At 31.4% G+C, this 109462-nt stretch overlaps 12 protein-coding genes and 1 non-coding gene across 23 annotated transcripts; 4 read left to right on the top strand and 9 right to left on the bottom strand.

Annotated features, from left to right (window-relative positions):
* Positions 1–17972: 17972 nt before the first annotated feature.
* On the bottom strand, positions 17973–19633 carry LOC110618878 (F-box protein CPR1). Its single transcript, XM_021762152.2, has one exon. It carries the CDS (start codon positions 19435–19437, stop codon positions 18148–18150), a length of 1290 nt encoding a protein of 429 aa, XP_021617844.1. The 5' UTR covers positions 19438–19633; the 3' UTR covers positions 17973–18147.
* Positions 19634–26545: 6912 nt separating this feature from the next.
* On the bottom strand, positions 26546–32199 carry LOC110619261 (peptidyl-prolyl cis-trans isomerase FKBP42). 7 transcript variants are annotated; one of them, XM_021762576.2, is made up of 8 exons: positions 32046–32199; positions 31582–31644; positions 30596–30778; positions 28875–28964; positions 28222–28406; positions 27974–28096; positions 27715–27867; positions 26546–27144 (listed from the first exon to the last, which is right to left on the bottom strand). In XM_021762576.2, the coding sequence occupies exons 2-8, from the start codon at positions 31616–31618 to the stop codon at positions 26797–26799; spliced, it is 1119 nt and encodes a 372-aa protein (XP_021618268.1). In that variant the 5' UTR covers positions 31619–31644; positions 32046–32199; the 3' UTR covers positions 26546–26796. The 7 variants fall into 7 exon arrangements, with proteins under 7 accessions (XP_021618268.1, XP_043814490.1, XP_021618267.1 ...); XM_043958555.1 differs by having other exon boundaries at positions 28875–29007; positions 32046–32144; XM_021762575.2 differs by having other exon boundaries at positions 31937–32091.
* A 2038-nt stretch (positions 32200–34237) lies between these two features.
* LOC110619262 (DNA-directed RNA polymerases II, IV and V subunit 11) lies at positions 34238–37208 on the bottom strand. Its single transcript, XM_021762577.2, has 5 exons — positions 37001–37208; positions 36793–36882; positions 36617–36695; positions 35856–35951; positions 34238–34488 (listed from the first exon to the last, which is right to left on the bottom strand). Exons 1-5 carry the CDS (start codon positions 37051–37053, stop codon positions 34456–34458), a joined length of 351 nt encoding a protein of 116 aa, XP_021618269.1. The 5' UTR covers positions 37054–37208; the 3' UTR covers positions 34238–34455.
* Positions 37209–38098: 890 nt separating this feature from the next.
* LOC110619241 lies at positions 38099–47342 on the bottom strand. The gene is made up of 13 exons (XM_021762541.2): positions 47103–47342; positions 46616–46988; positions 45462–45639; positions 45336–45385; positions 44930–45022; positions 44764–44852; positions 44182–44260; positions 43122–43204; positions 41991–42069; positions 41145–41868; positions 40191–40250; positions 39405–40038; positions 38099–38782 (listed from the first exon to the last, which is right to left on the bottom strand). Exons 1-13 carry the CDS (start codon positions 47132–47134, stop codon positions 38641–38643), a joined length of 2616 nt encoding a protein of 871 aa, XP_021618233.1. The 5' UTR covers positions 47135–47342; the 3' UTR covers positions 38099–38640.
* Positions 47343–51313: 3971 nt separating this feature from the next.
* Positions 51314–52865, bottom strand: LOC110619170 (cytokinin riboside 5'-monophosphate phosphoribohydrolase LOG1). Of its 2 annotated transcripts, XM_021762441.2 has the most exons (7): positions 52595–52865; positions 52419–52516; positions 52304–52334; positions 52128–52227; positions 51969–52039; positions 51719–51862; positions 51314–51428 (listed from the first exon to the last, which is right to left on the bottom strand). In XM_021762441.2, exons 1-7 carry the CDS (start codon positions 52727–52729, stop codon positions 51330–51332), a joined length of 678 nt encoding a protein of 225 aa, XP_021618133.1. In that variant the 5' UTR covers positions 52730–52865; the 3' UTR covers positions 51314–51329. The 2 variants fall into 2 exon arrangements, with proteins under 2 accessions (XP_021618133.1, XP_043814172.1); XM_043958237.1 differs by having other exon boundaries at positions 52304–52516.
* A 3635-nt stretch (positions 52866–56500) lies between these two features.
* On the bottom strand, positions 56501–59563 carry LOC110619169 (polygalacturonase QRT2). Its single transcript, XM_021762440.2, has 9 exons — positions 59137–59563; positions 58875–59006; positions 58619–58786; positions 58485–58505; positions 58192–58399; positions 57988–58069; positions 57750–57858; positions 56955–57071; positions 56501–56842 (listed from the first exon to the last, which is right to left on the bottom strand). Exons 1-9 carry the CDS (start codon positions 59392–59394, stop codon positions 56624–56626), a joined length of 1314 nt encoding a protein of 437 aa, XP_021618132.1. The 5' UTR covers positions 59395–59563; the 3' UTR covers positions 56501–56623.
* A 5210-nt stretch (positions 59564–64773) lies between these two features.
* Positions 64774–70256, bottom strand: LOC110618637 (nuclear transcription factor Y subunit A-1). 4 transcript variants are annotated; one of them, XM_021761812.2, is made up of 7 exons: positions 70123–70256; positions 69000–69325; positions 67762–67871; positions 67447–67515; positions 66893–67051; positions 65209–65676; positions 64774–65117 (listed from the first exon to the last, which is right to left on the bottom strand). In XM_021761812.2, exons 2-6 carry the CDS (start codon positions 69265–69267, stop codon positions 65254–65256), a joined length of 1029 nt encoding a protein of 342 aa, XP_021617504.1. In that variant the 5' UTR covers positions 69268–69325; positions 70123–70256; the 3' UTR covers positions 64774–65117; positions 65209–65253. The 4 variants fall into 4 exon arrangements, with proteins under 4 accessions (XP_021617504.1, XP_021617505.1, XP_043813910.1 ...); XM_021761813.2 differs by having other exon boundaries at positions 69000–69322; positions 70123–70232; XM_043957975.1 differs by lacking the exon at positions 70123–70256 and adding an exon at positions 69751–70088.
* A 2575-nt stretch (positions 70257–72831) lies between these two features.
* Positions 72832–77716, bottom strand: LOC110619823 (protein FRA10AC1). The gene is made up of 11 exons (XM_021763385.2): positions 77427–77716; positions 77245–77312; positions 76781–76862; positions 76401–76484; positions 76232–76271; positions 75341–75386; positions 74841–74899; positions 74503–74570; positions 73663–73746; positions 73503–73567; positions 72832–73192 (listed from the first exon to the last, which is right to left on the bottom strand). Exons 1-11 carry the CDS (start codon positions 77480–77482, stop codon positions 73107–73109), a joined length of 738 nt encoding a protein of 245 aa, XP_021619077.1. The 5' UTR covers positions 77483–77716; the 3' UTR covers positions 72832–73106.
* A 2577-nt stretch (positions 77717–80293) lies between these two features.
* On the top strand, positions 80294–83376 carry LOC110618838 (cation/H(+) antiporter 2). The gene is made up of 4 exons (XM_021762100.1): positions 80294–80461; positions 80565–81551; positions 81646–82568; positions 83085–83376. Exons 1-4 carry the CDS (start codon positions 80294–80296, stop codon positions 83374–83376), a joined length of 2370 nt encoding a protein of 789 aa, XP_021617792.1.
* A 1896-nt stretch (positions 83377–85272) lies between these two features.
* LOC110618493 lies at positions 85273–86156 on the top strand. The gene is made up of 3 exons (XM_021761631.2): positions 85273–85393; positions 85467–85703; positions 85779–86156. The coding sequence occupies exons 1-3, from the start codon at positions 85340–85342 to the stop codon at positions 85920–85922; spliced, it is 435 nt and encodes a 144-aa protein (XP_021617323.1). The 5' UTR covers positions 85273–85339; the 3' UTR covers positions 85923–86156.
* Positions 86157–88805: 2649 nt separating this feature from the next.
* TRNAI-AAU lies at positions 88806–88879 on the top strand. Its single transcript has one exon. It is a non-coding gene; the product is annotated as a tRNA-Ile (tRNA).
* A 3685-nt stretch (positions 88880–92564) lies between these two features.
* Positions 92565–96973, top strand: LOC110618840 (zinc finger CCCH domain-containing protein 30). Its single transcript, XM_021762101.2, has 2 exons — positions 92565–92879; positions 94148–96973. Exon 2 carries the CDS (start codon positions 94159–94161, stop codon positions 96400–96402), a length of 2244 nt encoding a protein of 747 aa, XP_021617793.1. The 5' UTR covers positions 92565–92879; positions 94148–94158; the 3' UTR covers positions 96403–96973.
* Positions 96974–98346: 1373 nt separating this feature from the next.
* Positions 98347–103140, bottom strand: LOC110618841 (protein DETOXIFICATION 43). Its single transcript, XM_021762102.2, has 14 exons — positions 102720–103140; positions 102515–102645; positions 102298–102419; positions 101912–102193; positions 101605–101807; positions 101317–101452; positions 101129–101225; positions 100894–100994; positions 100583–100746; positions 100396–100467; positions 99949–100065; positions 99755–99850; positions 99514–99635; positions 98347–98677 (listed from the first exon to the last, which is right to left on the bottom strand). The coding sequence occupies exons 2-14, from the start codon at positions 102589–102591 to the stop codon at positions 98623–98625; spliced, it is 1644 nt and encodes a 547-aa protein (XP_021617794.1). The 5' UTR covers positions 102592–102645; positions 102720–103140; the 3' UTR covers positions 98347–98622.
* Positions 103141–109462: the final 6322 nt, after the last annotated feature.

Here is a 109462-nt window from a genome sequence, read left to right as displayed (position 1 = left end):
GACTTTCGGCGGCCGAACCTGGGTTTTCCTCCAAAGACTTTTCATGCAAAAACTCATTTAATTTTCATACTTAAAACCATGAAATACCTTAAAACATTTTATGAAAACATGTTTCTACCCTACTAGAGGCTTCCGACATCCGAGATTCTACCGGACGGTAGGAATTCCGATACCGGAGTCTAGCCGGGTATTATAGTATGCCTTATGTCCTGTGGCAAACTCCAGAAAAATGCATTTTGTTGCTCTGGGTTCGAACTTGGTTTTGGAGGTCTTACATTAGTTATACAACACAGACACCCAAAAGATCGCAGTATACTATAATCTGGTACTCTATTGTTGAGAAGTCCATAAAGAGTCTTCCATTTAATGATAGAACTTGGGGTTCTATTTATCAGATAAGTGGCAAGTAAGACTGCCTCTCCCTAGAAATTCTTTAGCAAGCCAGAATGGAACATCAAAGCTCTGGCTATTTGAAGAAGGGTTTAATACTTTGTTTCTACAACTTCATTTTGTTGGGGGTGTATAGGCTGTCGTTTTTTGATGGATAATGCCATATTGTTGAAATAATTTCGTTGTCTCAGTGTTCAAGAATTATGTCCCATTGTCTGTCCTTATGTGTTTCACAATGACTTGGTATTGTGTTTGAATCATTGTGAGAAAGGTGAAGAGGATTGAATGGACTTGAAACTTGTTTTGCATGAGGTAGGTCCTTGCCGATCTGCTATAGTCATCCACTATGGTTAAGAAGTATGAGGCACTTATAAAAGCAAGTCAGTGATCATCCCCAGATGTCTATATATAATAGGTGAAAAATAGTGGGGCTAGAGTTTGAGCTTTTTTGGAAATGGCAATCTTGACTGTTTGGCAAGAGGACACATGTGACATGGTGACATTGATACATTACAGTTAAAGTCTTGTATATGAGCAAGCTTTGATATGAAAGCATGGCCAAATCTGTTGTGCCATAGAGAAGTATCATTTTTATTCATTTTGAAATCAATTACATTATCACAGGCATTAGCCCTTTCTGATACATATTTTATTATAGAGAATGAACTGTTATTGATCTTGTATAATCTTTCATGGATGTGTCCCACAGCAACCAACTTTTCAGTCCAAAGGTCCTGTAACTCAAAGTGATTCGAATAAAAAAATCATAGAAACATTAGAATTTTTTAGAAGTTGTTGAACATATAAGACTTTGTATTTGCAACCTGGTATATGAAGTACATTATGCAATATCAAGTTAGTTTTAAGTCTGACATCGCCAATTCTTCTAACCTCTTTAGTCGATACATTAGATAGTGACACAATTATGGATTTAGTTACAGGCTTGGTGTTTTGTAAAAGTGTAAGGAAGAACATGTTTGAGATATATGATGAGTTGCAAAACTCATAATTTTTTTTCCTCATTTAATTCCTTGATTTTACTATAATTTTGATATAAATATTTAATTTTAATTTGAATTTAATTTTGGATAGGGTTGTGAGCAGAAGTTAAGAAAATGAAAGAAAAGAAGGCTGAATTAAAGGATTTTTTATACTGGGAGGCTATAATCTTGACCAAACCTGTAGTCCAAGGCGATGGAGAGATAAGATAGATTTTGTCACCTAAGCAAGAATAAGATCAGCTTCAAATGGGGTCAAGTTGAATTAAATTCAATCAGATTATGATAGAGATAAGATAGAAGTAGTATATTTTGTTTTAAACTATTAAGTTTTATCCTTTGTGTCTATTAAAGACTCGTAGCATTAAACCTAGAGAACATCATATTCTACCTCTCTATCTCATTTCCTCTCTTGTTGCCCCCATTGTTGTAATTGTTATAATTTTATTATGGCTATGAGAGGCTAAACAATTATTTTCAGTTGAAAGTTAAATTAAATTGAGATTTGTTCAAGTTGTGAAGTTATGCACTTCAATTCTTTTCATCTTATTTCTATTTTTTATCAATTTTTTATTTCAAGGAACATCACCTCCATTGTTGTTTTCTTAAGAATTCAAGAGGCCTATTGAATCTCTTAGAAAAATAATCTATAGCTAATTAATCTAATTAAATTTGTAATTATTTAATCTGGTTAATAACAAGTAGCAATTAATATATTAGTTTATGTTAAGAAATTGGCAGATTTAATTTAAATAAATCACGTATTTTTATTGATCAAGTTTGAGTTCTTCTCTCTTAATGCAATTGATTAACTAAATCTACACGCGTGTTGGAGTTGTTAGTTGACTAGGAATTAATTTAAGTGCGAAGCGGATTAATTTATTCATAAGGAAGAATTAATGGAATTCGCGTGTTTGACCACTATAACCAAACAATAGATAATAACATGAATTATTTCTCTAACCAATGATCATCTACAAAATACCTCAATTTGATTACTTTCAGCTAAAAGTTTTAACTATTTATTTGTTGCTCAAGTTTCAATTGCATTGTTTATTATTATTATTTTCTTTTAAGTTTATTTTTATTGGTGTGCCCAAGGCACAACCTAAAAAATTCTCTTTTTCTCACTTTTCGTATCAAACTAGTTTTTCAATTAGTCATTTAAATTAAACAGAATTAAGGTCTTTGTGGCATCGATACTCAAACACTCTATCTATAAATTTTTACCAATTAAGAAAAAGGAAGTAAATTTTAAATTTATAGATTCGACACTCGTCAATATAGCACTATTATCTATGATCCATTTACCAGTCTTAATGGAACAAAGAAAAGTAGAAGAATTTTGAGTGCATTCACCTGCAAATTCAGTAAATTCAGCATAGTTGGCCTCGTGGAGCCCTTTGCCTTTTATCATCCTGCTCAGTTCTTACTGAATTGTGCTGGTGATTGTGGCAATTAGTTCTTCTTTACGGGCTTTATCTGGCTCAACCTCAAGTGTGGTATTGCAAGTATCTTCTACAACATTTGCAAATTGCTTCGTCTTCTTTTATTTAAACCATTCAAGATATCCGATTAGCTTGAAATAAGAGTCCTTGGTGTGCCCTGTGTTTTTGCAGTGGTCGTAAAACCTTTCATCTTCCTTTCCTGTTTCTCTTCTCTTGAATGATGTTTTATAGCCTATGTTCTCCCTATTATTACCCTGTGTCTTGGCCATCATGACTATGGAACCATCTGTCAAGTTTGGTGTGAAGGTGTTAACCTCTCTTTATTTTTCAACCATCAATACCATGGCATATGCAACAATTCACCGGGGAAAATGGATCCATGAGGAAGATCTAGTTTCTAACGTGATCATATGATGAATTTAGTCCCATGAGGAACTGGGTCAATATGTCGCTTTCACAAATTTCACTCATCTCCTTTGTAGCACCACAAGTACATAAAGGAAATAGTATGAAACAAGATAATTCATCCCAGACTTTCTTGAGTTTAGTAAAGTAAACCATTATATTCATGTTACCTTGTGGGAACGAGCTGATCTCTCTCAAGATATGGTAGATCTGAGGTCCACTGCTGCCCCCAAAGCGTTGAGCCAACTCTTCCCATAGTTCATGAGAAGTTGTAGTATACAAAAATGCCTCTACGATTTCTTTGGAAATAGAGTTAAGAATCCAAGAAATCACCATGATGTCGACTTTCTACCATTGCTCAAAATCCTGAGAGTCTTCCTTAGGTTTTTTGTATTTTCCTGTGACGAAGCCAACCTTATCCTTGGCTTACAGTCGATCAGCCTTGACCTGCTCCAGGTCAGGTAGTTCTCTCCAGTGAATGGTACGCTCGCCAACACTGCTCCTGGAGAATCAGAATTATACAGAGTGAGGTGGCCCTTCTGGTTCACAATAGGGATCACGTCGCTGGTACTAGCCATTGCTGCTACAAAAGCTTGATTGTTAAGCTTTGATACCATGTACAAAAAGTAACAATACTAATAGAAAATAGAAGAGAGAAAAAACTCGTGTATATTGTTTACTCTATGTTAACTTATATATACAAGAGCGAAAACTACTAGAATGATCTAGAGGTTCTTCTCAACATAATGCTAACTACTTTTATAACTAACTATGCATTTTCCCGCTTAAATTTTCTGCATGTGGAAGACGTGACTTTTCAGGTCGGCATCAGTTTGGTGTTTTTTAGTTTGGCATCAATTTGACGCTTTTCAATTTGTTTCCATTCAGTATTAGCTTGGTGTTTTTCAGTTTGGCATAGTCTCAAGGAAGTCATCTGTGTGCACTTCCTCGCACACACTATTTTATTAATCTCATACTTGTGCGTTGCGTTTTGTTTACTTGTTGTTACTCTTTCAGTTACTGAATGATATATACAGTCCCGGACAGGAACAACAATAGTTATAATCTGACCAAAGAACAACAAGTTGATCATCAAACGAAAATTAAAGAACAATAACATATACATGGACCTGACTCTTCCATATAAGACTTAACTTTCAAAAGTTTGGCTTGATTATCTAAAATAATTAAAAAGCCATAAACAAATGAAACAACTCCATAATTTTCTAAATGAGTCAAATTTAAATATGTTAATATTCAAAATAAGCAAAGTGTGAGTGCGTTAATATTTGGTTTGAGTTCAGATAGACTAAGTTCGAGTTCAACTAATCAGATTAAAATGCTTCAAAATTTGGTTCATGCATGCAAAGCGAAGATGAAGAGTGCGACATTACCTTTGTTTTTGGGAATAGCCATTCGTAAGTAATCTTATATCTCTCAAGGCTAAACACAAAGCAATATATGAAAGCTTTGCTTGAGGAATGTCTACAAGGACGACAACAAAGGGAATTCTCCGATTGAGTTTGGTCGCCTTTTAGATCATCCAGACGAAGGAAAAGCCGTTGAGATTGCTTGGAATTTTCAGCATGACCGTTTCCTTCTTCTGGCTGTCTCGTGCATCTTAACTCGTCATTCACTTTCTGGCACCGAAGATTCATCGACTTGTTCTGGGATTCTGGCGATTTCATCCAATCAACCAGCCATTGGATGTTGTCTCCTTCCCCACCCACTAGGTGTCGCTCTATTCTTATTGTTGTCCCAAGAAAGAAAGCTAAGGTGACAATGGCTATGGCGATCACACGTACTTTTGTCTCCTTCTGCTCCTTATTTTCTGTAGACATTTTGGAGTTAGGAACTAATAAAGCTTTTTTTTTTCCTTGAGGACTCTCACTTGGGATGGAAAGTGGAGAACAGTTGATTCCTTATATAGACAGAACTAAAAGAGCCTCCATGAACATGACCCATAATTAATTATTGCTTTTAAGTAGACAAGACTTCATAAGTTCATATATTTTAATCAAACAGTCAAACTTTTACATAAAATTGAGGATTTACTATCTTAAGTTGGATCTAGAGTTCTTATCAAGTATTGTTAATTAATTAGATAGACTCTTTGATAGCATAAAAATAATTTTATTTTTTTATTATTTTGAATTTATAAGTATGGATAATATTTTTTTTCATTCATGAAGTTTGGTAGAGCTAACCCATTTTTCCATTTATATCTAATAATGTAAATTCTTCTGTGATTCACAGAGTTAGAAAATTTATAAAAGAATAATATTGCAAAGGTTTATTTAATAGTTCAAAGTAATAAAAAATAAAAAAAAAGACAACTATTGCTATAAAAATTAATTTTCCTTCACTCAAATAAGCTCTAAATAAAAGGCTTAATTTTTTACCCTTGTACCATTTCTTTATAAGAAAAAATGTGTTGTACTTATTTTTCCTCACTTATACATTAACTATTAAATATAAGCTTTTCGTTTCTATGTAGAAAATAATTTATATTTAAAAATTAAAATAATTTTTTATTATTTAATTTAAAATTTTAAATATATTAATAAATTTATACATAAAGGATTTAATAAAATTATAAAGTGACTTAAAATTAAGTTAAAAGAATTGCAAATCTCTAGTTACATGGTGTTTCTCTTAATTTATAAATTAATAATAAACATACTCATAGGCTATTTAATTTTTTACTAAAAATATTAATTGATTATCAGCTACTTATAATTATTTTAACTAAACACATAATTATTTAAAATTTTAAGGCCTATCGAATATAAAAAAAACTAAATTTTTATAAATTTTCATGATAATAGTATTTTTTTAATTTTGGATGACAAAAACCTATTCTTTTAATTTTCTCCTAATTATAAATAATCTCTAAAATTAATTTGACTAAAGTCACATGTCATATCATTTTTTTATAATTTTTATTAAAGTTTAGTTCCACATCATCAAAAAAGTCAAATCTTTATGCATTTCTATAATTATAACCTCATTTTTAACTTGTAGATGATAAAGTTCATTTCTTTCATTTTTTTTCTTTTTCGTATTTGCTTATTAAATTTGACGTGAGAGGTATAGTGTGTTTCAAATGTTTTGGGCTTACTGATGTATATTTACCTCCAAGGACAACCTGGTAAATGTGCACAAGTACAATATGCAATATTTGGCTTATTTTTATTGTGAACATTGCACTTTGAATATTATCATCTTGGATATTACCTGTTTGAGCCTTGCCATCTTGAGCATATCCTCCTTGTGCATTGCCACCTTGAGCATATCCACCATGAGCATTTCCTCCTTGAATATTACTATATGGCCCATAAAACCCTTGGGCATTACCACCTTGAGCATTGCCAGCTTGAGCAATTCCAAGATAAGCATTCCCACCTTGTGCATTCCCACCTTGAGCATTTCCCCCTCGAGCATTACCACCTTGAGCATTTCCTCCTTGTGCATTACCACCTTGAACATTTTCTCCTTGTGCATTACTATATGGCCCATAAAACCCTTGGGCATTACCACCTTGAGCAATTCCACCATAAGCATTTCCCCCTTGAGCATTTCCTCCTTGTGCATTCCCACCTTGAGCATTTCCCCCTCGAGCATTACCACCTTGAGCATTTCCTCCTTGTGCATTACCACCTTGAACATTTCCTCCTTGAATATTACTATATGGCCCATAAAACCCTTGGGCATTACCACCTTGAGCAATTCCACCATAAGCATTTCCCTCTTGAGCATTACCACCTTGAGCATTTCCTCCTTGAGCATTTCCTCCTCGTGCATTTCCACCTTGAGCATTTCCCCCTCGAGCATTACCACCTTGAGCATTTCCTCCTCGTGCATTACCACCTTGAACATTTCCTCCTTTTGCATTACTATATGGCCCATAAAACCCTTGGGCATTACCACCTTGAGCAATTCCACCATAAGCATTACCACCTTGAGCATTTCCTCCTTGAGCATTTCCTCCTCGTGCATTCCCACCTTGAGCATTTCCCCCTCGAGCATTACCACCTTGAGCATTTCCTCCTCGTGCATTACCACCTTGAACATTTCCTCCTTGAATATTACTATATGGCCCATAAAACCCTTGGGCATTACCACCTTGAGCATTGCCAGCTTGAGCAATTCCACCATAAGCATTTCCCCCTTGAACATTTCCACCTTGAGCCTTTCCCCTTTGAGCATTTCCTCCTTGTGCATTACCATCTTGAACATTTCCTCCTTGTATATTACTATATGGCCCATAAAACCCTTGGCAATTGCCACCTTGAACATTTCCTCCTTGTGCATTTCTTCCTAGAAGGTTTCCACCTTGAATGTAGCCTCCTTGTGTGTTGATGCCTTGGGTATTTCCTCCTTGAGTACTGGCTCCTTGAACATTTCCACCTTGATTATTAATTGCATGATAACATGGAAATTGTACTACACATTCCATGTATGGATTCCCAGGCTGGGGAAACTCTATAGATGGCATGCATGGTTGTATTTGGCAGTTCCCAGATTGTGTATTTCCCCCTTGAATGTTTGGTATACATCCCCCAGATAAACTTACATTTTGAAAGTTGACCGGAAAGGAGTTTCCATTTTGAAGATTTATAGACTGTGGTATTTGGATATTACCACCTTGTTGATTTCCGAATTGTGTACTCGTTGATTTGAGTCCCCGATCATAGCTCCCTTGCTGGTTCCCTGCTTGAAAATTCCCAAAGACTGGCGCTTGAAGGTTTCCTCCTTGTTGATTTTCCAACTGTGGAGGCTGAGCATTTTCCACTTTGGCCATTGTTTCACTCAAAAGACTTAAAACTATTGGAAGGTTTTTGTATACTTAATGCTAATCAAGGAGTGCTGTAAAGCCTTATATAGAAAGTGAAGTATGCATTGCTTTGATGTAGAGAATTGTTATTTTACTCAAGTGGTTCGATTACAGATCTGAAGTCTCATTATTTTAAGCAGACCGAGACTTCACAAGTATGAATATCATTTAAAAACAAAAATCATTAATAAAAAACACAATAAGAGTAGACTGACTTTTGGAAAGTAATGACATTTGACGTATTTATGTAATAATTCCACAGCAACTTTTGTGGATCTATTTATGTTTTTTATGTTTCATTATTAATTTTTTTAATAATAACTTAAATAGAATATTCGACATTTTTTTCCCACTCCTTCATAATCTACAAAGTATCCTATTTGAAATTATGGTTTTAATCTCTTTTTTTTAATTTTTTTAATTTCAATATTTATAGGAAATATTTCAAATAATTGGTATTTAATAATTTTTAATATATTAAGTCTCAATCTAAGTCCACGATAACTTTTAGAGGAAAATGGAAAATAAATTTGGAAATAACAACTTAAAGTAAATTGCTCAGCTGTTATATATATATATATATATATATATATATATATATATATATATATATATATATATATTGAAAAGAAAATGAAATTATTGAGACTTAAATTATGTTTATTTTATGCTAATAGTAAATGAGTAAATGGTGTTTTATACTAATTTCATTTGGGATTAAATTAGAGCCTGAAATATTTACAGGAGACTCAATATCAGATGGAGAAACTCTAATATCATATTAAATTTATTTGAATCTTGCCTTTAATTTATTTCATTCATTCTTCGAGTCATATCTTTTGTTTTAAATTAAATTATGGTGTAACATAATAATCGCTCGAAATAAGTCACGAACTGTCACCATAAGACAAGATCACGTGACAAGAGTCTGATAAGCCGATACGCGGTCCCACCTGTGGAAAGGAAGACTCGGATACCATGGTACCCGGTTCTTCATCAAGACTCATACTCTCCTAAACATGTCGAATTTTTATATAAAATTACCGTTAGCAGGTACAATCCAGCAGATCCCTATTACACCTATAACCATGGGATCCTCAATCAATTAGCTTGTGGGATTTTTTACCGATTAGAATTTTCAAGAAATACTATAATTAACTCCATATTTTTACAGTATAAAAATTAATGACCGCAAAAATCAAGATACGCAATTTTTACACAATTACTCTTGAGTTTTAAGCAATTCCTTACATTCGCCCTTATCTTCAGTTTACTGACTTGAGCGTCGGAGTGGTTGCCATATACACCAACCATCTCACGTTCTCTTTGTTGCAAGTTGACCAATTGTGCACAGTTTCATTTTGGCCACATCATTTGGTTCCATTAATGGGATATCCATTGAATTCTCTCTATTCATTTGGATTAAAACTGGTCTCTTATTCACTTTCTCTTAAAAAGAAATCTTTCTTTTCTTCCTTTCTCAAAATGGCTGACAATTCAGGAGCTGTTGCTAAGGCTACTACTAATAAGGGTGTAATCATTTCCTCCACTCCTGGTAGTGGATAAAACACCCAGTCAATGATCAATGAAGCAGATTTCAATAATCTGAATAACGAACAAATGCTCTAATACATTAAAAGGCTGCAGGCCACTTTTGAGCAGAATAAGGCTCGAGAGGGGACTTCATTTACAGCCCCTAGGGTAAGGAGTATGATTCTATTGATACCTCGAGGATTCGGATAGAAGTGATCCAAGCGTAGTCCAAAGGGAAGGCCAAACTGGAGGATGAAGAACTGTCGGATGAGATTCTGAAGAACGTTGACTAGATGATGGTTTGGGTCGTGCAAAGGTACCAGAAGGAGCAAGAGGAGGACTATGGCTTGCATGATGCCTCGCTCTTGTCAGAAGAGATCTTAGTAGAAACTTTTCTAACCAAGTTCAAGCTGCCAAGCTTGAACAAATATGATGGAACAATAGATCTCAAAAGTCACCTGGCAATCTTTAGGATGACCATGCAGCCACAAGGCAGGTCTCTGCCTGGCCTATAATCTAAGTGTTAGTCCCATTACATAAAAAGTTTCTAAGGTATTTTTATGCCCAGACAACAAGGCGAGTATTCGCTAGCCCACATGATCGGGTGTTTTCTCCACTTATAATTTTCTAAGGCATTTCATGCCCAAGCCATAAAACAGGCACCCGCCAGGCCACATGTCTGAGTGTTGTGCCCATTTTTGTAAAATTTTCCAAGTTATTTACTGTACGGCAGTGACCGGGTGTTAGTCTCTTAACAATTTTTTAAAAGAGATTATTTTATTTAATGATGGTTGGATGAGGTTTATGAACGAGTGCAGAGCATATAAATACTTAGTGAAAATAGTGACAAAATATTTGTCATTAAAATCATGGAAGATTACATAGGAGGAGGATCTTCAGGTTCCCCCTCCTGAGTCTTCATTACATTAGAATTTTCTACATTTACCATGTTGTTTGCAGAGACTCGATCGATGGGATTGTCCTCGACTTCTCCCTCCTCCTCTTGCTCGTCCTCATCTCTCTCCTCCTCAAGAAAGATGTCGTCTATCTAGATAAAATCTTCAAAGGGGAACCATTTCACCAGCTCCTTCTTTACGGAGTCTTGGCCCTCAATGAATATCTCTCTTTGTCGGGCCACCGTCTCTTGAAGTTTTGCTTCTAATTTAGTGATCCTGGTAGAGGCGGCTCGGTTCTCCTCAACTTGAGACTGCATCTCCTAGACCTGGCGCTGAAGCATGGCCAATTGATCCTCAGCTACTTTTCCCTGATCCTCAAGGGCTGAGTTTGAAGTATTTTCCTAGTCCAAGTCCGTCTACAGCTTGTCCACCTACTCTAGTGTCTCCTTCATTGTACCCTCTACTTCCTCAACCTGAGCCTTTAGCCTCGAGTATTCTTCTTATAGGAGACCTTTATCTGTCTCTTGGGCCCCAAATTCTCACTTTAGAGTCTTATCATGCTCCTTGGCCATGTATGTGCATAGGGGACTCTTCATCATAGAGTGGATGATGTTGTCATAGAGATCGTTTATCTCGACATCATTTAGGCGATGATGGTCTCTAGGCCATAATGCATTCTTAGCTATCAAGACAGACAACCAGGGCTCCTCGAGAAGAGAGGTGTCCAGGTCAGGGCCAGTGCTAGGAGCTAGATGCCCCAAGGCCATGCGACTTTCGCTTTAGCCTCTCCTTGTGAAGTTTTGGCATGGGCAGTAACAACTTTAGGTTCGCCCCTCGTGGAAGACTCGGGTTGAGTGAGGCCTGGTGCCTCGGTAGCAGGGAGAGGAGGAGGAAGCATGATAATCTCCTCAGTATGATGAGCCCATTTAAGAGGTGGATCAGTCGTTCCAGCAACTGTTTTGCCCTTGTGAGCGGCGTGTGCCACCTTGGGCGAACTTGTTTTATGACTTGGCCATATCTGCATAGAGCAAAAACTGAGTAAGGAAGGCAGTTTGAAATACAAAAGAAGTTGGAAAGAAAAATATCGTGCTCGCTAGCCAGTGAGGTGCTTTTCCTAAGGCTGGAAAGGCTAGGCGGGTGAGGACCTTGAGCCTGGCTCGCCTGGAGATGGCTCTGCTAAGATAAAACGGCGCTCCTCAAAAGGAAGAAGTATTCTTATCCATTGCTATGAGAGAAAAAGCAAATAGGAGTTACCTTTAGTAGGGCAGTCTATAAACAGAAAAGAGGAATGGTCGAGTCTTTTTTAAAGTAAAGATATCAGTCGAGCCTTTTTTAAAGCAAAGATATAAGTTGTGAGCAAAAATGATGTTTGGAGGAGAAGAAGGGCTCTTATATGGCGGCTTCGCCGGTAAGTTTTAAATGTGGTTCGAGAAATAGGGCAGTCATCATTTATGGGCAGGAGGAGGCAAAGTGATGTGAGCAGAGAAAGGTCAATCTAAATTAGCCACATACCCCAGATTGTGAAAACGATTGGCATTTTCGAATCTGAAAAATCGAAGACCAGTGGGGGACCTCTGATGTAACATAACAATCGACCAAAGTAAGTTATAAGCTATCACCATAAGATAGAGTCACGTGACAAGAGTTTGATAAGCCGATACGCGGTTCCACCCATGGAAATGAAGACCCGAACACCGTGGTACCCGATTCTTCATTAAGACTCACCCTCTTCTGAATAAATCGAGTCTTCATATAAAGTTACTGTTTGCAAGTATAATCCAACAATTCCCCATTACGCCTATAATCACGGAATTTCCAATCAATTAATCAGTGAAATCTCCTATCAATTAGTCGGTACCAATTGAATTTCTATGAAATGTTATAATTAACTCTATCAATTAGTCGGTACCAATTGAATTTCTATGAAATACTATAATTAACTTCATCTTTTTACAGTATAAAAACTAATGATCGCAGAGATCAAGATACCCCATTTTTACACAACTACTCTTGAGTTATAAGCAATTCCTTACATTTGCACTTGTCTTTAATTTATTAATTTGAGCATTGAATTTACTGTCATAAGCGCTAACCACCTCATGTTCTTTTTGTTGCAAGTTGACTAATCGCGGCACAACCACATCAAATATATATTTCACAATAATTCAATTCAATTGATTTATTTACTCTTAATTTTTTTAAAATATAAAAAATTTTATTATTTTAATTTAAAATTTTTTATTTAAAAAAAAAATCAAGCGCGATTATGTAAAAATCTATTTAAATTTTTTCTTAAGAAATGAAGCATTTATATTTTTTATATTTAATAGAATTTTAATAGACCCAATAATAATTAGAGAGAAAAAATTCTTTAAAAAATTAAGTTAAACATGTAATTTCAGATTAATTAATTTTTTTTGTAAATTCAGACTAATTAATTGTTTCACTAATTTCAGATTTTATATAAATTGAAATGAATTATGGACTTTTTTCCTGAACCAATTTATGTGCTGTTTTGAATCGAAGGGTTCTGAATGCTATTAAAAATATCAACTTTATATGAGTATACACCTGAATACAAATATGAATTGAGATGATCTTACACCAATAAAGTGTTTTTTTAAAAAAAAAAAAACATAGAAGGAAAAAAATTCAGAAAAAAAAAAAAAAAAAAAAAAAACTCATTGTGCACAACTCTAAACAAAGTCAGCATGCACCTTATAAATATCCGAGAACATGCTTCCTGTTTTTGCTTTCTTTTAGTTTTTTTGAAAAATATATGAAAAAGTAAGGTATGATTTGATTGATTTTTTTATCGAGGGCCTATGAATAATATATCATAATATTATGCATTACATAAATAGTAGTAATTTCTAGATGTCTTTAAATGTTGAAATCATATTAGGAGTTATTATTTTGATAATATATAGAAAATAAATTTATTAAGATTATGACACGTGTATACGGAATTTAGAAAGATCGTATGAATTTTTTCATCTGGTCAGATCGGGATAGAGTATAAAGATCCGACCATCAACACCCCTAATTTTATCAAAGATCGAAACGGATAGACTGGCAACTCCAAGGCATGTACTGCAAATGAAAATCATATATGGAGATCACCGACCTCATTAAAGGTCGAGCACTATCCGACCTCCTACACATTGATCATTTTCCAGGATCATAAATGCGTGTGCGGAACGTACAAACTAGTTGGCATTGTATTTACTGTCATGTTGCCCATCATTAATGTACTGCATTACACACCTGCATAAAAGTATCTCTGCCTCGTCTAATGGGGACACACACCAGAAGCGTCAGAGCAATTAGAGATATATATATATATATCTCACTGAACTAACCAAAAGGATGGACTCTCTCTTTCGCCGACACACGGAGAGAAATCCTAAAATCCATCCTTCCTCTTTAGGGAGCTTTCTCTTCTATTCTCCTCTTTGTTTTATTTCTCTGGACACAATTAAAAGGTTTCCGATCTGACTTGAGCATCAGAAAGTCTATGCGCGACATTTCCGATGGATCTTTAACCGTCTTCTCATATTTTACAGATCTCTTTTCTCAAACATCAAATGTGGAAGGACCTTATAAAATCAATCACAGATCGATGATCAACCCATCAAATTGAGTTTCTATTTAGATATACATATCTAAACACCCTACTGGATCTCACTTCATTATACTTAAACATAAATTGAATTACAAACTTTAAAATAAAAATAAGCGAAATCATATAATATTTTTTTATATTTTTATTATTTTAATTAATAATTATATTTTATTTATCACATTAATATTTTCTTATAGTATTTAAAAAATTTTATTATTTGTTAACAACGCCACGGAATACCACAAAATACGATTTTAACATAATCTAGATTTTACATTCTCAAGTAAAAAAATAAAAATAAAAAGTTGTGTTCAACACAAATTTAAAAAAAAAAAAAGTAGACTACTTTTGAAACCATTCAAATTAAATTAAGCTTTTTTTTTTGTTCGGATAATAATTTTTTTTCAATAAGTTTAAAAATTTTAGTTATTCAATTAATTTAAACTGAAAATATGGAGATTAATATATATCCACAAATAACAACTCCGATAAATAATTTGACCCGCAATCTAATCATGACTCATTGTACATGTGTATTGTGGCTTTTGATGAAATAATAATCATAATAATTTAAATAAAATATATAGAAAAATTATACTTTTAATTCTTGAATTCCGTTATAATTAACGAATTAATTTTTATAATTTTTAAAATTAAACATTTAAATTCCTCTAAAATCCGTTCATTCAAATTAAAGATTTTTCTACTATTTTTTAAGGTTAAAAATTATAAAAATATCTTTATTATTTTTTTTTAAATTTATAATGAGTTCTTGAATTTTAATATAATTAATGGATAAATCTCTAAATTTTTAAAATTATACACTTAAATTCATCTATAATCAGTTTATTCTCCTTTATTATAATCTAAACATTTTGATCGTTCATTTTTTATTTAAAAGAACACTTAAATCTCCATTAACTTATCTATAATATCTTATTTAATTAATTTTTAATATTTTTTATTCTTTAACTTTTATTTATTAAAATATTTCAATACTTCTACCTTCAAAATTTTAAAAAAATATTTATAATTTTAGCTATTTTTAAGTGATATTGAATAACTTTTAAATAAATTTTAAGATTTTATAAAGTGTATTTTAGGAAGAAATTATACTTTCAGAATAAATTTAACTCTCTTCTAATTTTGAATTAATATTATAATAGATTGAATAATTATAATTTTAGACGGATTAAATTTAAAAAAATTTAAAAATTTAATTTTAAAAATATAAATATTAATCTATCAATTATACTAAAATTTAAAAATTAAAGTATAGTTTAAATAATATAAAAATTTCACTTACATTAAAAAGAATTTAAGTGTTTCGAGTATATTTTAAATATTTAAAATATTTATTTTCCTGTTAATTAATTTATTAACGAAATTATAAATAATAACTATATATATATATATTTAAGAATTTAATTTTAAAAATATAAAAATAAATTTATTAATAATGTTAAATTTAAAAATTAAAATATAATTTATCAAAATATAAATGATGTAACTTTTGATTTTAAAAATTTAATTATCCAAATCTCAAGGGAGATTTTACTTTCCATAAAAATTAAAACAAATATGGAAGTAAAAATAAAAACAATGATGGAGGTTTCCAAATTTGGCCCATAGGCAGATCAATTTACAATGACGTGTACACATATAATTGGCAAGTACAGTCTCCACGTTCTGTATTCTTTGAACGATACAGAGAAGTTTCTGGCGAAAAAACAAAAAATATATAAAGAAGTTTCTACTATTGGGCCAGCTCAAGATTGGCATCTGCGTTTGCATTTACTAAATAAGAGCTCAAATCCATCCTCCACTCTGTAACGTACAGAAAGAAAAACCACTCCGAATCTGAGCCGTATCGCATCACAGATAGCCGTTATCGTACATCAATGCACACAAATGGCGCGTACTGATTATTATTCAACTCTGCGCGTATAATAGAGATAAAAAAAAGGGAAAACCGGAAACGGTTCTAGTATTGCAGACTTTTGACGTCATGTAAATACCGGCTTTATGACACGTGTAAGTCATTAGGAGACTGTTTGACGGTTGATGATGTTACGGATGATATGATTATAGCCGTTGGATTGAGATGGGCCCACAATGATGGACGATTTTCAATAGGGAACATTAGGCGGACCTTGTAGAGATGAGATACACAGGATAAGTCAAAGGACATTGGGGATTAGGGCTAATTTATCTATGGAGTCTTCAAAGAATTGGGGCTATTAGGTTAAATGTGATGGTCATTTTAAATTCTTTGATTATTCACTCTTAATTTGAGTCTATTAAGAGAATTATTCCCTATGTATATAGTATATAAATCAATTAAAATTAGAGTGATCAAAATCATTTTTAATAGAATCATATTATAGTCGAGAATACAGTCGAATGAAACAAGTTCTGCGGAGAAGAAAATACACGAATAGTAAACTACTTTTCTCGGAGAAAAAGCAGGCATACGAGTCATGGACAAGCATACGAGTTGTGAACTTCTTTTTTTTAAAGAAGTAATGGTAATATCGCAAAAGAAATGGGTTTGATTTTTTATTTTTTTTAATATAATATAAACATAAAAGTATCTTTTAATAACATTTGAAATATTTCATAGTTATTTTTTTTTTTAAGGATTGTTTGATCGATTTGAGCTTATTGATAAAAAAGATTTGTCTAATTCGCTTTTTTTTTTTCAGGTTAATCATCCGATAACCCTAATTTCAAGTCGTAGATTCGCAATCCTTCAACTTGAATGAAATTGCCGGTAATCTTTATTAAACAACATCGAAAGTCTATAGTGAATATATATTAGAAAAATTATTCTATATTATTAATTATTATATGTATAATGAGTAGATATTTTTCATGATCATGGTGAGATCTACTTTTTATAGTATAATTACAGGTAGTTTACATACCGAAGATAAATTGTCCCCTGCAAGTATTTGCTCTATTCATGATTCATGAGAATCTAACTCTCGACCTGCCAAGAATAGTATCGAATCACTTATTCTAACACTCATTATTAGTTGCTTTCATTTGAGTTAGTATATACCATAATTCATCAAATAAAGTGCAGATATTGAAGAATTGTGAAGAGAGCATAGAACAAACAAAAGGATAAAGGAAAACAGCGTTCATCAGTGGCATGTTCAGATGATAAGGTAAGATGATTCACACAAGCTTTATGCATGGCATCTTAGTAAAGAAGAAGATGATGAAGAACATAAAACACCAATTGCAATTTATTTCCACACACAGAATATGCATCTATCCATCTGTGCATATTAAAGATAATCACTCACCATCACAAGAAACTTAAGAATAAAGCAATTTTGCTCAAACTATACCGGCAAGTCATTGTGCAAGAAAAAAATAATGAAAAAGGTGATGAAAATAACAAGTTTCAGCTGAAATGTTCTTTCACATCCATTTCAGCTGAAATAAGAAGATAGAATGTAAACCAGGAGATAGGTTTGAAATCAACACTTGAACACTGTGTGCTTCTTGATTAGCAAGATTGAAAAACCACATTGCTAAGTACTACTCACCTTAGAGCAGCACAACTCGAAGTTCTCTCACATATAGTCAACTCTCTTTTAGGCATTCGAAAGTTCACAATCACTCTTAAGTTGAAAGATAAACTAATTATTGCCTGAAAAGGATTCTGAAAATCTAAATATTCATTGCACTAATAATAGCTGCAGGATTGTTTTTCGTTCCCATTTTGCATCCATTGCCTACACAAGCCAGTACTTGTCAACTTAATAAAAACTATTATGCACTCAGATACTAGAGATTTTAAGGTTAATGGCATAACAAGACATCAAAGGATGCAATGAAAATAAAATTTTCACTGAAAAGACAAATTAGTTCTACATAGCCAATTGCATTGCTGATAATAGATAGTAACCAGTACACAAACAAGATAATTGAGTTTGGTATTAAAACCAGTTCTCAGACAATGCTCTACTAAAGAAAAGGTGTAAAGACAAAGTACAATATATTAATCCCGCTGGTTGTTGCTATTCTTCCAGATCCGGTTTCTCTTTAGCCTGCTGGGCTTTATAACACTGTAGTTCCCTCTTGCCTTGTCATGAGGAGTTGCCTTCGAAAAAGCTGCTTGCAACAAGATCCTACTGAAGCCTTCTGATAGCACAAGACTCTCCATGTAAGTACCCACAACAAAAGAGAATTGTTCTCCATAAACTTTTAGCTGTCTAATGCTTCTGCTTTCAGGGTCAAATGAAACCAGCCCTCCGTTACTCGTCACAAGCAGAAGCTCTCCATTTGTCCTTATGTTCAATGTCCTTGAGAAACCATTGTATGGAGAAATGGTATACATTTTGGTCCAAGATTCTGCCACGCCATATTCGTGCATCATCCATATGCAACATCGATTAAAGCACGGGTATTCTCCATCTTCATATCGTATCAAAGAAAGAGATTTATGGAGTACCACAAGTGACAGCTGAAACTCATCATCACCACCAGTTTCTAACTCCTTTGGCACTTCTAGGTCTCCAAATACTTCTTTGCCCACATCAAACGTTGCTACAATCAATGTTTTACAAGTAATCTCTTCTTCGTCCTCCTCTATATAACATCCAATCCAATTGATATTTCCATTCACAAAAGCCTGAGGTGATCTCATGTCATAGTAAGAAGGGAAGCCTACTTTTCTTTTACCTCCAAACCTCCTCCAAGAATCCTCACTTAACCTGAAAATATCAATCTCACATACAGCCCCATAACAAAACTCTATTCTCACAACCTTATAATCAAAATTTATGGAATCAAAACCCAACCCAAGAACTACACGATTAAATGCATCACCAATCAAAGGAAGATTCATGGATATTCCAAGTGAAGGGTTCCATAGAAAAATGGGTTTTGGTGTTGGAATTGGGCTTTCTGTGGCATACCAACCCCTATTCATAGGAACATTTCTATCAGTCAAACAAACTAACCCATTACAGCTACCAATTACATCAAGAAGATAACCATAAGTACTCTTGAATGGACAATCAAGTATTTGATAATCACCAAACGACATATCGTCATTATGCATAGTAAACATCTCTTTCCCATAAGTCCTAGAATAGTTCCTGATCATTATCTGAGCAGGCTTGTCCTTGTTGATGGTGGAAGTGAATTGGGTATACATAAAATTGAAATCTGGGCTAAAGATAAGAAAATACCATGATTTTGAAACACAGCTGAATCGAACAAGTGATTTTGCAGGCAGCCTCACCAGAATCTCCAGTAGAACCTCTGTAGGTAAGTAATCCGACATCTTCCTAGAAAGCGAGTTTTGAATTGTGAGAGGGAAAACAAAGAGAAATGCCTTTCTCTTTGATTTCTCTAAGATTTCTGTTTGGTGTAAGAGAATTGAGTAACTTCTCTAAGGAGAAATTCTAGGTTCTTGCTGAGTAGTGTACAAAGATCTCCTCCCTTTTTTTCTATATATAACTGAATTTGTTGAGTCCAAAAGTTAATATTTCAGTTTTTTTATTTTTATAATATAGTGACGCAATGACATATAATAACCTAAAATAATAAAAATAAGAATATTTTCTTTTTTATTTATAGTTTTTGTTCACTTTATTTATTTACACATATTAAAAAATAATATTTTTATTAAATTTTTAATTATATTCATTTTAAAAATATTAAAATTTATTTAATATTAAAAAAAATTAAAAATAAAATAAAATTAAATAGAATTATAATAATTTATTTATATATTATTATAGTGAAAAAATAGATAATAATTTATTTATATATTATCATAATCATCCAATTTGGATATTACATATAATTAATAACAACAGGGAAAGAAGAGAGATTTCCTCTGTTTGGAGCTATAATCCCACACTGTCGCGAAAATAGAACTCCCTGTCTTTATTAATCACATCAACTCTTATATATACAATTCTTAAATCACATGCTTCCATCTCAATGACAGAAACCTTTCATTTCAATATGGCTTGGAAGCTCGCCCTAGCCTCTCCCTCATCATCGCCGTCATTGCTCTATTGTTCTCTTTTACCTTTGCTCTTGTTCATGCTCATACTCCATACGATCCGTAGAAAAATGATGTTACCAATCGTGATGCTAGTTTAGATGGCCAGTCTGATTTTGATCCCAAGGCTACTGCCACTGAGACATTACTGATGCTAGCTGTTAACCAAGCAAGACAGTTTCATGAAGTTAACTCTAAGCTTTCCGGTCAAGTTGGCTCCTCCACCGCAAAGGCGTGGAAGGTACATGGATGAGACCAGACTTTCAGTGCCTCAAGATTAATGTCGATGGTGCCTACGAAATTCCAATGGCGAGAGGCAAGGTGGCTTCGTAGCTTTTGGAAAGCCATCCACTCTTAGTGCTGAGCTGTGTGCTATTTACGTAGGAACAAAGCTGATAGCTCAAAAAGTCAAAAGCCACATGCAATAATAAGGGTAATTTAGACTATTCAATATAGACTAACGGTAAAAAAACTTAAATTTTAACTGGTCCTTTTATATTGACGGAAGTAAAATAAATAGAATTTTTAATGTAATTAAAAAAATATAAAAATATTTTAATTAGTTAAATACAATAATAATTATTTCTATAAAATATATTTTTTTCTTTTTAATTATAGTATGAGTTGAGATTCTATAAATAAAAATGATAATTTTCTACATATATGGAAAGTTGGTTTTTAAGGAAATGCGATATTCCTGCAGCGATTTATCGATAAACAATTATTTTTTATTTTTTACGCTTATTTCATATTTTTTAATGATTATTTTTAGGGACGAAACCTTTATCTGAAGGGATCGTACACACATATAATAAAGCATATAAATATAAAATAAATAAAAATAATATAGAATATCAAACAATAAAATTTATATTAATTAAAAAATTATAATAAAAAATATATAATAATTATAAGTATTAGAATTTTTTTAAAGCAAGTGTTATGAATTTATAATTTTAATAATTATATATTTTATAATATAAATTAATATTAAAATATATTAAATTCAACTTTTCATGCTTTAAATAACGTTAACTATTTAAATATTCTATTACATCGAATATCATTAAAATTCTAACTATAACATAATATTATTTTTATTTGATAAGATTTCATATTTTATTTTATTTAAAATTTTATATTTTATTTTATTTAAAATTTTATATTATTTAAATTCTATTTTACACACTCTATACATTGCTTATGATCTTCGTCTAACAATCAATTTTATAATTTATTTATTAAAGTATTGGATATATTTTAAAAGATATAATGTGAATAATATTATTAATACCGTTAATGAAAAATGATATAAAAATTATATATTTCACACTTTTTTATTATTTAAAAAAAATTATGATCAAATAAAAATTTGAGTGATTAGGAATTTGGAAGGGGATTAGAGATTTTAAGTTTTAGGCAGAAGAGGAAAGACTGAACCGGGGATGGGGAAAGAAAGAGAAGGGCTGAAGGGTCAAAGGGGGAAGGGGCTAGGCTGCGGAGTTGGGTTGAGTAACTTGGGCTAGTATGTAGTGAAAATCAGTTACTTTAATTAGTCAATTATTTAATATGTTTAAATTTAATTAAATTAAAAATTAAAATATTTTAATTAAATTAAATATTTTAAATAATTGAATTACTCAATTAAAATCGATCAATTCGATATTTTAGTTTGAACTAAGAAGTGCTCTCCCTGACTTATATATCCCTCACACTATTTTAGAAATTTAAACTTTTGTGGTGGAAATATTTTTGTCTCTAAAGCAATTTATTCTGTGACAAAATCTGTTAAAATAAAATATATATTTTACTTATATTTTATTAGAAATTTGAGTGTCTGCGACAAAATAATTACCGTCGCTAAAGAATTTTATTCTCATCACAAAAGGCTTACCAGCGTACTCAGCATGGTTGCGATGATCGTAATTCCATGTTTGATACTCGGTTCGTAAAACTTTTTACGACTACATTTGCAGGTTGCTACTGCAGTGACAAATTTTATAACAATATTTTTAAATTTCGTCGCTATATACTTTACATAAATATTTAATTACTTTTAGTTATTATTCAAATAGGGATGTGCAGTTTTTAATTTAAACTAAAAAATTGAATTGATCAATTCAGTTTGATGAGTTAAATTTTCTAAAATAAATTTTCAAAAATTTCAATTAAGCAATCCTATACAATTTTCACATAACCGAAAAAAAATCGAATCAAACCTAGAACTAAACTGCACAGTTTTTTTTCCTAGTATTTGGGTATAAAATCTTAATTCACACACTTTCTTAACCTTCATCGATCTCCCCAGACCCACCTCCCCCCCCCCCCCCCCCCTCACTTTTCTACAAACGATGCTATGATCCTCTCCTTCCTCTACTTCTTCTTCTTCTTCCACAAGCACAGAAATACAAGCACCTTTAATCTTTCTTTGCATCTTCTTCTCCTTTCTCTTCCTCACAAATTTCTTTTTTTGCATCGAGGGTAAGTGAGACCTCCTTCTCCGGTGCATAGATACTCCTTCACTGACCGGTTTTTGCAACTGCCTTCACCTGTGCATGCGATTGCTATATCCGATTGGTGAGCGATTATTGCCTTCTACGATTGTTCGCGTGCCTTACTCTGGTAGTCATCGCACAAGAAGCATCAATATTTTGTTAAATCGCCTACTCTCTTTGATGCAAATATTTGTTGGTTCTATGATTTTAGATATTTGGTTATTTGATTATGAATCTATTGGTCTGTTGAATCACCCACCCACTTTGCATGTTTAATTTCTAGATCTATATTTGTTTTTTTTTTTCAATTTCTGGGTATCAATTTCTAAAATTATTTGTATTTTTGTTGAATCACCTTCTCGCTATTTTGAATTTTGGGTTTGATGAATTAATTTGAGGGTTTTGATGATTTTTATTTTATATTCAAGTATTTGATTAATTTTCTGTATATTTGTTTGATTACCCAAACTGACTGGGTACCCTAGTTTGAAAGAAAACTAATGAGAACAAGAAAAGAAAAGCGCCACTGTTGAATGAAGATTTATTAATGGAATTGGATTTGATTTAATTTTTCTCTCAATTCGGTTCAGTTTCGATTAATATTTTTAATGAATTCAGTTTTTCAATTTTTCAAATTTTCAATTTCAGTTTAAAATCGAATCAATCCATTACACATTCTTACTCTACTTTCTTCATCATCCGCTTCCTTTATTAAATTTATTTTATAAGTTATTTATTAAATTTATTTTATAAGTCCTTTATTAAATTTATTTTATAAAATCTATAGTTTAGAGCTCTTTATTGTATAAAAAAACTATTACAAATTATTTTATGACAATAAAGAAAACTATTACAAATTATTTTGTAAGGTAAAGTTTACACATATTTAATAATAAATGTTAAGTAATAATTTTTTTACTTTTGCATTTATTTTTCGATTTAAACTCCGATTAATTTTAAAATCACATGAAGAAATACTAATTCAAATTTTATGCTTTTATATTTTGTATAAAAATTAATTTTACAGATAAATTTTAACATGTTATGTTATCCACATATTAAAAAACCTTTATCCAAATTCAAGCAACCTATTACTTTCTTAAGTGGTTTAAGAGTGTTATCAGGTTTTTTCAAATTCAAGCAACAAGTGGTTTAAGAGTGTTATCAGGTGTAATGTAAAAGTCGTGTATCAAGTTGATATAAGAGTACTCTTTCGGGTAATCAATTGCTCCACTTAAACGACATAAGAGTGCTCCTAAACGACTTTTAAGCGATGTAAGAGCGCTCTCAGGCGATGTAAAAGTCTCTCTAGGCAACGTAAGAGTGCCTTCAGGCGATGCCCTTTCAGCACTTAGGCGAAGTAAAAGCGTCCTTTCAGGCAATCCATTGTCTACTTAGGTACGCGCCTTTTCAAGCAATCTATTGGTCACATAGGCGATGTAAGAGCGCTCCTAAATGACATAAGAGTGTCCTTTCAAATAACTAATTACCCACTTAGGTGATATAAAAACGTCAATTGCTGGCTTAGACGACGTAAGAGTGTACCTAAATAACATAAAAGTACCTTTTAGACAATCAATTACTTAAGTGATGTAAGAGCATCTCTAAGCGACATAAAAGTGCTCTTTCAGACAACCAATTGCCTACTAGCACCTTTTTAGTAAATTAATTGCCCCTTTAGGCGATTTGTACACCCTCATCAGTATTTGATGTCCATGCAACTTCTCATAATACCAATGTAATATCAAATCTCTAAGTAACATTTATTTAACCATACAAATCCATTTATTGAAATACTTATATTTTAGTTCGTTAAAGGGAATAATACGGTATCGAATCTAAAGATTCGACTACTGTAGAGGACTAATGTAGATTAATATTAAAATATATTAAATCTGAATTTCGATAATCTAAATTATATCAATTATTCAAATATCTTATAATTTCAAATAAGGTGGTAGAATCTAATCACAATAGGATATCATCCATATTAGAATATTATACTTATTTGATAAAATTTCATATTATATGGACTCCGTATTCTATTTTATCTAAGATTTCGTATCATACCAAACTTTATAAGAGCTCACAATCTCTATAATCATCCATAATTAGGTAACTCTCTTCTCTCTAACGGTTAATTTTATAATTTACTTATTATACATATTGACTTAAATAAGTATCGGAGAGGTTATTAAGCCAACTCACCCAGTATTCTCTCTTATTTTATATATTTATATCGACAAAATATGCTGTAAATAATATTAATAAATTTTTATTATTTTATAGATATTATATTTCAACAAAGTAACATAAATTCAAAGATTTGAAAGTTGAGAAAAATATAAATTTAAAATAAATAAATAATTCGGCATAATAGCATAAAAAAAAAGAATCATAAAATTAAATTGACATTATAAATTAAATATTAATAAAACAATAACATAATATATCATATAAAAACTGAATAAATAAATATATTTAAAATAAAGCGAAAATAAAAGTAAAACTTTTAAGTTTGAATTGGATGATAAAAAATTGTTACATTAACTTGTATTTAATTTTAAAACAAAATATCTATCGAATTTCAATTTGTAAATACAAAAATTTTGAACAATTAATTTAGTTAAAAAAAATTTCTATGACAATCAAGTACTTTTATTACTTTAATTTTACTTCTAAATATAAATTACAAACTATTGAATATTAATAAAAGATTTGAACGACTAATTAATGAAATAAAAAATTTACCACTTTTCTGTAAAATTTTTTATTAATATTTATAGAAATTAATAAATTTATAGAGATTAAATAATAAAAATTTTAATTATGTTAACCTATTAAAATATCTTTAACATCTCAAAATCATCTCCTCTCATCTCAAAATCATGAACATAAAGATCTTGTCATCTTGATAGCTAGAGAATTAACAAAAAGTAGGGAAAAAAAAAGGAAAAGAAAAAAAAAAAACACTCCATGTTTCTTGTTTTTCTTTCCCAAATGTCAAAGAAGAGCCTTTCTTTTGTTTTTTTTTTTTTTTCTAATGGGTTTGGGCCTTTGGTTAGACCAAATCCAAAATGACCCGAAATCAAATTGTTCTGATTTTTAGTAATATCTTATCCATTTCCACTGAAAAATCAAAGGTTAACATTTGATTTTCCCAGCAAGATATTTTTCTTGTATTCCACTGACAATAATTGCTTTATCTTCTACAATGGTCAAACATTAAACATCTCCAACATAATTCATCAATTCAAATACTTTTCTTCTCTATTTCACCTTCAACTTTTGTTTAAAAAAAAACCTTTTCTTTCCTTCCATGGCAACTCTCTCATTAGGCCATTCTTATCTCCACAAGAACAAAAGTTCAATTCAAGGACTAAAACCCAGAAACTGCTCAAGTATCCTCGTTGTTATTTCTTGTCAAAGAGGAGAATCGGTAGACATTTCAAGCCCAAAAGAAAAGAAAGAAATGAAGCAAGAAAAGCAACTGATTTTGAGGCAGATCTTTGGCAGTGCAGAGAAATTTGGTGGAAGGTTGAAGGATACCATGAGTCCAAAACAAAAGGGTGACTGGAAAGATGTAGTGTTGATGAGCTTGGCATTTGCTGTTTATGTATATATCTCTCAACAAATTGTCTGTGCGTACTGTGCTTGGACCTCCATGCTTACGCAATCATGGTAGATAGCTGGGACCAGAACAGCTTCTGCGTCTGGGTTGTGGTGTTTAATGAATGGATTTGTCTTCTTTTTTGAATTTTCTTGGACTGAACTTCAGATAGTTCATTTCCAGGAAAGTTCCAACACAATTAGCTTGGGAAAAGCACCTGAAAGAAGCAAGATATCTGTACAATTTGTATCAAAGCAAGTAAATAAGACCCATATGCAAAGAAAAATAAAGAGAGCTCTTTTATGAATTTGATTCACAAACTGATCGGTTTATCTTCAAATCTAATAATAAAGAACCATCTTTTTCACAAACTTGAAAGTTCATACACATCCAGGCACAGAAGTGAATAAATTCAAAGTAGCATGGAAAATAAGTTTATGAACACCTTTGGCATTTAAGAAAATCAATTCCTCTTTAGTACATTTTGCTTCGTTATCATTCTTCTGTCAATTTGAACTCTTTTAACTAGTCAGATTTGTGACTTTCGCGCTTAAATAGGCGGTAGAAGATCGACCGCAGCCATTGCCAAATGACAATCAGACATTGCCAAATGCGTATCACAAAATTCTTTGCCTTAGGTTTTGGCTCTGGTGGTGGTCCGAAAATTCCCTTGTATATCTCCTTTTGTTTTTGATATACAGCCTTCTCATGTTGAGCAATCAAACGCAGCTCTCTTGCAATTGCCTTGTCTTCAGGTGCATATTTACGAGCCTTTAGAAAATCTTCACGGGCGGCATCTGTTTGCCCCAGTTCTGCTCTAGCCTTTCCTCTTCTGAACAATGCTTTGACATTGTTTTCATCCTCTCCTAATACCTGAGAACCCATTAATGGATTAAATATTTAGTTGACAGCTTCAAATCTCTGACTTAACATCAAAGCAGAAAATCACATAAACGATCAGCACAATGAAACCCTGTTTAAATGTTAAATCATTTCATACTTCCAATCTTAAGAAGCAGCAACTGTCTTTGAAGTAGGTCCGAGGTATCATAAGTTGCAAGTTCTGATGAATGATAAATTATTATTTTACATTCTTATTAGTTTTGATACATGTAAGATAACAATAAATTATTTTTAATTAGTTAGTTGACTATATGAAAAAAGTTTGAATATGAAAAGGGAATGAAAACTGACCACAAACACAGCAGGCAGATTGGAAACCGGTTTCAGTTTGAATTTTGGAGTAAGTTAACGGAACCATTCTTACTCCTAATCAAAACGTATCAGAATGACTGGAATTAATGTTGATGGTTTTATTTAATGGAATGATAGTAAGCTTTTGAAGGTATTTCTCTAGCTTATACCGTTATCACAAAGAATTCCAAAATTGGCAAATCCTTTGAATACGTGAACAGAAAAGACAAATTGATTCACTATACTCACAATACTGCATTGCCCAATGGCTTCTTCATAGCGCTTAAGCTTTATCAGACATGCTGCCATGTTAAGGTGGCAAGGGTTCTTGACTGCCAATGCCATGTCTCGAAATTTGCCAAACAGTTGGAACATAAAGTCGTCACCCAAATATGCAACGGCCTAATATGAAGACAACCACTAGAATTTATCAAGAACACTACAGAAATAATAAGATCATAAAAACTACTCCAAAGCAAACTTATTACTCAATGGCATAAGGTTCAACCATTTCATATTGTTGCATGGCTTCCTCAAGTTTTTCCTCTTTAAATAAAGCATTTCCATCCATTTTTCTACGATCTGCTGCTCCAATCCTCTCTTCTACAGTCATGTCACCACGAGTTTTTCCCTTAACAACATCACATCCTTAGATCATTCAATTGGCAAGAACAAAACAAAGCCAATATGATTTGAACTCAAAATACTGAAGATCTAGAACTGTTATCAAAAGGAATCATTTAGGTTGTAACTTACTTCTTTGGTTTCATCAAAACCAATAAGCTCAACTTCATATATTATATCAGCCATGGGTGGAACATTTGGGAAAGAAAAACTTCCTTCTTTCCCATAACCTAATTCCCAGCCGACATGCAGAAGAGCACGTTCACCAGTCTTCATATTGGAAACACCAATAGCTAAACCCATCATTTCTTTCTTCTCTGTCATATTCATAATCCACAAACGTTTAGTTATACACTCAACAGTATAACAGTAGCAACAAACCAATGTGATTATAAACTTAACAAGGATATGAAATATAATATAAATGTATCAATAACAATGTAAAACTATATCACATTCTTCAATTAGATTCCTGTAGGATAATTTACCAGGCATTGTTAAACCCTTCCAAGTTTGAGTCAATTACAAACAATCAAATCCACACAAATATATAAGTGGATGGTCTATTTTGTGAGTTTGGCACCCATTCATCCGCATTGATCACTAAGAATTTAGGTAACAGCTAATTATTTTGATGTTATAGAGTGCAAGAAAATCATGGAAGGTATTACAGCACAAATTTAATGGAAAGAAAAAGAAAATATATCTAAATTTTCCTGCCACCTTTCTGAAGAAAGAAGAAATACAACTATATTGAAAGAAAAAAAAGGATGCAATATGTATACCTTTTCCTATGATCATTTCAACTGGTCGCTGTTCATGCCATGTATCGTCAAACTTGTGCTGGGTGCTTTCAGTCCATGCTCTGTAGTGCACTATTGTGCTCACGCAGTTACAGAGTTTTAGGTTCCAGATACACTGAAGAATCCACATTATTTAAAAATAAAAAAGAAAAAGACCCTTCCAAGAAACAAAATGTGCATGTATGTAGAAGACAAAGAGACATGCATAACAATAGCACATAGGTGGGACGGTCAGTACCCCATAGACAGCATAATGAACTTCACATAAACAAAACGTGCAAGCCTAAGAAAAACAACAGCAAGATTAACATGTTCTGAATTCAATAGATAAGAAAGAGAAGAAGTCAACCACAAAAAGCAGAACGACTAGTTACTCTATTCATATTATCGCCAACTGATTAGAATCACAATGTGACACCATAGACATATACAGAATGCATCTCGTTTTGGCTTATAAGTCAATCGAACCTACTTATAAGAAGAAAATCCGTTATGACTAATGGTAGAGTGGGTAGTGACTAGCGAGTCTATTAGTTAGTTAGCTACATAAAAAGAGATGAGATTGGTGATGTATAAATAGCCCAAGTGGATTGTAATTGACACATCAATTCAGTCAAATACAAATCTTATCTCTTTCTCTCTTTCTCCATCTTTCCCTCTTTTTTTTCTTGATCCCTTCCTCCTAGTTCTTTTCCCTCTATTTCCCTCCCTTCTGTCTATCTTCCTTCTCCTCTCTTTCGCAGATCTGGAGATCACATAACAATATCATAAGTAAAACAGTGTTTGATCTGGCTTACAAGTTACACAAAGTTATTTAAAATAAGCCAGAAGTCATAAGGTATCCTTGCTTTTGATTATCTATTTACTTAAACTACTCTTTGACCAAGTAAAACACTATATTATACTAATAACTTTTAGAAAGACCAATACTACCATTGTTTTTCAAACTTTCAACAGTTAAAAATACTACAAACCCTTTCTGGTTATTTCAACAAAATAAGTTACTTTTAGCACTTATTAACCAAACACTAAACTACTTATTGTTAAATTGGCTTATAAATTAAAAAGTAGATTTTAAGCAGTCAAACCAAATAAACTCATAATTGTTTAAATAACCATGACTCTTCATCTTGTAGTACTAATATCCTATTGTTGACACAAATAAGGGCATGAAAGCAAAACACTCCAAAATATGTGCAAACGTAAGCAAAAAAGGAGCACCCTACATCCAGAAACAACCGATAATGAGAACTTGCATGCCCATCCAACATCATCTTAAAATGAAATGGCTATTTCACTAAAGAATAACCCTCTCAATGGAATGTCTATAAAATTTCCACATTATAAAAGATATCCAATAAGCAATACAAATAGCTTCCTAATACTGCAGGAAATAAGATAGAAATCTTCTGCAAACTGCAAAACCTTAGACAAAGGAAATTTACAAAGGGAACCGGGTTAAAATTCAAAAAAAAAAAAAACAACTTGATAACATGTCTTGAAACCATCATCTATACATGAAAAGACCTACCTTAAAACAGAGTAAAAAACTTTATATATCAAATCTAGCAATATAGTGGATGAACATATGCCTTTACCACCCATGACCTGGGGGTAAAAAATTCCTTGTTTGTCAAGAGTTATATGCACAAGTTGTCAGCAAAAAAGTAAATGGCACTATCTTGATGCTGTCTGGTACTTACAAAAGCATGTTGAATATTTGGATGGCTTCTGACCATGTCCTTCCTTAATGATTTGTTTTGTGACCTTCTCATGTAGGATTTCCACCTCGGTATCAACTTTTGGGGGACCATCACCCACTTGAGGAGGATCAGAATGCACAAAAGCAGCATTTTCAGTAACTATTTCATTTTCATCTTCTTGGCCTGCAAATTACAGGATATGAACAACTAGTGAGTATCACATGATTCAACTAAAGAGGGACAAAAGCAAATGTTGCTTTTACCCTACAATATGATTATTGGGAAACAAAACCAATAGAACAGTTCAAGATTACGTGTCTTATTTCACTTCCATTTAGAGGAAATTATGTCATTCGCCTTACTTTTAAGAAAAATAACAGACTTGAAATTAGCACAAAATTTGTCATCCAATTCAGCTCAAAGAAGAAATGAAAACAATTCAACTCACCAAAGCTATTCTGTACCTTGAATCTTACCAGTGGAGCAACAGCTTAACGTTTGTGCATAAGAATGTAAATTAAGAAAAAAAAAATTATCCAACAATAAATGGACTTGAAATTGATCATAAGGACAGATTTGCGAGAGAATTCAACAAGTCAAATTGAAAGATCTCCAAGGCCCAAGCGCATGTTAAATATATTTCTAAAAGAACAATTAGCATAACCAGGTTTATGAAGTAAATCATCTCTTCTACTACTCAGTTTAGTATGCCTTAAATCATTACCATGAACCGAACTTCCTGCATACGGATAAATTACAGGTGCAGCTCCCAATACATTCCAATTTGTTCCCCAATCAACTTGCTCATCAAATTGAGCTTGCATTTTGCAACAATGTCGCATTAAATATTTAAACGGAATAACAAAATAGCTGAGAATCCTTATTCATACTGGTAACTTATAAAGAACTTCAATTTACTAACTTGCACACATATGCTTTTAGTTGCTTAAGAAGTTAATTAAAAAAAGAAAAACAAAATCAATTACCGATGGGTTCACTTTGCTGCTGTTGTGCAACCTCCATTGCTAAGAAAAGCTTCAATCTCAATTCTACAAAAATATCCAAAAAATGAAACTTCAATTACTACATGAGACAATCAATCGGTACTTAATTACTAAATAAAACTGCATTGCCAGATGTAGAAATGAAGCAACAAGTCAACATCAGAGCACATCCATTAGCATTCCTTCTGTTTGATCTCCGAGAGAAAAAAAAAACAATACCAGTAGGAAGAGACCCAAAAAAAAAAAAATTAAACCACTGGAACTGGAGAGAGAGAGAGAGAGAGACAGAGAGAGAGAGAGAGAGAGAGAACAGTATTTCACCACTCAGAGAGTATACCTCACTACTTCAAAACTCAACCAATCAAAATATGCATTGAAACAGGAAAGAATGAAACTTCGTTCATTAAAAATTTTCTCGGGAGACAATCAGAAAGTGAGTTGCTTACATAGATAGGATCTGGAGATTGGAGAGCTTGAGAGACAAGTGTTGCCAAAGACTTTAGGGAGAGAGTAAAAGGATGCGTTTGTATTGTAATGATCGAAGAAGATTCTAGAGAGAGAATGAGGAGGAAGACGGATTTAATTACTGAAAATTTTGTATTCAAGAAATATTTATTATCAAATATATTTTTCAACAAAAAATTTATTTTTTATTATTTAATTTTAATTTAAAAAATAAAATATATTAATAAATTTATATGTAAACATGTTAATAAAATAACTTTTTTCTTTTAATTGTGAAAGTTATTTCTTTAAAATAACTTAAATTTTTTAATGTTAATAAAATTTAGTGAAAAAATAACTTTTTTCTTTTAATTGTGAAAGTTATTTCTTTAAAATAACTTAAATTTTTTAATTAAAAAATATTTTCCATCAATTACATTTATTCACTTTAAATTTATTCGTAGTTTTAATTATTTAGTTAAAGTTTTAATGTAACAAATTTTTATTAATTTATATTTACATTTATAAAATACACATAATATTTAGGATAAATTATAGTTTAATCTCTCTAGTTTAATGAAATATTTACTTTAATTCCTATATTTTTAAAAATCTACAATTTAATTTTTCACATTTAAAAAAACTGTAAAATAGTTCCTATCGGCAAATTTTCAATTAACCTCCTGTTTATTTTAATGAAAATGACTAAACTACACTTTAAATAAAAAAAATCAAATCAAACATTATTCACTCCATCACACCATCTCCCCTCACCAATCCCGTCCTTCTTCTTCTACTCATCCTTCTCCTTCTTCTTCTCTTCATCATCCTTCTTCTTCTTCTTCTTAGTTGCAGCTGCTCTCCTTCTTCTTCTTCTCCTCATCCCACTACCTCCCCTCCCCAATCCTCTCCTTCTTCTTCTCCTCATTCCAATCCTCACCCTTCCTTAATTGACTACCCTTTAAGTAAAAAAAAACTCAACCAAACACTATTCACTCCATCCCACTACCTCCTCTCCCCAATCCTCTCCTTCTTCTTCTCCTCATCCTTCTCCTTCTTCTTCTCTTCATCCTTCTTCTTCTTCTTAGTTACGGCTGCTCTCATTCTTCTTCTCCTCATCCCACTACCTCCCCTCTCCAATCCTCTCCTTCTTCTTCTCCTCATTCCAATCCTCACCCTTCCTTAATTGCTAATGGGAAATCTTTGATTCACCATTCTCCAATTACATGAAATCAAACACAAATGAAGAAGAAGAAGGATGAGGAGAAAAGGAATAAGAGGATCGAAAAAAGAAGGAGAAGGATGAGAAGAAAAGAAAGAAGAGGATCGATAAGGAGAAGCAGTGAGATGGGCTGATTTGGAAGTGAAAAATAGTGTTTGATTTGATTTTTTTTATTTAAAAAATAGTTTAGTCATTTCCATTAAAATAAACGGGAGGTTAACTGAAAATTTGACGATAAGGACTATTTTACAGTTTTTTTAAATATAAAAGATTAAATTGTAGGTTTTTAAAAATATAAAAACTAAAATAAATATTTCATTAAATTAGAGGGACTAAACTATAATTTACCCTAGTATTTATTAGCATAATATGATAAACCTTCAAAAAAATTAATAATAATAATAATAAGAAACACGTGTATCATGTTGGACTTTTTGTGAATAGATAAAATCAAATTCATTTCTACAAGTTGAAGTAATTCCTATCTTCATAGCGTGCGGGAAAATAAATAAATTCTGCTAGACTTTTCCTTTTATTTTTAATTTAAAAATAATAATTTATACAGCCAACTTCAATTAATTTGAATCAGCACTTGATTAGTATATAACTTATTTATAATAAAACATTATTTTGGTTGAAAAATAATTTTGTTAAGACTAAAATTTAAACCCGAAATTGATAAATTTAAATATATTTCTTTTTAAAAAAAAATTGGTATAACAACCAGCGCTTCATTCTGAGCTCTTAGTTTGTGAAAGCTTGCCATCCTTCGGGAGGCCTGATTCTCCTACAAACCTGGTGAGCAAAACGACAATCTCTTAAAACATAGAGGACGTTTTCCAGACCTTGCATGCAAACAGCTGCACTGAATCTGCATCTTCAAAGAAGAAGATGATTCTGGTGCAAATTTTATATTGCCAAGAGTTGCAGACCATTATTTTCTGCTATGGAGATTGACAAAAGGAAAGGATATCAAAATGAAATTTAAGGTTTGCATAACAATAGAAACAGTGCCATGGAAGACGCCAGGTGCATGCAGACATCAAGGTTCATATCAGGGAAGGATTTAATAAACACTGATTAAGATGATAAACATAGGTGTAATATTAAGCAATCAGCTTGATACAACACAGATCGTTGCTTGATCAACTGAATGTCCTTTCACCCTGGTTCTTTTCTGGCGTCATGTGCTAGTAATCCCGAGAAAATTTTGCCAGCTCAGCCTACAAGCAGAAATTTTGGGAACATCAGAATCAAATTTTATCAGATATTTACACGCTCAACAGCAAAGATGTGAATGATAAAAAGTGCATATTATTTTTAATTCTTCTCATCATGTCTAAAGATTATTCAACCTAAACAACGATATCCTCTAAAGATTTACCAGTTTGTTAATAGTCTAAAACCAGAATATTGAGATCTCTAAGCGTAAGGTAGCCAAAGTAATTGCAAGAATACAGACCAACAAGTAAGAAGGCTTATTTTTCAGAACAGGACCCCCGAAACTAAAATTTTATTTTCCAATATGCCCGTGAGAAGGTCGCATCAGTGTTCATCATGTGAAATGGTGCAAGTCTTAGGACCAAACTATCACACCATACAACTCATTTTTATTAAACTCACAATTGTCGTTAGAAGTTCCATGATGCAACGACTTAATGGGAAATATAACAAGTTCAACAAGAAATTCCATTTCTATAAAGATAAGCTCTACTAATTTCCCAGCCAACTACCCACTAATATTTTGCTGACAAAATTAAGTATAGAAGCATTTTGCAGTTTGCCACATAATCAATCAGTAAAATACTATTTAACTCATCAAGTGGCCAATGGCTACTCGCTACATAACAAAGCAAACACACGGTAAATCTCAGACATAACATCTTAAACATTATACCTATAGGGGCCAATATAAACAGGCGTAGACCCTCTATTGGAACAAACAACTCTGGACAATCTGACAAATCTATAGCATTATTGCATACAGTGCAAAGCCCTATCAGAGCTGAACCATGCCAGAAGATGCATCTAGATGATATATCCATAAATTGAATCTACTCAACACATTAAAGCTGCTTAAAGCAGGTTGCACCCACAGAGTATTTGGAAAAAAAATCCACCACAATTTCTGCTACATTCTTCAGGTAGGCAAACAAGAAAAGAAAGAGGCAAAGGGAGTCTAGGAACTAAGAAAGGCATCAAAATATCTCCCGAGAATAAGGATCTATCTCAAAGAAAAACAAATGAATAAGTTTCAAAACAATTAAGTTTTGTGCAGAACTAGACACCTCAAAAGCTGACATTTTTGTATGTCCGATCTTACCTTGAGACATTCCCCCAGAAAATGAGTCTACATACTGCAACACTACAATTAAGGATCACGTGATGCTCTTCTACTATTTACTCAGATTAATAATCATGCTAAAGGAACACAGAGAAGAACAAATACTAAACAAAATGTTATATAGACTCTGGGATCAACTAAGTTGTAATGTACTTCTTAAAGTAGAATGTCTGGAATACCAAACAAAATGTTACATAACAGGCTATCAATGGAATAATGGCTGGTCAGGAAAAGAAGATGCTTTACCTCAAATGCATTCTTCAAATGGTCAAATTCCTTGTCCAAATCATTGATAGCCTGGTTATATGCCTGCATTGGCGAAGACTGGCTAGTTGTATGGATCTACAAAACCATATCAAATAGGTTAAAGCATGAAACTTCAATACATTTGGCACATTCCTAGTTACCCAAGTTTTAAACTAAAGGATGATAGGATCTGCCCATGCATCATATAAGCTACTCACTTACCTCCATGAAGTTGCAATGTTAAACAATTAGACCTACCCTCTAATGGATGCTCCTTTATATGCCAAATACAAGGGTTTTTTTTTTCTTCAATACACAATAAAAAAAATGAAAAATAAAAAAAGCAATGAAGAGAAGGCACAAGCCGGCCCTTGTGCAAAAGTAGATGCAAAAATAGATGAACAACAAGTTACTAGCTTCTAAACTTAAATTGTTAATTAGCTTAACCAAAAAGATCCCATTTTTACAAATTTGAATATGTTGCAAGGCACATATTCATTTTCTATTAGAATGTGAAGCCATAATCACATCAAAATCCAGTAGCTGTAATGATATAGAGATAAATTGCACACAAATGAGAACCCAATATCACATTGAGCACTTTATACCATTTATAAATTCATTCAAAACACACTCAAAATTCATTTTGATGAAGCTAAACCATAAACCCATTAACCACTCAATTTCCAATAAAACCTAAAAATATCAAACACAAATATATTAATGCATGCAAATATACATTAAAGAGAAAAAATACTAACCCTAACAATGATTTTATACTTGAGAGGGTGAGGGAGCTTGTATCCTGCAAAGAGAACATTTTCGTCTCTGTGCAACTGCCTAATTACACCAAAAATTTGTACAAAAACGGAAAGAAATTAGAGTTCAATTAACTACAATCAACAAAAATTAAGAAACAAAAGGAGCTATTAAGTACATGCGAAGAATGTTGCCGATGGTGTGGTCCTCTCTCTCTACAGTAAACGACGCCGCATTTATGATCTTCGTGTCTCTTTCATACGAAACCCTGTACAAGGAAAAGACACAATGGAGAAAGAGCAAAAGGAAAATGGCGACTTGGTGAGTTATAGAGAAACAGAAGATTTTGGAGAGACATCTGAGAGGGAGAGAGATCGTGAAATTACTTTTTAGTGCCCTCTGGGACGACGAATCGCTCGTAGCGATCGGGAGCATTCATGGCTTTTTCGAACTTTCTCTTTGAAGCTGGGAAAGGGTGCGTTCACAGGGGAGTTTGAACCCGTCGCCGCCTCCGTCCTCGACTGCTAGTGTGTTCAGAAACTCGCGATGCGAATATACGGCGAGGCTGGAAAGTGGGTAGGCACGTGCATTATTCGGTTATAAGCGAATTCGATAATTTTGGGAGAAGTCCGTTCAGTTGGATTACCGAATGATTAATAATATAAAAAAAAATTCAAGTATCAGTTATGGATACAAAATAACTAAACTTGTATTAATTAATATATTTAATTATAATTTTATTAATAAACTATTATTTATAATTTTATTAATAAACTATTATTTATAATTTTATTAATAAACTATTATTTATAATTATTTTTGTAAAATTTACTAATTTTATAATTATTATTTTTCAAAAAAAGTTGCATTTATTATTATTATTATATTTTTTATTTATATAATTAAGTAATTAATACTATAAAATATAATTTTTTTATTTTATTTTAATTAGTTCAGAGTCAATAATTGATTAAATATTTTGATTTTAATTAAATTTAATTTTTTAATTTCAATTCGGTTAGGTTAATATTTTAAGAGTTCATAAAATTGTAGTTAGAATTCTAGTTTGATTCGAATGCACTATGGAATTTGTACCAAAACCACGTGGTATCAATGATAAAATAAACTTTAAAAAAAAAAAAAAAAAAAAAACATGTTTGCAATGTAGGCTTGGATCCGACTGTTTGAATTTAAGGTTTGAAAAAATTAGGATTAAATACCAAGTCTCTTAGTTTTGATCTATAGTTGGCTTAATTTGAGTTTAATCAAAATTAGAAGCTTTGATTTTTTTTTTTTTTTTTAAATAGCTGCAATTAGAATCAGATCATTGAACCATTAGAAAGACCACTAAACTAACGACCACCATATTAATTTGTTAACTATAATTTATCATAATATCTAATTCTGAACCATCCAAGGTTTTTATACGAGGATTAAATAGAAATGAAGAAAGGTTTATTTCCTCCATTTATACGCCGCTAGGATAAACCAAATATGGCAACGATTGATTTTACTTCAAAAAGGATTTGAAGCTTAATGGCAAACACTAGAATGAAGTCTGGTCCATGGAGCCTTACAAATCCTATAAACCAAATGAGCATAACAGAGCCTGACCGTCTGACCTTAATTCCATGTTTCTAGCTACAATTAACAAGGCAAACGCCACTTACTATGCACTGATTACGACGCTAGCGCAATCATGTTTGCCTAGATGCCTACATACAACATCCAAAAGAAAAGGCTACATTTCTAAATCAAATAATCATTCAAATACACGAGGGGAACGAGGAAAGGAAGTAAAAATAGAGCCTCCTTTGAAATAATCCCCGGTTGTCCAGGATTATTTCATGTAACCGAGTGAATTGCCCCATTGACAAAGCTTTGATGAAGAATCAGCAGCCATATGGAAACCAGAAAATGTAACTTGAATCCGTTTGGTCTCAAGGAATGGAGACTGCTGCTTCACCTCTAATATGGAAGAAGTCTCCAAATTCGGTATATGAACAACTGCAAACTAATTCTACATTCATGTTGTTGACCTCTTTTGCTTTTGAGGAACAAATCGAACTGCTTGCTTCCCAAGTTCCAAGCTTTTTACTCTACCGTCATCCAAAGTAACAGACAATGTCGAAGTGCCTTCAATCATGTTGGAGACTGCTCCCTTATGCCTGAATCATGAAGTCATCATCGACAGTCAAAAAGAGAAAAAAAAACCCAAACATCTAAAACAAAAAATCCAAGTATGACATGGAGGGTTATAAACCCATTCTAATCTCAATATAACAGCAAATACATTCTGTCCAAGTAGGAGAAAGGAACATGCTGCACACAAATCAAGGAGATGCAAATAAGTGTGAGAACACTGACCTCTAACACCCCATAGGAGGTTGTTTCTTGCTTTAGAACAGAAATAGATGAGTTATGATTAAAAATATATTAGGGTCGGTGTAACATTGTCGCTTGAGTTGTTGAGTAAAACATTGTTTTAAATTCTTGCTTTGGTTTAAACTTGACAAGTTTTAATACAATAACTTCAAAAGAACAGATAGCTATTTCAAACTTCCTACAGCATTAAATGGGTGCTTGTCTAAAAAGGCAGTTTCAACCTCATTTCTAAACAGGTTCTAATTCTAGGATGTGAGTGAGATGCTCCCTGGTCTACACCTTTGACCTTCCTATGTATAATATCTTTTTCATAACTACAAAAATTCCTAACAATCTAGTTCCTGTGTTCATCCCCATATTTCACAGCACCCTTCCTCAGAGATGGGGCAAAAAGGGAAAACTCACCATGAATTGTCCAACGGTTGATGAACTTCAACTCTCTTTCCAATTGCATCTTTTCCCAACTTTTTTAATATCCAACTAGCTTCCATCATCTCACTGTCTTGATGTGATTGTGTGACATCTTCATATTCATTATACAGTGTTTTTTCCAGCAAGCTTGATGGTCTCTTTCTTTTTGATCTTTGGCCCCTTATGGAACTCTTTTCTTCCTCGGGTGGAGGCTTTCGAGAATATTGGTTTAGAAGATTATGTTTTTTAATCTTTAACTTCAATGAAAATTTGGAATCTTTTGGCAGTGATTGCAAAATAGGTGTATCACCAGAATCATCATTGCTTTCAGTATATGTCTCAGGCTTGATTTCTGGCTGCTTCCCTGAAGAAGTCTTCTCACTTCTTAAAGCAGGGACTTCACCTGCTGGTTCAATTGCAACCCTACTTGAATCAATGCTTCTTTTGCCCGATGAAACACTTGTATGATCTAAAGGAATGGCCTCATCTCCATCAGCACCACTCCCTCTGTCAAATCTGGGATTTAAATTGGAAGTTTCAGATTTCACTTTTCCAAACTTAATAAAATTTCCCTCTCTCCGTGGAAACTTCAAACTTCTTATTTGGCCAGAGTGATCAACTGTATCACCTGCAAATATAAGAATCAATGAAGTTATTATAAATAACCACAATAATATCCTCCATTTATAGATGCCAGCCAATGGCAGCACAAGGAGGACATATTATCTGTGCTGATGAATTGGAAAACAAGTACATTATCATCACCAAATATAGTAGTACCTTCATGCCTATCCCCGACAAGCCTATCACTCATTCCATGTTGGCCTGTATCTTCACTGCCTGCTCCATAAAATAGAATATTAAGCCAAATAGGGAGAGGGATAGAGTTGAAATAAAAATCTAAACCTAAGCAGCATTCAATTAGTAGACCATGACAAAACACAACGTGATTAATTCTTGCTCTTCATTCAGTTTTACATTACTGTCTGCAAAACAGATTTCAAGAGCATAAAAGCTATTATTTGAATAAATGAGATGATAGTTCAACCCAATAGAGATATTTGACATATGCTAAAACAAGATAGCAATAAAACAAAGTCTTTTAGATACATGGAATGTGGACACAAATAAAGCATGGTATTGAACAAATATAATCAAATTGATCGTCGCCTGACCTTTGTATATGTTTCTTTTTTTGGCTTCTTAGCAAGATGATTTTTTAAAACTAAAGCAGAACTACCATAGCAGTAAAGTACTTGTCTAAATCTAAACCAAAAAATTGAGATTAAAATGAACCTATAAAGTTCAACACAGTGGCCATAACATTTATTGCAGCCATGTAAGAGGAAACTCTGTGGATGGATGGCATATTAAATTACTTAAACTCCAATTATCATTTAATTTATTCACTAATTATAACATAAACTCTTCAATCATACCATTAAAACTGTTCAATAAGTGAAAAAGAACTGAAGGAGAAAAAAAAAGACCAAGTACTTGTGCTTACAGGTACACTCATACTCATGGTATAGCATCCTTCAAATTCATAAAACAACTAATATGACAATAAATTATAGCACCCAGAACGAATTAATTATCACAAAGATGATGATTCTAGTAGCAGCAATTACAAATACCAATGTTAAAACTCAGCACATGTAAATATGAAAATTCCATCATAACAACACATATTCTAGTTACCAAAATTTGTCAAATGTTAAATGGAAAACATACCATTGGAAGTTGCCAAATCTTGATCTCTTTGGCAGCTTGAAGCATCAGATCTTGGTGAATTAGTCACATTTATTTTTCGTGCACCAAGATTTATAACCAACTTTTTTGCCTTCACAGCTTTCAACTTGTTAGCCTGGTTTTCAGCATCATCCCCACTATTCAAGTCATGAGACTTGCTACTCTTAATCTTAACAATTCTACATGTCTTCTCTCCATCACTTACCATCACTTCATCTACAAACTTGTGTTTCAAAACTGCTGGCTGATTAACAGAACAAATTCCTTCAGTATGCTCCCTGATTCCTGCCACAGGAGAAGAGCATATGTTTCCTCCCTTTTTATGAGAATCACTGTCATCATCGTTGTTTTCATCCAGAATGTGTCCAAAAGGTTGAAAGTCATGCTGTGGTTCTGACTTACTAAGTAAAGACATATGAGGACCCTTTTTCTTGGCAGTTTTCTTACTTGAAGATTTATTTCCATGTTCCTTGCTCTTTTTGGGTGACTTATCAACTAAGCCTTTGAGAGAGAGCTTTAGAGAACGTCCAAAATCATTCTTCACCATCACCGGACCATTTTCCTCATCATCTGAATACAGTGAAATAGAAAATATATCTTCTTGAGTTGGCAATCCTGCAGCAGCCCTCAAGCTTGCAATTAAACCTTGATCAGCTTTATCACGTCTCCTCCAAAGCTCTTGAACAGCATCTTCATGATCCTTTACCTGGGAATATAAATTATATTTAATTAAGTATAATTTAAAAACACTTCAGAAGATGACTTCCACACGCACCCCAATCATATAACTAACAAGAGACATGATAAAGAAATGCCAATTGTAAGAACCTGGTAGCACTCTCCACGACATGTGGCACATTTATATTGGAGATTTCCATCCACTTGAAATTGTAGATATTTTTCATCGCTGCAAAACATTGCAAGAATGTCATACTTTGGAGGGACAGCTGTATCAGAGTAAATTCTGTCACATTCTAATGTGCAGAGCAACTAGCCCCACAGTTAAGTAAGCACACATGCACACGAGAAAAAGAGAAAGAGGTATTATGCTCAGAAGTCATTCCATGAAGCTACTGAACATAGATACTGCAAAAGCTAGATATCTGTCTAATATCTCCACCCAGTTTCACTCAGTTCATTTTCTTCAAAAAATTGCAAAGTTAAAAAAAATGCTCCATCCATTCCAAGAACACATCACAAATGTGGAATGCATTTCAAATTATAAGCAAACAGTTCCACAATTCCAAGTTTAACCAACATTTGGAGCTTAATTTTATTTTCACATATATAACTTTGTTCTCCACCACTTCGATTAAATTTCCAAAGCAATAAATACATCATTTTTTACCATCTCATTCATAGCTTTCATCCCTCATCAACCACATTAAATAACTTGTTGATAAAGCTCATACCTTTCCTTGCTCTAATAAGTATTCATTCCCAGTCAATTTGAAATGGCCTCCTCACCCTTCAATGAAAATAAATATATGCACAACAGGTTTGAGCTAATTTTGACCTACCAATCTAAGGACAAGAGAAGTGGCAGAAATCATTAGGAAAGTTGATCATTCAATCTATCTTATCTTTTATTCACTTATGTGTTTATGCTGGAACTGTTGTCTTTTTGTTTTTCACGTGCTCCTCCAAATTCTTTTTGTTTCAGAAGTACAAGTAGTCAACAACAGAACTGGACAATTCAGTATCATATTTGTCCATAATCAAACAAGTTTTAACTAGTAAACCTATAACTAAAAATTCGTGCAAACAGTAGACCAATTGCTCAGCCACTTCAGAACAAGCATGACATATAACATGTACAATAATAGGTAACCTGCAGACACAGCACATGGATAAGTTAAAACAAAAAAAAAAAAACCCAAAGACACGTGCATCATCAATCTTCAGAACAATGTCCCAGATGGCTCTATTTATGAAATATAAACAAGGGCAGCAACAGACCTAATACCATCACAACTGCAGTGCACCCACCGCTGGCAAATGTCACAGCAAACCATTGGTGTTGACTCCGAATCTCTATAAACCTGCAAGATTAAACCAATTCCATTGAGGTAGAAAAACATGCATGAATGATAATACAGAGAAGCACATGCTCACACAGAAGTCCATGTCAAACAAATTAACAAGAAAAATGCCCATGTACCACACCAATAACCTGCAGAAAAACTGAGTTTTCCTTTTCCACCTCATGATAGAGCCTTTAACTATTATCATCAGTGTAGCCAGTGTTATCAAAGCGAGAGGCGACACCAAAGCGATAGGAGAGGCGAGAGGCGAGGCAATGCCTTTTTAAAAAAGGCAATAAAGCCAAAATTTTGTTATATATTTTAAATATATATATATATATATATATATATACCCTTCAATGAACACCCATATTTAAAGGAAAAACTACATGTTCAAAAGAAATACATATATTATTTGCAGCAATAGAAGAAGAGAGAATTTTTAAAAAAAAAAAAAAGGAAAAGAATAAGAGGATTTGTTGCTGTGCGAGAAGACGAGAAAGAGAAGGAAAAAAAGGAGAAGACGAGAGAAAAATTAAAAAAAGAAGACATGCTGCTATGCAGGTACAGTAGGGAGAGAAGAGAGGAGAAAGAAGAAGAAGAAGAAGAGAGAAAGAGAGAGAGGAGGAGAGACATATTTGGTTGATGGTATTTGGAGAAAGAAAGAGTAAGAAATTTGCATTTTAGTTGCTGCAGCAGATAAGAAGTGTTATCTGCTGTTTGAAAGAGATGAAGAGAGACTAGAATTTCTCTTTTGTTGTTTAAAAGCATTTTGTTGGAAAAAAAAAAAAGGTTTGCTTCAGTGAGGCATCGCCTCTGGTGCCTCTTGCCTGGCGCCTTTGTGGACTGAGGCATCCCCTTTGTGCAGGCGCCTTTGCCTCAGTCAGGCGACGCGAGGGGATGGCACCTCGCCTCTCGCCTTTAACAACACTGATTGTAGCAGCCTATAAGCACACAATAATCTACACTCAACTTATTTGTTAGGTTCATAATACCTTCAAACAAACAGGGCAGTAATTTCCCTTCACGAACAATCTTCCACAAGCATCGCAGCAAGTATATCCCAGAAACCACCTGAAAGTTTTAGGAGTAAATAATACATCAGCCAAAGATAAAGAAGAGAATAGGCTGCTCAACTATAGGCACAAACATTCAATGTAGCTCATCCCATCAAGCAACTTGTCCTGTAGCCCTACCAGATCGACACGAGATCTAAATGGAAAAAAAAAATAAAAAGAAGTATAAAACTTGGACAAACCAAACAATTCACCCATCATTATCATTACAATAGTGACAGTGAAGATTTCAGAGTCAGAAATTTTAATTCATCCCTTAACAGCAAAATTAAATATGATATTATGGTACTGATATGCTAGCTTACAAAAGCATAATAGGAAATGATCAGGGACAAGGAATTCTCCTTTAATTACACAGATATTTACTATCCAATAATAAAGGTAACATGTGTTATTTCCCATTTGATGGTAGTCAAAAAGCAAGACGACAAAATTCAAATACCAAAATATATAGAACAGGCTAAATTTTATGTGCAAAGGCTATCCATTGGTGATCAATACCTCACACTCAGACCATTTCCTGGAACAGAAGATCCACAACTGTGACACCTTGTGTGTTTAGGGCATAAATATGGTCCAGAACTCACATTCTGCACCATCCATAAATGAATGTTAACAATGCTATTTCATTCTAAATATGAAATAGGAACCTGCAACAAAATCTTACTTTATGTGGAGGATGTTGGCAGTAACAATGGTACGCACCATCACACCTTTTGCAAAACATGAACTTATTTGGATCCCCAGTTCTTCGGCATATCTGACAAAAACAGAACCAATACAAGGTTAAGAGCTCTTCTAATTAGATCTAATATATATACATACATGAACGCTGCTAACTATGTGGGAACATTGCCTAGGCAAATGAATATGACATCTTTTTTGTGAAATCTTAGAGAACACAATAACATAACAAGAAAAATGAAAATGGAGTCAGCAATTACTATGGTTGATGTGTTGCAACATTGCAATAGATATGGTATGCAGAAGGATCAAGAGCCATTTCTCTGACATGTATGACCTCAGTAATATAGTTTTTGCTCAGAACAAACTGAAATCACATGCATAAGTACCTCACAGATTCGGCAAGATGGACAGGTCCATGAACTCCAGTGAAATAAATCTGCAATCATCCACCGCATAAGATACATTTAAAAAATTATTGCAGCTCTGGAAATTTATTAATCCACTAAATTTACCCCTGTGTTGAGCCCATGCTTTCAAACAGCTTCTATGGTACTTTTTGCCACAACTTTTGCAGGAAAGCATCCTCCTTGCCCTCTCACTTCCCTCAGTTTCACCCAAAAAGCACATGCGGCACATTACATTTGAGTTGGACATACCTTGCTCGTCTCCAATAGTATCTTTTGAGGCAACCTGAAAATGAATTTTTAAAATAAAAAATAAAAAATAGAGAAGAGAAGAAGCAACTAAACTTTTCTTTGCCAATAGTAGACCCTATCAACCAATACTCTAAAATAATCTTTCAATTCCAACCTCTGTCACCTAAAATCTCTTGTCATCCCATTACAATCATTTCTATAAAGCAATAGAAAACTTCAAATGCCACCACTCAAATGACCCCTCCCCAACCCCAATAAAATAAAATCAAACGTTTCAACTACATTGTTGAAACTGAATCACTTCTTTTGAATCAAGCTTTGCAGATCTCAACAGCAAATCTTTCTTCTTTGAGCGAAATAGTTAATGATTGTAAAGCTCTTTTGAGCTCTTTTAATTCTATGTTCCTTCGCAAATAAATCAGTGAACCAAGTTGCTCATCTGATGGCTAGAGCAGCTGTTTCTTTGTCTGATGAGATTATCTGGGGTATTTCTCCCCCAGCATTCCTGCTACATTGTTTGCTTTCAGTAATTAAAGCTTCCAAATGCTTTGTTTCCCAAACACATGCACACACACACCAAAAAAAAAAAAAAGCATTATATATCCAAGTAATAAAATTACCTCCCCATCCCAGCATATTAATCAAGCACCGGTATAACTAAACACAAATCAAACATTTCAACAAATAACCTCAATATTTACCTCCAACTCACCAGCAAAAATTTACGCCAACAGTAAATCAAACCTAACAAAATAAGCTAACAATGAACCATTCTAAGCTCAAATGAACGTAATTGTTCAATTAACCATAATTTAGAAAGGTAATCAAACGAAACAACCACCAGATCCTACACATTTAAAGTTAAACTCATAAGACAAGCATTAAGAGACTTAAACACCTACACTCAAATTAAACACAAACTAGCCAATCTCTCAACAGCCAGTAATTAAAATAAAACCACATATACGTTTGTACATGTAAATATAAGACCACTCAAACAACAATCTTACCGCCATATCACCGGCCTCAAACCGGCGAGCATAATCCTCAGCAGCAACCATAGCAGCTGCCGCTTTTTTCTGAAGCGCAACACGCTTATTCTGCGCCGACACCTCTTCTCCCAAATCACTCCCTCCACCTCCACCACCACCTCCTCCTCCTCCATCTCCAGCCGCAGCAACGCCAAACGTCGACGCAGGCGTCGCAGGAACTAGCGCTACCTTAGGAACACGGACCTGAACAGTCAACTCGTTAGAATCCCTAATTCCCAAAGGATCCTTGAGAAACTCCTCGATTCTCGAAACCTGAAGCAGGAAGTCAGCCTTGGATTTCTCGCTGTGGAGATCCCGCGGAAACCCTAACGAGCAGAAGCAAATTCGGCGGCTACAAAAAACCAGAAAATGAGGAAAAAAAATGAGAAAAACAGAAAGAAATAGAGGTTTAGAGAGGAAGAGAAGATAAAAGGGAGGGGTTTAGTGTTAATAGTAAGACACTAACCATGTAATTGGGCAAGCTGCGTGAAAGGCCATAGAGAGGGATTTTGAATTTTTTTGAGTTTTAGAGAGAGGGATTTAGAGATCGCTCCTTAAAAAAAATAATAATAATAATTAAAATTAAACTTGGGGCTTTATTATTATTTTTTTATTTATTGATTGTGAAATAGATTCATATTTTTCGTTTTTTTTCTTAAGGGAAAAATAGAAGGCTATGCCGAATTGCGGATCTATCCTCTGTCAGTGTGAGTGTTCGTTTCGTCTCTGGTTTGCCTTTTAACGTGAAGGTGTGGACTGTGCACGGTCAAGCTCTCTGCAGTGACCAATAGGATTATGGCATGTGGCAATTTTTTTTAAGGTCTGATCTGCTCAAGTTTAACTTCAGAGAGAAATATAAAACGGTAAAATTTTTGAGAAAATTTATGAATTAATCTTTTAATTTTAAAAAATATATTAAAATATTTTTAACATTTCAAAAAATTTATTAATTAATTTTTATTAAATATTTTATTATAAATTTAAAAAATTTATTAATTACTCTTTTAAATTTTTAAAATATTTATTAATTAATTTTTTTCATATAATGAATATTTTAAATATTTTTATAATATTTAATAATTAAAAATTAAAATTACAGAGAATTAATAAATAAATTTTATAAAATATTAAAATATTTTAATATATTTTTTAAAATTATAAATCAACTATTAAATTTTTCTAAATTATAAAAATTAAATCGGTAATCTTTTAATTTTTATTTATTATATTCATCAAAAATTAAATAAGGAGTAATTAAAAAAAATTAAAACTTTATACTCTATTTTCTTTTCTTTGAATTAAAAACAACCGTCATTAAATTAACTATATTCTGTTAATGCCATGAAAATGATCAACTAGCTTTAAACTTAATGAAAGTTAATTACACGGTTAATAATTTGATTCAAAAAAAAATTACACGGTTAATAATAAAATACAATTATTAAAAAATAAAAGTTGATAATGTAATTTAAAAATACAAAATAGAAAATCCAAAATTTGTTAATCATTTGTCTTAAAACTATAAGTTTATTATAATATTTTTACTATTTTTTCAACTATTTAAGAAAAATAATAATATTATTACCATTTTTATATTAATTTTATTACCATATTTTTTTATTTTCTCTCCCTTGAATAAAAAGGGAAATTAATAATAAAAAAATATTATTTTTATTCTTTTTAAATTTTAATTTATATGTTAATTAGATATTTACATTAATAACTTTTTGTTGTTTATATTTTTTTTATTTACAAAATAAGCCAAAAAAAAATGTCTCTCATTTTACAAGCTATTTTTCCCAAAAAAAGTTAATGGACTTTTTTATTTAATTTAACCCTAATTTTAAATTATTATATCATTTATTTTTTAAAATATTTATTATTAATAAAATAATAATATTTTTCAATTTTCAATTTTTTTAAAGAATGAAATCAATAGTATAATGTGAAGCATATTTTTCTTTTATCATACACTCTATTTTTTATGAAAAAATTTAATAATTATAAAATTAATTTAAAATATATGAAATTAAAAAATGAATTTACAATTTTAGAGAAAATAGTAAGAAAATCAGCCCTTCTCTTTTCTTTCTCTTTCAGGATTCTCTCCTAATACAATAATTTAAGGAAGGACAAACTGACTAAAATGGTCCCTAAAGCCCAAAAGATAAAACCAACCCATGAAGCAAAGATCCTAAAAACTCAACCCTACGAAACACCCAAATCCCAACTTGACTACTTACAACCAATAGGGCCTCCCTCCCTTCTCTGGTCTTCATGTCCACTAGTGAGAGCTGCAGCCAAGGCAGAAGAAAAATGTCGCCATCTATAACTACCGTGAGTTGACACAATCAAACTGAAGATCAAGGAGAGGAAGAGTCGAGGAAAGGTTTAACCAATGGCAGCCAATAAAAATGCAAAATCAGAAACTTAAGGAGAGGAGATATGAGGGCAAATCCAGCACATGCAAAACCAAATCGACTGAAAGCAGTGGCCATCAATGCTATCGAGCGATGGAGATATCCTTAGAGTCAATAGACACTACACATGAGTTAGAAGAAGTACTGGTTCGGAAGATCCCTCTCAAACCGTGAGAGAAACATTAAAACAGAAAAACAAATATCGGTAGCTCGAAAGAACATCCCAAAAAGCATTGCTACCAAACAATAAAAAAAAGACTAACTATATACAAACGTCACCTTACAGTGGAAGGCTAAATCCACAGCCGATTGAAAAGGAGATATTCCTCCACCTAGGAGAAACAAAGAGAAACCTCCAAACTGAGGCTATAAACTAGCATACTTAAAAAGGGAGATTAAAAAATTAAAAAAAAAAATGTAAATAAATCAAATTATTTATGAATTATTTGATATTCGATTTAATAAAAACTCGATTTAATTTTTAAAAAAATTAAACTCGAGTTTAATTTTTAGGTTCGTTTATTAAACGAGCTAATTTTGAGTTTCATAATATTTAAATTATTTTTAAATTCATAAATAGACTCATTTATTTCGTGAATCGTTTCGTTAAGTATGCTGAAATTAATTGAGAAATAAACTTAAATATTGAATATATTTTTATATGTGAAATTTAAATCTTTTAAAAATTAATTGAATATAATTTAGTTATATTTATTCGAATCGTTAAAATTTAAAAATTTATTTTTTATAAATTTATAAACTATTTGAAATAAAAATTTGATTTATCTAAAATTATTTATTAAACGAGTTAAATTTAAATTTATTAATATTTAAATTTAAATTTAAAAAAATTAACAAATTAAATTTTAACATATCAAAACTCGAATTTGGTTTAGGCTATTGAAAAAAAACCATCTTTCCAAACGAGAGAGTGAAGATTGCTGACAGCAATGTAGATCATCACATAATAAGAGTGGAAAAGGGCACTTAGACTTAGGGCTGAGCAGAATCCGGTTCAAACCGAAAAAATCGATCGAACCGAACTGATTTAAAATTTTGGTTCGGTTTTTTATACATTTCAGTTCGGTTCGGTTTTAAATTTCAGAAATTCCGGTTATTTCGATTCGGTTCGGTTTTGATCAGAAAAAAACCGAAAAAACCGAACCGAACCGATTAGGGATAATAATATATTTTTTCAATAATATAGAGAAATTAAATTATATTAAAATTAAAATATTTTAATTAAATTTTAAAATACTAAAAATAAAGAGTAAAAAATTAAAAAAATATTAAAAATCGAAACCGATCAAACCGAACCGAACCGAATCAGACCGGTTCGGTTCGATTCGGTTTCTGACCAAAATCGGTTCGGTTCGGTTTTTATAAAAACTAAAATTTCGGTTTTCGGTTTATTCGGTTCGGTTCGGTTTTGAACCGAACCGACCGAATGCTCACCCCTTGAGTTAGACTTGTGATATGGGACCCAATCCAAGGACTAGGTAAATAATCACAGCCAAAATACAGAGGTTATAATCCCGGGTTGGGTCGGGTCCACATATCAGAATATAATAAACAAATTGCTCCCTACACTAGAAACAAAAGCAAGTGGACAAAAGCCTCTTTGCCCCTTCGTCTCTTACCATCCCATTCCCATCCCTCCAATAATAATAATAATATCACAATCATCATTAATAAGTGGGAGAGGTTATTATTATTTCCTATATTTTCATATTATTAACTTTTTTTAAATAAAACATAAATTTTATTAAAATTCAATAATAATAAACTTTAAAATACAATAGAAAAAATAAAAGATTTCAATTAAATTCGAAATACTTTCACTATTTAACTATTAATTTTTTATTTATTAATATAATTATCTCTAATTAAATTTAAAATTTTAAAATATAAATATTCAATTTTATAATCACACCTATTTAATACACGCTACATCAATTGCCCTTAACTTAGGGCTTATTTATTATTTTTTTTGAAATGGACAACCTTATTTATTATTAATGCTCAATCTTTACATAAGTATAAATATTTAACCCTAAGTAAACCCTTGAACTTCTCTTGAATAATTTTTTAATAATTATAGTGCATATAACTCACATTTGTATATAAATATTAAATAATTATATATTTATAAAAATTAAGTGTTAAAAAATAATAACAATAAAAATAGTAAAATTGTAAGCTGAGTTTTTGTATAAAGGTAAGAGTTAAATAATGCATTCAGCTATACATATTTTTATATGGCTTCTCAAGATCTAAGATCCTAGAGGTTCCCCACTTTTGGTAGACTCTAATAACTTGTCCACTTCCCAGCTTTGTCTGGGTGCAACCTTGTCATGGCCTGGTGTATACTCCTGCAACACATGATAATTAAACAAATTTTAATCATTATTATTAGATACGATAATGTATCGAGTGTTTTCGTGTAATCGATTTAATCGATTTGACCGAATCCTAATGATCATGATTCTTTCTATAATTTCTTATGTCATCCCCTTCAATAATTCATCAACTAACACTAATTTATATCTATCTATTATATATAGATAGATTTTCATTTATGTGATTAGTCAATCATGACCATTGAACATAAACAATTTGGATGTTATTCTTAATTGTATGGTATAATTTTTATTTTTTTTACCTCCATCTTCTTGATGAGTTCTGCTGCTGTTTCTGCTATGACCACAATATGCCTTGCATTATCTTCAATGAAACCTTCTTCAACTCCCTTATCAAACAAGGCAAGCAAGCTGTTATAATATCCATCTACATTTAACAATCCCACCTGTTACAGAATTCAAAATCAAGAAAAAAATGGGAACCCATCAAAGATTATGTTCTGAAAAAACTGATAAAGACAAGTAAAAGCTAAAATTTAGGATCTTTCTTACTGGTTTATCATGAATTCCTAGCTGAGACCAGGCAATTATCTCTAACAATTCTTCCAAGGTTCCATAGCCACCTAATAAGAAAATTACACAACTTTGATTCAATATTGTGTTATTTAGTAAGAATTTGTGCACACTTGTTGTTTTTGAATGAATTCAGACCAGGAAGTGCAATGAAAGCATCTGCATGTCTTGCCATTTCTGCTTTTCTCTGGTGCATGTCTGCAACAGTTTTCATTTCTCCTACGGTTTCTCCTGATATCTGGCAAAGGGGTAGTTTTAGTTTTCAATTTTCCATTGTTATGTTCAATAATGTAGAAGCATCTATTGAATAGTACCTCATGAGGCCTCAGAGCTTTGGGCATCACTCTATATAAAGCAATACATGAACACAATGTCAAGTTTTCTAACAGAAACCAAAAGGAAATCAGTGTAAAGGAAATATTTATATACCCAAGAACATGGCAGCCTCCATTAAACACAGTTTGTGAGATCAAACCCATAAGGCCTACACTTCCCCCACCATAGACCAAATCAATCTTTCTTTCAACCTGATAAAATTGAACATGAAAATTTAAAAAAGAGGAAGTAAAGATTATATAAATGATTTGAATATCTATGTTTATTACCAGTTCTTTACCAAGTTGAAGGGCAGCATCACCAAATGAAGATTTGTATCCAGCTCTACTCCCACAGAAGACACATATCTTCTTAAACCTCCTTCTCTCTTCACTTGCTGCAGATTTTCTATTTTCTCCTTCCATTCTTTTGATGGATTCAGAGAGAAAGAGAGAGAGCAGACGAGGGAGAGGGGGGCTAGAAATAGTACAAGTGAGATGGGGAAGCAAGAGACACAATTGGCCTTTGAATCTGCAAAGACTTGCCTTTTTTGGCAGCCTAAGCAAGGAGTTGATGTTATAGAAGAGCCCAACAAATATCCATCTCCATCTGTCCTTTTTTTTATATATATATTATCCCCAATAATTTGAATTTATACCCAATAGATTTTAATAAAATTCACCATGTTAAAAATAAACATACTTCATATTTAATATTTGAACTCGATAATTCTTATTAAAAAAAAAATAGCGTATCATTTCATATCATTGGTATTTCCGCTTACTCTTTTTATAATATATATTATTCGATTAATTCATATCTATACCGAATATATCTATTAAAAAATAGAAGTATATCTTTTTTTAAAATAAAAATAATCTATATTCGATGTTTAAAGTAGAGATCTTAATTCCGTCCATCAATCTTGCACTGTATCTCTTGCAAATCATGTCTGTCTTGCAAATCATGTCTGTCTCTCTCCAATAAGTATATATAAGAAACTTTTTGTTCAATTTTAGAAAATACTTAATGCTTTGCTTTTATCCCTTTGTAGTTTTGTTGTCTTTCTCTTTTTCTCTAAACAATACACATACTCCTTTTTTCTCTCTTTTGGGTAAAATTGGAAAATGAGTAAGAAAGTCCCTAGCTTGCCTTGCAAATTATAGGAAGGAGGCTCAAAGTGACTGGTCTCTTCATTGCCCTTAGTCCAAGCTGACATTGAATAATATGTCTAGTTGTTTGGACAAATCTTTTAGCCCTCACTTCACTTCATAAGATCATAGAAATCTTGCTTTGGATTTCAAATAATATTCATGCATTTCAACAGACCAGACACATCATGGAAAATCATCTAATGCTGCTGGATCAACTCGTGTTTCTCTTTCTTGTTTTTTCTTCTTTATCATAGGTAGACTTTCAAGATAAACCCATAAAGGAAATGATTTTTTTTTTTTTGGTTGAAATTGTGAGATGCATGGACCACTTAGTTAATATGATTTAATCTAAACTATTATGAACAAATTACTGTGGTTAGTGGTAAATTTAGCCCATGTTTGATATTGGATTGGGTAATTACTAATTGGGCCAATCAAGCAATACCATAAATGTGATAAATTTGGCTAGAATTTTGAATAATTCTTATTAGTTAGGCCTTCGGTGAAATTAATTAAATTCATATTTTGTCTTTTAATTTTATAAAAATTAAATTAATTAATTTTTTTAACTTTTATTTTAAACTTTTTTCAGCAAAATTAAATTATGTATACATTGTTATTCTTCACAATAGTACTCCCAGTGCCATTTTCAAATATCCAATAAAAATCTTTTGGATGCCGATAATGCCCATATTTGAAATTTTAATTCCTGTCTAAAAGATCTTCTTTTGATTTTGTCTATGTAGTTAATATTATTTAATTTATTTTAAAAATCATTTCCCACCCACTCTCCTCTACTTCTATATATATTTCCTTAAATCATTCAACTCACTTCGTATCAGCCATCTCAATTGATAAATTAAGCACAAATTAGTTAAAATCGTAATACATATAATACTTCAAAATTTAATTATTAAACGTTTCTGAATAAGTGTTTATAAAAAATTTTCATATATTAACGTATAAAAATTTTATAATAAGTAAATTATATTAATTATACTTTAAAATATGAATTGAGATGCACGAGTTTTTTATTTTTTAATTAGAGATTTTTAAATTTAAAGTACTTTTATTTTATCATTTATCATTTTAATAATTTTATTCGGTGAGAATTTAAATTAGATGGGTAATATATTAAAAAAAATAAATATATGATTTTGTCAAAAGAAACTTTTTTTTCTTCTTCTTTCTAGGCTCTCTATAAATAGGAGACATCAATGTGAATTGTGAATATGCACTGAGTGTAGGGAAAAGGGGAACAATTTGGAAGAGTATCTTTGAAATGGAGTGTGATTCATGTCTCTTTGTTGAAGCATTTGCTAAGATAGTGGTGGATACTTCCTAGATTCTTCTTTTGTCTTTGTCTTTTTTCACTATTTATTTATTTGAGTATGAAATTTTATTAGTGGCACTCAACTTAAAAAAATATATATTGATATTATGAGATAAAAAAAATTAAGTGTAGGCATAAGTTTAGTAAGAGAAATTACGTATTTCTCATTTATTTTCTTTTTTTATCCTCCGATAATATATAATTATCATCTTGTTACGGGTGTCACTTGTTCTTATCATACAAATTCGTATGTATGAACATATTTGTTTGTCCATTCTCATGCAGATAGGGTTATGGCGTAACTGGACTTGTTCTCCTATCTCCCATCATATCACACGAGCGAAATTCTTCTCTGATGGGCTCAAACCCTACTTTGATTATGGATTGAATGACGCGCTGATGGATCGATCTGCTTAATAAATTTTACTGAGTTTTTGACCTATTTTTTTTTAAGGGTTGGACCCAACCCGAATATATATTATAATGAATAAATTAATATAATTTAATGATAATTTTATTTATTTATTGAGTTTTCGTAACATTATAAATAAAATTAAAATAATGATTTATATTTAATATAAATCAATTTTTTTAATAAAAAATTTTAAAAAACTGTAGTGACCATACATTACCCTTTAATCCATTAATAAATTAATGAATGTAAATTATGCATTTCTTTTTTAATGATTTGTAGTTGAAGTATTCAAACTACACACACCTAGGTTTTGCTAGTTCACCTTAAATTAGTTATTTGGTAGTTAGAGTTAGATATTAATTTTAAAATAGTTGATTAGGTTAATAACTTCTAAATTATTAATTAGTCACAAAATTGAAAAGGAACAAATCAGTTAAGCAATCATTATCTTGGATTCCATTAATTAAACAATAGACCATTACATTTTTTTTATATATTTTATTGAATAATTTTTAGATAAATTTGATTTCATATTAAATTATAATTTATGCTGAACTCAAGGGTGAGCAGTATTTGGTTTAAACTTAAAAAATCGATCAAATCAAATTAATTTAAAATTTTAGTTTAATTTTTTATTTATTTCGGTTTGGTTTAATTTTTAATTTTAAAAATTTTGATTATTTTGATTCAGTTCTGTTTTAATAAAAAAAATCAAAAAAATTAAACCGAACCGAACCGATTAGTAATAATAGTATATTATTTTCAATAATATAGAGATATTAGATTATATTAAAGTTAAAATATTTCAATTAAATTTTAAAATATTAAAAATAAATGGTAAAAAATAAAAAATTTATTAAAAATTCAAACCGATGAAACTAAATCGAATGAAATTGAATCAGATCAATTCAGTTTGATTTGATTTCTGATTAAAATTGATTCAGTTTAATTTTCATAAATACTAAAATTTTAATTTTTTAATTATTTAATTTAATTTAATTTTAAATTAAATCGAGACTATTCTTTTGACCAGTATTGATCAGTAACAAATGCGCTTTTTTACTAATATACATTCAAATGGAAAACCTTTTTTTCTTTGTTCTTTTTAATTTAATCTTTGTGAATTGAGTTGGTCATTTACTGCATTTTTTTATATTATAAATTTATTCAATAATTTTATTTTATTAATTAAAATTTTTAATTCCAAATTAGACCAATCATTTTCTTTCTTTATGAAACCCAAATTGGGATAAAAAGAAACCAATAACATAAACATTTAAATTTTATTCGTTATTTTATTATTTACAAATATTTATTCTATGACATTTTTAAAGCATACACAAAGCAATAAAAATAAAGGAAATTAAAATATATAAATAATTTTGGCATCTAAAATCAAATCCCTTCAAGAACTCTTTCAAGAGCACTGAGGGTAAACTTTGCCTCTATGAGCTAAATTAACATTAAGACATGAAGCTTTAGCAGGTTCATCTTCAACATTTCCTAGAATAATATCCTGTAATAAAATTCCTTGGCAAGGGAAACTCTCGCTGCAATCAAATTTCATGGCAACTTCTGAAGCACTTGTTCCTTTTATGCTTCTGTATATCACATTGCTTACTTGAACTGCTGATTTCTGCCATTAATTAGAACAAAAAAGAAAAAGATTAAATTTTTTTATATGGGTATTTTTGCAATTTATTTTTTTTAAATAAAAGGAAAAAAAAAGGAAGTTTTAATTATATTACCTTTTCTGGGCATGGATCATCTTGATCACAATAGTTTTGATCAATAATTATAGGGTTGGAAACATTTTTCATTATAAGATTTTGGAATATTATGTTCTTGGCATATCCAGATCCTCCCTGCAAATCAAGAAGATCAAATATTTTGTTGTTAATTTCTTTAATTTAAACCAATTATCTCAAATTTAAATAGATTTTTTTTCGAAATAAATAAATTTAAGTACATAAGTTTTGATTGAATGGATGTGAAAGATAATATATATTCTCTAAATATATCAAATAATTTTTTTTTTTAGTATTTTTTGCTTATTTTATGAAATAGGTGAGACCCATAATCCATTTTTCTCTTGAATTTACTATGAATCTGAGTCAGGCAAGAAAAGAAAGCCAACTCTACTTGGTCAGAGTTGCTGGCATTGCGGCTCTAATTTAGGGAACATCCACTCTTGGACCTTTTTAAATCAAAAGTTGCATCAATTTTTCCAAAAAAGAACAAATCCTGCCTACCCACAAAGCCATAATTCTTTCCCAATGGCCCAGAAGAAGGTCCAAGAATGATATTTTCCAAAACGTGTCTCCCCTGCCAAATCTTACTAGCATGACAAAGATTTTAAAAAGTTTGTTAATTCAATTTTTTTATTAATTTTAGCAATTTATTATCATAAAAAGTCTAAAATATTTTCAATATAAAAAGATTAATTAATAAATATTAGACGCTTTTGTAAAATTCAAAATCAAAAAATTAAATAATGATTTTATAAGTAACTAGAATTTTCCATTTTCCAAAATGGATCTCACCTGCCAAGTCTTAATTCTGACTCCATTAGTGGTTCCTGAAAATGTTGCTCTATTAACTAACACATTTGAAACTTCAGCTCCTGAATTACCAGCTCCCAAGCTACCAATACTGCAAAACAACATTAAAAAAAAATTGGAGGAAATTTAATTTCAAAGCAGATAGAGAAAATTGAAAATTTCCATCTAACCATGTGCAGAGTAGAAATTAATTAGGTAAAGAGTTGGCTTGCTAATAGACCTTATTCCATGTCCAGGTCCACAGATAATATCTGTGGCTTCAACATTTTTGGACCCACTGACTATTGATATACAATCATCACCTTCAACAAATCAACACAAATTTAAACATATGTTAGATGATTCTTTCTGGGTATTAGTTCGTTAAAATTTTCGATTTCTGGTGAGAAAATTTGAAGAAAATTTGTGGGTTTTAATTATGTACCTGTTCTTATGACAGAGTTTCTTATTCTAATGTTTTGTGTGCCTGTGACATGAATCCCATCAGTGTTTGGACTGTTTCCTGGTGCAGTCACCATGAGATTCAAAGCTCTCACATTGATACAGTTCTGAAATGTGAGATGCATCTGTTGTGCATTTTTGAACCATAGATTTGATACTATTAAATTCTTGCAGTCGATGAAGGTGACAGCCTGCAAAAAAATATATAAGGTTTAAGAAACTCGAAAAGAAAAACATTTCTGAAGAAAAAAATGGAGCAAGATCATGAATTCTTACTGTTGGTGCATGTTTACAGGGCTGGAAAAGAAATGAAAAAGGACAAAAACCCATAATTAGTGGCAATAAATAGATTTTGATCATAATGAAAAGTATAGATTTTGAAGATTAATTTCAATCAAATTAATTATTACCTTGCTTTTATTGATTTTGCAAGAGTTTCGCCACCACATTCTGCCATTTCCATTGATGATTCCACCACCTTTAACTCTGAGATTTTGAACATTATCAAACACAATCCAATGCCTTCTATCATCTTCATAATCCCTCATTTTAAGGGAAGCTTTTATTGTTCCATATATCTGGAATGCCAAGAAAAAATTATATATATAAATTCATAAATATTTAGCATTTTTTTAATATATTTTTGTATATATGAATTAAACTCACCTTGAAACTAAGATCAGAACGGCATGGACCTGAAAATGTGAGAGGCTTAAGATGATAAATCTTGTTCTTAGGGACAATGATAATGGCAGTTTGTTTAGAAGAACAAGCTTTTTCCCATGCTTTCTTGAAAGCCTAACAAAGTCCCAACAGAAATCATCCAATATTACACCAACAAGAAGAGCTAATCATTGTCTAAATTCAATATAATATAGAGAAAAATAATTGGGTTAATCATTAAATGATGATAATATCAAATTCATACCTCACTATCATCTCTTCCATTAGCTTTAGCTCCAAAATCATCCACATTGATCAGTACAATCTTGGATGAACTTGTAGTAGAAGAAGAAGCTCTTGTCTGCTTGGAAAAGCTAGAGAAAGCAGGCTTGGAGATCATTTTATGGACATTTTCATGGAAATTAGCAAATGGGTTTTGTTGGTAAGAGCCAAAACAACAAGTGAAGAATGTTAAGACAATGAAGAGAATGAGCAAATGCTTTGGCGGGTGTTGTGGGATCATTATGTCTTGCTCTATAACTTTAAGAAGAGAAGAAATAAACAAAAGGAAAGATATGGCAAAGTATTTTTGTCATGAGATGAATACAACAGCATGCATATATTTATATATGAGCAAAAGGGTTGCTTTTTTTGAAAGAGAAAGGAGCAATTTGGCTTGAAGAATGTTTTCAATGAGTCATGGAAGTATGGAGTGAGGAGATGTGAGAGATTGAGATGAAAAGATGATTGGGCAGGTAACTGACTTTTGGTTTGGAATTTTTTCTCCATTTTTGAAGAAAATAATGAAATGGAGACTAGGAAAAGAAAGAAAAAATGAAAAATATTAGTTAAGTATCCAATTGTTGCTTGCTTGTTTACCATGTACACGTGCATGTGGTGATATAATACCTTACATGGCAAATCTGACTTCCCTATTTCTCCATAAAGAGCTGACTTTCTATCAACAACTAACTAATATAACTAACCAGACAACTAAAGGGGAGAAAAACTAAATATTTTTAAATTTTTGGGGCATTTTACTTTTATTTTTTAAAATTTTTTGAATGATGATTAGAAATATGATTATTTATTACTTTGTTTACAAATGAGGAGAAGGGGATAGTCAAAAAAAAACTTTATTTACGTTTAAGTCAAATTACTTTTTAATCTAAATATTTAAGTTTTAGATTAATTATTTTAATTTTTAAATTTAAATTATATATCCAAAATTTAAACTCATAATTTCTGATTAAAAGAATGCTTCACATCTCGAGCAAATGGATGATTTGAAAAAAAAAATTGCCACATTCTGTTTTGTACAAAGTTGAATCTGAGTTTTCAAAAACAAGAGAAAAGAGAGTCAAGTTCAACATGATCATCATTTCTTAAATCAGAAAATGTGGTTCCACTATCTGCGCCGCTATTTATTGTAAGAATTTGCTCATACAGGGAAGCAAAATCAACCTAAATTGATAGAATAAGAATTATCCTTTTTTTTTTTTTTTTTTTTGAAATTGGATAATGCACAGCTCTACGTATATCTCAGCTGAAAATGAATGCATTATGAAAAAGACATTAAATGTATTTGGTAGAATAAGTTAGGGGAGTTGGCAAAGTTTTAGGTGAAATAGCCATTAAAAGAGATATAGAAGGTAAGATTATGGTGAGGTAAGATGATGGAGAATAGCGTGAGCTTAGGGTGTGGGAGGTGAAGGAAGAAGAAGAAGAAGAAGTAATAAGAAAGAGTATCACCATTATGATGGGTGCTTGATTGATAGACTTGCCGTGGTGTGTTTGGGAAATAAAAGCAGAGAGGGATGGGAGCTTTGGGGATTTTGGGAAGGGTTTTGTGTATCAGACTTTGGTTTTGTTGCCACCTTAGGCTTCCTTTTGTCTTTGTGACATAACCAAACATCATTTACTTCTACTCTATTGTTTGTACAATTTTTCTAAATATGAAATTTGAAATTTGCAAATTTTTTTTTTAATCTAAATAGCTCTCATTGGATCAATAAATTCATTGATATTGAAATCGTTTTTCAAAATTGAGATTTTTTTTAATTCAAATACTAATTAGTATAAGAAAAATAATTAAAATTTGAACTTAAGATTTTACGAAATGATTTTAATATTAATAAATTTTGATGGATTAATAAATTCATTCAGTTTAATCTGATAATAAATATATTAATTAAATTATAAGATATTTCAAATTTAACATTTTAAATTATTATTTTTTTAAAAGTATTCAAATACATAGGTTTAAATACAAAATTAAATTGAAAATTAAAATATAGCATAATTAAGGATTCACCTCTCTATTTTTAAAATCTAACACTTTTGTCCCTGAAATTTAATTCCGTCAAAATTATAGGTCTCTCCATAAAAACATATGTTAGTGACAGAAAAAATGATCGAATTACCCTTTCTAAAACCCAATACTTTAGTTCTTGAAATTTAATTTTTATAAATTTATAAGTTCTCTCTCAAAGAATTAAAAGAAAAAATATATTTTCGTCCATAAGATATTACATAATTAATAGATTTGTCTATTTATTTTTTGAATTCAATACTTTAGTTCTTAAAGTTTAATTTCGTCAAAATTCAAGAAAGAAAATTTCAAACTCAATCTCCATATATAAATAAAAATTTCAATAAATTTAATATTCAAATTAAAAATCAAAATATATAAAATTTAAATTATTAAAAATAAAAAGTTAAAATTCAATAAAAATTATTTTTGTAATGTCGTTCGCTATCGCTGCTCGCCATTTGAAAAATTTATTAAAACATCTCTGATATTTTAAAAGATTTATTAATAAATTTTTTCATTAATTTTAATCGTTAAATATTATAAAAAAATCTGAAATACCCCTGATATGGAGGGATTAATTAGTAAACTTTTTAATAATTTGAAGAACCTACTAATAATTTTTTCTAAACTATAGGGATTAAATAGTAAAATATTTAGTGATAAAATTAATAGAGAAGCTAATTAGTAAATTTTTTAAAATATCAAAGATATTTTAATATATTTTTTAAAATTGAGAGATTAAATAATAAATTTTTCTATACTATAGGGATTAAATAATAATTTTTCATTTTATTATTGATAAGGATATTTTTAAAATTATATTTATTCTCTTTTCTTTAATCAAGTGTAAATTATTGACTTAACAGAAATTTTTTACGAAGAAATCTTGAATTTTGACGAAATTAAATTTTAAGTACGAAAATATTGAGTTTTAAAAATAGAAAAAAATTTATGCTATATTTTAAAAATTAAAAAGTAATTTCTTTTAAAAAAATTATTTTCTTAAGTACTTAAAGTAGTATTTTCTTAAAAAAAAAATGTTCGTTAGTCTAAATTCTTAGAACAACGGCTCTTCCTTCAAATGACAATGACTACATCTAGTGGGGAAAAAACTAAAGAATGGATTTTTTGAATCTTCTTTTAAGGGAATTCTTATATAGATTTTCTTTTTCAGACTATTATACCCGTATTTAAAAATCAAGAAAATTATAAAAAATTTAACTCTTTTTTTTTTTTAACTAATTTTCATCAAAGAGTTCAAATTTTCAATTAAAGAAATATTTTTATTTAAAAAATAAATTTATATATAATTATGTTAGAATTTATCTAAATACTTTCTTGTAAACGATGTATTCCAAAAAAACCTTTTATAAAACTTGTGTGTTAATGGGTTTTTAAATGTGTATCCATTTCAAGAATGATTCAATAGTGGCTTGGTATGCAGAATTGACTAAGCAAATCTAAAAATATTAGGGTTTAATTAATCTGAAAATTAAGTTAATTAAATAATTCTTTTAATTTGATTAAGGTCAACCCATAATTATTCTATCTACTACAAAACCCAATTTTTGACCAGGCAGCTTTTCTTTTTCACTTAGGCTAAGTTAGCTTTAGAAGCAATTATATTTCTTGAATATGACTTTGAAACTCAAAAAAAAAAAAAAAAAAAAATCTCAGCCCAATTCATAAAATTAGCTCAATTTGCTAGAAGACCAACCCTTGTTCATGTATATTCTATAAAATCCATAGCACTAAGAATTGGAAACCAAGTATAACTATCAAAAAGAGAAAATTATTTTTCCCCCTAAATTCCCACTAAGCTTAAAGGCTTGGTGTGATCTTAGCCTTTTTATTTTTTCTCCCTAATACCATGAGGTTTTGTTTTGGCCCATATTAGCTTAAAGCCAATCCATTTACAAGAAACTCAGTGGGCTCAAGGCTGGAGGCCCAATTATATAGATCAAAAACAAAATGCTAGAAAAAATAGCTAACTTGATTAACACACCCATGAAGTTAAATCAAAGAGAATGCCAACCTTCTCAACGTACCCAAAAGAGTCTAAATCAAGAAAAGTGCCAACCTTGATCAATATATAAAGTCTAAATGAAGGAAAGTGACAAGCCTTGAGATCATTAAAATTGTCCACAAAGTCTAAATAAAGAAAGTAACTAGGATACAATTGTCCCTCAACTTCCATTTTATCATCTAAACTTCTGATGCACTTGATGCCAATTCCTTTGGACCACAAGCTTTAGCCCTTAGGCATGGATTGGAGATGATAAGGTAGTGTTGCTATGTTTTCCACCAAGGATTTCCCACAAGCAATAAATTTGTTATTTACTATAAGATGTGTATATTTTTAAAATTATTAACAACAACTCTAATAGTATTAGAATCATATTAGGACAAATAAATCAAATTGTTGTCAAATAAGGGCTCAAGACTATAGCTCTACAACAGTTGTCCATTTAATGTAAATCCATTAATCTTCTCTTTTCTTCTTCTTTCTTACATCCCGCAATCCATTCAACCCACAAATTCTAAATCTCAAATATCTATTCAACCCAAAAGCGATTGAGGATGAGATGGTCAGGAGAAGAATTAAGCGACGAGCATTGAGGGGCAGCGGTGAGCGACAAGCGTTAGAGGACAATGGCAAGCGGCGAGCATCAAGTATCGAGGTGAGGGAAGGCAGAAACGCTAGACCAGTTGTTGACTACAATGCGATGATGGTGGATGAATGACAATGGAGAATGAATGACATGGAGGGATGAATAAAATCAAATAGACAAACAAGCATTTAGAGGGATATTGTTGAGCAACGATAACATGAGGAGTGTTAATCAAGCAATGCCTTATCTTTATGGGTTGTCTTAGATTGTGATATCATTGTGCAACGATGGCTACTACAAAAAGGTTGATTTTTAAGAGAGGAGCTTCTGAATTTAACGAAATTAAATTTCAAGATCAAAATATCATACTCTAAAAAATATTTTGATTATTTATTTTATCACTAATAATATTTTTTACGGAAAAATTTCTAATATTCACTTGATGAAATTTCAAAAACTAAATCTTAGGTTCTAAAAATAAAACAACAAATTTATCAATTATGCAACAACTCAAAAATGAAGAAGTAATTTTCTTTTTTTTTTATAAGGCAAGAAAGCATGGCGTTGATTGACTCAATAGTTACATAGCTTCAACACAATAGTTCTTTATGATTGGAAGAATTCCCATCATCGAGAATGACCAGCCAATTTCCGTTAAACCGATCACGGTTCAAGTTGAATTAGAAATCAGATCAAAATTGATTTTGTCAAATAACTTTTCAGAGGCAAGGCTCCATCTTCCCTTGTCAACCTTGGAACTGGACTAGATCAAAATTGACGATTTCGCCCACTTTTTGAAAAAATGGGGAGAAAATAATTACAATTGAATTGCATCAGACTTAGGAATCAAAACCTAAATCATATTTAAGCTGGACCAAAATTAAAACCGCAGATTCCTGAGTCTGTAAACAGGATTTGTAAGGTCCGATTTACAGCCTCCCAACCAACTCTGATTTGAAGAGAAGTGAAAACGAAGGAAAAGCCAACACCAACTCTTTAAGATCGTTTAAATGGTAGGTTACATCAGCAGACAGCAGGTAAATTGTTTGTCACAAACAAAAGCAAGTCTTTACACTTGTAGTTACTACATGTTCAACCATTTCCTAATGCATACATACAGAAGTTTTTGCTATTTTTACACAAGTGGTGAGTGGAAGTGAAATGGAATTCCATGGAAGATCCATCATATCTTCCTTACCTCACCTATGAAAATGCTCTGAGTTGCCGAGCATCCAAAGCCAAGAATGAATTGCCGGAGGAAACATCCAATAGAGAGGATGTCAACCCCAAGTCCGGTATGCCGAATGCCTCCATCTTTGCCTAGAGAAAGGGAGCCTTCCATTAGACACAGAAATGGATAGAGCAAATAGAAAGGAACAAATAAGTTTAGCTTTTGAGTCAGGAACCAAACTGGTGCAAACGTGCTGGAGGAGGCACTACAACTTTATGTGGAAACTTAATTAATGCGCAGGGCCGCATTCGTGACCCCATGCCAATTTGTGCTTTTCCTCTGCTGACTCAAGAAGCCTCCAGTCAAGATATCACCTGATGATGGATGATATATTGATGACTGTCCATGGCCATTGCCATTACCATTGGAGGATGTCTGTGCTTGCATGTCCCGAGTCTCCTGACTAGTATATTCTTTTACTTCTTGCAGACCACTGGAGGAATCCAAATCTCTACTATTGTTTTTGGACAACCATTCAGAGCCTGAGAAGGTGGCAGATTGTTGTGAAGGATTAGCACCAGAATTTACATCTTTATCTGCTGTGTGGTCTGTAGAATTATTTTGTGGCTTCTTAGTACTTAGAAAACGGCCTCCACAACCTCTTGCCCTTCTCATAGCATGTTGGTGACGAGACTCATGAAGATATGGCTGTAGCAAATGACGAGATTCAGATCACATGACTAGACACTCTTTTGAATCCAGAGTGCAATAACTCAACCTCAGATTCAACATAGTAAATTACATAAATAGATTCCAGACCACAATAATGCAGCTCAGAATTAGGGTTCATTAACGTCAATAAAAGCTCCGTGCATAAAATAATTCATGAGCATACCAATTTAGCATAACACTCATCTGTAGCTCAAGAAAATTCACTCTATTCACCTGTTATTTGCAGTTCAGTTTATACTCCAAGTCAAAAACATGTTTTAGTTCACCCCTTTAGTTGGTGATCTATTAGAAATTTTCTCCTAGAGCAAACTGGACATGCGTATGTCGGTTCTCTTAACTTCACAACCCCAAGCTTAGTCCAATTTGGTGTAGATGCTAATCATGCAATGCACAATGCAGATTGTACTAATTGGAACTTAGACTTGGATACATACACATAAAACAAGATGCTCTGAATTCCATCAGCACAATATTTCACCAACAAAAGAAACAGCCTGAGAACTACAATTGCTACAAGTGAAGCTTCATAAAGTTTGACCATGTCATTAAGTATTGTCATTTTTGAAACTCTCATCAACATGCAGGCAGTTTATTAAGTAAGGCATAATACGAAAATGTGAATCTTCTCTTCCTGGACTTCTAGTATCTGCCAGCTAGAGATCTAGTTTAATTTTCTACCACCACCTAAAGCTAAGTCAATTCTTCAAAGCACTGATCACAAACAGTTTGATTCATAAAGTTGCAACCACAAAATTTCATATTCCCAAAAGATATTTGAACTTCTCATTTATTGTGTTTGTAACTAGTTAAGCAAATTAAGCAGTTAAGAAGAATTATAAGCAACATAAATGATGAAGTTTAACATCTATTAGTTCCTTCTGAAAAGGAATACATTAAGTCAAGTCATAAAGTTGAGCAACATTGGAACCTAGTATAAGTTAGCTACATATTGCGGCCAGAGCAACTATGATGCCGACTAGCAACTAATATTGGACGAAAATGCATGAATTAACTAATTAATCTATTTTCATATTTGCTTAGAAAGAGAACAAAATGGCTTCAAATTTATAATAAAGGTCAATATCTCTTTGTTCTACAGCAGTAAAGTATAGCCAAAGTATAACCATAGATTAGCCAATAGAAAACACCATCCATTCCAGAGAATCAAAAAGAATATAAACATTGATCCGACCTTTCTGGCTTTTATTGCTTTCTTTTCAAGCTCAGCCTTAGCACGTGCCTGTCTTCGTCTCAAAATACCGTGAAATTGCTTTGCATTTACATAAACAGGTTCTTCTTCCATTTCAAGGGGCAAAGGCATTCTAGCGTGATGCAAGAATCGAGGAGGTACCTAGCATCACATCAGAATTATCAAAACGCACACTTGTCTGACATCAATAATATGCAATAATTCTTTACTTTAAGTGAATGATAGTTATTGAAAAAGCAATGGTTCAACTGTGGGTAGCCTGGCACTTGACCAGTTTGACATACGCCACAGTTTTGATAATTCAGTTCCATTTGTTAAGAACTGAAAAATCCGTGGAATTTCAATAATTGAACAAGACATCAATTCAAAAGAAAAAAAAAGAATCTAGGAGAGAAAATAAAAGGATGTCAATTCATCGAGACAAGGTTGGAAGTTATCTGGGGTTCAAATGTAATGCATCCTCAAGGTTAAGGTGTGGTACAACAGTATTCTGTATTCTCAAAATTACTGTAGAGAGAAGACCATGGATAGCATACCATAGCTTGTGGTGCATAACTTAACGCCCTGCCATGTTGTGGATCCAAATATGGATATGATGCCAAAACCTGAAAAAATATTTAAATTCAGAATAGTGCATTGTTGGAAAAAAATTCAAATCTCGGACAGGTGTCTGACAGTGGCAATTACAATTTTAAGCATGTGACACATGCACATTAGATCTGAAAGCACATATACATTAGGCATCCATGCACATGAGAGAGAGAGAGGGAAGAAGGGAGGGGGAGAGAGAGAGAGAGAGAGAGAGAGAGAGAGAGAGAGAGAGAGGGGGGGGGGGGGGTGAGAGATCTTACAATTGAATGACCAAGAAGTTCCATTTGTGGATTTGGTTCAAGGTGTCCACCCATGGCAACAGGTGCCATCATTGGAACGCATTTGACATGATCTTGTCCATTACTTCCATCTGGTCTAGAAAAGAAACATTTGCTTTAATATCATAATATATGATTCTTTCTGCGGGTAAGCAAAAGCATGATATTTCATTAGAAGAACTCAAGTTACAGGCATTTGACATGATCTTGTCCATTACTTCCATCTGGTCTAGAAAAGAAACATTTGCTTTAATATCATAATATATGATTCTTTCTGCGGGTAAGCAAAAGCATGATATTTCATTAGAAGAACTCAAGTTACAGGTTATTTATCCATGCATATTTATGGCAAGAAATGGAACTCATTCCACTCAAGGTCTGCACAGGCATTCTAAAACAGTTCTCTAACAAAATAACTCCTAACTTAATGCATTTCAGAGATACTATTCTTAGGCAGGTGCCATTGAAAGTTTTCTCGCTTTTCCTTTGTTGTCTGCATCAAATGGGAATTTGATAAATATTCTTTCCTATGATGATGGGAGGGACAAGGGACTCTCGCAGTAATTCTTGAGATCAAAATAAGTGGGGTCATGAAAATCATAAGATGAAAATTAAAGTAACAGTTACTTTTTTTTTCCATTGTTCTTATTTATGGAATCTGTAAAGGAGAAAAAGAACAAAAAAGTTATCTCAGAGATCTATTTCTTGGTAATTCATCTCTTTATAGGAATATATATGTAAGAGAGCCTTCTATATTTTATTCAAGAGTTTATCAATGCATGGTCAAAATAGGAAGTTTGGAGGACATTTATGATACTGAGTGAAACATAAACTGAGAGCATCAACAAAATTCCTCTAACCAACCAAAGAAGGCTACGGTATTTTTTTCTAAATAAACCTCATGACAATTCTAAAAGCTTGAAATTCTGTAGGAAACAATCTCAAACAAAAATAAATTTCGGGAAAGCAGACCAGATGTTGAAAGACTATTGCATGCTCTGATTACAAGAAGTAGGAAGCATGCAAAAAATAATAAAACATTATGTTCAATCTCATAAAGATTTTTAAACTAATTAAAAGCTTAATTCAAACAATTCTTGTAGTAAAATAAAATAGAGCCACTTTGTCTGATGGTTTAAGGTTTTAGAATTTTTAAGCATATACAGAGTGCTTTTTTGTGAAACATTTTCATATTGAACAATAGTTAGAAGGATAACTACCAGATTGTGATGCCATAGCGATATGGGAATCTTTATTGGAGTTTTCTCCACTCTCTAAGTCTAAGCCAGAATTAGCTTGTGACTGGATAGATCCATCAGCAAGGGAACCATTCAGGTGCTCTACTAAGGATGATTTTGATGGGCTTTCCCTAAAGATAGGACCATTTCCGACTCCCTGCCACCAAGGTTGAGAATAGGTGGCCGATTGCAACACACTCTGTGCACTCTGATCTAACCGATGGGCTCCAATGTCAGGTTTTCCCGGCATTATTCACTTCCCCCAAGGAAAAATATCACAGGCAGTTGCCCAGTGCTCAACAAATCTACTGGAATAAAAACAACCAAGATAACAGAAACTGAAATAAATAAACATTACAAGATTTAACATTATATTTAAGTTCTGAGAAGCTGAAGAAAAAAAAGGGGAAAAAGACGAAAAATAAATAAAGTTCCAATCCAAACATGGCTACTGATAGTGAATTTGGGAAGTTTTAGGTGTTTTACCATCACACTTCCAAAACTGCTCTACTTCCTTAAAACAGAAAACGCATATTAAAAGGAATATAAAGAATTCCACACAACAAAGAAACAAAGAGCATAAGCAACAAGTCTCCAATACATTCAAGGTCACAAGCATCATTATCAGTAACCTTCCAAAAGAAAAAACAAATACCCTACTGAAAACTATAGCTTTAGAAGGAGGAAGAAACGAAACAACTTCAATTTTCATATGTAGTGATATCTAACTTACAATTATCACAAAGTTTTTCATAATTACTTTACAAAGCTATGCCCAACGGAACCTGGAGACAAACAATTTATCTCAATTAAGCCCATAAACTGCACTCATTCTGCTATACACTCTATTATCAAAAAGCAAGCTAAACAAAACCAAAACCACAGAGTACAACTCTATCTAACTACCCAGCTTTGAAAACCCAAAACGCAAACTTCCATATTTCCCAGTCTTCCCCTCATAACTTCCACCAAACCAAAACACAAAATCCCCAAGAGAGAGACCCACTATCAACAACACAAAAAATAAAGACCAACAACAAAATTTGGATCAAAACAGAGCATAAGAAAAAAAAAAAAAAAAGAATATACAGATAGAATTGCTTACAGTACAATTGAAACCCTAGAGATCCTGCAGCCTGGAGAATCTATGTGAAAGTCGTCGAATTAAAAAAAAAAAAAAAAAAAAACTCTGCAACCTCAAGAGCGACATCGTGGCAATCTGACGGAGAAAGAGAATAATAATATATAAAATAAGTTATTTATTTATTTATTTATTATTCTTTCTTTATTGCTTACGCAAAGGTTGTTTTCTTTGTCTCTTCTAAGGAAGAAATTGACTGAAATGACAAAAATACCCCTGGTCAATTATACTTATCTTTCCTCCTTTCTTCAACCCTTTTTTTCTGTGGAAAAAAAATTTTTCTTTTTAAATTTTTTTTTATAAAATAAAACATACTAAACAGGGAAATTATATATTTTAAATTTTTTAAAATTTAATATTTTAAATAAAGATTAAATGATTTTATAAAAATTTATTTAAATCTTTTTTTATAGAATAAATCATATCAAATGGAGTGTGAAAGTAAATATTAATTCCATTTTAAAAAAAAAGGAAAAAAAGGTACAAAATAATTGAAGTCCCACCAAGTACATGACCAAAGTGATCAAAAGCAAAAGCTATATAATTGGTAAAAGACAAAGTGAAAGCATTCATCTTTTTTTCCCTTATTTTTTACTCAAGTAAATATAAATAAAGGGGGAAAAGTAATAGAGTTTTGAAGTCAATATTTAAATATATTCAATATTTATATTGCAATTATATTTGAGAAAAATATAAAAATATATTAGAAATTAAACAATATAATTAAATTGTAAAATTTTTTAAAATAATTTTTTAAATTGCAATTATGAAAGTTTAATAGAAATAAATTGAAGATCAGATTGTTCAACAAGTGACGACTGTAACGATCCGGAGATCGAATCGCTACTGGCGTTAGGATTCAGATCAGTTTAAAATCGCCGAGACCCATAGCAAGCTTATTATACATTCTGTAAACCTAGTAAATCTCATACATTATCAACAATTTTCATAAAAAATTTGAAACTTTACATCTACCAAGTTTAACCTGTGCATAAAATCCCATATTAGAACCATTTTTTTACCCTTTTAGGACACTCCGACATTCTTGAATTTCATATTTCAACGAAAATTCCGCCGAAAAGTGAAAATTTTAATGTCGGGATCTAATCGGGTGTTACAACCACATTGTGAGTTTTCATCCAGGAATGGAAAGTTTACTTTAGCTGTTAGAAATGCTTGAGTGCTAACTTCATTTTTTACCTAACTTCGAAAATTATTAATGTTTTAGTCCCCATGTTATTTTCACACTACTAATTCAGTTAGTCTTAACCCCAATTATTATTAAGAGAAAAATTATTATTTACTCTATATAATATGAAATAATTTATTATTAATTATTTAATTTTAAAAAATTTATTAAAGTATTTTTAAGGTTTTAAAATATATTCCATTCAATTTTAAAATTATTATTTAATAACTCATAATTTAATTTGAAAATTATTGTGTAACATTAATTTCTTAATAATATGTAGAGATTTCAAATATTTTATTATTAAATAAAGATTAATTTTATATAACTATAATTTATTTTAATTGAAAGATGATATAATGATAATTTTCATTTATTTTCATTCATATTATTAAGGATATCTTTCTACTATTACAGTCAAATTATTTATGTTAAAATTGAAAAATGAAACTGTAAATATAATATTGAAGAAAGAGTAAAGAAATTAGAGAAGGGGCAATTTGGACATAACACGTAAGAAGCAATTCATGTTGATGGAAAAAATAAAGATGAGGTCAAGAAATTGGAAGATTTTGCCAGCGATGCAATATCTGTAGAAGGGGAAACGTGTCATCAAACAAATGAAATAAGAAATGGACCCCACTGATTATTGGCCTGCCACGTTGTAAAATCGTCAACTATGCAAGTCAACAACTTTTTATTTTTATTTATTTTTTATTATTGCTGATCACATGTTAACCGACGCCGTTTGATGGCGGCATTGCTTTATAAGAGAACATTTTTTTCAAAAAATTTTGGTGGGCTTTGCTTTTCTTATAATTTTCAATATTTATAAAAGGTCATTTAAAGGATAGGAAGTGTAAAAGCTAATGTCGATGAAATTAATATTTTTCAAGCAAAATTTTCAATTAATTTACTTTTGATAATTGAAAATTATAAATAATATAAAATTATTATTTTATTAATTTAGACCATAAAATTAAAATAATAATCAGTAAAAAATTAAATAATAATAAGCCATTGATAAATTTTCAAATTAAAATCATCACCAATAATTAAACTAATTAAACAATCCGCTACCGCATTTATTTTTCTATAAATTTTTATCATCTTAATTTCCCTGACAATTTCTCATCAAATTAACAATTTTAAAAAATATTAATTAAAAAATTTTAAGCCTCTTAATAAATAAATAAGATGTAATTTTGGAATTAAATTTTTAGAAATAATGTTGACAGATATTAATTTAATATGTTTCAAAAAATAATAAAATAATATTTTGTTCTAAGAAATGTGAACGAGGACCAAAAGAAGCAGTGTGGGGTTGGGGGATGAAGGGATCAAAACACGTGTGAACACACTGGAATGTTTAGGATCGAGATAAAGCCACGTGGAGACCAGAGGGGCATCTTGACGACAGCTAGAGAAAACCGGCTACTCCATTTTAGTTTATATAATATATAAACTAAAAAGTTGAGATAAAATGCCGATCAAACAATCTGATGATAATATATGAATCAACCAAACAAGGACTAATACTACGATTTCAAGGAATGGAAGTTCATTTAAATCTCTCTCCATTTATTCATTTGTTGCATTTGGAATGCAAAACTTGGCGATACATTACACATGCCGAATGCTTTCAAAGATTACTTACACGTACAACCCTTTCCCCCCCTTGGATTTTCTTTCAAAATCAGAACTCTTTGGATCCGTATGTTGTCAAACATAAAATTACTAACCTTTGGGAGCTACTCGGTTATGGAAACATTCCCTCCAGAAATTCATCAAAGTTCTCATCATCAGAAGCTTTATCATTGTCTCCTGATATTGAAGCCTTTTTACCTGTTGAGAAGAAAATGCATAGGAGTCTAAGCACAGCATTTACCGGCAGGCAGGCGGGGTGATGAGTTTACTGTTTATTTCTTAGCATGAGCTGAAGAAGCTCTAATTGAAATATGTTTTGGCCATGAGTATAATAGAAGAGTAGCAACTTGACTGATAGCAGTCTGAGCTAATTAATACCACGAGGAGAGCTCAGAGATCAGAAACATTCTAGTAGAATAGCACATACAGTGGTATGCCATTATCCTATCAAACTGTAAACTTATGTAGAATAATTGCAGTTGAAGTAACATTAATGCCATCTACAAACCTCTTTTTCTCTTCTCTTTGCTCCCTTCACTATCAGAATCATCATCATGAATCCTCGTTCGTTCCCTGAAAGTAGACCGTTGGTCAGCCCCTAAACAGCAAAATTTGAGGCAATTATAATTTAACCATTACACTATTAGAAACCTAAAAAGACCATGTACCTCTTTCTTTTATGTTCTTCCCTTTCCCTCTTCTCCAATTGCTCCTTTTCTTTCCTATTTTTGTAGTTAAGCTTTTCTGCGCATCTATTTACAGTCACTCGACATAAGAAAAATTCAATAATAATAATAAAAACACAAAAATACCAACATTAAGGAATTTCATTCCTGTGGGAATAAAACAAAAATGTGCTTAGCCGCATTGTAATGATCAGATTTTTATAAGAAATACTAACTTTATAAGAAGAACCCAAGAAAAGTTGTTTACGTGTCTATGGCAATCTTATGACTGTGTCCACACACAATATTGCTTACCGTTATTTGCAGCTAAATATCAGAAATCATATAAAAGCACAAAACGTTTATCGAGCACATATTAATGGTCACTGAAAGGATCAAAATGAGAACACTTGACTAAAAAATTTGGAAGTTCTCATGAAAAATTCATGTTCTCTGAACTGCAGAATGAGCAACTTAGCAAGATAATGATATCTATTCAAAGGAGCAGCTTCTAATAGGAATGATATCTATTCAAAGAACCAAAGGGAGACTAGGTAATGAGCCAAACAAAATAATGTCAAAGGGTCACCAAGCTAACAGAAGCACAGAAGAAATTAAACAGAAAACAATGACAGAAACAAGCATGTGCAATACAAGTGCATGCATGCTAGATCATGCAGGCAACTTCCATAATAAGTGATCAACAATTCAACATAGTCAAAACTAAAAGGAAAGACAGATCTCTTGCAAATTCAGTATGCAGTCATGTAGCTGTCCGCTAACCTGGAAAAAAGAATCAATTGCAAAAGCAGGAGTTAACAGCCTTCATAAATACCAACTCACCTTTCACAAGTTACCAACTTCACAAGGGCTTGTTTGTTTTCACCAGCTTCAAAATAAGAAAAGTTCACCTGCAACATACAAGCTCAAAATGTGAAATACAGACATGAATGGCAAATCAAACCAAGCATGCATGGCATGCTTCAGGTTGATTTCAAGCATAAAATAAAGGCTTAATGACCAAAAACCAAAACCTTTTTTTGAATTTTCAATTTTAGTCAGTATATGAATGAATATTGCTAATGCATTAGTAATTGTTTGTAAAATGCTGTGATGCCCCAATTATAAACAAATTCAAAGAAAATGATATTAAACTAACTGCTTACTAAAAAAGTGCATACCTCATAGCTTGCCAAGCCGTTTTTTTCATCACAATGCTTGTTACCACATATAAACTGCCCTGACAAAATGGGGTAATAAGTCAATGCATAACTTCTTATAACTAGACATTCTTAGAAGTATAAGGAACAGAACAACAATCAGATGAACAGGGAAAAGGACTAGAAGCTATATGAGGGAGAAATCTCATCTAGAGCAATGGTACTTTCACCCTTTTTCTTTTTTCATTAATTTATTTTAAATTCTTTTTAAGTATTGGTAGAGAAAGGGAGGACTTACAAGGGAAAGAATCTAGGAGTTGTGGAGAAGTAAAAATCTCAGAAAATTTTGGAAAATATATAATGAAACAATTAAAGCAACTGTTTATCTATTGGGCATGGTGTGAACGGCATCTCATCTCATCATGCACAAAAAGAAGAAAGAGATTCCCAAATGATACAAGTTCCTATAATCCACAATCAAGACAAAATATTGCCAGTAACAAAGAAAGAGAATTGCACACCTTTTCCAGAGATGACTTCCTTCTCTGTCCTCCATCTCAAACCAATCTGTATGGAGAAATTCAAAAACTCTTGAAAATTTATTTCAAATGTAATGCAACACAATATTCAAGTTTTTAACAGCACAACTGGGCATCTATATCTCATCCATTGCATTTCCACTGAGGGTTTCATTATACTAAATAAAGTTCAAAAAGCTCCTTTTTGTTGTTCCTTACAACAATCATAAACTATATATTCATCTTTCTGGTAAAATTGTTGATTTCTCCATTAACTTGTCTCTAGATGGCCAATATCATAATTTGTGATAGTATAGTAAAATCGCAAGTTTCTATTCTTATTTGATAGCTAAAACTTGACACATATATTGAAAGCAAGGCCACTAAGATTGATTGCAGCAAAGATTATTCACGATTTCTCAAATCAGGAAAATGACTCAAAAGGTTAAGAACTATAAGAGGCATTGAAATACAAGCTTGTAGCCTAACAGGAAAATGATAGGGCAGATTTTTCCAAACTAACACTACCTTGTTTCACAAGGTTTAATACACTTCCATCCAAAGGATACTCATATGATATGACTATAACTTCTAGAGACAACCCATATACTGAAAAAAATATCATCAGTTTTATCAAATAACATGAAAAAGAACAACAATAATAAGTATAAGTGTTAGGAAGAGTGAAATTCTCCTGGGTTTATTTTAGCAGGCCTTTTGTCATAGAAACATCACATGAACCAATTTTTCCAAAGAACTAGCTTAAATAACCTAACATAATGGTTGCAGATGATGGATTTAGTGAAACAACCTAAATATAAAAATAACTGGCACAAGAACAAATAATTGAAAACAGTTACCATTATACAACTTACAGTACGGATAACCACATACCTTGCCGCTCTTGTAATGTGACATGTCAGCTATGCAGTATCTTTAAAGAGTTAAGGTCCACAGACAAGGGTTTTTAAAGTAGTTCAATGTGATAGCAGCAAACACTATGGTTTAAAACCAGAATAAGAAAGTTTAGACAAATAAAATGAGATTTTGTAACAAAGGATACTCTTTAAAAAGCTTATCATAGTAGCGCTTCACCAGCCTTTGCTCCCAGGACGTGTCCATATCATCTTCCTCAGTACGTATAAACCTTAAAAGTTACAGTGATGAATTAATAGTCAGCGCAAATATTCATATCAAGAAGTTAAGAGATAGACTATCTGATATATTACAAATTCCTAGAATGACCCCTGATGAAAAAGTCCATCTTTCAATAAAAAATATCCAAATTCCAGCTGCATCAAACTATAAGTCTATAACTGCATAACTAATTCTCAAACAATATATCAAATAGCTAAACTTAAAAGCGAAAAGTTCATGTTGCAGAAAATATAAAATTAGGCATGCACAATAATTCATAAGAATTTTCTTACAAGACCAGCATACCTATATCCTTCTCTTAGGGTATCCCGATCAGTTTTAACTGGCAATTTCACATTTGAAGACCTCTCTTTTCCGTAGAAGCTAACTGCATCAAATTGAACCCAGTAAAATACAATTAAAAAAATTCAAAACATATGTTTGTACACTACAATCTGGTTTAATCACCTACACTGTAGCACATAAAAACAACAAAAGGAGCATTTTCATGCCAAGGAAACGAAATGTAAGGATGATTGTAGCCTTCTTCCTTCCTCAGTGGAAGAGACTGTTCATCATCCATTTGCTATAGGACATATAGGATTTCACAAATAAAAAGCTCCCCATTTGCACAATTCCTCTTATGTCCGCCTTTCAGGCTTAAAAAACAAAGGAAACAAATAAAGCAACTTTTAGGCCTAATTCAATTAACAACTTCATCTTTCAAGTTCGAGAGCTACAAATTATCATTTAGCTAAACCGTACAGTACCATAATCGTTCAAGAATTTCTTGTGCCGATCGTAGGCGTTAAGACCTCGAATATGAGCTTGATATTGCCTGTCAAAAAAAATTTTTCAGCACCCAAATCCATTGACGAACAAACATGTACACCAATACACGAATCAAAATTTTAATTATTTTTGAAAAAGAGGGAAAGGGTCCAGAACGTACTGTTTTCTCTCTTCTCTGTCGTAGATTGCAGATTTCAGAGACCCAAAAGAAGCCATTTTTCTCTGTTTCGAGATGTAAAACCCTAGTCTGTGGCCTTTTGGACGTGAAGGACTTGCGACTCTCCCTCTAGTCTTCGAGTTTGATAGCCATTTGCAAAAGCTGCGATTTTATTCCTCTTCTTAAAGTAAGAATTTATCGCCTGGAACTGGAAGAAAGAAAACGCGCAAATAACTTCATCGTCTCCGCTTTAAAATAAGAGAAATCTTAGCTGAGCAACGCCGAAACGTATGTATCATACTTAGTTTTATTTTTAAAAAAAAAAATCAAATATTTATCCTTTCTCACGTTTATACCCTAATTCTAAAATTTTAAATAATAAAATCAATTTTTTCATATCTATCCATCTTAATTAATTTTAATAAAAAAATTTTAATACATATATCATACCACATAAATTTCTCTTTAAAAACTTATTAAATAAAAAAATCTAAATATTTATATTTATATCATAAAATTTTAAAAATTTTTAATTTATTATAATTATAACCTAAAGGATTAATGATAATTTATAATATAATTTTCAAATTTTATTTAATTAATAAAATATTTTTTAAATATTTTCTAATTTCATTATTTAATCTTTATTTTTATTTTTATATATAATAAATTATAATTTAATAAAATTTAAAATGAAAATAATTATTAACTAAAATATATAATATTTTATTTTATTTAATATTATTAGTACGAAAGTTTTTATTTGATAAATTAATAAATTAATATATATTATAAATTTATTTATTATATAAGTGAATAAAATAAAATACGAAATAATTCAGAGGCAAATTATCCATTAAAAATATAAAATATAATATTTTATTAATTAAGTTTTCCTCAAATAAACTTACTCTAACATTTTTCTTTTTTTTTAAATTTAACTTTTTCTTTAAATTTTCTCATATTTTTTTTAAATTTAACTTTTTCTTTAAATTTTCTTATAAAAAACGATCTGCGTTAATTGACTATCAATGAAGAAAAAAATATTGTTATCCCTATTAAGAGTTTCAGAGATATTCCGATTATCATTTATAATTTCTGTATGGTTGATAGATTTCTTTTTTAACAGATTTATGGCGGCAATCCTCTGACAGTTATTGCATTGAAAGATTTGGTTCCTAATTACAAGCCAGACATTTTATTTTTTATGAAAATAAAAACTCTTAGTTCTCGTATGAAATTTTTCCGTAATTTTTTACATTTTGATAGTTGTTTCTCAGTCAATAGATAAAAATTGAAAAGAGGCTTTACTAGTTATTATGGGTTTTTAGAATCGCAACGACGACGTCAATTTTGGAATCTTATTCAAGTTTTATCTCGTAAAAAATCTCTGTAGTTTTGTTCGGAAGACTTTAATAATTTATGCCAAAGAGATGAGAAATGAGAAGTATCTTTGTCAAATTATCTTATGCAGGAGTTTGCTAAATTATCTTATATAGAGATTTGATTTTGAATAATTGTAAATTTTTGTTAGAATTTAGAACTGATATTTCTGTTAGATAGATTCATCATAACTGTTTATATTTTTACTAAAGAATCTATTAGGTATAATAATTATCTGTATGTTTGGAATGATATCTCTTTGTTTTTTATAAATTTTATTAATATAATAAGTAGTTTTGCTTTAAAAAAATATTAAATATATCAAACAATAAGTGATATAGTTAATAGATATGAGATTTTTATAAAAATTATAAAGAATGACTTTACATAAAAATATATATATATAATATTTTATTTTATTTTATATTATTAATATAAAATATAGTTTTTTATATATTAAAAATATATATATAATTTATAGTTATACATATAAATATTAAATGAAATATTTTAATATTTAATATTTATTTGTGATTTTTTATATATTAAAATTTTATTTACGATAAATATTTATGTAATATTATATATTATAAATATAAAATAAATATATTTTTAATATAAAATTTAAATTAAAAAATTATATATTTTATTAATATAAAAATTCATATTATATTTATTTTAGTCATTTGATTATAATTATGATAAATTAAAAAAAATAAATTTATTGTTTAAACTTTTAAATATAAATATAATTACCGTAAACGTTTAGACTTTTTTATTTAACAATATTTTCATGAAAAAATTCTATGTGGGGCTAAAAATTTTTAAATTAAAATTAATGGATAAAATAAATATGAAAAAATTAATTTTATCATTAAAAATTTTAAGTTTAAAATATAATTGAGAAAAATATTAAACGTTTGAATTTTTTTTAATAGGCCTTATATATTTTTTTTTTCCAATTCATCATTAATTATTATATATTTCAATTAATAAAATAGAAAGTATTACACATTTACCTCTTTAAATGATTATCGTTAACATTTCTCTTAAAATAATACTTGAATCTAATTTATATAATTTTTTTAATTTTAATTTGATTCAAATTAAAAATTTAAATTTGAGACTTTATAATATCTTAGTTTAGTGCTTGATAATTTTTTTTTTCTTTTAAAAATTCTTTTAAGTGGTGCTTTGAGAGAAATAAGGAGAATGGTACAGAATTTCTTCCCATTGGACTGATGAAATCTCTAACCATGTTCCCGCAAACAAAGCTTCTCCATGAAATCTCATATGTGAAGATAATTCTCCCAAGCGACACACAATTCCTGAACACAGAAAAACAAAAGATGGGGTGATTTGATGAGATAGAAAAAAAAAAAAGAAGAAGAAGAAGCAAAAAGAAGATATGTTAATCAAGCTGCAATCTCTTTCTCTCTATTTCTCTCTTGCACTTGTTCCTTAAGCACAAGAACTATTCTTGGGAAATGGAAGCTGCACAATTAGCCACACAGGCAATTTGCAGACAAGATCTCTTAAACTTTAATCCAATAATAACAACAGGAATGCAAGCAGCTTGTATGCTTGTAATCTCCCATATTTTTCATCTTATCTTGACACCTTCAGGACAACCTGGCCCTGTTGCAAACATCATTGTATGTCTTTTCAATCTATCCTTCATGTAATAAGATCAGATTCTCCAGTTTTTTTTTTTTTTTTTTTTGCAGTATTTAATCAGATTTTGTTATCTTTTTGCAGGCCGGTTTAGTGCTAGGTCCTTCATTGTTGTGCAGAGTCAAAAGGCTTAAAGAATTCTTTATCCAGTCTTATTCTATAGAATACTATCAAGTCGTGTCATTCATTTTTCGAGTTTTTTTTATGTTCTTGATTGGTTTGGACACAGATGTTCCTTATATAAGGCGAAATCTGCGTTTGTCAAGCATTATTGCATTTGGTTGTATATTTGTATGCACACTTTTTGGGGCAGCTTCTGCAATCATAGTCCTCCATGTATTGAAGCTGCAGTACAACAAATGGACATTGATAATTGTAATCCCATTGATAATAGCAAATTCAGCCTCTCCTGTTGTGATTCGGATGGCTGCAGAATTGAAAATTGATACTTTAGAAGTAGGAAGACTAGGAATATCTTCTTCTTTGGTGAATGAAATGTCTTGTGTAGTGTTATATTCACTGTACATTTCTTGTCAAACTGGGAAAAAGTTTGGAAATGGGATTCTTTGCCTTTTGTTTAGTGTGGGACTTGTTCTTTTGAACAGACACTTAGCTTTTTGGTTCAACAGAAGGAATCAAAACCAAAAATATGTGTCAAACAAAGAGGTCCTCGTCGTTTTCGTCCTCGTTTTAGCTACTGCTGCCATTATTGAATCCTATGGTTATCTAAGTACACTTGCTTGTTTCCTCTTTGGTTTGCTGTTCCCTAGAGAAGGCAAAACGGCTCGAACATTGTTGCAAAAACTCTCTTATTCTGTTCACAACTTCGTGCTTCCTATTTACTTTGGCTTTGTTGGGTTCCAATTTGACGTGGATCATTTTATGAGGGTTGACAATGTTGTTATGATTGTTCTTATGATCTTGTTGAGCACTGGAGGAAAACTTGTGGGTGCTCTAGCTGCCTGCCATTACCTAAACATTCCGAAAAATGAAGCTGTTATGCTTGCTTTCATCCTCAATTTTAAAGGCCACACTGAACTTCTAATTCTTGAATTAGTCCCTAAGGTCATTGTAAGTTCTTCTCTCTTCACTCAGGTCTAGTATTCATTAACCCTTTTGTTCGTTTTGATTGATTCTACTTTGGTTGCTGTTGTTGTTGTTGCAGGCCTGGTGGAACAGAAGACTTCATAGTTTAGTGATAATAGTGGTTGTTCTTGACACATTAATTGCAGGATTAGTGGTGGTTTTTATGTTAAGATCAAAGGATTATTACTTTTCTCATAAACGTACTTCGCTCGAATCACAAGACACAGATACCGAGCTTCGAATGCTAGCTTGTGTTTATAGTTCGCGTCATACGTCTGCTACAGTTGGACTAATCTCAGCAATGAGTGGTTGTCAGAATGTTCCCTTTACTCCTTACTTGATGCACCTGGTTGAGCTTCCTGAGAAGCGCAGGAAAACAAAGCTGATGTATCACCAGCTACAAGATGGTGATCAATTCAGTGATGAGGAAGAATATGGTGGAAATGATGTGCTTGAGATTAATGATGTGGTTGATGCCTTTACTGCAGACACCAAAATTCTCATCAACCAAACAAAAGTTGTAGCATCTTTTGCAGCAATGTATGAGGATGTCTGCAGTGGTGCAGAGTACTTTCGCGTGTCGATAATTTTCGTGCATTTACATAAGCATCAACGCATTGATGAGAAGTTGGAAGATGGGAAAGAGGGTATCAGGACAAGCAACCAGAAAATTCTGAAACATGCACCATGTTCAGTTGGTATCCTGGTAGATAGAGGACACACAGGATTTAAGAAACCAGGTTCAGAATATGTACAGCAAGTAGCAGTACTGTTTTTCGGAGGTCCTGATGATCGTGAGGCCTTGGCTTGTAGTAAAAGGATGGTTATGCATCCTTATATTAATTTGACATTGATTCGTTTCTTATTATCAGAATCAAAGGAACAAGTTAATAAGTGGAATAATGATGCTTCTCCTAATGATGATGAAGTCCTTCTTGCTATATCAGATCCTGGAATTCAGAATGAGATGGATGATGCATATGTTGATGACTTCAAGAACAGGTAATTAACCTTAAATCCAATTTTCCAACATGACAATGTACAAGTATCTCTCTTTGGATAAACTACTTTTCGTTCTTCGATTATATCAAAACTAACACATATATCACCGATTTTTCAAAATCAGTATCTCATTCATTTTATATTTACCCGTCTGCAAAAAAAAAAAAATTATTAGTTAGTGATTTGAATGGGATTAATTAACAGATATTTTACAAAATTAAGATGTCAATTAATGATTTTTTCATACTATTGAAACTAAATTAACTACTGAAATGACTAATTAGTAGATTTTTTAATATTTTAAAGACATTAATATTTTTTAAAAACTGAAAAATTAATTAATGAGTTTTTCTATAATACATAGATTAAATAGTAATTTTTTATTTTTAATCAGTCTTTTTAAACCATTTTTTTATAAAAAAAAGAGAGATGTATGTGTTAATTTTGATATAAGGGAGAAAAAAAAAAAAAGAAATTATTGTTTGCATGTAACATATTACAACCTTGTTGGTTCAGGTTTGTGAAATGTGGAAGAGCAAGTTTTGCAGAGAAGCATGTGAAAAATGGGGAGGAAACAGGGAAAATATTAAGAGAGATGGGAGAAACGTATTCATTGATAATTGTAGGCAAGGGTGGGAGAGGCCAGTCATCAATGTTAATTGGATTGACTGATTGGGAAGGTTGTCCAGAGCTTGGAACTGTTGGGAATCTCTTAGCTTCTTCAGAATTGAGTATCAGTGGTTCAGTTCTAGTTATTCAACAGTATAGGAACCATTTGAATGAAAAACATGTTGATGATGATTTGTAGGAAAGTTTAATGTAATTCCCAGATTATAATGGTTTGTTAGAAATATATCTTCTTCTTGTTTGATTCTTGGGAATTAAGATGAATGAATTTGAAAAAAGTGCAGGAGAAAAAAAATGGCAACTTTATGAATCATTTCTGATATGAAACCATCAAAGTGAAATATGACAGGAAATGTTTGTGCAGAAAGAGAAGACTTCACCGGCTGATTCATTTTAAAATCTGAGATCTCTCGTATTTATTCCGAAACATTTATCATCATACTAAATCATGCACTAATCTGCGAGTGCATGAAAGATTTTAAAGTCTTAATTAATTTTCTAGATTCAATACTAATATTTTGAACACTACTAAAATTAAAGTCCTCTTCTCTCGTCTTCACTCTTCAGTCAAGGTCTATAAACGTTCACCCTTTTCAGTCATTCACTCCTTCAGTTTCATCATACAGTCACCGTTGCTCTATGTTCCTGGATTTAATGTAAATTTCAACAACTCCTTCACTCTCTGTGAAGGATTTTACGGAAATAAAGAGTATTTTTGGCATGGGAATTTTTATTCCAGGTAGATTCAATTTCTTTTGGTTCCAATACGATGAATCCTTTCCAGTTTCCACCAAAAGTATCTAAATCCAAATTCAATCATACCCACAGCCAATTGCCATAACCCATCCCCAAGCAAGGCGTTGCTGAGATAGCCATCGCCGAGCACCGACCAGCAGCCATCGTTAGGCACCAACCATGATTAATGTTAGTAGAGTCATTGGGACTGAAGACTCAACTTTGACTCGCTTCATTGGGCTCAATTTTTACTAGTTTTGGGGTGGAAGGAGAAGGTTTATTAGTCTATGAGTAAGGGTCAATAACATATGCAAGGAAAAGAGAGAAGTTACTTCCATCCAAGCTGTACTTGAGGATGATCTTAAGAAACTCAAGGACACAGTTACTGCCATCCAAGCTGGACTCCTTGATGCAGAGAAGCAGTACTACCCACAGAATCAACAGGTCAAGGTTTGGCTCCAAAGGTTGAAAGAAGCAATTTTACGATGCAGATGACTTGTTGGATGGATTCTCCACAGATGTATTGTTGGAGCAAGCAATGAGTGAAGATGAGAATTCTGCAAAGGAGGTATGCTTTTGCCTTCCAACTTCACAAAAGTGTTTCTCTTATGGTTTTAAAATGGGTCGTGAGATTAGGAAAATTAGAGAAAGGCTAGAAGACATTAAAGAAGATAGAAGGTTTCATTTAGATGAATGCTTAGTGGAGAATTCTCTAAGAGTTAGAGAAAGGAAGCAAACTCATTCTTCTTTGCTAGAAATTGTTGTTGGCAGAATGCAATTATAGCTGGCTTATTGCATTCTAATCAGGAAGAGAATTTATCAGTAATTTCAATAGTTGGAATTGGAGGATTGGGAAAAACCACTCTAGCTCGGCTCTCTCAGATTATTTCCTACCCTCATGCTCAAACATATATAATTTTAGAGAAAAGCTAGGCATTAAGATATGTGCCACTGTTAATATTTGAATATGATCATAATACTGATCTTTTTCTTTGAGGGGAAGGATCTTGATAGTAGCAGACAGTGATGCATTAATGAGATCCAAAGCTCAAGATCCTCTCTATCCACTCTTCCATCATCTGCCTTATACAACCGTTTCAGACATCACGTGCTACCAACGTGGTCAATCCTTTATCTTCTTCTTTACATGCAAATTAGATAACGTGTCCTCCTATCAATTCCTTGCATGGGTCAACATTGTCCCTCTCATCGTCTCCCCTGTCCAGATCTTGCCACGTTTCAGAGTTCAGACACAGGATAACTTACATAAACACTTATCCTTGGATGTCGGAAACGTGTCAACGTCCGATAAATTCTATATATATGTAATAGATTACAAGCGTTTTACTATGATCTTGCTACGAATTTTTAAAAGGAAAAAGTGAGAATCATTAGAGTTTGCGTCTTCAATGGCTGTCACCGAAGAGCCGATACTTTCAAGATTAGACCGTTTGGACAACATGGTTAGCTTTCCTTCTTTCTTGGGTTTTCTTTATTAGCTTTTCAAGAATTCTTTAATCTTACTGTTGTTATTAGTTGAGGGAGCTTGAAGAAATTAGAGGCAGCTGCAACAGATCACCAAAAAGCTCATTTGAATCGACCCCATCAAGTGGGACCCGTACAAGTGAAGGACAAATCTCATCCATTGATTATAATTCCCCAAGGAGTACTTTAGAAAAGCACTGTCGTCCTATCAACCGTGTGATTATGGAGACTGAAACTAAAGGCACACTAGTTGAAAGACTTGATCATGTAGAGGAACGTTTACTAAAGGTAATCATTTTTAACCGTTTGATTTTTAGGAAGTGAATCTGATGAATTTGATTGTGATTGTATTTGTATCATCAGCTTTGCATCCAGCTGGAGGAAGAACTTGAAGCTGAGAAGAAAAGAGAAGAGAAGAGTGAGAAAAGAGAGAAGAAGGGATTAAAAGGAATTATGAAAACCATGGTTAATAAAGGAAAGAAGAACCCTAATAAAGCAAAGGAGTGATTTTTTTTTTATTTGAATAATATTCTCATTTCTATTATCTTTTAATTTCTTTTAAATTAGGTTTTGGACTTTTTGTATAGTTTTGGTTTTGATGTTTTTTTATTTAATTTTGTTTAATATATAATATGTGAATTTTGGAGGGTTGCCTTGAGAAAATGAAGTGATTTGAGCAGTAGACTTTTGTCTTTCTCAATTTCTTCAAAAACAATGCCAATTTTTCTAAAATTTTGTTGACATCACACGATTTTCTAATATTTTCCTTTTGACAATTTGTTTATCCCATTTGGAATTTCTTCCATTCTTTATGGGCTTTTGTGCATTGAGATTAAACAAAACTCTCAAAACTATTTTTTTATTAGTTTCTTATTAATCTTGGTGTCTTTTATTTATTAAAAAATGGAAAAAAGTTACTTTTTTATTTACCATTATTTTACTTGTTAATTCTTATTTAATAATTTTTATAAATAACAAAATTATTTTTATTGGTTAATTAAAAATATAATAAATTGTCAAAAGAATATATAGTAAAGTTTTTATTTTAAAATGAATTTAAATTTTAAAAAAATTTATTAGAGGAGATTTATAATTTAGTTTCTGAGTATTGTTATTTTTAATAAGTCTTCTTCTAATTTTAAAAATCTATTAAAATATTTTTATATTTTTTTTCATCAATAAAATAATCTTTTTATTTATATTTGTTGTTAAAAATAGTAAAATATTAAATTATTTTTTTTATTTTTTTAAAAGAGAAGGAGAAAAGAAAAAATAGAATTTTTAAAAATATAAGAATTAATTTATTAATAATAATAATATTTAAAAATTAAATAAAAGATTTTATTCGAGGGTAAAATTGAATTTTAAAAATTTTTTCTCTTCAATTTTAATAAAAAAAAAGACAGAATGACTATTTTAATAAAAAGAAGAAAAAAAGAAAATATAAAAATTTTTAAAAATATAAAAATTGAATTAACTTAATAATGATAATATTTAGAAATTAAATCATAAATTTTGCCCTATTAAATGTTGAAGCGTTTATAATTTTTGTGAGATTTTAATTTGGTGCGTTTTGGGTTGGAATTCGACTTCTATGTTCTTTGGATTACGAGTTCAGTTACTGCTTTTGGATTTAGATAGTTTGAGTGTATGCTTGTGCATGGTAAGGCAAAAAAGACAAAAAAGAATGAATTAGGTTTTGAAAATATGGAAGGAGCATAGAATAATTTACTAAGAATATGAAGTCTTTACTCAAGTCAATCTAATCAAAAACAAAGTTTTAGATTTCACACAAATCAGACGGTAGAGATGATCCCATATGTTGAGATTCATATCCACAATTATCCCATAATGTGGGACCATTTTACTTGACAATGATCCATCCCATAATGTGGGACCCTGATACTTGACAAGTATCCCATAATGTGGGATCCATCTAACTTGATGAGAGGTCTAATCTAATTACTGAGGGAGATCGTATCAATTCAAATTGAAAAAATTTAATCGAATCGAATTGATTTAAAATTTTAGTTGGATTTTTTATATATTTTAATTTGATTTAATTTTTAATTTTAGAAATTTTAATTATTTCGATTCGGTTTGATTTTAATCAGAAAAAATCGAATCGAATCGATTAATGATAATAATATATTTTTTTAATAATATAGAGAAATTAAAATATATTAAAATTAAAATATTTTAATTAAATTTTAAAATATTAAAACTAAAGTGTAAAAAATAAAAAATTTATTAAAAATCGAAACCGATCAAATCAAATTGAATCAGACTGGTTCAATTCGATTAGGTTTCTGATCAAAATTGGTTCGATTCGATTTTCATAAACACTAAAATTTTGATTTTCAATTTATTTAATTCGATTCAATTTTAAATCAAATCGACCGAATGCTCATCCTAATTTACTCTACCCCTATCAAAATAATACCATTCGCTCACCGTTGATTTTTTTAAAAAGTAATATTAATGTTTATTCTATATAATTTTAATAATGTGTATTATTTATTTTTTGTAATTTTAAATATCAACGTATTTTAAAAAATAAATTTATAGTAATTTTCACTGAATTTTTATATTTTTGGTGGTAATTTAATTCAAAATTTTCAAATTTTTAAAAATTGTTAAATTTGTAGGCTCCCCAAATGGGAACTAAAAGGAAACTATTGAAAGGTCCATGGAAAATTAGGGTGACAAGTGCATGGGTAAAAATTACTTTCCCTTCCATCCTTTACTTATTCAAGCATTACATTTCCCCTCCCATTAAGTTACCCAAACAGAGCATAGAGGTAAGAGGGAAAGGATTTTGGTCCACATTGGCTTTGTTTCCATTGGAGGGAGCCAAATGAAGAGTCCAAAAAATTGGTCACTATCGTGGACAAGAATATGAGAAATGGCAAAGTCGTCTTTGATTGATTGATTGATTGATTGATTGATTGTGTCACAATTCCATGTGAGCATCAGCACAGTAGAATTACTTTTCAAAATTGGACCAAATTAAAAAAAAAACTAGAAAATCTTAAATTTTTAAAAATTTACTATTTATCATAATTTAAAAATTATTCAATTAGACATTTGTTTTATAAAAAATATTTTTTATAAAAATATTTTTTAGTGTTTAAAATATTAAAAAAATTAATTAATAAAAAATTGTTTTAATCTTGATCTAAGGGATTAAATACTATGGAAGAATAAACAGTGTAAATATTTAAAACGGTAATCTCTATCAAGTGAAGTATGGAGTTTTCAGAAGAAACAAAAACACATAGCTCTTAGCTGGCCTGCAATTTATTCAAGTGAACATGTTTCTTTCCACTTTTTAATTTCTATTTTTTTTATGTCCTTTTTCTGTATAAAAATTATGATTGCCAACGCCCAGGCCTATTAGCTCAGTTGGTTAGAGCGTCGTGCTAATAACGCGAAGGTCGCAGGTTCGAAACCTGCATGGGCCATTTATTTTTACTTTTTTTTATTTTTTTCCCTAATTTAATTCTCTCAATGAAATCTGAAATCACCAAGAAAACAAAGAGACAGAAGCACAGCGGTGAGCGGTTCAATTTTTTATTTTTGTGGGTTTAATTTTTATTTTTAAAAATTTTAATTACTTTAATTGATTCATTTTAATTTGAAAAATTGATAAAAATTCAACTGTTAATAAATAATATTATTTTTAATTTTTATATAATAAAATATTAAATTAATTAAATATTAAAAATAAACTATAAAAATAAAAAAATTAATTAATTAAATCAAAGTAAATTAAATCAGTCTGATTTAATTTAAATCGATTTATATTTAAAATCAATTCGATTTAATTTTTATAAATATTAAACTTTTAATTTTTAATTTATTTAACTCAATTTAAAATGAATCGATTAAATATTTTATATTTATAATGATTTAGATAAATTAATTTTTTTAATTTTATTTCCTAAAATCAGATCAATTAATTTTAATTTTAATTTTAATTATCGCGTAGACATGTATTAGCATTCAACTTTGTTATACCTTTAAGCAGTGGCATTGTTATCTACCTTGTGAGAAATGAAATCTAGAAATTACAAATTAAAAAAAAAAAATCAGAATTCTTAATTTGCACATAACGAATCCATTGAAGAAACCCACTTAATCCAAATTGGATTATGTAAAAAAAAAAAATTATTATTGAGCACATGTAATCATTCATATTATAAAATCCCAAACATTTATTATATTATCTTGTGACAAATATTGATAGCACCCTTAATTTATTTATTATATGATAATGCTCCAAAACCCATTTTCTATATAAAGAAAAATGGGAAAAATTAAATTATAATGATAAGAGTAATAATAATAATTATTAAATGATGCCATGGGTTGGCTTGCCACTTGCAAATAATTTTTTTTTTTTTTTTAAGAATGAAGAATAACTACGAGGTTGTTTTTTTGTGAGAAATGTTCTGTATAATGAATCATTAGTTACATAATAATTAATAGAATCATAATACTACTAAAATATTTTTGTTATCATATGTTTATGGGATAATTAATTTATCTTTTTATTATAAAAAATATTATTTTGATGTAATCGTTAAGTTAAGCTGATTCGATTTTAAATTAAATTAAACATACCGATAAAATTAATCATAATAGAAAATATAATTTACTTGTGATTTTTTTATTTAATAACTAATGTTACATAAATATGTAATGACTGAAACGGGATTTTATTATGGTTGGCTAAATCTGTAAGGGAGAGAATATGAAGTAGTGGTGGGTATCCACAGACACTCAAGTTAATAGGCCGAATAATAAAGAGAAAGTATTGAATTGCTTAAAGTTTTTGTGTCAAGAGAATAATATATCTTTATCTTTATTTATTTCTTTTTTATACTGTAAATGGGCGAAGATAAATATAATATTTTCCGATATTTCGACAGTAATATAGTCCAATTGCTTTCTAAAAGATATTGTCCACTAATAAGTTATAATTCTATGATTAAAAGTATCATAGAGATATGCTTGTTTGTATGTGTTTAACAGTAATTTTGTGTTTGGACTTATCCTATTAAGGGAGAGCGAGTTTTGAGAGTGCACCGGATGTTATGATGTTTGAATATTTCTCCTGAAATTTGATCATATTTTCTAATTACTGAATCCTTATCACGTGAACATATTTCGTAGTAATAATTTAATACTTATTTTGAGCAGTTATTATGTAACATTAATAATGTGCTTTAAGTAAATTTACTTTTTTTCAATTTAATATAAATTTATTTACATCAATGCAATTTTTTTTTTAACCAATGTTGGTTCGAATTTGATTAAATTTTCTAAATTATACAAATTTATTATGTCAAGGGTGTAATTGGACTTGTGTCCAATTGCAATCAAATGATGATTAATGTCATCATGTAGTTTTTTTTATAAATTTCAATATTTTTAGAATTTTAAAAAATATTTTCACAAATAATATATACACATTTTGAAAAATACACGAGGAAAGTAATATAAAAAGTTTTTTTTTTCTTTTAATCTACTAGGTAAAATAAATATTTAATTTTTATTGTGTTATTGAATAAAATATTAATTTTTACTAATTTATATTAAAATTAATTAGTTAGGTTGAAATAAAACATTTATAATTAGTTATAACATATAAAATTTATCTTTAAACCATTATTAAAAAATAAATAAAACCATCATCTGACATAATTTTATATAATTTTGCAGTTCTTTTAATTTATTTTACTTATATAATTTGTGAATGATAATTATGATTAAATTCAGATTAAAAAAATGAAATTTAAAGTTATTTTTGCCAATTTATAATATCCCAATCAAGATCATGTCCACTAGATAGCTAGTGAGCCTAATCCAATCAAGCATTGGCAGGCAACTTGAGAGGAAAAAAAGAGAGGCTAATGATGATTAGTTTAAAGAGTTAAAACAACTTTAACCACCCAATCTTGTTTTTTAATAAAACATTTAGTGGATATCTCCTTTCCCCACTAACTCAACTCTTCATGGGTGGCAAAGGTAAGGGGCAACATAAATGCCTAGTGGGCATCTCCATTCTTGTTTTGGATAGTGATTTTGTATTTTGTTATGTTCAAGCAAGACAATCTCCTTGCTTCATTTGATGATAACTATGCAAGATCTTGCCAATTCTTTGGATCTAATGATTTGGACAAAGTTTAATTCTCTTAATCTCACTCTTAATCCTAAACATAACAATACATTGCAACTTCTTGTATTTGGATTGTTTTATATTTAATACAAACTATTTGTTTCATGCCTTATTCGATTAGTTTAATAGTTATCGGCAGGGACGGAGGAAAGGTACGGCAAGGGGCACGTGCCGTACCGACGACAAAAAAATGCTTTAAAGGGGGATAAATGTGCCGCAGCGACGCAGCCGGTGCCCTACCAAAAAGAACTTCCTAGTTCCGCCACTGGTTATCGATGTGTATATAAAATTCTGTACATAATATTTTTTTATTAATTTATTTCAGTAAATTAATTATATATTATGTATATTTTATTCATTAAATTTCAACAAAATTATGTTTTATAATTAATAAAATAAATATTTATATATAAATTTATTTACAATCAAATAAAATATCTATAATGATCATATAAATCTAAATCTAAATATTTTAATAATATCTGAGGACAGATAGCGAAAAAGGTAGAACTATATGGATACATTTGCAAATGAAGAAAAACGAGGGACATAACAGCAAAAAAATGTCCTTAAATTTAAATTTAAAGTCCCTCATTCTCACTTTGGCGCTTCATGCCTTCTTTTTTTCCCTCGATTTGACTCCCTCAAGTTAATCACAATTCACCACTGCCCTGACGTCCGCTTTGTTGTACTTCTCTCATTGGCGGATTCCAAATCCCAATTCCACTTCACTTTTCCAATCCCTTTTCAAATCCGAACCCCTTCAACCGGTTGCCTCAACCTTGACTTTCCTTACCAAACTGGTCATCCACCGCATCTCCGCTCACCGGCCTAACCAGTCTCCCCAGTCCTCAAATTTGACTCGCATTTCAACTTCATTTGGTGTGCATTTCGAGTTCATTTCCTTTCCATTCCGCTCCCCCTCTCCCCAATTTCTTCGGGATTCAATTTAAATTCGTCCCAAATTTCTATGCATTTTCATTTCATTGCAATTTCGAGCTTCTTCTCTCTCTCTCTCTGTTTCTCCTTCTGCAAGAAAGGAAAGTTTATCTTCTCTGTCTGCTACAAGTTCCTCTCTTTCTTCCTTCCTTCCGCTCTTCTCGGTTTCATCGATGGAGATTGAAGCTGCAAGTAGCCTTCTACTTATACGGCTTTCATCTGTTGCACTGCAGTCTGCGTCGCTTTTTGATCTTTTCCATTTAGACCAAGTTTTGAGTTGTTAAGATCTTATCTGGATCCTTTGATTTTTAAGCCGATCCTCCCTTCGAATTCGATAATCGGTGAGTTGATGTATACTTAAATTCGTTTTTGATTGTGTATTGATTTCTGCTTTCCAGGTAATTAAGTTCTTGAAGATGATTGGTAGAGTTAAAGCTTATGGTTAGCTGATTTGCTTTGTCATCTGACTTTTAAGCTTGCATTAAGTGAGTTATTTAAGCTAATATTCATGCAAGGTATCATTGGCTAAGTGGGATTTGAATTGGGTTTTTGAGTTGATTGTCTTTTGGTGTTTGTGGTTTTCTATTTAGTTCTACTCTTAACTTTGGTGATCGTATTATAGTATGTCTTGATGGTGATATTCGGGGATTGTAGTGACCTTTAGCTGAGGGCTTGATGGTTTTCTGAATTTATTTTATGAGAAATGGAGTGGAAGTAAGAGAAAAATTGAAGAAATGATCGATCTTCGGTCATACAAGATTATTCAGTACCTGTTTTGACCATTTTTAAAAGTCGGGTTGGTTTTGAAGCGTGGTCTTTTATGTTGATGCCTATATTTCTGAAATTGTTTCTTTAAAGGTTCAACAGATGGGAAAGTGTTTTGCTTGTCCTGTTGTTTGGGCTGAATAGTTTGAGGTGCCTTTGTTTTTTCTCTTTTTTTTCTGGGATTCTCGTAAATCTCTAATGATTTTATTCCTGCACAATCTCGACGAAAGATTCCTGTTTTATTCTTCTTAATCATGTCTGAATTTCCTCATCTAGAGATTAAGAATCTATGCTCGTTAATTCTGCGTATAATAGCGGTTAACTGGGACGATTGTAGGTAGTGGCCAGATATTCTAAATGACATATAACCTCTTTTCATCTAATAGACCACTTCACTTTAGCTTTGATTCCCAGTTTTTCAGATCATTCTAGAGTGTATATATATTTTTGGCTTATATATGATTAATGGAAGATTTTATTTTCTGCTTATCATGTCTGGTTCATGCCTACAGCGGGACATTTTACATTTTTCTTTTACTGGTAAGGAATGAATCCCCTTCTCCCCCCCCCCCTCCCCCCTCCTTGTAAGTTTTGTATTTTGCTAAACTCTTATAGGGTAAATTAGGCAGGGTTATTTGTAATTTTTCACTGTATTGAGGAAATTTTCTTCCATTTTTTTGAAGTATTCAATTTATTTTTCTGTGCTTTGCTTTCTCCTAACTGTTTCTTATTATGATCAATCAACTGCTATGTTATTAGACCACACTGCAGCATGTTTACATCTGATGATAAATTTAAGATTCTGAAGTGAATTCTGAATGTTATTTTTTGGTTGGATTTCCAGCTAATTGAAGAATGTGTGGTGGTCCGGATAGATCAGCAAAATCATCCTCTCCGTCTCCATCTACTGTAGAAACATCTAACGCCAAAGATATGAATAATCTAACTGTTGAAACTGTAGACTCGTTTTCTAGTTTACTTGACCTTGCAGCTAACAATGATGTTGAAGGCTTTAAGCGATTGATACAGCATGATGCTACTTCAATTAATGAGGTTGGGTACTGGTATGGCCGCCAAAAAGGATCAAAGAATATTGTTCTTGACCATAGGACACCGCTAATGGTTGCTGCTACATATGGCAGTGTTGATGTTCTTAAGTTTATAGTTGCTCATACAGATGCTGATGTTAATCTCTCATGTGGAATGGACAAAACCACTGCCCTTCACTGTGCTGCTTCAGGTGGATCTCTTAATGCTGTTGATGTTGTTAAACTGCTTTTATCAGCAGGTGCAGATCCAAATTGCCTAGATGGCAGCAACTATCGCCCCATTGATGTCATTGTCGTTCCACCCAAGCTGCAGAGCCAGAGAGCTGCTCTTGAAGAGCTTCTCTCAAACTGTGTTTCTAATGGCTCATTAGGTGAACATAATTCTAATGGCTCACTTGGTGAGCTCTCTTCTAATGGCTCTGTTGGTGATCGCCCGTGTCTGCAGGTGTCAATAAGCTACTCACCAACCCTTTCTTCCTCCCCAGAAAATGGCTCACCGCCTTCTCCTTCAGTGTTGGCATCTTCTCCAATGGCCTCAAAGTACAATGATATGCCAATAAGTACCTCTGAGAAGAAAGAATATCCAATTGATCCATCGCTCCCTGACATCAAGAACAGCATCTATGCAACAGATGAGTTTCGCATGTACTCCTTCAAGGTCCGCCCATGTTCTCGGGCATACTCACATGACTGGACAGAATGCCCTTTTGTTCACCCAGGAGAGAATGCACGTAGAAGAGACCCGCGGAAGTTTCATTACAGTTGTGTGCCTTGCCCTGATTTTCGTAAAGGGGCCTGCAGGCGTGGGGATATGTGTGAGTATGCTCATGGTGTTTTTGAGTGCTGGTTGCACCCAGCTCAATACCGAACTCGGCTTTGCAAAGATGGCACTAGTTGCAACAGACGGGTCTGCTTTTTTGCCCATACACCTGAAGAGCTCAGGCCCTTGTATGTTTCTACAGGATCTGCTGTCCCTTCACCCCGCTCATCTGCATCTGCAGCTAGTGTAATGGACATGGCGGCTGCTTTGAGCCTTTTGCCTGGTTCCCCATCATCAGTCTCTGCCATGTCTCCTACCCCATTTAACCAATCAATGTCACCTACAGCAACTAGCATTTCTCACTCATCTGTTGCATGGCCACAGCCAAATGTACCAACGCTACATCTCCCTGGCAGCAACTTTCAATCAAGTCGATTGAGATCATCCCTTAGTGCCCGAGATATACCGCCTGAGGATCTTAATTTGTTGTCTGATTTTGATGCCCAACAACTGATTTTAAATGATTTACCATGTTTTTCTCAGTCCCGTAACAATTCTGCATCTTTGAATCGTTCTGGTTGGTCAAAAGCACTAGCTCCATCAAATCTTGAAGAGCTTTTTTCTGCTGAAATCTCATCTCCTAGATATGCTGATCAAGCTGCTGCAGTTTTCTCCCCTACGCACAAGTCAGCTGTTCGCAATCAGTTCCAGCAGCAGCAGAGCATGTTATCACCCATCAATACTACGGCTGTTTTCTCCCCAAAAAATGTTGAGCATCCCCTACTGCATGCTTCATTTGGTGTTGGATCTCCTGGAAGAATGTCACCAAGAAGTGTGGAGCCTCTTTCTCCAATGGGCTCTCGTCTCGCTGCTTTTGCCCAGCGGGAGAAGCAGCAGCAACATCAACTGCGTAGCCTTAGCTCAAGGGATCTTGGATCAAACAATCCTGCAGCTTCTGTTGCTGGGTCTCCGGTGAATTCTTGGACTAAGTGGGGTTCGCCAAATGGAAAATTAGATTGGTCTGTTAATGGAGGAGATGAACTGGGTCGCCTGCGAAGAACATCATCATTTGAGCTTGGAAACAATGTTGAGGAGCCTGACCTCTCATGGGTCCAGTCTCTGGTCAAGGAATCGCCTCCTGAGATGCTTAAGGAGAAGTATGGTATGCCTGTTTCTGGTGCAGCCCTGACTGGTGAGGGACTGAAACCTAATTCTGAAATTGATTCTGTTTTAGAATCTTGGCTTGAGCAGATGCAGCTTGATCAGCAGCAACAGCTTGTAGTCCAGTGAAAATGATTCATTTTTACTCATTGAGATAGGTTTAAGAATTTTCTCGAAAGTATATATTTTTTTTGTGGGTTCTTAACTGAAGGGAAAGTGAAGTTGGGAAAGCAACAGTAAGGTATGAAAAGAGAGGTGGAAGGTAAAGAATTGGCTTGAAGTTTCACGGAAATATTCAATTTTTTTTACCATATATTGTTTAAAGCAAAGACAGGAGGATGAAGCCTCGCTGGGCTATGCTAATGAAACCCAGTCCAGGTTAGGTCCTGATCTTCCAATATTCTGTTTGTAGGATAATTTTTTTTCTCCAAAGCAAAGCCTTCAGCTACATGTTTCATTTTGCAATGAAACCATGAGTTGTATCTTTTGATAGCATCTTTCTTGAACATTTCCATTTTATCCATTTACTACTGTTGGATAAGAGAGGGTGAGGAGAGTAATTCTTTTAAGAGCTACAATGGATGATGTGTTCCAAATAGAATCCAATATGGATGGTGATCAGATAGTGAGGAGCCATTATGTTTCCTTATGATGTAAAACTTAAAAGTTATTAAATTCTATACCTTTGTTTTTTCTTTTATTCTTTTTGGGTTTCCTGCAAATGGTTGCTTTAGTCTCTACCTTAAGTTTTTATCATACATTACTTTGCCTTAAGACTTTCTCTCTATTGCTACTCTTACGGATGATTTCTTTTTGGGGATTTGAGAAAGAAGAGCAGTACATGATGTGGTGGAACCCAATCGACGATATTGTAGATTGGTTAAATGGATTATCTTTTTGAATTCTTACAATCTTTATTTACGAGATCATCAAGTGGAGCTGATGTGTTCCCTTGTGGGTTTTTTTTTCTTGGTTGGTTGTTCCGGGGGGCGGGGGGGGTGGTTGCTAAGATTTTTTCCTACTACAGGATCTTGCTTTTTAGAGATAGATGGGGCCTTTGTCTGAGAAGCCTGTGTCATTCACCATATTTGGTACTAACCACTCACCCCGAAAGACTGGGTGAAAAAGGTATTTATGGGGGAGATGAGAAAGGGACGTGTTCTTATTTTCTATTAATTTTGTGGGGCATGCCTTTGGACTTAGATGGCTATGGCTTTAAATGGCTGGTAAGGACTTAGGTTGCTTAAGTTTCAACTGGGTTTTTGGTCCAAAATGGATTGTGTTGACTTTATCAGTTAATATCAATAATATAATTAGCCTGCTGCTTAGGACACCTTGGGCATGATAAAGGTTCTTTTTAAGCTTCATTAGCTATTTCATGATTTCCATTGATGCCATTTTTAAGCATGCATTTGCTGGTGTGGATGTGACAGAATCTTCAATGCCTTTTCATTTATGCACTAAACAATTGGATCAGTTGTGAAAAACCTTGGGAAAAAAATAAATAAAATAAAGGCTGTTCCTTTAAATCTGGGGGTTAATTTTGCTTTACTTGTTTCCATTTTTCTTTTCTTTTCTTGAAATTTAAATTTTTAATTTTTAATCTGGTTGTAGATTTGGGATGCAAGTATTGTTTTATTAGGAATGATTTTGTCATCTTCTCTCCCTCCAATTTGAAGACTTTGATAGAGCAGCTGCCCTCGTCACTAACCAGCCTTCAAATTGGATCCGTCACTTAATGATCTCTACCACTTAAGAAATTGATGAACTAAAAAACAATCTGTATCCTAATAAAACAGATGATTTTCTTTCTCTACCTCCAACAGCCATTGAGGAGTTTAATAAATTTCTAAATAGAATTTATTATTATATATTAATAATATATGATAATAAATATTAAATTTTTATTTTTTTTTTAAAATTGAGTTGAATGATCTATAGATTTACAGTTTATTATTATTTTAAATTTAAAAATTAAAAAAAATATTTTATTTCTCCTAACAGGTGAAGTAAATTTATATAAAATTAATATAAAAAAATTTAATATCTGCATAGGTGCAGGTAAACGACTAATAAACAAAAGAAAGGAGGTAGGTTTTATTTAACATAGTAGGCACAAAAAAAAAGAAGTGTGCCTAATCAGCATATAAACATGAAATTAATACAATATCATGAGTCCATAATAGAAACATGTAAAGAACTGCATAATGCAGTATATATTTTTATGTGTGTGTTCAGAAGGTGATATCAAAGCCAAATCCAGTAGGGTGGGAGAAGAGAAAAATTAAAAAAAAAAGGCAAAAATGGAGAAGGTATAATTGTTGAGAAATTCCCTAGGAAAATATTTTCCTAAGGCAACAATCCACCTCTGAGAAATCTCCAAGGTCCAGTTCCAGTCCCCATCCTGCAAAGACAGTAGTAGTCCTTTTTAATCCAAATATTAAGGCACTTTATCATTAGAAAGATCATATTTTTTATTTGGGTATGCTTCAAAACGACACAAGTTAGTGTTTTCTGCATCTCATGTAGTGAATTCTTGTGGAGGATACCAATGGGATCTTCAAAAGGTTTGGTTTTGAGATTAAGAAATTCTGAAGGGGATAGAGCTCCATGGAATTATTGTTGAAACTTCCATTTACAATTTTGAGCCTCTAAGTTGAATATTTCTTTGACAAGCTCTGGTAATCTTTTAAACAGAAAGGTCTAAAGTTTAAAATTTTAACATACCCATTTACTAAATAAATAATTAGAGTGTAAAATATATATTTATAGACTAAACTCAACAGAATACGACTTTATATGAAAATGAGTTTTATTACCGTTAGGTAAATATTTTCTTTTAATTTATTGCAATTCTTGTTTAAACAGACGGTACATAGATCCGTAGTAGTCTATTATATGAAATATTTTATTAAAAAAAATAGAGCATTTTGAATCAAATAAGATTTGATTATTAAAAGAAAGTCAAATTTTTTCTTATAGATTCCTAACTTCATTATATACACTTTAATTACTGTACACTTTAATTACTATATGCACAAATCTCGATATAAAATATTTAATCTAATGTTTATTAAATTCGTTTTTATAAAAGATCACGACCTACATTTATGCTTGTTCATGCTTAAGAGTAATGGATATTAACCTGCGGAGTTGTGTTAGAAGTATAAAACTATTCTTGAAGACCTTATTTTGACAAACCCATATGACGAATGAGTTGCTATTGAAGGGAAAAATTACCTCCATACACCAGCAAATGTACGTAGCCCCATGAAGATGGTTAGAGCAATCCATATTCCAACAAAGCCACCAGTGTTGGAGAGAACAAAAATGGTAGCAATGCTTGCTATGGCTACCAGAACCTGAAGAACACAAGAAATTTGGACAAGGAACTTTCATTACAAAAGAATTTAATATTAAGAAACACAAAACATTCACATTCTGCTTCATATGTGGTCTGGAAAAGGGCTAATAAGCTCACCATAGAATATGCAGAATATGCAAAATCTGAAGCTCCGAAGTTCACACCATCAAAGACAAAGGCTATTGAGTTGATAGGTTGTGTTGCTGCAACAAACTGATGGGTAGAGATATAAAGCAAAATTCAGTTCAAGTTATTGATACCCAAAAACAAGAGAGAACGGAGAAATATTTGATGGGAAACGTCTATATTACCGGGATGCCTATGCTTATAATGTGAAGAACATTAGGATCTTTTGAAAAAATTCCATCACCAAAATGCAGGCCTACTCCAACAACAACAGCTAGCCCCAGTCCAAGAACAAAACTCATCTGCAGAACAAAGATTATTAAGATTCTGATTCATTTAGTGAGTCTATAGTGGAAACTGAGAACCATGTTGGTGTATCGGTATTGGGTAACGGGAACCTGCAGGTATCCTTTATCCGATTATCTACACAGGTTTGGGGACCAAGTACCCTTTATATATTTAGCTAAATGGGTTCGGATACTGGGCATCCAGTGTACTAAATTTGAACCCTCTTTGAAAACGTTGATGGGTATAAAAATTTAAATCTAAACGCGTCAAAATCCATTAAAAAATTACTAGGATACTTGCGAAAATCTGCCAAATAACTATTCCTATGATATAGCTTGGCATACCTGCAGAACTCGGGTGGCTGCAGTTGTTGCCTTCTGGTAGTCCTTCTCAGCAAATGCACAAGCAATTATTGCCTGAAAGCATGAGCAAAAAGAAACACATCACAGGTAGTTCTAGGTAAGTATCAAGCCAAAAGGAATGGCAACTCAATTCAAGACATTTCAGTTTCAGTATGGCTATATTTCTTACCTGACCAGCAACAGCCAACCCATCAGCAAGAAGGGATGAGGTCAACCACACCTGTAAGCAAACCTGGAACGCAGCCATAGGCGTCGAACCGAGCCTTGCAGCCCTTGATGCTGCCAAGGTCACACAGATTGTAGCAGCTATGACTCTGGCTAACAATAGGAAACCTGCAGTCCCAGCAGAGAACCGAAGTTAAACGAGTGATCTAGTTCAGTTATTTTTTTTAATAAGTTTTGCATATACTGATTCTAGAATTTCCGTCATCACAAACAAAATCAACATAGCATAGAGAAAAAAATTTAAGCACTTCTTACCATTTTTGAGAAACCGACCAAATTGCAAATCTTTTGCACTTGGTGGTAAGAGATCTACTTTTTTCATCAAGCTCCATAAGAGGATCAGTGAAATCAAGTACCTAGAAGGATCATATTTATTAAGGAATAGCAAGAAAGATTACCTAAACAAGAAGATAATTTAATTGAATAATTGACATTTTGGAACAAATGGTTGTAGTTAAGATCAAACAATACTGAGGGTGGTGATTCTTACTGGGAAAGAACATGAGCAATGGCTGCACCACTGACACCCAAGCGGCAGGCAAAGATAAAAATCGGATCCAAAATGATATTTGCCACATCTCCAGCAACTATTCAGAATGACCAAAATGAAAAGGGTTAAAAAGTTCAAGTTCATGAATAAAAATTGCTGTAAATATATAAATGAAAAAGGTCTCTCACCTGTGGCATATAAAGGAGTTTTTGTATCCTTAAATCCTCTGAAGACTCCTTGCATGGCCAGAGAAAGAAGAACTGCAGGAGAACCTAGTGCTCTTAATGTCAAATACTTCCTGGCAGGGGTTAGCATGGGGGAACCCTGTTCAATTCAAGACAAGAACTGTCATTTTCCTTTGTAATAAAGAGCAGCAGAATCTAGTTGACTTCAAACATTAAGATGAGTAAACCAGATCAGATTTTGATCAGAAACATAATTTATGTCAATTTTTATCAAGAGCTAAAGATGCTTACAGATTTCACGCCCATGATACTGAGGAGAGGTTTTGCACAGAATATGAGAAATATAGCCTGCACAAGACCAAGAATGCCTCCAACAATGAGTGCTGTTGAGGCTGAAGGGATGTGTCTTCTTTCCTTCTTATTTTTTGGTTTCTCCTTGAAAGCTTTTCCTTCAGTAAAAGTGGAAGACTTGCATGCAACTGCCTTACAATCAGCTGAAAAAAAAATTGAATAGTTCAAGTTGATGATCATGTTTCATTTCATATTCATGGAGAGAGAGAGAGAGAGAGAGAGAGAGAGAGGGAGGGAGAGAAAGTACCATCATCTGGAATTGGATCTTTCTCTTCGGTGTCTTCTGCAGATCCTTTCTCCAAGTTTTCAAGCATGACATCTTCTGGCACCAATTCTTTCATTTCACAGGTTTTAGCTGAATCCTTTTTTTCAAATTCCTCCCCTTTCTGAGGTTCATTGCTCATCTTCTGAGCAGTATCTTCCTCAGCAACAAATGAAGTAGTGATACTGACCAATGGGAATATGGTAACCTTTGATGCTTGATTGAATATAGCAATTGAAACTCCTACAGCAGCTATTTCCACAGGTCCTACACAAAATAATAAATAAAAATCAGATGCAATCCAAATCAAAATGCAGGCATCCCACTAGATATAAACTCTAAACAGAAGCAAAATAGACATGGAAGCATACCCAGATGGCCAATGAATGCAGTGTCAATCAGTGAAGCAATAGGATCAGCAGCTAAAGCCATAGCAGCAGGTACTGCAACCCTTAATATCTCAGAACCAAGTTCATCCATCTTGAAAATAAGTCTGCAATAACAACCCACATTAGCTAGATCAACATCATTCATCAAACAACTCGAAAACCATTATATCCATGAGATTATATATATATATATATATACCTTGCATCTCTAAAGAAAACCATGAGTGGCATCTTCCATTTTCTCTCAGTTAGCTGCAAAGCACTATCCTCAGCCATGATATCAAACAAAGTTCTACTCTTTTTAGCTTGTAGGGATTCCAACTCAGTAACCTGCAGAGTTCATTGCGACCAAAAATCAAGAACATTACAAACATTATCACAATATATTAAAAACCACCACCAACCTTATTTTTAATACGATGTGAGAAAGGAGATATTAAAGAAAAAGGCTAGAGATGAAAACAAAAGCTAGCTCTAGTGGAATACAGCACTCAATGACAAAGGCTCAGTGAGCTTTTATATCCTTTTGCCTTAACCTCAGGTTATAATTGAACCTCCCCTGGTTCTTCTACAAAGCAAAAACACACATGTCAAAGGAAGTTTCCCTCTCAACAAACCCTGTAAGACTCCTATGTTTTGGTCTTGACAGTAAAATCTATATATAGTCCTCGAAGTTCTTGATATTTTCTAGTTTACTTAATTATAAGACTTCGTTTTTAGCACAGATTCAAAGTATTGCTTGCATTATTCACTCAGTTTTCCCGTAAATAATGGAGATTCAGGTGTTTTCTGAATTTTAGTCCGGCTTAAAACTAGCCTGAAAAGTCACAAAATGGGAAATATTGCAGAATACCGAAGCAATAATGCTGGGCCTAGTGGGGCCCACATTACACAATTTTTTATATAAATTAGATCTAAATAAAATTTTTTGATAATGCTACTAAATAAAAAAATATATATAAAAAAAATTATATAATTTTTTTTTAAATGGGAGTCGAGAATTTGAGAATAAAATTAAAATCTATTAAATTTATTAAAATACTTATCGTCAGATTAAATATGTGAATATTTACTTATTTTTATTTTATAATTTATAATATTTAATAATATTATATTATTAATAAATAATAATAATTTTTTAAAATTATAAAAAAATATTTATATTAAGTAAAATATAATTATTAATTAAAAAAATATAAAAATATATTATAATTTTATTTTTTTTGTTTCAAATCTAATTTAATTTATATTAAATTAATATTTCATATTAATATTTTTATAGGGTCAAACAATTATTGTTTACTAAGACTGCCGTACATATTAAATTAAAAGATATTTTTTGTTCTCAAATTAAGAAGAAACTTAGTGATTGATTTTTTATTTTAATGCAAAAAATAGAGAAAAAAAAACATAAAATCATGGGAAGATGTGACTCATGTTAATATCAACCTCCCTCAGTTCCTCATCTCCCCTGTTAAGAATAGAAGAAGATGCCATTGCAGTTCATGTACAAACAGACATGTACCTCTCATTCATTCATTCATACTCATAAATAATCCCTTAAAATTATTTAATTATGATTATTTTAATGGTCTAAAGACACTCACCATTCACACGTCTACACCAGAAAATAAGACAAACTCTGGTAAATTGTAGAATACATATACAACATATCTCTTCCCTTTTTTTTTTGTAATTTTCTTTAATTTTTCCTTTTTTCTTCATTTTCTATAATTATTTTATTTTATTTTTTTTCACCCTTTTCTTATTTTTTTTAAAAAATTTTTCTAAAATAAAATATAATTTGATATTCTAATATCTAAAAAATAAAATTTATAATATAAATGTAAGATTAGCTTAAAAAGATCACGTCTCTCTCTCTTTTCATTTTTTTTATTCTTTAGTGACATATAGTTATTATTGTGCTATAATGCTGTCTGTTTTTATTATTTAGATCTGTACGTACGGACGTACCAGCATACTCTTCTCTGTCAGACGCCATTTAATTTATTTCGGCGCACCTTGATAAGGCTGAGAAATGGCTGGATCTGCTCTTCTACCTCCTATTATATCACCAGACTAAACTATCATTTAATAAATCCATACATGAGATCAGTTCGGCCTGCCTTAATTACGGACTATAGTACGCGATATTGAATCGATTTATTTTAGAGGGCTCTAATAGATTTTGAATTTATATTTTTTTCTAAAATTCAATTTCGATATGGTATCATAAATTCCGACTGTGGTTATAAATCACGGTAAAATCTCATAAAATGTTGATATATATAAATAATATATTTGTGGATGGATTTGTTCCCCAGTTAAAGACTGAAATAGTGGGTAAATATGCAGATTTGCTGGACTAAATAAACATAATTAAGCAATAGCATTATGAGAAACATTTGGAAGCATCATACGGAATTCATATATATATTTATTTATTTTTTAATTGTACATTAAAGTACATAAGAACAAAGAATCAATGAATCTGATTATATATAATTACGTCCTCAACGTACTAAAGTTTTTGAAAACAAGGCATCACTAGTCAACCTTTCACATGCCCTAACCACATATTTCAGTTTTTTTTTATTTAATTTAAAAAAAAAACTGCCCACATTTAATTTCTTTATTTTTAACTTACATTAAACTTAAATTAAAAAAAAAACTACCAATCGGCTCAACAGTATTTAGTTGAAATCGAAAAAATTGATCCAACGAAATTAATTTAAAATTTTAGTTTAATTTTTTATTTATTTCGATTCGATTTAATTTTTAATTTCAAAAAATTCAGTTATTTTGATTTGGTTTGATTTTGATAAGAAAAAAATTAAAAAAATCGAATCGAATCGATTGGTGATAATAATATATTATTTTTAATAATATAGAGATTAGATATTTTAATTAAATTTTAAAATACTAAAAATAGAGTGTTAAAAATAAAAAAATTATTAAAAATTTAAACCAATCAAACCGAATCGAATCAAACTGAAACAATTCGATTCGTTTTAATTTAATTTCTAATAAAATCGATTCAATTCGATTTTTATAAATATTAAAATTTTAATTTTTAATTTATTCGATTTAATTTAATTTTTAATCAAATCGAACGAATTGTGTTTAAAATCTTTAACTGCTGATTCGAAACTTCTATTTTCCGAATCCGAATGATAGGAGGAAAATTAAACTTAAATGATAAAAATAAAAAAATAATGCAAAAGAACCTGCATTATATGATTCTACACTAGATATTTCTCCATGAAATAAACAAATTATAACCATAATCACATTTGCCACGACTGTATAGATCAACGCGTCTATGAATAATGATAAATTAATAAATATTTCTCAATAACTGAAATTAATTGAGGAAGAAAGGACAGATGCCGAGTTGTGATGGGCTCATCATGGAAGCTTCAGTGCTTTTATTAAAGCATGTGAGCTTCTTTTTTCGTTTGTAATAATTCATTTTATAAGAAAATTGTTTTTCATATAATTATTTATGACTTTTTATTTATTTTAAAATAGAAATGTGAAATAATATTTTATGTAAAATGCCCAAAAAAAAAAGATAAATAGAAAAGGAGTGATGTATATCAACAAGATTGAGAATCTAACTAAAGGGAATGAAAAGTAATTATTGATTAAGATGGTGATTTAAGTATACCTTTTTCTTTTCTCAGCAGTATTAGTCTTCTTTGCAGCAAAACTTCAAAGCTCTTAGTACCAACTTTGATCCTGTTTGTTTGCTAGGACAATTACTAACCCATCACTTTCCTCTTATAAGGACTCACATTCCCTCTCTAATTACTCTATCATCCCTTTAATTGATTTTTTTTTAAAGATAAATGGGTACAAAACTTAATTCCATCCCTTCTTAATAGAAAAGTTGAAATTAATCCCCCATAGTTTAATTTCATAGGTTTTCTAATTTAAAAACTATGTTTTATTATATTTTGAATTTATTTTATAATAACTTTAATATAAAAATAATTAATATATATGTAATTTTATCACGAAAATATAAGATAAAATAGTACAGATTCCTTTTTTCTTAATAAAAAATTTTAAATTTAAATATTGAGTATTGAATATGTTTTTAAAGTGTTTTTAACGTGGAGCAACTAATTTTGAATTTTATGGTAGATTTAGACCGGATCTAATTTTTAGTCGACATTCGATAGAGATCCACGATAACTTTTTGAAAAGAAAATTTCGAGACGCATGACTTTCAAAAGTGTGACGAGTGCCGCAGATCTGTCACAAAATTTGATATAAAAATTTTATCGCTTACGAGTTAATTTTGTATTTTAATTATTTTTTTAAATATTTTGAATATTTTCATGCATATTAGAATTTTGTTTCCATTATAAATAGTTTTTCTTAATTATTAAAAACTCATTTTTCAGAATTTCAATAACACTATTCGTGTTTTCAGCTTATTTTTTTTTATATCGTCTTAATCAAATAATATTAATTAAAATTGCTGGCGGAGTGTAATTAGTCTTTTATCAGTTTTGCTCTTTTAATTAATAATATAAGTCAGATATCAATTTAGAGTTGCAATATATATCTAAGAAAAGAAAAAGTGGGATTCCACTAAGCAATTGAGCTTAAACATTCTTGTATAAATGAAGTGCTTTCAGTAGGTAAGATACAAGCTTTTATCTAAGGTGGGCTTTGACTTGGATCTCCATTATTACTACCACATGCTTCCCTATTTTATATATTACCTAATTTTCCCCTTATATATAATTTTATTTTATTTTTGAATATATTGAAAAAACTAAATATTCATATAAGCAAGATATATATTATACTTGATTTTACAACGTTAAAAAATATTATCTTTGTATGAAGCTCATTTAATAATTAATTTAAAGCATTATTTTAGAATAATATAATATTTAAATGTTTATTTTCTGATCACAAATGGGCACTTGAATATTTTTGCTTTCACTTTCTAGTGGTGTTTTAGCTTTTGTTGATGAGATGAGATGAGAATAATCCACCACAAGCACATAGAAAGAAAGAGAGAGAGAAGGTTACGTACATATAGTACAATTGTTATTTTCAGCACATTCTTTTAATATTTATTTATAATTTATCCCTGAAATATCATAAAATTACAATTTAGTCTATTTATTTTTTATAAGCTCTATTTTTTCAATCATATCTCATGAACTAAAAATGTATTTTTCTATCATAATTCAAGAGATAAATGGACCAATAAGCTTAAATTCAGTCTAACTACACATGAAAGAAATTGTTAGAATCCCACATCGAAAAAAAAAAAAAGGTTTCTAAGAGAAACTGATGATGAGGGCATGCATATCATTGAAGAATAAAATACAAAGATGAAATCCACTTTCGTGTGGAAGCCATGGATCATTCCACAATGTCAATTTCAATTAAAGTGGCAACTATATTAATATTGCATGCCATGCCAATTTCAATCCACTTAATTGGATTCTAGTCACCTTGCTTTTTCTTATTATGCACTATACATCATTTTACTTATTAGATTGAATTTGCATACCCCAACTCAAATCAAATTTTTGATCTAATGATTACCCTTTTGTTTTCTTTCAATGATTAATTAATTTCCTAAGAAAAAAAAGAAATTATATAAAAATATTTGCATAAACTCATAGGATAAGTCTTGCTATATCATAAAGATAGAAGTCACTATGAAAATGTTGGAATCTACTTTCGTGTGGAGGACACACAATGCAGTCTCAAGCAATAAGAGCTCAAGTTCAGGTTTTAGCATACTTAAAAGAAGACCCAACATCAGATAGAGAAACAGGCTTCGGTTTATTTCTGAGCGTGATGGATATATTGAATTTTACATTAATTTAAAATATATATTGAATTTTACATTAATTTAAAATAATGATCATATATCTCTTATAAATGTTTGAAAATATATTAAATTTTACGTTTCTAATGATTATGTATTTTTTATAAGTATTTTGAACGATACTTAAATTAGACTTGACCTAAATTTAACGAGAACCAAATGAATATTAAGTTGCCCACTTAATTAAAATGATGAGGTTCACATATAGTGTGCAGTAGTGGATGTTCCATTTTTAGCTTGCATTGACAAAGTGATGTTATATTAATTAATTTTTTTTTTTTTTAAAAAAATGGAGAAGAGATTAGAAATGGTGATGAATGAGAGAATGGTGTCACAAAATGTGGTCATTATTTTGTAATGATAGATGAAGTGCATATCAGTTCATAAAACCCTAATATTTAATGCTTCACATAGAAAATTTATATACATATTACTATTAATTAGTTAAGTGCACCATTAGTGACTAGAAATGCTTAGGACTAGAAGAGAGCTTTCACTTATGTTGCCCCTTCATGTTTACATCATTTTTTTTTTTTTTTTTGAAAATCTTCATGTTTACATCATAGATAATAAATTACTGAGCTTTTAAAAAAATATTTTAAAAAAAATATTTTCTATATATTTTAACGTTTAAAACACTAAAAAAATTTAGTCAATGATTAAATAAAAAATAAATTATTTTAAAAAAATAACTTTTTAAAAAAAATTGAAACTTATTTTACACGCCTTATAATTTTTATTAAGACTTTTATATATAGATTTATTAATAAATTTTATTTTTTAAATTAAAATTAAATAATAAAAAATAAATTTTTATTTTTATAAAAAATATTTTTATAAAAAATATTTTTCAAATACAAACTAATTTTCACAAACAAACAGAATTTTATTTAGTTTAATTTCCATGCGTACAGAAAATATGCTAATAAAAGTTTTATATAAAATATTAGGTAAACTGCAATTTAGTCCCTCTGATTTAGTGAAATACAACATTTCATCCCTCTGTTTTAAAAAACCTTCAATTTAGTCACTATGATTTTTAAAAACTATGCCATTGGTCCTTCCCATTAGATTTTCAGTTAAATCACCGTTAATTTTAATTAAAAGACTAAAATACCATAACAGCTTCTTCACTCCTGAGCTTACCTGCTTCCTCCCAAATGGCCATTTCGGCATTCAGGTCTACCACCAAGCGAACCCCATTGCGAAATCCTCTGCTTCGTCCACTGATGACTCCTTTTCTTCCAATGGATTGTTTTCTGCTTGTGTTTTTAGTTTTGG

The sequence above is a fragment of the Manihot esculenta genome, chromosome 7, assembly GCF_001659605.2.
Source record: "Manihot esculenta cultivar AM560-2 chromosome 7, M.esculenta_v8, whole genome shotgun sequence".
Lineage (NCBI taxonomy): Eukaryota > Viridiplantae > Streptophyta > Magnoliopsida > Malpighiales > Euphorbiaceae > Manihot > Manihot esculenta.
The sequence above is the reverse complement of the archived record's forward strand: the minus strand, read 5'-3'. Positions and strand labels throughout refer to the sequence as shown.

Coding starts and splice junctions, on each gene's coding strand:
- LOC110618838 (XM_021762100.1), top strand. CDS start 80,294: ATGGAAGCTGCACAATTAGCCACACAGGCAATTTGCAGACAAGATCTC. Junction 81,552..81,645: donor AATTAGTCCCTAAGGTCATT/GTAAGTTCTTCT, acceptor TTGTTGTTGCAG/GCCTGGTGGAACAGAAGACT. Junction 82,569..83,084: donor GTTGATGACTTCAAGAACAG/GTAATTAACCTT, acceptor TTGTTGGTTCAG/GTTTGTGAAATGTGGAAGAG.
- LOC110618878 (XM_021762152.2), bottom strand. CDS start 19,437: ATGTCGGATTACTTACCTACAGAGGTTCTACTGGAGATTCTGGTGAGG.
- LOC110619170 (XM_043958237.1), bottom strand. CDS start 52,729: ATGGAAGGAGAAAATAGAAAATCTGCAGCAAGTGAAGAGAGAAGGAGG. Junction 52,228..52,303: donor AAGCTCTGAGGCCTCATGAG/GTACTATTCAAT, acceptor CCCCTTTGCCAG/ATATCAGGAGAAACCGTAGG. Junction 51,429..51,718: donor AACTCATCAAGAAGATGGAG/GTAAAAAAAATA, acceptor CATGTGTTGCAG/GAGTATACACCAGGCCATGA.
- LOC110619823 (XM_021763385.2), bottom strand. CDS start 77,482: ATGGCTTCTTTTGGGTCTCTGAAATCTGCAATCTACGACAGAGAAGAG. Junction 74,571..74,840: donor ACGGCTTGGCAAGCTATGAG/GTATGCACTTTT, acceptor TGTATGTTGCAG/GTGAACTTTTCTTATTTTGA. Junction 73,193..73,502: donor CAAAGAGAAGAGAAAAAGAG/GTTTGTAGATGG, acceptor TCTTCTCAACAG/GTAAAAAGGCTTCAATATCA.
- LOC110618493 (XM_021761631.2), top strand. CDS start 85,340: ATGGCTGTCACCGAAGAGCCGATACTTTCAAGATTAGACCGTTTGGAC. Junction 85,394..85,466: donor TAGACCGTTTGGACAACATG/GTTAGCTTTCCT, acceptor TGTTGTTATTAG/TTGAGGGAGCTTGAAGAAAT. Junction 85,704..85,778: donor TAGAGGAACGTTTACTAAAG/GTAATCATTTTT, acceptor TTGTATCATCAG/CTTTGCATCCAGCTGGAGGA.
- LOC110619261 (XM_043958554.1), bottom strand. CDS start 31,437: ATGCGACATTGTTGCAAAATGCAAGCTCAATTTGATGAGCAAGTTGAT. Junction 30,779..31,259: donor TGATTTACTTCATAAACCTG/GTTATGCTAATT, acceptor TGTAATTTGCAG/GCCAAGAAGATGAAAATGAA. Junction 28,097..28,221: donor GTTTTGATGAAACCAAAGAA/GTAAGTTACAAC, acceptor GATGTTGTTAAG/GGAAAAACTCGTGGTGACAT.
- LOC110618840 (XM_021762101.2), top strand. CDS start 94,159: ATGTGTGGTGGTCCGGATAGATCAGCAAAATCATCCTCTCCGTCTCCA.
- LOC110619169 (XM_021762440.2), bottom strand. CDS start 59,394: ATGATCCCACAACACCCGCCAAAGCATTTGCTCATTCTCTTCATTGTC. Junction 58,400..58,484: donor CCTGTAAACATGCACCAACA/GTAAGAATTCAT, acceptor ATTTTTTTGCAG/GCTGTCACCTTCATCGACTG. Junction 58,070..58,191: donor AAACTCTGTCATAAGAACAG/GTACATAATTAA, acceptor GATTTGTTGAAG/GTGATGATTGTATATCAATA.
- LOC110619241 (XM_021762541.2), bottom strand. CDS start 47,134: ATGGCCTTTCACGCAGCTTGCCCAATTACATG. Junction 45,023..45,335: donor CATCTTGCCGAATCTGTGAG/GTACTTATGCAT, acceptor TGTTTTTGTCAG/ATATGCCGAAGAACTGGGGA. Junction 38,783..39,404: donor CAACCGTTGGACAATTCATG/GTGAGTTTTCCC, acceptor TTCATGATTCAG/GCATAAGGGAGCAGTCTCCA.
- LOC110619262 (XM_021762577.2), bottom strand. CDS start 37,053: ATGAATGCTCCCGATCGCTACGAGCGATTCGTCGTCCCAGAGGGCACT. Junction 36,696..36,792: donor ATCGGCAACATTCTTCGCAT/GTACTTAATAGC, acceptor TGGTGTAATTAG/GCAGTTGCACAGAGACGAAA. Junction 35,952..36,616: donor AGTATAAAATCATTGTTAGG/GTTAGTATTTTT, acceptor ATGGTTTTGTAG/ATCCATACAACTAGCCAGTC.
- LOC110618841 (XM_021762102.2), bottom strand. CDS start 102,591: ATGGCTGAGGATAGTGCTTTGCAGCTAACTGAGAGAAAATGGAAGATG. Junction 99,851..99,948: donor TTATAAGCATAGGCATCCCG/GTAATATAGACG, acceptor TCTACCCATCAG/TTTGTTGCAGCAACACAACC. Junction 99,636..99,754: donor CATATTCTGCATATTCTATG/GTGAGCTTATTA, acceptor TGTGTTCTTCAG/GTTCTGGTAGCCATAGCAAG.
- LOC110618637 (XM_021761812.2), bottom strand. CDS start 69,267: ATGCCGGGAAAACCTGACATTGGAGCCCATCGGTTAGATCAGAGTGCA. Junction 67,872..68,999: donor CGCTATGGCATCACAATCTG/GTAGTTATCCTT, acceptor TTTCTAGACCAG/ATGGAAGTAATGGACAAGAT. Junction 67,516..67,761: donor AACTTCTTGGTCATTCAATT/GTAAGATCTCTC, acceptor ATATTTTTTCAG/GTTTTGGCATCATATCCATA.